This window comes from Emys orbicularis, chromosome 7, assembly GCF_028017835.1.
Source record: "Emys orbicularis isolate rEmyOrb1 chromosome 7, rEmyOrb1.hap1, whole genome shotgun sequence".
Taxonomy (NCBI): Eukaryota; Metazoa; Chordata; order Testudines; family Emydidae; genus Emys; species Emys orbicularis.
The window spans coordinates 68,118,868-68,263,046 of record NC_088689.1 but is presented as its reverse complement, the minus strand read 5'-3'; positions in this window follow the sequence as shown (position 1 = coordinate 68,263,046).

The following is a 144,179-nucleotide window of genomic DNA, read 5'->3' as shown; positions in this document are numbered from 1 at the left end:
CCCGATGAGAGGGGTGGGGGCAATTTTACCTTAACTCTTAAATCCATTGTCCAGTCTGTCCTCCTAGCTGGGCCCCCAGTGGGCTGTCCTTGGTCAGGGCAGTCAGTGCAATGCAGTGTCAGGCCCTTCCTCCTTGAAGGACAGAGGAAGGAGCTGGGACTTCACCCAGAGCTCTGCCTGGTTCTGTTGAGCACTAACCACAGGGCCCCTGGCTGGCTTGGGGAGTGAGAGTCTGAACCCCTCCTGTGAGATCCAGAAGATGGTCCTTAGAGAAGAGTCACAGGCTCCTTCCTAGAGAAACAGGAGTACCCCAGAGAATCAGCCCTTCTCTCTGACGGGCCCTAAGATTCCTGGGGGGATTGTGCTCACACTCAGTCCCTTCACCCAACCAAGGACTTGAGAGCCAGGGAGGGGAGAGGAGTCTGTCTCCTTCCTGGTGAGCTGTTCAGGAATCAGGAGTTAAGGGAGGATGGGACCAGCCCCGACACCGAGCGTTGTCCCAGTGTAGAGAGACAATGACAAGTTGTGACCTGCAGGATACAAGCACCGTCCTGGGGGCAACAATCCCCTTCTAAACCTCTGTGATCAATGAATCAGATATTCCACTCTGCGCACAATGTCTCAGCCCCCTGGGGATGGGGGGTGTCTCATTTGCACAACACGTGCACCTGCCCATTGATCCTGAGCTGCCTCCTTTCCCCACAGCACATTAACTACTGGATCGTGTCCAGGGTGTCCCAGGAGAGAGCCAGGGCCGTTAGGAGCAGCAAGGCCCTACTCAGATCCACCATCACCCTCCCTGAGTTTGACGTAAGTGACCTCTGACCCCAGCTTCCTGGCTCCAGGCGTAGGTGGGCTGGCTCCAACTGGCTGTAGGATCTGCTGCTGCAGGGGCTGTGGGTTAGGAGTGTTTCTCTTGGAGAGGCAGAGTCAGAGCAGAGAATGAGCTTGGCTTGAGTCAAGTTCTTCTTGTCCTGCTTAAGTGGTGACTGGGCTTTTAAGGGCACCATGCTCCAGGTTCATGCCTTCTTGTCATCCTGGAGCAGCTGGGGAAGCAAGTCCTTGGAGGGTCCTGCCCACATCCCTGTGCTCCAGGCTCCCTTGGGGACAGAGAAAATTAAGGGTCTAGCTCTAGCTCCTATCCTCTAGCATCTCCGGCAGAGGGGCTGAGGGGAAGGAGAGTCCTGGCCCAGGGGGGACTGGGAGCTGACAGGAAAATGCTGATGGAGTCTCCTCTCCCTCTCCCTTCCATTAGAACTCAGCAGAACTCCCCAGGATGGGTCACTATGTGGCACAGCTGGCTCTGTTCATCAGTGACCCAGCCAAGGACATCAGCCGGCAGGCCAGGGAGGGGGTTTACCAGCTCTACCAGCTGCTGCTACACCAGAGGGGTAAGGAAATGCCACCCAATAGAGTGAGACAGGGACCCCAGCCAATTTCTCTCAGACTGACCCCGGCTGGAGGATGAGTCTCTCTCTATTTCTTTCTCTGTTCTACACCACCCTCTGCAATTCTGTTGGGCCAGGCATGCAGCGAGGACTCTGCTCACTGTGCAGCCACCAATGGGATTGGAAGGACATAAGCACTGCAACCAGAATGACAAGTGTGTGTGTGTGTGTATCTCTTTCCCAGGGCTGACCATCCATGAGGCCAAAGACCTGTGGTGCTGGGACTGGCACTAGGACAGCAGGCTCCTGGGCTACAGGGACACAGCCAGGGTGGGGGAGGTAAGGACACTCTTGCCAGAGCATGAGACAGCTCAGGGAATGTGGGTGTCTGGGTCCCCTGCAGTGGCTGCCCCCTGGGGCCACTAGATGGAGATGCCATTCTAGTCCCAGGATTTGGAGCCTGGCTCTGGGCAATCTGCTAATGCCTCACATCCTGTTGGTTTTAGGTCTTCGGAAAGTTCTTCTCAGCGGGGCAGAGAAGATTCTTCCTCTGGACGGCAGTGCTGGCCATTCACGACCCCCTGCTGCATGTCAGCCAGGCTGGGCTGCTCCTCGCCTACTCCCTCCTGGGGGAAGCCCAGCAGCGGATGGGGGACAAGGTAAGCAGCTTGATTAGACTCAGGAGATTGGGGCGGGGCCCAGGCCTCATTCCCATCCTATGGCCATTCGCTGGCCTGGCAGCAAGGAGCCTGGTGGGGAATGAGAGTGAGAGCAGGTGCTACTGGAAAGGGAGATGGATTCACCTCCATGAGCAGGAGGGAGCCAGCTTGTCCCCGGAGCAGCTCCAACCCAGCTCTTTAGCAAGGCTAATTAATGACAAGCATTGCCTCATCGCGGACTTATGTTCTTAGGACACGGTGCTATCGCTCTTGGGAAGGGCAGAAGAGTCCCCAAGTGCCCTCTGCGAGCCGCTCCTGTCCCACAGGGCTGCTCTCAGCTCCCAGTGGCCTAGTGTCCATGTCACCCAAGCCACCACCCAGAGTTGCTCCCATCACTGGCAGCCTGGGAGGCCAAGAACTGACTGGTGATGGCGACTGACCAGGCAGGGTTGAGGAACATGGGCAGGGGAAGCTTGTCCTGCTGCTGGCAGGGCTGGACCCCCTCTAGAGAGAACGGGAGGATTCAGTCAGCAGGGGCTGCTGATCTGCCCCATTCACCAGGGCTGCCATCCTGCGGCTTCAGCATTAGTAGCTGGGATGACTTGGGGAAAGGTGTCAAGTTCCCCACATCCCACCTCACTGCTGCCAGAATCCCTCCTGCCCACCCTGCTAGAGCCCCCTCCCTGCCCAACCTGGGTGGGGGTGAAGAAGAGGGTTCTGAGAACTTGAGCTGTGGATTGGAGGTGGAACAGCTGTCAGGGGCACTAAGGGGAAGGTGGCAGGAGCTCACCCTACAAGGACGGGGGTTGTCACTGGAGGTCACTAGAAAGGACAACAAGACTCCATTCTGGGGGTCAGGAGGGTGAATCCATCCCTCAAAGGTGGGCAGGTGCTGGGTGGAAATGCTGCTGGTTCCAGGTGCCCTTAATCCCCCCTGATTTCTCAGGGGCATCTGAGTCTCTGACACGTTCTCGTTCCCTTGCAGCAGGAGGACGTCACGGCCAATGTGATGCGCCAGCTCCGCATCATCCGGCACTTGCGCCAGGTGCCTGAGGCACTGCAGGGGCTGTGCCTCTGAGGCCACCAGCAACTCCCGCTCCCTGCTGCAGGTACTGCTCTGGCTCACTGTAAATGGGGAGCTAGTGGAAGGGGAAATGGAGCCCCTTGGCACTCACAAAAATTCTCTCCCCTCTCTGTGGAGCAGGGTCCTTCCCTCTGCCCCCCAAATTCCTTCATATAGGGCAGGAGCTCTTTCCCTCACACCCATTCCCCTCCCCCTTTCCTTGGTCTACCCGCATCCCATTCCCCCTGCGCCCAGGCAGAGCTCTCCCTGCCCCATATGGTGCAGAAGGGCCATTGTGTCAGAGCCAGAGCCACAGCCCCTAGCCCCACTGAAGCTCGGAAAGCTCCACTTTTGAGGAGGTGGGGGTGGGACAGAGGCTCAGGGCTAGCTTCACCTCCTGCCCTTTATTCTCCCCTTGGCCCTTCTACAGGGTCTCTGGGTGTGAAATGAATAGGAGCCTCCTTCTCAGCTGTCTTCCAGGCCCTGGGATCTGTCATAGCCTCCCAGATGGGCGCAGCCTGCAGCTGAGCCACCTCAGGGAGCAGTGGGGACAGGTCACCTCGTCCCATCAAAGCAAGCAATGCTGGGTCTCAAAGAGGCTTAGATGGAAGACCCCACTCCCTCATGGAGGTAAGAGCCATTTACTCCTTGGGGGCATGTGGGTCTCTTGGGGGAGAAATGGGATCCCCGATGCAAAGCCTGGCTGGGAGCTTCCCCCGTCCCTGGCTCCCAGCTCTGGGACAGAGACGTCTCCATCATCGTACCACCCTGGTTTTGTTCCTAGGAAAGAGCTCCCCAGAGATGTCCTCGAACCTGGACTCCTGAGAGCATTTCCGGTAGGAGGCTCCAGCCCCTCGGGCATGAAGAGAACATCAGGTAGTCTTGTTAACATGGCATCTCCGGTCTCCAGCTCCACTTCCCGCAGCAGGGCAAACGAACCCATCAGCTCCCAGAATCCCAACTCTTTGACCTCCTTCCACTCAGCAGTGGGGTTTCTCCAGCCCCCTCACCACACCTGTCAGCCTCTGAATGATGAAGGCCTGAATATCAGAGTCACCAGAACAAGCAAACTCCAGTTCCAGGCAGTGGGGCCTGTGTGTACTCAGCCCCTCTGGAAACCAGATCTGAAATGGGGAGCAAGGACCCCAGTCCAGTAACAGTAGGAGTGGGCAGAGCAGGCCTGTAACAGGGTGCTTTCCCCTGGGCTGCACAGCCTGGGGCTTAGCCAAGCTGATTACAGAATGAGCCCTAACTGAGAGGCACCATGTACCTCCCCCTAAAGAGCCAGACTTCAGTGGTGATACAGCCCAGCTGGGGTATCAACAGGAATGAGAACGAGGTAGGAAGTTCAGAGCAGCAAGGAAAGCCTAGAGGGGAACTTGAGACGAGAGGTAGGAAGTGCCCAGGGAAAACTGCAGCAAAGAGAAAGTAGCAGACCTAGCTGTTGGGTACAGGGCACTGGGCTGCTACCAATGTCAGGGTGGGACTGGGTTCCCCTACTGGCCCCAAAGAAGGGGGCATACACGCACCCAGAGAGGGTTACCAAGCCCAGCAAGGGGGCTGCAGGCTGAGCAGGAGCCCCAGCGATGGCAGAAGGACTTCTTTCTGTGGAAAGACCTCTTTGGACATTTAGTGTGAGACAAGCTGGGCCCCAGAAAGGTGGACTAAAGATGGTGATCTGGCCGGAGGGCTGAGTTACCAGGCAGAGAAACTGCCATGATGCTGGAGCGACCATTGATGGGTGACACTAGCCCAGCGAGAGGGCTGTGATGCCATGCCTGGCTGCCAGGGGGGCACGTAACGATGAGTAGATTCGTTTATGACTGGCATAGCCAGGAGGATTGAATTCCCCCTGTGATCCGTGAGGGCCGATGGAAGTCTTGGTTGCTGAAGGAAGGTCTGTCCTCCCAAGCGGGTGTATCGAGAGAGCGATCTGGTCACTGGATTTCCCGCTTCAGTTCCAGGGACTGGTTAAGCAGCCAAAGCAGATCTAGGGGTTTCTCCAGCAGCTCCTAGAAAACCAACAGAAGCAGAAGGAAGTGCAGGCGGAGCTACAGACGCAGGAGCAGCAGCAATACCCATGAGAGATCCTGCAAAGGGAAATCAACCCAGGGTCTGCTGTGCCCGTGGACAAAAAGAGCAGACACGGAGAGCATGCCTGGGCTGTGCTGAGAAGGTTAGCCCAGGAGAGCAGGGCATGAGAAAGTGTACAAGCGTGGCCTAGTGCCAAGATGGGGACAAGAGTTCTTTGTTTTGGGTGCAGAGAAGCAGGCCATATCAAAAGACATGGGTGACGGCCTGCTTAGGAAATTGCTGAGTGGCAAAAGGAGCGGCCAGGGCCCCGAGAAGGTAGAAAGAAAGGAGACGGTGTCCTCTGACACAAACTCACATGAGGCAGGCAACGTGGAAGTGCAGGGATGGCCATGGACCTTGCAGACCCTCCACCAATACAGGGAGGTGAAGGACAAAATGGTTGGCCCAGAGATGAAGCAGACTGAAGTAGGGACAAACACAAGGGTGGAGCAGTCCATGGTGGGTTCTCAGACCCTGACGGAAAAGGTTTTGGCGTATGCAGCGGCAGTGGCAAAAAGGCTACAGAAGAAGCTAAAGGCTTCAGAAGAGGCTCTGCAAGCAGTTGTTAATGAGAATGAGTTGCTGCAGGAAGAGCATTGGGATACTGCAGAAGAGAAGGATTGCCTCTTAATTCTGGTGAGCGAGCTGGCAATGGAGCTGGAGACACTGTGGGTGCAGGCTGTACAAGCGCGCAGCCAGTGACAGTGATGAGACGAAGAGGGATGAAGCTTGGACAAGAATAGAACTTGCCCCCCTTGTGGGCCAAGGAGGAGCGTATATAACAGGGGGGCTTGGCCTGTGGGCTATAAAGCCTGGAGCTAGGCCAAATGGATTACAGAGTGAGCTCCACCTGAGGGGAATACCATAGCAAAGTTACAGGAGCAGGCCCAGCTGTTCGGTACAGGGCCTTGGGGCAGAACCTAGAATCCAGGGTAGGACTGGTTCTCCCATGGTCTTGAAGGGGACATACAAGGCCATAGAAAGGACTACCAAGGCCAACAAGGGCAGGCCGAGCCAAAGTCAGGCTGAGGAAGAGCCCCCAAAGGGACAGAAGACCTTGTTTCTGTTAAAGACATTTTTGGACTTTTAGTTTGGGATGAGCGCGACCCAGGAAGGAGTGGACTAAAAGACGGTCACCTGGCTGAAGGGCCGAGTTCCCAGCCAAAAAACTGCCAGAGTGCCCTAGCGACTCTCGGCGGGGGTGCTAGCCCAGCAAGAAAGCTGTGACACCAGGCCTTGCCAGGAAGGGGCACCTATCGGTGAGTGAACTCTGTTACAAGCCTGCTTCCATTATGGAAACAGCCTGGTATTGGAGAGTGTTAGGATGGCCTATGGGAGAGGATGGCTGGAGGGGATGTGTAGTGAGGCGGTGTGGCTCCCCGCCGCCCCGGAGGGGGAAGAGCCCATCTGGAGGCTGGAGTGGGCGGAGCTAGGGAGCAGGTGCTCTTCCTGCCCTGCCACTGTCTGTCTGGGAAACCTTGGCCTTGTCATTCCCTGGCTCGATGCCTCAGTTTCCATTCTCACCAGCCTGTTGCCTATTTCCCTGCAGTTTCACATCCGTGTTGGTGCCAGTCCCACCCCCACACTGCACAGTCTAATGCCAGCTCCTCTCTCTTGCCAGAGCCAGAGCTGGAGACCCACCTCCTTCGAGCTGCCCTGCATGCCATCTTCACCCTGGGCACGGAGAAGGACACCACCCAAGTCCAGGTAGATCATGCTAAAGTCATGGATTGAAGAGCCAGCTGTCATCCTGCCATGAATCCTTGCTAATTGCCTGCAATGGGATGTGAATGAGAGAGGCGAGGATATGTGTTTGGAGGTCTCACCAGTGCTTCCCAGAGACCCCTCTTCCCATCCTGTGGCAGGTGTAGCCCCAGTTTCCCTAACTCTGACCCATGGCTCTCCCTTGCTTTGCAGGATCTGCATATGGTCTTGCCAGACCTCCTGGATGCCATGCTGGGGAACCTGCTGGCAGCATCTCCAGACACCGACAGGCTCCACTACATCTTGGAGGTGAACCCGATGAGAGGGGTGGGGGCAATTTTACCTTAACTCTTAAATCCATTGTCCAGTCTGTCCTCCTAGCTGGGCCCCCAGTGGGCTGTCCTTGGTCAGGACAGTCAGTGCAATGCAGTGTCAGGCCCTTCCTCCTTGAAGGACAGAGGAAGGAGCTGGGACTTCACCCAGAGCTCTGCCTGGTTCTGTTGAGCACTAACCACAGGGCCCCTGGCTGGCTTGGGGAGTGAGAGTCTGAACCCCTCCTGTGAGATCCAGAAGATGGTCCTTAGAGAAGAGTCACAGGCTCCTTCCTAGAGAAACAGGAGGACCCCAGAGAATCAGCCCTTCTCTCTGACGGGCCCTAAGATTCCTGGGGGGATTGTGCTCACACTCAGTCCCTTCACCCAACCAAGGACTTGAGAGCCAGGGAGGGGAGAGGAGTCTGTCTCCTTCCTGGTGAGCTGTTCAGGAATCAGGAGTTAAGGGAGGATGGGACCAGCCCCGACACCGAGCGTTGTCCCAGTGTAGAGAGACAATGACAAGTTGTGACCTGCAGGATACAAGCACCGTCCTGGGGGCAACAATCCCCTTCTAAACCTCTGTGATCAATGAATCAGATATTCCACTCTGCGCACAATGTCTCAGCCCCCTGGGGATGGGGGGTGTCTCATTTGCACAACACGTGCACCTGCCCATTGATCCTGAGCTGCCTCCTTTCCCCACAGCACATTAACTACTGGATCGTGTCCAGGGTGTCCCAGGAGAGAGCCAGGGCCGTTAGGAGCAGCAAGGCCCTACTCAGATCCACCATCACCCTCCCTGAGTTTGACGTAAGTGACCTCTGACCCCAGCTTCCTGGCTCCAGGCGTAGGTGGGCTGGCTCCAACTGGCTGTATGATCTGCTGCTGCAGGGGCTGTGGGTTAGGAGTGTTTCTCTTGGAGAGGCAGAGTCAGAGCAGAGAATGAGCTTGGCTTGAGTCAAGTTCTTCTTGTCCTGCTTAAGTGGTGACTGGGCTTTTAAGGGCACCATGCTCCAGGTTCATGCCTTCTTGTCATCCTGGAGCAGCTGGGGAAGCAAGTCCTTGGAGGGTCCTGCCCACATCCCTGTGCTCCAGGCTCCCTTGGGGACAGAGAAAATTAAGGGTCTAGCTCTAGCTCCTATCCTCTAGCATCTCCGGCAGAGGGGCTGAGGGGAAGGAGAGTCCTGGCCCAGGGGGGACTGGGAGCTGACAGGAAAATGCTGATGGAGTCTCCTCTCCCTCTCCCTTCCATTAGAACTCAGCAGAACTCCCCAGGATGGGTCACTATGTGGCACAGCTGGCTCTGTTCATCAGTGACCCAGCCAAGGACATCAGCCGGCAGGCCAGGGAGGGGGTTTACCAGCTCTACCAGCTGCTGCTACACCAGAGGGGTAAGGAAATGCCACCCAATAGAGTGAGACAGGGACCCCAGCCAATTTCTCTCAGACTGACCCCGGCTGGAGGATGAGTCTCTCTCTATTTCTTTCTCTGTTCTACACCACCCTCTGCAATTCTGTTGGGCCAGGCATGCAGCGAGGACTCTGCTCACTGTGCAGCCACCAATGGGATTGGAAGGACATAAGCACTGCAACCAGAATGACAAGTGTGTGTGTGTGTGTATCTCTTTCCCAGGGCTGACCATCCATGAGGCCAAAGACCTGTGGTGCTGGGACTGGCACTAGGACAGCAGGCTCCTGGGCTACAGGGACACAGCCAGGGTGGGGGAGGTAAGGACACTCTTGCCAGGGCATGAGACAGCTCAGGGAATGTGGGTGTCTGGGTCCCCTGCAGTGGCTGCCCCCTGGGGCCACTAGATGGAGATGCCATTCTAGTCCCAGGATTTGGAGCCTGGCTCTGGGCAATCTGCTAATGCCTCACATCCTGTTGGTTTTAGGTCTTCGGAAAGTTCTTCTCAGCGGGGCAGAGAAGATTCTTCCTCTGGACGGCAGTGCTGGCCATTCACGACCCCCTGCTGCATGTCAGCCAGGCTGGGCTGCTCCTCGCCTACTCCCTCCTGGGGGAAGCCCAGCAGCGGATGGGGGACAAGGTAAGCAGCTTGATTAGACTCAGGAGATTGGGGCGGGGCCCAGGCCTCATTCCCATCCTATGGCCATTCGCTGGCCTGGCAGCAAGGAGCCTGGTGGGGAATGAGAGTGAGAGCAGGTGCTACTGGAAAGGGAGATGAATTCACCTCCATGAGCAGGAGGGAGCCAGCTTGTCCCCGGAGCAGCTCCAACCCAGCTCTTTAGCAAGGCTAATTAATGACAAGCATTGCCTCATCGCGGACTTATGTTCTTAGGACACGGTGCTATCGCTCTTGGGAAGGGCAGAAGAGTCCCCAAGTGCCCTCTGCGAGCCGCTCCTGTCCCACAGGGCTGCTCTCAGCTCCCAGTGGCCTAGTGTCCATGTCACCCAAGCCACCACCCAGAGTTGCTCCCATCACTGGCAGCCTGGGAGGCCAAGAACTGACTGGTGATGGCGACTGACCAGGCAGGGTTGAGGAACATGGGCAGGGGAAGCTTGTCCTGCTGCTGGCAGGGCTGGACCCCCTCTAGAGAGAACGGGAGGATTCAGTCAGCAGGGGCTGCTGATCTGCCCCATTCACCAGGGCTGCCATCCTGCGGCTTCAGCATTAGTAGCTGGGATGACTTGGGGAAAGGTGTCAAGTTCCCCACATCCCACCTCACTGCTGCCAGAATCCCTCCTGCCCACCCTGCTAGAGCCCCCTCCCTGCCCAACCTGGGTGGGGGTGAAGAAGAGGGTTCTGAGAACTTGAGCTGTGGATTGGAGGTGGAACAGCTGTCAGGGGCACTAAGGGGAAGGTGGCAGGAGCTCACCCTACAAGGACGGGGGTTGTCACTGGAGGTCACTAGAAAGGACAACAAGACTCCATTCTGGGGGTCAGGAGGGTGAATCCATCCCTCAAAGGTGGGCAGGTGCTGGGTGGAAATGCTGCTGGTTCCAGGTGCCCTTAATCCCCCCTGATTTCTCAGGGGCATCTGAGTCTCTGACACGTTCTCGTTCCCTTGCAGCAGGAGGACGTCACGGCCAATGTGATGCGCCAGCTCCGCATCATCCGGCACTTGCGCCAGGTGCCTGAGGCACTGCAGGGGCTGTGCCTCTGAGGCCACCAGCAACTCCCGCTCCCTGCTGCAGGTACTGCTCTGGCTCACTGTAAATGGGGAGCTAGTGGAAGGGGAAATGGAGCCCCTTGGCACTCACAAAAATTCTCTCCCCTCTCTGTGGAGCAGGGTCCTTCCCTCTGCCCCCCAAATTCCTTCATATAGGGCAGGAGCTCTTTCCCTCACACCCATTCCCCTCCCCCTTTCCTTGGTCTACCCGCATCCCATTCCCCCTGTGCCCAGGCAGAGCTCTCCCTGCCCCATATGGTGCAGAAGGGCCATTGTGTCAGAGCCAGAGCCACAGCCCCTAGCCCCACTGAAGCTCGGAAAGCTCCACTTTTGAGGAGGTGGGGGTGGGACAGAGGCTCAGGGCTAGCTTCACCTCCTGCCCTTTATTCTCCCCTTGGCCCTTCTACAGGGTCTCTGGGTGTGAAATGAATAGGAGCCTCCTTCTCAGCTGTCTTCCAGGCCCTGGGATCTGTCATAGCCTCCCAGATGGGCGCAGCCTGCAGCTGAGCCACCTCAGGGAGCAGTGGGGACAGGTCACCTCGTCCCATCAAAGCAAGCAATGCTGGGTCTCAAAGAGGCTTAGATGGAAGACCCCACTCCCTCATGGAGGTAAGAGCCATTTACTCCTTGGGGGCATGTGGGTCTCTTGGGGGAGAAATGGGATCCCCGATGCAAAGCCTGGCTGGGAGCTTCCCCCGTCCCTGGCTCCCAGCTCTGGGACAGAGACGTCTCCATCATCGTACCACCCTGGTTTTGTTCCTAGGAAAGAGCTCCCCAGAGATGTCCTCGAACCTGGACTCCTGAGAGCATTTCCGGTAGGAGGCTCCAGCCCCTCGGGCATGAAGAGAACATCAGGTAGTCTTGTTCACATGGCATCTCCGGTCTCCAGCTCCACTTCCCGCAGCAGGGCAAACGAACCCATCAGCTCCCAGAATCCCAACTCTTTGACCTCCTTCCACTCAGCAGTGGGGTTTCTCCAGCCCCCTCACCACACCTGTCAGCCTCTGAATGATGAAGGCCTGAATATCAGAGTCACCAGAACAAGCAAACTCCAGTTCCAGGCAGTGGGGCCTGTGTGTACTCAGCCCCTCTGGAAACCAGATCTGAAATGGGGAGCAAGGACCCCAGTCCAGTAACAGTAGGAGTGGGCAGAGCAGGCCTGTAACAGGGTGCTTTCCCCTGGGCTGCACAGCCTGGGGCTTAGCCAAGCTGATTACAGAATGAGCCCTAACTGAGAGGCACCATGTACCTCCCCCTAAAGAGCCAGACTTCAGTGGTGATACAGCCCAGCTGGGGTATCAACAGGAATGAGAACGAGGTAGGAAGTTCAGAGCAGCAAGGAAAGCCTAGAGGGGAACTTGAGACGAGAGGTAGGAAGTGCCCAGGGAAAACTGCAGCAAAGAGAAAGTAGCAGACCTAGCTGTTGGGTACAGGGCACTGGGCTGCTACCAATGTCAGGGTGGGACTGGGTTCCCCTACTGGCCCCAAAGAAGGGGGCATACACGCACCCAGAGAGGGTTACCAAGCCCAGCAAGGGGGCTGCAGGCTGAGCAGGAGCCCCAGCGATGGCAGAAGGACTTCTTTCTGTGGAAAGACCTCTTTGGACATTTAGTGTGAGACAAGCTGGGCCCCAGAAAGGTGGACTAAAGATGGTGATCTGGCCGGAGGGCTGAGTTACCAGGCAGAGAAACTGCCATGATGCTGGAGCGACCATTGATGGGTGACACTAGCCCAGCGAGAGGGCTGTGATGCCATGCCTGGCTGCCAGGGGGGCACGTAACGATGAGTAGATTCGTTTATGACTGGCATAGCCAGGAGGATTGAATTCCCCCTGTGATCCGTGAGGGCCGATGGAAGTCTTGGTTGCTGAAGGAAGGTCTGTCCTCCCAAGCGGGTGTATCGAGAGAGCGATCTGGTCACTGGATTTCCCGCTTCAGTTCCAGGGACTGGTTAAGCAGCCAAAGCAGATCTAGGGGTTTCTCCAGCAGCTCCTAGAAAACCAACAGAAGCAGAAGGAAGTGCAGGCGGAGCTACAGACGCAGGAGCAGCAGCAATACCCATGAGAGATCCTGCAAAGGGAAATCAACCCAGGGTCTGCTGTGCCCGTGGACAAAAAGAGCAGACACGGAGAGCATGCCTGGGCTGTGCTGAGAAGGTTAGCCCAGGAGAGCAGGGCATGAGAAAGTGTACAAGCGTGGCCTAGTGCCAAGATGGGGACGAGAGTTCTTTGTTTTGGGTGCAGAGAAGCAGGCCATATCAAAAGACATGGGTGACGGCCTGCTTAGGAAATTGCTGAGTGGCAAAAGGAGCGGCCAGGGCCCCGAGAAGGTAGAAAGAAAGGAGACGGTGTCCTCTGACACAAACTCACATGAGGCAGGCAACGTGGAAGTGCAGGGATGGCCATGGACCTTGCAGACCCTCCACCAATACAGGGAGGTGAAGGACAAAATGGTTGGCCCAGAGATGAAGCAGACTGAAGTAGGGACAAACACAAGGGTGGAGCAGTCCATGGTGGGTTCTCAGACCCTGACGGAAAAGGTTTTGGCGTATGCAGCGGCAGTGGCAAAAAGGCTACAGAAGAAGCTAAAGGCTTCAGAAGAGGCTCTGCAAGCAGTTGTTAATGAGAATGAGTTGCTGCAGGAAGAGCATTGGGATACTGCAGAAGAGAAGGATTGCCTCTTAATTCTGGTGAGCGAGCTGGCAATGGAGCTGGAGACACTGTGGGTGCAGGCTGTACAAGCGCGCAGCCAGTGACAGTGATGAGACGAAGAGGGATGAAGCTTGGACAAGAATAGAACTTGCCCCCCTTGTGGGCCAAGGAGGAGCGTATATAACAGGGGGGCTTGGCCTGTGGGCTATAAAGCCTGGAGCTAGGCCAAATGGATTACAGAGTGAGCTCCACCTGAGGGGAATACCATAGCAAAGTTACAGGAGCAGGCCCAGCTGTTCGGTACAGGGCCTTGGGGCAGAACCTAGAATCCAGGGTAGGACTGGTTCTCCCATGGTCTTGAAGGGGACATACAAGGCCATAGAAAGGACTACCAAGGCCAACAAGGGCAGGCCGAGCCAAAGTCAGGCTGAGGAAGAGCCCCCAAAGGGACAGAAGACCTTGTTTCTGTTAAAGACATTTTTGGACTTTTAGTTTGGGATGAGCGCGACCCAGGAAGGAGTGGACTAAAAGACGGTCACCTGGCTGAAGGGCCGAGTTCCCAGCCAAAAAACTGCCAGAGTGCCCTAGCGACTCTCGGCGGGGGTGCTAGCCCAGCAAGAAAGCTGTGACACCAGGCCTTGCCAGGAAGGGGCACCTATCGGTGAGTGAACTCTGTTACAAGCCTGCTTCCATTATGGAAACAGCCTGGTATTGGAGAGTGTTAGGATGGCCTATGGGAGAGGATGGCTGGAGGGGATGTGTAGTGAGGCGGTGTGGCTCCCCGCCGCCCCGGAGGGGGAAGAGCCCATCTGGAGGCTGGAGTGGGCGGAGCTAGGGAGCAGGTGCTCTTCCTGCCCTGCCACTGTCTGTCTGGGAAACCTTGGCCTTGTCATTCCCTGGCTCGGTGCCTCAGTTTCCATTCTCACCAGCCTGTTGCCTATTTCCCTGCAGTTTCACATCCGTGTTGGTGCCAGGCCCACCCCCACACTGCACAGTCTAATGCCAGCTCCTCTCTCTTGCCAGAGCCAGAGCTGGAGACCCACCTCCTTCGAGCTGCCCTGCATGCCATCTTCACCCTGGGCACGGAGAAGGACACCACCCAAGTCCAGGTAGATCATGCTAAAGTCATGGATTGAAGAGCCAGCTGTCATCCTGCCATGAATCCTTGCTAATTGCCTGCAATGGGATGTGAATGAGAGAGGCGAGGATATGTGTTTGGAGGTCTCACCAGTGCTTCCCAGAGACCCCTCTTCCCATCCTGTGGCAGGTGTAGCCCCAGTTTCCCTAACTCTGACCCATGGCTCTCCCTTGCTTTGCAGGATCTGCATATGGTCTTGCCAGACTCCTGGATGCCATGCTGGGGAACCTGCTGGCAGCATCTCCAGACACCGACAGGCTCCACTACATCTTGGAGGTGAACCCGATGAGAGGGGTGGGGGCAATTTTACCTTAACTCTTAAATCCATTGTCCAGTCTGTCCTCCTAGCTGGGCCCCCAGTGGGCTGTCCTTGGTCAGGGCAGTCAGTGCAATGCAGTGTCAGGCCCTTCCTCCTTGAAGGACAGAGGAAGGAGCTGGGACTTCACCCAGAGCTCTGCCTGGTTCTGTTGAGCACTAACCACAGGGCCCCTGGCTGGCTTGGGGAGTGAGAGTCTGAACCCCTCCTGTGAGATCCAGAAGATGGTCCTTAGAGAAGAGTCACAGGCTCCTTCCTAGAGAAACAGGAGGACCCCAGAGAATCAGCCCTTCTCTCTGACGGGCCCTAAGATTCCTGGGGGGATTGTGCTCACACTCAGTCCCTTCACCCAACCAAGGACTTGAGAGCCAGGGAGGGGAGAGGAGTCTGTCTCCTTCCTGGTGAGCTGTTCAGGAATCAGGAGTTAAGGGAGGATGGGACCAGCCCCGACACCGAGCGTTGTCCCAGTGTAGAGAGACAATGACAAGTTGTGACCTGCAGGATACAAGCACCGTCCTGGGGGCAACAATCCCCTTCTAAACCTCTGTGATCAATGAATCAGATATTCCACTCTGCACACAATGTCTCAGCCCCCTGGGGATGGGGGGGTGTCTCATTTGCACAACACGTGCACCTGCCCATTGATCCTGAGCTGCCTCCTTTCCCCACAGCACATTAACTACTGGATCGTGTCCAGGGTGTCTCAGGAGAGAGCCAGGGCCGTTAGGAGCAGCAAGGCCCTACTCAGATCCACCATCACCCTCCCTGAGTTTGACGTAAGTGACCTCTGACCCCAGCTTCCTGGCTCCAGGCGTAGGTGGGCTGGCTCCAACTGGCTGTAGGATCTGCTGCTGCAGGGGCTGTGGGTTAGGAGTGTTTCTCTTGGAGAGGCAGAGTCAGAGCAGAGAATGAGCTTGGCTTGAGTCAAGTTCTTCTTGTCCTGCTTAAGTGGTGACTGGGCTTTTAAGGGCACCATGCTCCAGGTTCATGCCTTCTTGTCATCCTGGAGCAGCTGGGGAAGCAAGTCCTTGGAGGGTCCTGCCCACATCCCTGTGCTCCAGGCTCCCTTGGGGACAGAGAAAATTAAGGGTCTAGCTCTAGCTCCTATCCTCTAGCATCTCCTGCAGAGGGGCTGAGGGGAAGGAGAGTCCTGGCCCAGGGGGGACTGGGAGCTGACAGGAAAATGCTGATGGAGTCTCCTCTCCCTCTCCCTTCCATTAGAACTCAGCAGAACTCCCCAGGATGGGTCACTATGTGGCACAGCTGGCTCTGTTCATCAGTGACCCAGCCAAGGACATCAGCCGGCAGGCCAGGGAGGGGGTTTACCAGCTCTACCAGCTGCTGCTACACCAGAGGGGTAAGGAAATGCCACCCAATAGAGTGAGACAGGGACCCCAGCCAATTTCTCTCAGACTGACCCCGGCTGGAGGATGAGTCTCTCTCTATTTCTTTCTCTGTTCTACACCACCCTCTGCAATTCTGTTGGGCCAGGCATGCAGCGAGGACTCTGCTCACTGTGCAGCCACCAATGGGATTGGAAGGACATAAGCACTGCAACCAGAATGACAAGTGTGTGTGTGTGTGTATCTCTTTCCCAGGGCTGACCATCCATGAGGCCAAAGACCTGTGGTGCTGGGACTGGCACTAGGACAGCAGGCTCCTGGGCTACAGGGACACAGCCAGGGTGGGGGAGGTAAGGACACTCTTGCCAGGGCATGAGACAGCTCAGGGAATGTGGGTGTCTGGGTCCCCTGCAGTGGCTGCCCCCTGGGGCCACTAGATGGAGATGCCATTCTAGTCCCAGGATTTGGAGCCTGGCTCTGGGCAATCTGCTAATGCCTCACATCCTGTTGGTTTTAGGTCTTCGGAAAGTTCTTCTCAGCGGGGCAGAGAAGATTCTTCCTCTGGACGGCAGTGCTGGCCATTCACGACCCCCTGCTGCATGTCAGCCAGGCTGGGCTGCTCCTCGCCTACTCCCTCCTGGGGGAAGCCCAGCAGCGGATGGGGGACAAGGTAAGCAGCTTGATTAGACTCAGGAGATTGGGGCGGGGCCCAGGCCTCATTCCCATCCTATGGCCATTCGCTGGCCTGGCAGCAAGGAGCCTGGTGGGGAATGAGAGTGAGAGCAGGTGCTACTGGAAAGGGAGATGGATTCACCTCCATGAGCAGGAGGGAGCCAGCTTGTCCCCGGAGCAGCTCCAACCCAGCTCTTTAGCAAGGCTAATTAATGACAAGCATTGCCTCATCGCGGACTTATGTTCTTAGGACACGGTGCTATCGCTCTTGGGAAGGGCAGAAGAGTCCCCAAGTGCCCTCTGCGAGCCGCTCCTGTCCCACAGGGCTGCTCTCAGCTCCCAGTGGCCTAGTGTCCATGTCACCCAAGCCACCACCCAGAGTTGCTCCCATCACTGGCAGCCTGGGAGGCCAAGAACTGACTGGTAATGGCGACTGACCAGGCAGGGTTGAGGAACATGGGCAGGGGAAGCTTGTCCTGCTGCTGGCAGGGCTGGACCCCCTCTAGAGAGAACGGGAGGATTCAGTCAGCAGGGGCTGCTGATCTGCCCCATTCACCAGGGCTGCCATCCTGCGGCTTCAGCATTAGTAGCTGGGATGACTTGGGGAAAGGTGTCAAGTTCCCCACATCCCACCTCACTGCTGCCAGAATCCCTCCTGCCCACCCTGCTAGAGCCCCCTCCCTGCCCAACCTGGGTGGGGGTGAAGAAGAGGGTTCTGAGAACTTGAGCTGTGGATTGGAGGTGGAACAGCTGTCAGGGGCACTAAGGGGAAGGTGGCAGGAGCTCACCCTACAAGGACGGGGGTTGTCACTGGAGGTCACTAGAAAGGACAACAAGACTCCATTCTGGGGGTCAGGAGGGTGAATCCATCCCTCAAAGGTGGGCAGGTGCTGGGTGGAAATGCTGCTGGTTCCAGGTGCCCTTAATCCCCCCTGATTTCTCAGGGGCATCTGAGTCTCTGACACGTTCTCGTTCCCTTGCAGCAGGAGGACGTCACGGCCAATGTGATGCGCCAGCTCCGCATCATCCGGCACTTGCGCCAGGTGCCTGAGGCACTGCAGGGGCTGTGCCTCTGAGGCCACCAGCAACTCCCGCTCCCTGCTGCAGGTACTGCTCTGGCTCACTGTAAATGGGGAGCTAGTGGAAGGGGAAATGGAGCCCCTTGGCACTCACAAAAATTCTCTCCCCTCTCTGTGGAGCAGGGTCCTTCCCTCTGCCCCCCAAATTCCTTCATATAGGGCAGGAGCTCTTTCCCTCACACCCATTCCCCTCCCCCTTTCCTTGGTCTACCCGCATCCCATTCCCCCTGTGCCCAGGCAGAGCTCTCCCTGCCCCATATGGTGCAGAAGGGCCATTGTGTCAGAGCCAGAGCCACAGCCCCTAGCCCCACTGAAGCTCGGAAAGCTCCACTTTTGAGGAGGTGGGGGTGGGACAGAGGCTCAGGGCTAGCTTCACCTCCTGCCCTTTATTCTCCCCTTGGCCCTTCTACAGGGTCTCTGGGTGTGAAATGAATAGGAGCCTCCTTCTCAGCTGTCTTCCAGGCCCTGGGATCTGTCATAGCCTCCCAGATGGGCGCAGCCTGCAGCTGAGCCACCTCAGGGAGCAGTGGGGACAGGTCACCTCGTCCCATCAAAGCAAGCAATGCTGGGTCTCAAAGAGGCTTAGATGGAAGACCCCACTCCCTCATGGAGGTAAGAGCCATTTACTCCTTGGGGGCATGTGGGTCTCTTGGGGGAGAAATGGGATCCCCGATGCAAAGCCTGGCTGGGAGCTTCCCCCGTCCCTGGCTCCCAGCTCTGGGACAGAGACGTCTCCATCATCGTACCACCCTGGTTTTGTTCCTAGGAAAGGGCTCCCCAGAGATGTCCTCGAACCTGGACTCCTGAGAGCATTTCCGGTAGGAGGCTCCAGCCCCTCGGGCATGAAGAGAACATCAGGTAGTCTTGCTCACATGGCATCTCCGGTCTCCAGCTCCACTTCCCGCAGCAGGGCAAACGAACCCATCAGCTCCCAGAATCCCAACTCTTTGACCTCCTTCCACTCAGCAGTGGGGTTTCTCCAGCCCCCTCACCACACCTGTCAGCCTCTGAATGATGAAGGCCTGAATATCAGAGTCACCAGAACAAGCAAACTCCAGTTCCAGGCAGTGGGGCCTGTGTGTACTCAGCCCCTCTGGAAACCAGATCTGAAATGGGGAGCAAGGACCCCAGTCCAGTAACAGTAGGAGTGGGCAGAGCAGGCCTGTAACAGGGTGCTTTCCCCTGGGCTGCACAGCCTGGGGCTTAGCCAAGCTGATTACAGAATGAGCCCTAACTGAGAGGCACCATGTACCTCCCCCTAAAGAGCCAGACTTCAGTGGTGATACAGCCCAGCTGGGGTATCAACAGGAATGAGAACGAGGTAGGAAGTTCAGAGCAGCAAGGAAAGCCTAGAGGGGAACTTGAGACGAGAGGTAGGAAGTGCCCAGGGAAAACTGCAGCAAAGAGAAAGTAGCAGACCTAGCTGTTGGGTACAGGGCACTGGGCTGCTACCAATGTCAGGGTGGGACTGGGTTCCCCTACTGGCCCCAAAGAAGGGGGCATACACGCACCCAGAGAGGGTTACCAAGCCCAGCAAGGGGGCTGCAGGCTGAGCAGGAGCCCCAGCGATGGCAGAAGGACTTCTTTCTGTGGAAAGACCTCTTTGGACATTTAGTGTGAGACAAGCTGGGCCCCAGAAAGGTGGACTAAAGATGGTGATCTGGCCGGAGGGCTGAGTTACCAGGCAGAGAAACTGCCATGATGCTGGAGCGACCATTGATGGGTGACACTAGCCCAGCGAGAGGGCTGTGATGCCATGCCTGGCTGCCAGGGGGGCACGTAACGATGAGTAGATTCGTTTATGACTGGCATAGCCAGGAGGATTGAATTCCCCCTGTGATCCGTGAGGGCCGATGGAAGTCTTGGTTGCTGAGGGAAGGTCTGTCCTCCCAAGCGGGTGTATCGAGAGAGCGATCTGGTCACTGGATTTCCCGCTTCAGTTCCAGGGACTGGTTAAGCAGCCAAAGCAGATCTAGGGGTTTCTCCAGCAGCTCCTAGAAAACCAACAGAAGCAGAAGGAAGTGCAGGCGGAGCTACAGACGCAGGAGCAGCAGCAATACCCATGAGAGATCCTGCAAAGGGAAATCAACCCAGGGTCTGCTGTGCCCGTGGACAAAAAGAGCAGACACGGAGAGCATGCCTGGGCTGTGCTGAGAAGGTTAGCCCAGGAGAGCAGGGCATGAGAAAGTGTACAAGCGTGGCCTAGTGCCAAGATGGGGACAAGAGTTCTTTGTTTTGGGTGCAGAGAAGCAGGCCATATCAAAAGACATGGGTGACGGCCTGCTTAGGAAATTGCTGAGTGGCAAAAGGAGCGGCCAGGGCCCCGAGAAGGTAGAAAGAAAGGAGACGGTGTCCTCTGACACAAACTCACATGAGGCAGGCAACGTGGAAGTGCAGGGATGGCCATGGACCTTGCAGACCCTCCACCAATACAGGGAGGTGAAGGACAAAATGGTTGGCCCAGAGATGAAGCAGACTGAAGTAGGGACAAACACAAGGGTGGAGCAGTCCATGGTGGGTTCTCAGACCCTGACGGAAAAGGCTTTGGCGTATGCAGCGGCAGTGGCAAAAAGGCTACAGAAGAAGCTAAAGGCTTCAGAAGAGGCTCTGCAAGCAGTTGTTAATGAGAATGAGTTGCTGCAGGAAGAGCATTGGGATACTGCAGAAGAGAAGGATTGCCTCTTAATTCTGGTGAGCGAGCTGGCAATGGAGCTGGAGACACTGTGGGTGCAGGCTGTACAAGCGCGCAGCCAGTGACAGTGATGAGACGAAGAGGGATGAAGCTTGGACAAGAATAGAACTTGCCCCCCTTGTGGGCCAAGGAGGAGCGTATATAACAGGGGGGCTTGGCCTGTGGGCTATAAAGCCTGGAGCTAGGCCAAATGGATTACAGAGTGAGCTCCACCTGAGGGGAATACCATAGCAAAGTTACAGGAGCAGGCCCAGCTGTTCGGTACAGGGCCTTGGGGCAGAACCTAGAATCCAGGGTAGGACTGGTTCTCCCATGGTCTTGAAGGGGACATACAAGGCCATAGAAAGGACTACCAAGGCCAACAAGGGCAGGCCGAGCCAAAGTCAGGCTGAGGAAGAGCCCCCAAAGGGACAGAAGACCTTGTTTCTGTTAAAGACATTTTTGGACTTTTAGTTTGGGATGAGCGCGACCCAGGAAGGAGTGGACTAAAAGACGGTCACCTGGCTGAAGGGCCGAGTTCCCAGCCAAAAAACTGCCAGAGTGCCCTAGCGACTCTCGGCGGGGGTGCTAGCCCAGCAAGAAAGCTGTGACACCAGGCCTTGCCAGGAAGGGGCACCTATCGGTGAGTGAACTCTGTTACAAGCCTGCTTCCATTATGGAAACAGCCTGGTATTGGAGAGTGTTAGGATGGCCTATGGGAGAGGATGGCTGGAGGGGATGTGTAGTGAGGCGATGTGGCTCCTCGCCGCCCCGGAGGGGGAAGAGCCCATCTGGAGGCCGGAGTGGGCGGAGCTAGGGAGCAGGTGCTCTTCCTGCCCTGCCACTGTCTGTCTGGGAAACCTTGGCCTTGTCATTCCCTGGCTCGGTGCCTCAGTTTCCATTCTCACCAGCCTGTTGCCTATTTCCCTGCAGTTTCACATCCGTGTTGGTGCCAGTCCCACCCCCACACTGCACAGTCTAATGCCAGCTCCTCTCTCTTGCCAGAGCCAGAGCTGGAGACCCACCTCCTTCGAGCTGCCCTGCATGCCATCTTCACCCTGGGCACGGAGAAGGACACCACCCAAGTCCAGGTAGATCATGCTAAAGTCATGGATTGAAGAGCCAGCTGTCATCCTGCCATGAATCCTTGCTAATTGCCTGCAATGGGATGTGAATGAGAGAGGCGAGGATATGTGTTTGGAGGTCTCACCAGTGCTTCCCAGAGACCCCTCTTCCCATCCTGTGGCAGGTGTAGCCCCAGTTTCCCTAACTCTGACCCATGGCTCTCCCTTGCTTTGCAGGATCTGCATATGGTCTTGCCAGACCTCCTGGATGCCATGCTGGGGAACCTGCTGGCAGCATCTCCAGACACCGACAGGCTCCACTACATCTTGGAGGTGAACCCGATGAGAGGGGTGGGGGCAATTTTACCTTAACTCTTAAATCCATTGTCCAGTCTGTCCTCCTAGCTGGGCCCCCAGTGGGCTGTCCTTGGTCAGGGCAGTCAGTGCAATGCAGTGTCAGGCCCTTCCTCCTTGAAGGACAGAGGAAGGAGCTGGGACTTCACCCAGAGCTCTGCCTGGTTCTGTTGAGCACTAACCACAGGGCCCCTGGCTGGCTTGGGGAGTGAGAGTCTGAACCCCTCCTGTGAGATCCAGAAGATGGTCCTTAGAGAAGAGTCACAGGCTCCTTCCTAGAGAAACAGGAGGACCCCAGAGAATCAGCCCTTCTCTCTGACGGGCCCTAAGATTCCTGGGGGGATTGTGCTCACACTCAGTCCCTTCACCCAACCAAGGACTTGAGAGCCAGGGAGGGGAGAGGAGTCTGTCTCCTTCCTGGTGAGCTGTTCAGGAATCAGGAGTTAAGGGAGGATGGGACCAGCCCCGACACCGAGCGTTGTCCCAGTGTAGAGAGACAATGACAAGTTGTGACCTGCAGGATACAAGCACCGTCCTGGGGGCAACAATCCCCTTCTAAACCTCTGTGATCAATGAATCAGATATTCCACTCTGCGCACAATGTCTCAGCCCCCTGGGGATGGGGGGGTGTCTCATTTGCACAACACGTGCACCTGCCCATTGATCCTGAGCTGCCTCCTTTCCCCACAGCACATTAACTACTGGATCGTGTCCAGGGTGTCCCAGGAGAGAGCCAGGGCCGTTAGGAGCAGCAAGGCCCTACTCAGATCCACCATCATCCTCCCTGAGTTTGACGTAAGTGACCTCTGACCCCAGCTTCCTGGCTCCAGGCGTAGGTGGGCTGGCTCCAACTGGCTGTAGGATCTGCTGCTGCAGGGGCTGTGGGTTAGGAGTGTTTCTCTTGGAGAGGCAGAGTCAGAGCAGAGAATGAGCTTGGCTTGAGTCAAGTTCTTCTTGTCCTGCTTAAGTGGTGACTGGGCTTTTAAGGGCACCATGCTCCAGGTTCATGCCTTCTTGTCATCCTGGAGCAGCTGGGGAAGCAAGTCCTTGGAGGGTCCTGCCCACATCCCTGTGCTCCAGGCTCCCTTGGGGACAGAGAAAATTAAGGGTCTAGCTCTAGCTCCTATCCTCTAGCATCTCCTGCAGAGGGGCTGAGGGGAAGGAGAGTCCTGGCCCAGGGGGGACTGGGAGCTGACAGGAAAATGCTGATGGAGTCCCTCTCCCTCTCCCTTCCATTAGAACTCAGCAGAACTCCCCAGGATGGGTCACTATGTGGCACAGCTGGCTCTGTTCATCAGTGACCCAGCCAAGGACATCAGCCGGCAGGCCAGGGAGGGGGTTTACCAGCTCTACCAGCTGCTGCTACACCAGAGGGGTAAGGAAATGCCACCCAATAGAGTGAGACAGGGACCCCAGCCAATTTCTCTCAGACTGACCCCGGCTGGAGGATGAGTCTCTCTCTATTTCTTTCTCTGTTCTACACCACCCTCTGCAATTCTGTTGGGCCAGGCATGCAGCGAGGACTCTGCTCACTGTGCAGCCACCAATGGGATTGGAAGGACATAAGCACTGCAACCAGAATGACAAGTGTGTGTGTGTGTGTGTGTGTGTGTATCTCTTTCCCAGGGCTGACCATCCATGAGGCCAAAGACCTGTGGTGCTGGGACTGGCACTAGGACAGCAGGCTCCTGGGCTACAGGGACACAGCCAGGGTGGGGGAGGTAAGGACACTCTTGCCAGGGCATGAGACAGCTCAGGGAATGTGGGTGTCTGGGTCCCCTGCAGTGGCTGCCCCCTGGGGCCACTAGATGGAGATGCCATTCTAGTCCCAGGATTTGGAGCCTGGCTCTGGGCAATCTGCTAATGCCTCACATCCTGTTGGTTTTAGGTCTTCGGAAAGTTCTTCTCAGCGGGGCAGAGAAGATTCTTCCTCTGGACGGCAGTGCTGGCCATTCACGACCCCCTGCTGCATGTCAGCCAGGCTGGGCTGCTCCTCGCCTACTCCCTCCTGGGGGAAGCCCAGCAGCGGATGGGGGACAAGGTAAGCAGCTTGATTAGACTCAGGAGATTGGGGCGGGGCCCAGGCCTCATTCCCATCCTATGGCCATTCGCTGGCCTGGCAGCAAGGAGCCTGGTGGGGAATGAGAGTGAGAGCAGGTGCTACTGGAAAGGGAGATGAATTCACCTCCATGAGCAGGAGGGAGCCAGCTTGTCCCCGGAGCAGCTCCAACCCAGCTCTTTAGCAAGGCTAATTAATGACAAGCATTGCCTCATCGCGGACTTATGTTCTTAGGACACGGTGCTATCGCTCTTGGGAAGGGCAGAAGAGTCCCCAAGTGCCCTCTGCGAGCCGCTCCTGTCCCACAGGGCTGCTCTCAGCTCCCAGTGGCCTAGTGTCCATGTCACCCAAGCCACCACCCAGAGTTGCTCCCATCACTGGCAGCCTGGGAGGCCAAGAACTGACTGGTGATGGCGACTGACCAGGCAGGGTTGAGGAACATGGGCAGGGGAAGCTTGTCCTGCTGCTGGCAGGGCTGGACCCCCTCTAGAGAGAACGGGAGGATTCAGTCAGCAGGGGCTGCTGATCTGCCCCATTCACCAGGGCTGCCATCCTGCGGCTTCAGCATTAGTAGCTGGGATGACTTGGGGAAAGGTGTCAAGTTCCCCACATCCCACCTCACTGCTGCCAGAATCCCTCCTGCCCACCCTGCTAGAGCCCCCTCCCTGCCCAACCTGGGTGGGGGTGAAGAAGAGGGTTCTGAGAACTTGAGCTGTGGATTGGAGGTGGAACAGCTGTCAGGGGCACTAAGGGGAAGGTGGCAGGAGCTCACCCTACAAGGACGGGGGTTGTCACTGGAGGTCACTAGAAAGGACAACAAGACTCCATTCTGGGGGTCAGGAGGGTGAATCCATCCCTCAAAGGTGGGCAGGTGCTGGGTGGAAATGCTGCTGGTTCCAGGTGCCCTTAATCCCCCCTGATTTCTCAGGGGCATCTGAGTCTCTGACACGTTCTCGTTCCCTTGCAGCAGGAGGACGTCACGGCCAAAGTGATGCGCCAGCTCCGCATCATCCGGCACTTGCGCCAGGTGCCTGAGGCACTGCAGGGGCTGTGCCTCTGAGGCCACCAGCAACTCCCGCTCCCTGCTGCAGGTACTGCTCTGGCTCACTGTAAATGGGGAGCTAGTGGAAGGGGAAATGGAGCCCCTTGGCACTCACAAAAATTCTCTCCCCTCTCTGTGGAGCAGGGTCCTTCCCTCTGCCCCCCAAATTCCTTCATATAGGGCAGGAGCTCTTTCCCTCACACCCATTCCCCTCCCCCTTTCCTTGGTCTACCCGCATCCCATTCCCCCTGCGCCCAGGCAGAGCTCTCCCTGCCCCATATGGTGCAGAAGGGCCATTGTGTCAGAGCCAGAGCCACAGCCCCTAGCCCCACTGAAGCTCGGAAAGCTCCACTTTTGAGGAGGTGGGGGTAGGACAGAGGCTCAGGGCTAGCTTCACCTCCTGCCCTTTATTCTCCCCTTGGCCCTTCTACAGGGTCTCTGGGTGTGAAATGAATAGGAGCCTCCTTCTCAGCTGTCTTCCAGGCCCTGGGATCTGTCATAGCCTCCCAGATGGGCGCAGCCTGCAGCTGAGCCACCTCAGGGAGCAGTGGGGACAGGTCACCTCGTCCCATCAAAGCAAGCAATGCTGGGTCTCAAAGAGGCTTAGATGGAAGACCCCACTCCCTCATGGAGGTAAGAGCCATTTACTCCTTGGGGGCATGTGGGTCTCTTGGGGGAGAAATGGGATCCCCGATGCAAAGCCTGGCTGGGAGCTTCCCCCGTCCCTGGCTCCCAGCTCTGGGACAGAGACGTCTCCATCATCGTACCACCCTGGTTTTGTTCCTAGGAAAGGGCTCCCCAGAGATGTCCTCGAACCTGGACTCCTGAGAGCATTTCCGGTAGGAGGCTCCAGCCCCTCGGGCATGAAGAGAACATCAGGTAGTCTTGTTCACATGGCATCTCCGGTCTCCAGCTCCACTTCCCGCAGCAGGGCAAACGAACCCATCAGCTCCCAGAATCCCAACTCTTTGACCTCCTTCCACTCAGCAGTGGGGTTTCTCCAGCCCCCTCACCACACCTGTCAGCCTCTGAATGATGAAGGCCTGAATATCAGAGTCACCAGAACAAGCAAACTCCAGTTCCAGGCAGTGGGGCCTGTGTGTACTCAGCCCCTCTGGAAACCAGATCTGAAATGGAGAGCAAGGACCCCAGTCCAGTAACAGTAGGAGTGGGCAGAGCAGGCCTGTAACAGGGTGCTTTCCCCTGGGCTGCACAGCCTGGGGCTTAGCCAAGCTGATTACAGAATGAGCCCTAACTGAGAGGCACCATGTACCTCCCCCTAAAGAGCCAGACTTCAGTGGTGATACAGCCCAGCTGGGGTATCAACAGGAATGAGAACGAGGTAGGAAGTTCAGAGCAGCAAGGAAAGCCTAGAGGGGAACTTGAGACGAGAGGTAGGAAGTGCCCAGGGAAAACTGCAGCAAAGAGAAAGTAGCAGACCTAGCTGTTGGGTACAGGGCACTGGGCTGCTACCAATGTCAGGGTGGGACTGGGTTCCCCTACTGGCCCCAAAGAAGGGGGCATACACGCACCCAGAGAGGGTTACCAAGCCCAGCAAGGGGGCTGCAGGCTGAGCAGGAGCCCCAGCGATGGCAGAAGGACTTCTTTCTGTGGAAAGACCTCTTTGGACATTTGGTGTGAGACAAGCTGGGCCCCAGAAAGGTGGACTAAAGATGGTGATCTGGCCGGAGGGCTGAGTTACCAGGCAGAGAAACTGCCATGATGCTGGAGCGACCATTGATGGGTGACACTAGCCCAGCGAGAGGGCTGTGATGCCATGCCTGGCTGCCAGGGGGGCACGTAACGATGAGTAGATTCGTTTATGACTGGCATAGCCAGGAGGATTGAATTCCCCCTGTGATCCGTGAGGGCCGATGGAAGTCTTGGTTGCTGAAGGAAGGTCTGTCCTCCCAAGCGGGTGTATCGAGAGAGCGATCTGGTCACTGGATTTCCCGCTTCAGTTCCAGGGACTGGTTAAGCAGCCAAAGCAGATCTAGGGGTTTCTCCAGCAGCTCCTAGAAAACCAACAGAAGCAGAAGGAAGTGCAGGCGGAGCTACAGACGCAGGAGCAGCAGCAATACCCATGAGAGATCCTGCAAAGGGAAATCAACCCAGGGTCTGCTGTGCCCGTGGACAAAAAGAGCAGACACGGAGAGCATGCCTGGGCTGTGCTGAGAAGGTTAGCCCAGGAGAGCAGGGCATGAGAAAGTGTACAAGCGTGGCCTAGTGCCAAGATGGGGACAAGAGTTCTTTGTTTTGGGTGCAGAGAAGCAGGCCATATCAAAAGACATGGGTGACGGCCTGCTTAGGAAATTGCTGAGTGGCAAAAGGAGCGGCCAGGGCCCCGAGAAGGTAGAAAGAAAGGAGACGGTGTCCTCTGACACAAACTCACATGAGGCAGGCAACGTGGAAGTGCAAGGATGGCCATGGACCTTGCAGACCCTCCACCAATACAGGGAGGTGAAGGACAAAATGGTTGGCCCAGAGATGAAGCAGACTGAAGTAGGGACAAACACAAGGGTGGAGCAGTCCATGGTGGGTTCTCAGACCCTGACGGAAAAGGTTTTGGCGTATGCAGCGGCAGTGGCAAAAAGGCTACAGAAGAAGCTAAAGGCTTCAGAAGAGGCTCTGCAAGCAGTTGTTAATGAGAATGAGTTGCTGCAGGAAGAGCATTGGGATACTGCAGAAGAGAAGGATTGCCTCTTAATTCTGGTGAGCGAGCTGGCAATGGAGCTGGAGACACTGTGGGTGCAGGCTGTACAAGCGCGCAGCCAGTGACAGTGATGAGACGAAGAGGGATGAAGCTTGGACAAGAATAGAACTTGCCCCCCTTGTGGGCCAAGAAGGAGCGTATATAACAGGGGGGCTTGGCCTGTAGGCTATAAAGCCTGGAGCTAGGCCAAATGGATTACAGAGTGAGCTCCACCTGAGGGGAATACCATAGCAAAGTTACAGGAGCAGGCCCAGCTGTTCGGTACAGGGCCTTGGGGCAGAACCTAGAATCCAGGGTAGGACTGGTTCTCCCATGGTCTTGAAGGGGACATACAAGGCCATAGAAAGGACTACCAAGGCCAACAAGGGCAGGCCGAGCCAAAGTCAGGCTGAGGAAGAGCCCCCAAAGGGACAGAAGACCTTATTTCTGTTAAAGACATTTTTGGACTTTTAGTTTGGGATGAGCGCGACCCAGGAAGGAGTGGACTAAAAGACGGTCACCTGGCTGAAGGGCCGAGTTCCCAGCCAAAAAACTGCCAGAGTGCCCTAGCGACTCTCGGCGGGGGTGCTAGCCCAGCAAGAAAGCTGTGACACCAGGCCTTGCCAGGAAGGGGCACCTATCGGTGAGTGAACTCTGTTACAAGCCTGCTTCCATTATGGAAACAGCCTGGTATTGGAGAGTGTTAGGATGGCCTATGGGAGAGGATGGCTGGAGGGGATGTGTAGTGAGGCGGTGTGGCTCCCCGCCGCCCCGGAGGGGGAAGAGCCCATCTAGAGGCTGGAGTGGGCGGAGCTAGGGAGCAGGTGCTCTTCCTGCCCTGCCACTGTCTGTCTGGGAAACCTTGGCCTTGTCATTCCCTGGCTCGGTGTCTCAGTTTCCATTCTCACCAGCCTGTTTCCTATTTCCCTGCAGTTTCACATCCGTGTTGGTGCCAGTCCCACCCCCACACTGCACAGTCTAATGCCAGCTCCTCTCTCTTGCCAGAGCCAGAGCTGGAGACCCACCTCCTTTGAGCTGCCCTGCATGCCATCTTCACCCTGGGCACGGAGAAGGACACCACCCAAGTCCAGGTAGATCATGCTAAAGTCATGGATTGAAGAGCCAGCTGTCATCCTGCCATGAATCCTTGCTAATTGCCTGCAATGGGATGTGAATGAGAGAGGCGAGGATATGTGTTTGGAGGTCTCACCAGTGCTTCCCAGAGACCCCTCTTCCCATCCTGTGGCAGGTGTAGCCCCAGTTTCCCTAACTCTGACCCATGGCTCTCCCTTGCTTTGCAGGATCTGCATATGGTCTTGCCAGACCTCCTGGATGCCATGCTGGGGAACCTGCTGGCAGCATCTCCAGACACCGACAGGCTCCACTACATCTTGGAGGTGAACCCGATGAGAGGGGTGGGGGCAATTTTACCTTAACTCTTAAATCCATTGTCCAGTCTGTCCTCCTAGCTGGGCCCCCAGTGGGCTGTCCTTGGTCAGGGCAGTCAGTGCAATGCAGTGTCAGGCCCTTCCTCCTTGAAGGACAGAGGAAGGAGCTGGGACTTCACCCAGAGCTCTGCCTGGTTCTGTTGAGCACTAACCACAGGGCCCCTGGCTGGCTTGGGGAGTGAGAGTCTGAACCCCTCCTGTGAGATCCAGAAGATGGTCCTTAGAGAAGAGTCACAGGCTCCTTCCTAGAGAAACAGGAGGACCCCAGAGAATCAGCCCTTCTCTCTGACGGGCCCTAAGATTCCTGGGGGGATTGTGCTCACACTCAGTCCCTTCACCCAACCAAGGACTTGAGAGCCAGGGAGGGGAGAGGAGTCTGTCTCCTTCCTGGTGAGCTGTTCAGGAATCAGGAGTTAAGGGAGGATGGGACCAGCCCCGACACCGAGCGTTGTCCCAGTGTAGAGAGACAATGACAAGTTGTGACCTGCAGGATACAAGCACCGTCCTGGGGGCAACAATCCCCTTCTAAACCTCTGTGATCAATGAATCAGATATTCCACTCTGCGCACAATGTCTCAGCCCCCTGGGGATGGGGGGGTGTCTCATTTGCACAACACGTGCACCTGCCCATTGATCTTGAGCTGCCTCCTTTCCCCACAGCACATTAACTACTGGATCGTGTCCAGGGTGTCCCAGGAGAGAGCCAGGGCCGTTAGGAGCAGCAAGGCCCTACTCAGATCCACCATCACCCTCCCTGAGTTTGACGTAAGTGACCTCTGACCCCAGCTTCCTGGCTCCAGGCGTAGGTGGGCTGGCTCCAACTGGCTGTAGGATCTGCTGCTGCAGGGGCTGTGGGTTAGGAGTGTTTCTCTTGGAGAGGCAGAGTCAGAGCAGAGAATGAGCTTGGCTTGAGTCAAGTTCTTCTTGTCCTGCTTAAGTGGTGACTGGGCTTTTAAGGGCACCATGCTCCAGGTTCATGCCTTCTTGTCATCCTGGAGCAGCTGGGGAAGCAAGTCCTTGGAGGGTCCTGCCCACATCCCTGTGCTCCAGGCTCCCTTGGGGACAGAGAAAATTAAGGGTCTAGCTCTAGCTCCTATCCTCTAGCATCTCCTGCAGAGGGGCTGAGGGGAAGGAGAGTCCTGGCCCAGGGGGGACTGGGAGCTGACAGGAAAATGCTGATGGAGTCTCCTCTCCCTCTCCCTTCCATTAGAACTCAGCAGAACTCCCCAGGATGGGTCACTATGTGGCACAGCTGGCTCTGTTCATCAGTGACCCAGCCAAGGACATCAGCCGGCAGGCCAGGGAGGGGGTTTACCAGCTCTACCAGCTGCTGCTACACCAGAGGGGTAAGGAAATGCCACCCAATAGAGTGAGACAGGGACCCCAGCCAATTTCTCTCAGACTGACCCCGGCTGGAGGATGAGTCTCTCTCTATTTCTTTCTCTGTTCTACACCACCCTCTGCAATTCTGTTGGGCCAGGCATGCAGCGAGGACTCTGCTCACTGTGCAGCCACCAATGGGATTGGAAGGACATAAGCACTGCAACCAGAATGACAAGTGTGTGTGTGTGTGTGTGTGTATCTCTTTCCCAGGGCTGACCATCCATGAGGCCAAAGACCTGTGGTGCTGGGACTGGCACTAGGACAGCAGGCTCCTGGGCTACAGGGACACAGCCAGGGTGGGGGAGGTAAGGACACTCTTGCCAGGGCATGAGACAGCTCAGGGAATGTGGGTGTCTGGGTCCCCTGCAGTGGCTGCCCCCTGGGGCCACTAGATGGAGATGCCATTTTAGTCCCAGGATTTGGAGCCTGGCTCTGGGCAATCTGCTAATGCCTCACATCCTGTTGGTTTTAGGTCTTCGGAAAGTTCTTCTCAGCGGGGCAGAGAAGATTCTTCCTCTGGACGGCAGTGCTGGCCATTCACGACCCCCTGCTGCATGTCAGCCAGGCTGGGCTGCTCCTCGCCTACTCCCTCCTGGGGGAAGCCCAGCAGCGGATGGGGGACAAGGTAAGCAGCTTGATTAGACTCAGGAGATTGGGGGGGGGCCCAGGCCTCATTCCCATCCTATGGCCATTCGCTGGCCTGGCAGCAAGGAGCCTGGTGGGGAATGAGAGTGAGAGCAGGTGCTACTGGAAAGGGAGATGAATTCACCTCCATGAGCAGGAGGGAGCCAGCTTGTCCCCGGAGCAGCTCCAACCCAGCTCTTTAGCAAGGCTAATTAATGACAAGCATTGCCTCATCGCGGACTTATGTTCTTAGGACACGGTGCTATCGCTCTTGGGAAGGGCAGAAGAGTCCCCAAGTGCCCTCTGCGAGCCGCTCCTGTCCCACAGGGCTGCTCTCAGCTCCCAGTGGCCTAGTGTCCATGTCATCCAAGCCACCACCCAGAGTTGCTCCCATCACTGGCAGCCTGGGAGGCCAAGAACTGACTGGTGATGGCGACTGACCAGGCAGGGTTGAGGAACATGGGCAGGGGAAGCTTGTCCTGCTGCTGGCAGGGCTGGACCCCCTCTAGAGAGAACGGGAGGATTCAGTCAGCAGGGGCTGCTGATCTGCCCCATTCACCAGGGCTGCCATCCTGCGGCTTCAGCATTAGTAGCTGGGATGACTTGGGGAAAGGTGTCAAGTTCCCCACATCCCACCTCACTGCTGCCAGAATCCCTCCTGCCCACCCTGCTAGAGCCCCCTCCCTGCCCAACCTGGGTGGGGGTGAAGAAGAGGGTTCTGAGAACTTGAGCTGTGGATTGGAGGTGGAACAGCTGTCAGGGGCACTAAGGGGAAGGTGGCAGGAGCTCACCCTACAAGGACGGGGGTTGTCACTGGAGGTCACTAGAAAGGACAACAAGACTCCATTCTGGGGGTCAGGAGGGTGAATCCATCCCTCAAAGGTGGGCAGGTGCTGGGTGGAAATGCTGCTGGTTCCAGGTGCCCTTAATCCCCCCTGATTTCTCAGGGGCATCTGAGTCTCTGACACGTTCTCGTTCCCTTGCAGCAGGAGGACATCACGGCCAATGTGATGCGCCAGCTCCGCATCATCCGGCACTTGCGCCAGGTGCCTGAGGCACTGCAGGGGCTGTGCCTCTGAGGCCACCAGCAACTCCCGCTCCCTGCTGCAGGTACTGCTCTGGCTCACTGTAAATGGGGAGCTAGTGGAAAGGGAAATGGAGCCCCTTGGCACTCACAAAAATTCTCTCCCCTCTCTGTGGAGCAGGGTCCTTCCCTCTGCCCCCCAAATTCCTTCATATAGGGCAGGAGCTCTTTCCCTCACACCCATTCCCCTCCCCCTTTCCTTGGTCTACCCGCATCCCATTCCCCCTGCGCCCAGGCAGAGCTCTCCCTGCCCCATATGGTGCAGAAGGGCCATTGTGTCAGAGCCAGAGCCACAGCCCCTAGCCCCACTGAAGCTCGGAAAGCTCCACTTTTGAGGAGGTGGGGGTGGGACAGAGGCTCAGGGCTAGCTTCACCTCCTGCCCTTTATTCTCCCCTTGGCCCTTCTACAGGGTCTCTGGGTGTGAAATGAATAGGAGCCTCCTTCTCAGCTGTCTTCCAGGCCCTGGGATCTGTCATAGCCTCCCAGATGGGCGCAGCCTGCAGCTGAGCCACCTCAGGGAGCAGTGGGGACAGGTCACCTCGTCCCATCAAAGCAAGCAATGCTGGGTCTCAAAGAGGCTTAGATGGAAGACCCCACTCCCTCATGGAGGTAAGAGCCATTTACTCCTTGGGGGCATGTGGGTCTCTTGGGGGAGAAATGGGATCCCCGATGCAAAGCCTGGCTGGGAGCTTCCCCCGTCCCTGGCTCCCAGCTCTGGGACAGAGACGTCTCCATCATCGTACCACCCTGGTTTTGTTCCTAGGAAAGGGCTCTCCAGAGATGTCCTCGAACCTGGACTCCTGAGAGCATTTCCGGTAGGAGGCTCCAGCCCCTCGGGCATGAAGAGAACATCAGGTAGTCTTGTTCACATGGCATCTCCGGTCTCCAGCTCCACTTCCCTCAGCAGGGCAAACGAACCCATCAGCTCCCAGAATCCCAACTCTTTGACCTCCTTCCACTCAGCAGTGGGGTTTCTCCAGCCCCCTCACCACACCTGTCAGCCTCTGAATGATGAAGGCCTGAATATCAGAGTCACCAGAACAAGCAAACTCCAGTTCCAGGCAGTGGGGCCTGTGTGTACTCAGCCCCTCTGGAAACCAGATCTGAAATGGGGAGCAAGGACCCCAGTCCAGTAACAGTAGGAGTGGGCAGAGCAGGCCTGTAACAGGGTGCTTTCCCCTGGGCTGCACAGCCTGGGGCTTAGCCAAGCTGATTACAGAATGAGCCCTAACTGAGAGGCACCATGTACCTCCCCCTAAAGAGCCAGACTTCAGTGGTGATACAGCCCAGCTGGGGTATCAACAGGAATGAGAACGAGGTAGGAAGTTCAGAGCAGCAAGGAAAGCCTAGAGGGGAACTTGAGACGAGAGGTAGGAAGTGCCCAGGGAAAACTGCAGCAAAGAGAAAGTAGCAGACCTAACTGTTGGGTACAGGGCACTGGGCTGCTACCAATGTCAGGGTGGGACTGGGTTCCCCTACTGGCCCCAAAGAAGGGGGCATACATTCACCCAGAGAGGGTTACCAAGCCCAGCAAGGGGGCTGCAGGCTGAGCAGGAGCCCCAGCGATGGCAGAAGGACTTCTTTCTGTGGAAAGACCTCTTTGGACATTTAGTGTGAGACAAGCTGGGCCCCAGAAAGGTGGACTAAAGATGGTGATCTGGCCGGAGGGCTGAGTTACCAGGCAGAGAAACTGCCATGATGCTGGAGCGACCATTGATGGGTGACACTAGCCCAGCGAGAGGGCTGTGATGCCATGCCTGGCTGCCAGGGGGGCACGTAACGATGAGTAGATTCGTTTATGACTGGCATAGCCAGGAGGATTGAATTCCCCCTGTGATCCGTGAGGGCCGATGGAAGTCTTGGTTGCTGAAGGAAGGTCTGTCCTCCCAAGCGGGTGTATCGAGAGAGCGATCTGGTTACTGGATTTCCCGCTTCAGTTCCAGGGACTGGTTAAGCAGCCAAAGCAGATCTAGGGGTTTCTCCAGCAGCTCCTAGAAAACCAACAGAAGCAGAAGGAAGTGCAGGCGGAGCTACAGATGCAGGAGCAGCAGCAATACCCATGAGAGATCCTGCAAAGGGAAATCAACCCAGGGTCTGCTGTGCCCGTGGACAAAAAGAGCAGACACGGAGAGCATGCCTGGGCTGTACTGAGAAGGTTAGCCCAGGAGAGCAGGGCATGAGAAAGTGTACAAGCGTGGCCTAGTGCCAAGATGGGGACAAGAGTTCTTTGTTTTGGGTGCAGAGAAGCAGGCCATATCAAAAGACATGAGTGACGGCCTGCTTAGGAAATTGCTGAGTGGCAAAAGGAGCGGCCAGGGCCCCGAGAAGGTAGGAAGAAAGGAGACGGTGTCCTCTGACACAAACTCACATGAGGCAGGCAACGTGGAAGTGCAGGGATGGCCATGGACCTTGCAGACCCTCCACCAATACAGGGAGGTGAAGGACAAAATGGTTGGCCCAGAGATGAAGCAGACTGAAGTAGGGACAAACACAAGGGTGGAGCAGTCCATGGTGGGTTCTCAGACCCTGACGGAAAAGGCTTTGGCGTATGCAGCGGCAGTGGCAAAAAGGCTACAGAAGAAGCTAAAGGCTTCAGAAGAGGCTCTGCAAGCAGTTGTTAATGAGAATGAGTTGCTGCAGGAAGAGCATTGGGATACTGCAGAAGAGAAGGATTGCCTCTTAATTCTGGTGAGCGAGCTGGCAATGGAGCTGGAGACACTGTGGGTGCAGGCTGTACAAGCGCGCAGCCAGTGACAGTGATGGGACGAAGAGGGATGAAGCTTGGACAAGAATAGAACTTGCCCCCCTTGTGGGCCAAGGAGGAGCGTATATAACAGGGGGGCTTGGCCTGTGGGCTATAAAGCCTGGAGCTAGGCCAAATGGATTACAGAGTGAGCTCCACCTGAGGGGAATACCATAGCAAAGTTACAGGAGCAGGCCCAGCTGTTCGGTACAGGGCCTTGGGGCAGAACCTAGAATCCAGGGTAGGACTGGTTCTCCCATGGTCTTGAAGGGGACATACAAGGCCATAGAAAGGACTACCAAGGCCAACAAGGGCAGGCCGAGCCAAAGTCAGGCTGAGGAAGAGCCCCCAAAGGGACAGAAGACCTTGTTTCTGTTAAAGACATTTTTGGACTTTTAGTTTGGGATGAGCGCGACCCAGGAAGGAGTGGACTAAAAGACGGTCACCTGGCTGAAGGGCCGAGTTCCCAGCCAAAAAACTGCCAGAGTGCCCTAGCGACTCTCGGCGGGGGTGCTAGCCCAGCAAGAAAGCTGTGACACCAGGCCTTGCCAGGAAGGGGCACCTATCGGTGAGTGAACTCTGTTACAAGCCTGCTTCCGTTATGGAAACAGCCTGGTATTGGAGAGTGTTAGGATGGCCTATGGGAGAGGATGGCTGGAGGGGATGTGTAGTGAGGCGGTGTGGCTCCCCGCCGCCCCGGAGGGGGAAGAGCCCATCTGGAGGCCGGAGTGGGCGGAGCTAGGGAGCTCTGAGCCCGCCCCTCAGAGGGTCAGGCGGCGACCCGGAAGTATAAAAGCTCGCCCTCACAGCTCAGTCAGGCCCCAGCCGCCGGAGAGACCAGAGGTCTCCAGCCTAGCTCGTGACTGGGAAGACCCCGTGGCCCAAGGCAGCCACCGGGCCTGGCCGGGCCTGCCCTGCGCCCGCTATCCGGAGGAGCCACCGGGCCTGCCCTGCGCCCGCTATCTGGAGGAGCCGCCGGACCTGCCCTGCGCCCATTATCCGGAGGAGCTGCCGGACCTGCCGATCAATCCCTGCCCTGAAGAACCCATGGTCCTGGATCCCCCAGAGGCCGACACCAGGACCCAGGTAGGCCCCGAGGGGGAGTGTGGAAGTAGCCCGGGGGCAGCCGACCCCAGTCTGGCTGCAGCACTGCCAGAGCCCATGTCAGTGTGTTGCGGCCAGGATCCCCACTGACAGCAGCGGGTCTTAACAGATGGCATACAGGGGGCTGGCTACGGAAGAGGCAAGGAATTATAGCCGGGTGAAGGCCGCAATCTTGGATGCGTTAGATGTCAGCCCAGAGACTTTTCGGCAGCGGTTCCAAAGCCAGACGTACCCCACGGGCACCAGACCCAGACTGGTGGCCCAAGCTCTGAAGGAGGCATGTAGGTGGTGGCTACAGCCGGAAACGAGGACGGCGGAGGAGGTTACAGAACAAGTCATCCTCGAACAGTTTGTGCACATCCTCCCGACGCGAGGACGGGCCTGGGTGCTCCGCCACCGGCCGGCGACATTAGCTGCGGCCGTCGTGCTGATGGAAGACTTCCTTGCGGCCGAAACGCCAGTGGGGCCCGCCCTCCGAGCTCAAAACCCCGGGCCGGAACGCCCGAACACTGAAAGAAAAGGGGACGCCCTGACCGGACCACGGAACCTGGGCCACGGGCAAGAGGCCCGCCCGGGACCTCGGCTCAGACGCCTGGAACCTCCCCCTCGGCCCGCACCGTTCAACCCCGTGCCGAGTGTTGTGAGGGTTACCCAGAGTTCCCCTAGGAGTCCGAGGGGAGCTCCCTCCCGTGGCGGCTGCCCTGAACTCGGGCCCTGCTTCCGTTGTGGGAAGTCGGGACACTTGCAGCGGGACTGCACGGAAATGGACTGCAGCTTCAGTCAAGTCTGTGCAGGGGACACCAGGGCCAGGCTACCACAGGCTCCCAAGATCATGGTCCCGGTAGTTGTCGGTGACCACCCCACCCAGGTCTTGATAGACTCCGGCTGCGGCCAGACACTGGTTCGCCAGGCATTGGGACCTCAGGCGGAGCCCCACTTGGGAACAATTCACCTGCAGTGCATCCATGGGGATGTCCGGCCTTACCCTAGTGCCTGGGTCCGGTTAACAGTAGTGGGCGTCACTCGACGAATCATTGTTGGCTTAGCCCCTCGACTTGCGTACCCGGTGATCCTGGAGCAGGACTGGCCCGCCTTTGAAGTGATCCTCTGGTCAACCCCGGCCTTGGAAGGAGAGTCCCAGGGGGCCCTACCGGAAGAGGAGCATGGGACCCCAGAATCCGAGGCAGGAACCGGAGAAGCTGACAATCCCCTGCCGGGGCCCACGGTCAAGCCCCTCCTCCATACCGATTTCTGCCATGACCAGAGAGCTGACCCTACCCTTAGCGGGGCCTATGAACAGCTAGCAGCAGTCGATGGGACCATCATCGACCCCCAACGCACAACCCAGTGGCCCCACTTCAAACTATGCTGGGACCGTCTTTACCGGATCGACTGTGACTCCCGCACGAAGGAGCCCCAAACACAGCTGCTGGTACCGTGGTGTCACCGGCGCACCATGATGAAGCTGGCGCATGACATCCCGGCTGCTGGGCATCTGGGACAGGAGAAGACCCTTGCCCGGATTCTAACGTGGTTCTTCTGACCAGGAGGTGAGGAACTATTGTAGCTCCTGCCCGGAGTGCCAGTTAGTGGCTCCGCAATGAGTACCCAGGGCACCCCTGGTCCCCATGCCTATAATAGAAACACCATTTGAACAAGTGGCCATGGACCTGGTGGGCCCCCTCCCAAAAAGTTTGTCGGGGTTCCAGTATGTCCTGGTTATCGTGGACTATGCCACCCGTTTCCCAGAGGCCATTCCGTTGTGGAGCACCACCGCCCGGACCATCGCCGGGGAACTGGTGAAGGTCTTCACTCGGGTGGGCTTGCCTCGAGAAATCCTAACAGATCAAGGCACTAATTTCACCTCCCGATTGTTACAGCAGGTCTGCAAGCTCCTGGGGGTCAAACAGTTACGGACCTCCGTCTACCACCCGCAGACGGACGGGTTGATGGAACGATTCAACCGGACCCTCAAGGAGATGCTGAGGAAGTTCCCCCTGGAGGAGCTACGCCGGTGGGACCAGTTGCTCCCTCCCCTGCTGTTAGCCATCTGCGAGGTACCCCAGTCCTCAACCAAGTTCTCCCCATTTGAACTGTTGTATGGGTGCTGCCCACGGGGCCTGTTGGACTTAATGCGGGAGACTTGGGAGCAGTCCCCCTCTCCAACCCAGGGCCTTCTGAAGTATGTCCTCCAGCTGCAGGAGTACTTTGCTCAGGCTGGGGCCCTGGCTCGTGAAAACTTAAAGGCCGCCCAGGACAGGCAGGAACAGACTTATAACCAGAAGGCGCCGGTGCGCGACTTTGAACCGGGGGATCGGGTCCTGCTCCTCCTGCCCTCGAGTGAGTCAAAGCTACTGGCCCGTTGGCAGGGACCCTACGAGGTAGCTCGGAAGGTTGGGCCCGTCACCTACGAGATCCGCCAGCCCAACTGACGCAAACCGACTCAGCGATACCAAGTGAATTTGTTGAAACCTTGGTGGGAGCGGGAGGGCCTGCTGATTAATCCTTACCCACCAGAGCCTGAGTTCGGTCCCCGCACACGCCGGACCGAGGACCCCGCTGCTCCCCGGCTCGGCGACACTCTCACGGAGGAGCAGCGCAAGCAGGCCAAATGTCTCCTGCAGGCTTTCCAGGGAACCTTCACGGCCCTACCCGGGTATGCGACCCTGGTCTATCACTCTGTCCAGACCGAGCCAAGGAAGGTAATCTGACAAACGACCAGGCCACTGCCATACCGGATGCGCTAGGAGGTGGAGGAAGAAGTACAGGCCATGCTGGCCTTGGGGGTCATTGAGCCAGCTCAGAGTGAGTGGCGTAGCCCGGTGGTCCTGGTACCCAAGCCCGACGGCACCTGACGCTTTTGTATAGACTTCCGACGGGTGAATGCCATCTCACGGTTCGACGCCTATCCAATGCCCCGTGTGGACGAGTTGCTGGGCCGCCTAGGCGAGGCCTGGTTCATCACCACCCTCGACCTCAGTAAGGGGTATTGGCAGATCCCGCTCGATGACCCCTCTAAGGAAAAGACGGTGTTCGCCACTCCTACGGGACTTTATCAGTTCACCCGGATGCCTTTCGGCCTCCATGGGGCCCCGGCGATGTTCCAGCGGCTAATGGATCGCCTTCTACGGCCCCATCAAGACTATGCGGCAGCCTACCTGGATGATGTCGTGATCTATAGCCGCCACTGGGAAGACCACCTGGAACGGGTGGCGGCGGTCCTGAGATCCCTGCGGCAGGCGGGACTGACAGCCAACTCAAAAAAGTGCCGCATCGGATGGCAGGAGACCACGTACCTGGGATACACTATAGGGGGAGGACGAGTGAAACCCCTTGTCGGAAAAGTGCAAGCCCTGGCAGCCTGCCCGACTCCCACCACAAAGCGCCAAGTCCGACAGTTCCTGGGGCTCGTCGGATACTATCGGCAGTTCATCCCCCAGTTTGCGTCTATCGCAGCACCCTTAACAGGATTGCTGACGAAGGACAGCCCCCGGCAGGTGCGGTGGTCCCCAGACTGTGAAGATGCCTTCTGGACACTCCAGACGTGCCTCTGCCAGGAGCCGGTCCTTTACAGCCCGGACTTCAAATGGGGGTTCATCCTCCAGACAGATACCTCAGAGGTGGGGCTGGGGGCTGTCCTGTCCCAGGAAGTTGATGGAGAAGACCACCCAGTTCTATACCTCAGCCGGAAACTATTTCCCCGGGAGAAGAACTATGCCATGGTTGAAAAAGAGGCACTTGCCGTGAAGTGGGCCTGTGACGCCCTACGGTATTACCTCCTTGGGGCTCCGTTCACGCTAGTCACAGACCATGCCCCCCTCCGATGGTTGATGAGAATGAAAAATAATAATGACCGTTTACTGCGCTGGTATCTGGCCTTACAGCCCTATGCTTTCACCATCCAGCATAGGGCTGGCAAGGAGCATGCGAACGCAGACTTCCTGTCCCGCCTAGGAGGGATGGAAGGGCCTGGCCCCGACGAGCGGGAGCCAGACTTGAGGGGTGTGTGTGTAGTGAGGCGGTGTGGCTCCCCGCCGCCCCGGAGGGGGAAGAGCCCATCCGGAGGCCAGAGTGGGCGGAGCCAGGGAGCTCTGAGCCCGCCCCTCAGAGGGTCAGGCGGCGACCCAGAAGTATAAAAGCTCGCCCTCACAGCTCAGTCAGGCCCCAGCTGCCGGAGAGACCAGAGGTCTCCAGCCTAGCTCGTGACTGGGAAGACCCCGCGGCCCAAGGCAGCCACCAGGACTGGCCGGGCCTGCCCTGCGCCCGCTATCCGGAGGAGCCGCCGGGCCTGCCCTGCGCCCGCTATCCGGAGGAGCCGCCGGGCCTGCCCTGCACCTGCTATCCGGAGGAGCCGCCGGGCCTGCCCTGCGCCCGCTATCCGGAGGAGCCGCCGGACCTGCCGATCAATCCCTGCCCTGAAGAACCCATGGTCCTGGATCCCCCAGAGGCCAACACCAGGACCCAGGTAGGCCCCGAGGGGGAGTGTGGAAGTAGCCCGGGGGCAGCCGACCCCAGTCTGGCTGCAGCACTGCCAGAGCCTATGTCAGTCAGTGTGTTGCGGCCAGGATCCCCACTGACAGCAGCGGGTCTTCTGCCGCTGCTAGGGCCCCGGGCTGGGACGCAGTGGAGTGGGAGGGCCTGCGTCCCCCCTGCCACCCAACCCGTGAGTGGCAATCTCCCCCTCTCCCAGGCCTTTTGAGGCTTGGGGCCTACTATTGTGGCTCAGCCCTGACTGAGGGCCTGAGCTCCTGACTCAGCGTTTGTTGCCCCGCCCTGACCTAGGGCCTGGGCTTAACCCCTTGTACTATTGTGGCTCAGCCCTGACTGAGGGCCTGAGCTCCTGACGTAGCATTATTGCCCGCCCTGAGCAGGGCCGGGCTTACCGTGCTCTTACAGTTACAGCAAGAGCTGCCGAGGGAGACCCCACGGCCGGACGAATTTCCCAAGCTCACCGGTGTGTAGTGAGCCGGTGTGGCTCCCCGCCACCCCGGAGAGGGTCGAGCCCCGGCAAACTCTTGTACAGGGTCATACAGGAGGGGCAGCAGGGTCCAGTGATGAGAGCAGGGAACGGGTTGTACTGCAGCCCTGCCACTGAGTGGTAACGTGATCCTGGCCAGGTCACTCTCCCACCTGGTGCCTCACTTTCTCTATCTTTGAAATGGGGACCATCCTGAGCCACATTAAGAAAGTGTCTGATCCTCTGCTCTTGCTTCCCAAATCCCTGCCCTCCTTGCCTCACACAGGCCTCTGCCCTGTTCCTCAAACTTCCATGCCCATGTTAGTGCCTGTGTTGCCCCCCAACTGCAAGGTCTCATGTACAGTCTCCTGCCAGCAAACTGAAGCCGCCCCTAGATCCAGAACAGGAATTGCACTTCCTGTGCGCTGCCCTGAATGGAGTATAGACCATGGGCATGGAGAAGGCCAACACTCACATCCAGGTAGATCATCAACCTACTCCTCTGTCCCAGGAGCAGGAAGGCCTCTGGGTCTTGCTCTCTTCAGTAGCTGGAGCTGCTGAGTTGGGGGTGCAGTAGGCAGAGATGGGAATAGGCCATAGGATTAATCAAGTGTCGGGGGGAGACTCCCCGTCTGTGGGAGACTATGTTGCCCCTCTGTGGGGAATCCCTTCCTTGCAGATGCTGTGCTTTGGTTCCTGGACTCTGCCATCCTTAGCAGCTTGGCTGTTCCCTACCCTGCTGTGCACCAGGCCCTCTGCAGAGAGCTGCTCTGGGCAAGGACTGCAGAGCCAGCTGTCATCCTAGCAGGTGTAAGCCCAGGTTCCATAACCCTGACCCATGGTCTCCCTCCGCTAACAGGGTCTGAAGAAGGTCTGCCCAGAGACATGGATGCCATGCTGAAGAGCTTGCTGACAGCAATCCCCAGCACAGACAAACTCCAGCACAACTTGGAGGTGAGCATAATGGGCAGGGGCAGCAGGAATTTTATCTTAGCCCTGGGGAGGCCTGGAAATGAGAGACTGGATGATCCACGTTTCCATTGTGTCCTGCTTCCTGACAGCCATTGGGCCAGCTGTGGTCACGGCAGTCAGTGCAGAGCAGTGTTGGGGGCCCTTCCTCCTTCAAGGACAGAGGGAAGGCGCTGGTGCTCAACAACAGGGCTCTGCCTGGTTCTGTTGAGCACTAACTCCAAGGCCCCAGGCAGGCTTGTGGAGTGAGAGCATCAGACCCCTAAGAGGTCCAAGAGAAGGCCCTCCGAGAAGAGCACTGGCTCCTTCCTAGGAAGCTGCTGAGATTCTCAAGAAGGGATTCATCCCTTCTCTCCCATGGACAAGAGGATTGTAAGGAGCAGGGTGTTGTCCTTTGTCCAACAGAGACCAGTCCTATGTCTCACCCACAAACCTGGGAGAGTGCTGGGAACTTGACTGGGTCCTACCCCAGCACTTGCCCTGGTATACTCTCTTCTTCCCTCTCCTCTTGGCTATTTAGCTATGGCTCTATGAACATGAAACAAACAGGAACTTCTTCTCCATCTCTAAGCCAAACTGGTTTATCAAGTCTGACCCCTCAATGTATTTTAGGGGCGTATTTCCAGTACATGTACAGAACTCATTATACCCCACTCGGACCTACATCACACAAGGATATTCATGACCAGAGTGTTGTCAGCTTTCCAAACATAAGAACGGCCATACTGCGTCAGACCCAAGGTCCATCTAGCCCCGTATCCTGTCTTCCGACAGTGGCCAATGCCAGGTGCCCCAGAGGAAATGAACAGAACAAGTAATGATCAAATGGTCCATCCCCTGTCACCCATTCCCAGCTTCTGGCAAACAGAGGCTAGGGACAGCATCCTTACCCATCCTGGCTAATAGCCATTGATGGACCTATCCTCTATGAACTTACCTAGTTCTTTGTTGAACCCTGTTATAGTCTTGGTCTTCACAACATCATCTGGCAAGGAGTTCCACAGGTTGTCTGTGCATTGTGTGAAAAAATACTTCCTATTTTTAGTTTTAAACCTGCTGCCTATTAATTTTATTTGGTGACCCCTAGTTCTTGAATGATGAGAAGGAGTAAATAACACTTCCTTATTTACTTTCTCCACACCAGTCATGATTTTATAGACCTCTATCATATCACCCCTTAGTCGTCTCTTTTCTAAGCTGAAAAGTCCCAGTCTTCTTAATCTCTCCTCATTTGGCAGCTGTTCCATGCCCTTAATAATTTTTGTTGCCCTTTTCTGAACCTTTTCAATTCCAATATATCTTTGAGACGGGGCAACCACATCTGCACACAGTATTCAAGATGTGGGCGTACCATGGATTTATATAGAGGCAATATGATATTTTCTGTCTTATTATCTATTCCTTCCTTAATGATTCCCAACATTCTGTTTGCATTTTTGACTGCTACTGCACATTGAATGGATGTTTTCAGAGAACTATCCACAATGACTCCAAGATCTCCAAGCTAATTTAGACCCCATCATTTTATATGTAGAGTTGGGATTGTAATTTCCAATGTGCATTACTTTGCATTTATCAACATTGAATTCTGAACATTGAACATTGCCATTTTGTTGCCCAGTTACCCAGTTCGGTGAGATCCTTTTGTAGCTCTTTGCATTCTGCTTGGGACTTAAGTATCTTGAGTAGGGTTTTTTTGTTTTGTTGTTGTTGTTGTTGTTGTTTTTACCTGGAGATTTTGCCACTTCACTGTTTACCCCTTTTTCCAGATCATTTATGAATATGTTGAACAGCACTGGTCTCAGTGCAGACCCCTGGGGGACACCACCATTTAGCTCTCTCCATTCTGAAAACTGACCATTTATTCCTACTCTTTGTTTCTTATCTTTTAACCAGTTACCAGTCCATGAGAGGACCTAATGATGTACCTGTATGGCACAATAATTCTGCATCGAATCAGTTGATTCAATTGCTTATTCTTTGGGGCTCAGACCTTCTGTTCTCCCCCTGAGATGACAAAACCCTGATTGTCACATCTGTCTTCCAGGCTCTGTCCCAGCCTCTCGCACAGATGTATCCTGCAGCCGGCCCAGCTCAGGGAGCAGTGGAGATAGGTGATCTCATCCTGTCAAACCAAGCAACATGGGTCTCATTGAGGCTCAGATGGAAGATCCCATGCATCTCCTGGAGGTAAGAATCATTCACTCTTCTGGGCACTTGGGGTTTTTGCGACAAAGAGGGGGCTTCTGCTCCATAGCCTGGTTGGGAGCTTTCCCCATCCCTGGATCCTAGCCCTGGTACAGAGACCTATTTCTCATCATGACATTCTTATTTTTTTCTCAGAGGATGTGTCCAGGATCCTAGATAATGTTTTCTGCAGGAGGTTGAGTGGGGAGAGATCACTCACTCCAACAACACAGGGGTCTTCAACCAGGTCTGCAGGGTTCATGGGAGCAGCCTCACTCCAGCCCTCCACCTGGAAGCCTGCTGACAACTGCTTACCTGGACCCATGAAATTCAGCCCCAGTTTGAGGCTCCACTCCTGAGGTCCTATTGGAGGAGTCCCAGAGCAGCTTATTGGTTCCATGGCCATCCTTAAGCAGCAGCAGCAATAGGAAGCTGACTGAACACCTGGGCTGCTCCCTGTTCTGGACCATGTGCTACCTGCTCCTGCTCCTCCAGCTTGATTTCCTGGCATCCAGACTCAGTGTGACTTGTCATCTGATTTTATAGTTCTCATTGCAACTTTGTCTTTTTTGCTTCTGATCTTCCAGTATCCTGACCCAGCTGAATCTCAACTCCTGCTTTGTGAGTATGAACTCTAGCTCTGATCACTAGGTCTGGCTGCCCATAACCCGGCCATGATAGACTTTTGTACAATTTCTTCAATGTCCTTTTCTGCTCTCTGCTCCCTCCAGCAAGACACACCAGTACCTTGGTTCCCAGAGTCCTAGTTGCCTGCTATTCAAGGGCTGGGGGGGGGGTACTGCTTGTATTGCCCCCACCCCCACCACAGCTGCTTTTCCTATGGGAATCTCCTTAGAGCAGAGGAGAAATTCCCTCTTCTCTTAGAATCAGTCCCAGCAGTAATTCCACCCACCCTAGGATCAGGGACCACTTTTGAAGCCCTTTGCGTGTGGGGTAGGTGGGGTCAGAGGCTGAGGTTCCAGCAGTTTCCACCGGAGGACACCACCCTGTCTTTCTATGGTCTGAAAAGGGCTCACCATCCATCCTGGAACTGAACACCAGATGGAAGCTGATAGATTATCCTTGGTGGGCCATGTCCTTGTGTGTAATGGAGCTGGGTGCCAGAGAAGGCCAGGAGCAGATGTACCATGCATGGCCAGGAATGGGCTAAACAGCCTGTAATGCTAGGTGAGTACAACCATGGGCACATACAGACACCATGGGCATCCATGGGGACTGAATCTGGCCCTTTGCTACCAAGAGCACAACTCACACCAACTTGAGTCATTACGGTAATGACCCCTGCCAGCCCCTCTGAGGGGGGTCCGTATTATCCCTGTTAGTTGTGGCACAGGGATGGAAAGCAACTGGCTGCACGGTCACCCACAATGTCACTGACAGAGGCAGGACTGAAGCACGGTAGTGATACCAGTCCAGCTCCAACCACGAGACTCCACCCACTTCCAAAGCCAGAGAACCTAGGAGCTCTGACTCTCACAGCTAGGCCTTAAATGACAAGACCAAATTCCCTCCCATTCAGGAAGCCATAGAAGGGACCATCTGCTGAGCCCCCTCTGCAATGACACTGTCAGAGATCATTGCTAGTGGGTGCCAAGTGACTGAGCAGGGAACTCCTTGAGAGGCTCCTAGAGGCTCCTAGGTGTTTGCATGGCTCCCAGAGGGTCACAGTGAAAGAGTGCAGCATTGAACAGACTCTCCTGCTTTAACAAAGGGTTTCTGTTCTCCTAGATAGTCAGCCAGTGAGGCCAGCTTGCAGAATGTAGAAGAGCTGTTTGGCAATGGGTTGGAGGATTCACCATATAGGTGGCAGCAGCTGCAGTGCCTGGGGTCCCCATGGGCCAAACCTCCACTCCTGACGGTCCAGGCTAATCTCCCACTGCTCTCAGGGGGGCTTTGGATTTAGCTGCTGGGCCTGCATGCCTAGACAGAGGACTCAGGTATTATCATCAGGCTGCTCAATGGCAAATGCAGCCATCCAAAGAAGTGAAGAATGGAAGTGAAAGAGCAAAGCTGGACCATCCACTGAGCTGCTGCAATCAAGTGAGCAGAGCAGAGGAGAGGAGAGGGAGAACTCGAAGGTGGCTGGTGGCAGTAGGGGGAAAAGCAGGTTGGGAGCCAGGGGAGTAGAAATAAATAGCTAATGATGAATACTGCGGGCTTTGTCGTGTGTGTGGGGTGAAGGGTTTAAAATGGGTCTCTTTACGGTCACACTAAACTTTAAAATAGTCCAGTGGCTAGAAGCTGAAGCTAAACAAATTCAGACAGGAAATAAGGAGTGTTACCTCTTTTGAATTGAGCAGCGAGTCCAGATATGGGGCCCTGGGAGTGCTTCACCCAGCTCATAACAGGCATACATTTTTAACAGCGAGGGGAAATAACCATTGGAACAACTTACCAAGGATTCTCTATCACTCGCAATTTTAAAATCGAGATTGGATGTTTTTCTAAAAGGTCTGCTCTAGTTCCAACAGGCATTAACTCTGGGCAGTTCTCTGGCCTGTGTTACACAGGAGATCAGACTAGATCATCACAATGCTCCCTTCTGGCCTTGGGATCGATGAAACTCCACTCATGAGCACCATGCTCTTGGAGACGGAGGGGTAAGAATGGGGGCAGATCCTGCAGGTTTGGGACCTCACTGAGGACAGGGTTCATCTCTTTTGACCCACAGCAGGGCTGACACAAACTAAAAGCAATATGTAGTGAGGCATAGAGAGGTGTGCCAAACCAGCCCCCGGCTTAGGCAGGCTCTTCTGCTCACGAGGATGCATTGCCATGTGCCTGCTTATAACACATGATGGTCCTCTGCTCTCCCCATGCAACTATGAGAAAGATCTAGTCCTGCATCCAGCCATCCTTCAGCCAGGCAGCAACAATGAGGGTGAGACAGACATCCACGAAGGCCCACTGGCAGAGGAGGAAGTTCCTACAGAGCCCCACTCCAACAGGAAGCATGAGGAGAGCCTGCATGGAAAGGGCTGTAATGAGAAGCAATAATGGCAGCAAGTGGGAAGATGTGGGTCCCTGTTTGTTTCAGAAGCCCCAGCAGAACAATTTCCATCAGTGATGATTCATTCTCTCTGCCCATTCCTCCCCTTCACTTGGTTTGAGTTGAAGACATAAGAAGAGGGATCTAAAGAAAAACTTGCATCCTATGGAGATGCAGCGTTGTGCATTCTGTGGTCGATCCAGACACAGAGTAGGTTTTAATTGTATGCATATTTCAGGCCATTCTATGACATTGTCAAAAGGGATCCCCAACAGCCAGATTCCGGGTACCCTTCCTCAAACTGAATTGTAAATATCCCCTTGAGCTGTTCCATTAATTTCCATCCAATTACTTTTGGCTATTCAACATGAGTAAGGGCACCAGAATCTTTCTAATAATTGCTCCGTGCAGCAGTTCTAATGGTAATCTGCTTTTATTGAAAGATGCACTGTTCAAAGAGACAATGGCGTTATCTGTATCTTTTTGACTTAGATTAATAAATACTAATGACAATAATATGTAATGCTGGTAACACAATCTTAACAGTAAACAATTAAATAAATCATAAGACAAGATAAACAATTAAATAAATCATAAGACAAGAAAATCACAGAGAAGCACATATGTTTTCTCTTTAAAACATATTTTAATTATTTGATTTGTATTGCACTGCTCCCTAATGGCTTCAGTCAGAGAGCAGGGCCCCGTTGTGCTCGGCACGGCGCATAATGAAATGATGGCCCTTGCCCCCCCCCCCCCCTTCAAAGCAGACTGTAAGCAAAGTGTAGCAAGGAGCACAGCAGGTATTTTCAGGAATCTGCAGATGGTCGATTGACAGCCTGTGGGACTGGGGAGGATTCAGGGAGGCTACAGCACACTGCCTCTACCTATTCGGCAGCTCTAACATCACCTGTCCCTGTACCCACTCAAGCTCCTCACAGAGCAGCAGCCCAGCAGTGCATGCCCAGATCACTGGCTGCAGCATATCACCCTGGCTTCAGTCACTTTTAGAGCTAACTTTAATTCCAAGTAGCTTGTAAAGTATTGTGACGTGTTAGTGGGTGCTGGACACTAGTGGAGCTCAAACGCAATCAGGTGATTTCAGTTTGGGCTGGACCAGTACAATGGTTTGAGCCTCATGTGCCAAACAATGTTATAAGTACAATGGTTTGCTGCCCAATTGTAATGGCACTGAACTGGGCCTTGGGTGACGGATCCCTTGGCTACCTCAGCTGGGCTGTACGACCATTTCAGTGCCACCCAAGGCAGGCTGCTGCCTTGTCAGCCTGTGACACTTCCCATTGGAGGAATGCACCAGCCAGAGGAGTGAAGAGCGTAGCAGGGATGTGTTTGCAGTGACCAGGCCCTCCGAAGGCCCAGCAGAAATTTGCCCATGACAGCATGGTCGAGAGAAGGTATCTTTCCTCATAACCCTATGGACAGGCCAGTGTCATTGGCTCTGACGAGGGCTTGGTGGGTACAAATCCATCACACTCATCACAGATCATGCAGAAGAGGGCAGAGTGGGGCCTCTCCCCCTTCCAGCCTAGCGCCATCTCCTGGCTGAGCTGGCACGGGAGATGCAACATTATTATTATTAGAGACAAGGTGGGTGAGGTAATATCTTTTCCTGCACCAATTTCTGTCGGTGGAAGAGACAAGCTTTTGAGCTACACAGAGCTCTTCTTCATATTATTATTATTATAACCTGTATTATGCAGCCTCAGAGCCCAAGTTATGGATCAAGGCCCCATGTGCTGCACAAACACAGCACCAAAACCAGTCCTGCCCCAAGGAGCTGAAATCAAAGTGCCCGAGACTGGATCACTGTTGGTACATAAGCATGCACAGGGCTCCAAGACACGGTTCCTTCTCCGAAGAGCTTGTGTAACCCACACACCTCCTGGGTGTGGTGTTCTGTCCCATCTAGTGGCACCAAGACCACTTAGAGAGAGGGATTCATGAGTTTGCTCTACAGCTTTAGCTAACAGCCAGCTGCCTTTTACTTATGCAGTAGAGGCTCAAGCATTTAGCTCCAGAGGTCCCAGGTTCGATCCCACCTGCCGATGACCGGGGTCTGTCAGTGTTACACTTGGACTCCAAATGCCTAGCTCCCTCTTTGCTTTCTCAACCACAGCTGCACTCTGAGCAAAGTCTCCATTGTGTCATCTGTCATGGTGCTGCCCAGCTCCCTTTCCTGAGCTGATGCAGTTAGGTGAACACTCCCCGGAAGCGCACAAGCAGTTCAAACTCTTTCCACCTTGGCAGGGCTCAGCTAAACCCCAAAAGCTCCCCTCTCCAGGCCTGTGAGGACTGGGCTAGCTGGCAGGCTCAGAGGATGGGGTCTTTGGTGTGTTACAGGGCAGCCACAGAGAGGTGGAGAGCAGAGACAAGTCATGTGTGCTCGGGAGGCCACCATGCTGGAAAGGGAGGAGAAGGGTAGGGGCAGGAGTGGGAACGGCTGAGCAATTGATCTCTGCAGCTAGGGTCCCTCTCAGGCCAGCGGCATTTACAAAGCACCAGCTGCGTCCATGTGTTCCTGATGTGCTGGGCAGCCCTGCCAGCCCTCTATGGCTTTCAGAGACCATGTCGGGGTGAGGGGGAGGCCAGTCAATGGCAACATGGCTGCCTTGCTCCCGTTGCTATGGGAATCAGCCGAGGTGGCAGCAGAAGGTGTGAACTCATCGTGCTCTGGCTAGGCTGGTGTGACCTCGGGCGACACTTCTAGTCTGGGATAAGGGAGTCCTTATGCAGTTTAGCTTGTGTCACTTTGGAAGCAGTTTAAGCTAAGGTGGAAAAAGCCTCTCTTATTTCACATGGAGCGTGTCCACACAGGGAGTTCTAGGGTATGGTACAAATGGAGCGGTGGAGCAGTGACGGTACAGATATCCCAGTATGCAGCCCAGTTGCAGGCAGGTCTTGGGCCCAATCCTGCTGCTCTTATGGAAATTGGTGACAATCCCTCCCCAACCCCCCGTGGTGTAGAATCAGGTTGTTTGACTCCAATATTGTCCTCTCAGCTTGGTGCATCCCAAGGAGCTGACAAATGGGCTTGGGGACAGATTGCTCCTGGGGATGCCAGGTAATCAAATGACAAGCAGCGGCTCATCCTAGACTGTCAGCTCCAGGCGTCAACTGTCTGTGAGTTGCATTCACAGGAGATAAAGCAGCAGCCTGCTTAGTTGCATAGCTGTGGAATCTTCCCCGCCAGAGACAGCGTGGGCGGCAGGACCAGCCGATAACGTCTCATGCTCAGTCCAGCTCAGCTCTTTCAAACCACAATAAACAAACTCGGAATCCACTATCCTGAGTTCACAAAGCAGCGCTTCACGCTGGGCAGAGCTCTGGGAGCGCTGTTCAAAGTGCCGGGCGGATTAAAAACCCCTCAGTGCTCGGACCAGAGCCTTTACTTCGAAACGTAAGATAAGGAGGAAACTCAAAACATGCCTGTGGTCTGGTGGCTGTATTTGATCCATGTTAAAATTATTTTGCTCATTTTGATCAGCCTTAAGCTGTGGGAAAAGCGGTGAAGGGCATCGGATGCCTGTGGTGAGAGTTATCTTGATGAAGCCTGCACTTTGCAAGATTACATGTAATGAAACCAAAATGAAATTCCTTCTTTTATCTGAAGGTTGCGGAGAAGCATGTCTGGGCATGTGGTACCTGGGCACCTGTTCCTCATTAAAGAGGGCCGGACGTCTGCGGCCTGCAAAGAGCAGAAAGCATATCCCAGACCTGCAGGCAGGACAAGCAGGGTCTGACCCCAGCCTCTGTTCTCGTCTAACATGCACGCTGATACCTGGGCTCAGTAGGCTTCCCTGAGTCTGGCGCCAGAGCTGGGAAAATGCCTTTTATACCCTGCCAAGACATGGCCAGCCAAAGCTTTCTTTCTTTAAAGAGACAGGCTTCTTTTTGCTGGGTGTTTGAAAGCTGGTGTTTAAAGCACTAGGAAAAAGGTGGGAGGAGTTAGTTAGATGTTATTTGAACGTGTCCTCCTTTCACTTGAGTCTGTGAATCGATAAATTGATGTTATCATGGTTGCCCTACATTATGTGGTTCACACAGTTCAGGGAGAAGCTGGCACAGAGTCACACTGCAACTGTTACTCGACCACAAAATGAGATCTGAGCAGGAACAGCCCACGCCAGTTATTGGAGCAAACAATACACATCTCAAGTGCTGCCAGGTGAAAGGGCATTGATTAAGACCAGCTTCTTGCCAGGCCGAGTGCTCTGGTAATGGGCGTGGGCTTGCTCTGAGGACTCTGCAGTAACCACCACAGTGACGATCGTTAATGCAACACCATTAACTTGGGCCGTGGAACTGCAAAGAACTCCTGAGAATCGCTGCCTTCATTTGGAATATTTCGCATCCGAAGCTGTGGCTGGTGAGGGATGCCTCACAGCACCACATGCTTTTCAAACACTACTGAGAAGCAAATTTCAAAGGCTGTCCTGAAGGCATTGACTTCATCCGGCACCTGCCCTCTGTGGTTGCCATGAGAGTCACAATTCTTCTCAATGGTGCTGAAAAGCCCCAGGGATTAGGAATTTCAAAATAAGATTGAAACTGCAGGCAAGGACCTTATGGTTCAGGCCCCAGCCTGACACTTACAAGATCTGGGTTTAGTTCCCTATTCAGCCAGACTCCCTGAGTGACCTGGAACAAGGCTTTTAATCTTCCTGTGCCCCACTTTCCCAGCTGTGAAATAGAGACTATACAGTGTCTTGCTTTCTCACGTGCTTTGTTGACTTAGAATTGAAGTTCTTCAGGGCAAAGTCTGTTAGACCCAGGCAAACACTTTTGCATTGAAAAAAAATTCACAGAAAATTCATTTTCAATTAAAATATTCAGGTTTTTGCTGAAAACTTGAAAAATCATCAATCAGCTTTGCATCCTCCGTGCCTGTGAGTGGGTGGGTGCAGATACCTGTTCTGTGGGCACAGAGGAAGCACCTGTTTATACCCCAGTGTATTTCTCTGGTTCCCCGCCTCAGAGGAAAGAGCCAACTCTGCATGCAGAGGCAGAGATTTTCAGCCAGTGAAGGGATTTAGATACCAATAGCAGAATTGAAAATCTCAGCCAAAGGCAGAAGGCAAACTCACCCATAGGTGGTGCCGTTGGGACTGAAGCGTGAGGTGTAAGTATGGAAATTTCACAGAGAAAGGAATGCTGGGAGGTACTTTCATGCCGCCATGGGCCATTCCAAACACCATTTATTGCTTATCACATCTCTCCATAGCATTAATGGGTAGGGTACTGGAGGAGTTTTGCATCCGTTTAAACCAAATAACTGAAACCAGCTCACTCACCATAACAGAGTTTTAATATTAAACTCAGCTGTTACTGGTCCAGTGTTAGCCAGCCTCTCACTGATTGGCATTCGTCCATTTCTTGGTCCCCACTTTAGGCTGATTTTCACAGGGGCTGAATATCCCCAGCTCCAACTGAAGTCAGGAACATAGATTTAAATACATGGCTACCTAAGTGGGGCTGTGATGCTGCTTGGGTAATCGGTGGCCTGTCATCTTATTATTGCACCCAGTAAATTATGCATTAAATCACTTTGTTCGTTTAGCAAATAAGCTTGAATGTGCCTGTTGTGTACATAATTTTTAGTAAGCATTAGTCATTGACATTAATGCTAAGTCACAGGGTTGTCGAGACTAAGGGCTGTTCCGGGACATGCCCATTAATGTCAGACGGTGGCTCTGCTTTCACTCAGAGCGGAGTTTAGCCTGATGTATGTGCTGCGTTGTGACACCCGATTTTCATAGATTCACAGATTCCAAGGCCAGAAGGGATCATTCTGATAATTTATTCTGATCTCCTTTTGGTCCTTTTGGTCACAGCATCACACTGGGAGCTCATGTTCAGCTGATTCCACACCATGACCCCCAAATCTTTTTCAGAGTCACTGCTTCCTAGGACAGACTCTCCCATCCTGTAAATATGGCCTACTGTGATGGGGTATATAAACCCCACACTGGGCAAACAGGAGTTAACCAATCACTTTTGGCCAAAGCGGCCATGCCCCCTTGTCCCTGCTACGCATGCTCCCTGTGAAGGGAACAGATAAAAGGCAACTGGTCATCTCAGTCTGGGCTGGCTGATGAGGAGGAAGGACATGTGTTGCAGCCTCCTGCAGAAGACCCGCTGACTCTCCAGACCACCAAGGCTATGGACCCTGACTCCACTGTGGAGAACCAGCCAACTGCAGAGACCAATGGGGACGCCGAACCCCTGCCAACCAAGGAGATGCCTGAGGCAGGCTTAAGGGTAGGAAGTGACCCTGGGAATGTGTTGGGAGCCAATACATCAAACCCTTAATAGGGAGCTTACAACTCCACAGGGCCCTGGCTCGCTCACCACACACTTGCCACTAGGCATTGCCCTGGGGATCTTTGATACAGGCTGTTTGCTTTGCCCCACCCAGAGGGTTGAAGCCCCCAGACTGCCTTTGTTTGCCCCAGCCAGGAGGCCAAGGAGCCAGAGACTGTTTGTTTGCTCTGCCCTACCCTAAGGGTAAGAGTCCCTGATCATGCTGCTTGACCAAGCAGGGAATCTGGATGACTGTGATGGGGTGTATCAACCCTGCAATGGAAAATGGGGGTGACCCCTACTGGATGCCCCTGTGACACCTACATTCTCTGTTCCTAGATGTATACATTTAGCCATATTAAAATACATATTTTTTCTTGCACCCAGTTTACCAAGCAATTTAAGAGTGGTAGCCGTGTTAGTCTGTATCAGCAAAAAGAATGAGGAGTACTTGTGGCACCTTAGAGACTAACAAATTTATTTGAGCATAAGCTTTCATGGGCTAAAACCCACTTCATTGGATGCATGCAGTGGAAAATACAGTAGGAAGATACATATACACAGAGAACATGAGAAAATGGGTGTTGCCATACTAACTATAATGAGAGTAATCAGTTACGGTGGGCTATAATCATCAGGAGAAAAAAAACTTTTGTAGTGATAATCAGGATGGCCCATTTCAAACAGTTGACAAAAAGATGTGAGTAACAGTAGGGGGGGGAAATTAGCATGGGGAAACAGGTTTTACTTTGTGTAATGACCCATCCACTCCCAGTCTTTATTCAAACCTAATTTAATGGTGTCCAGTTTGCAAATTAATTCCAATTTTGCATTTTCTCGTTGGAGTCTGTTTTTGAGGTTTTTTTGTTGGAGTATTGTGACTTTGGAGTCTGTATCGAGTGACCAGGGAGGTTGAAGTGTTCTTCGACTGGTTTTTGAACGTTATAATTCTTGACGTCTGATTTGTGTACATTTATTCTTTTGCGTAGAGACTGTCCGGTTTGGCCAATGTACATGGCAGAGGGGCATTTCTGGCACATGATGGCATATATCACATTGGTAGATGTGCAGGTGAACGAGCCTCTGATAGTGTGGCTGATGTGATTAGGTCCTATGATGGTGTCCCCTGAATAGATATGTGGACATAGTTGGCAACGGGCTTTGTTGCAAGGATAGGTTCCTGGGTTAGTGTTTTTGTTGTGTGGTGTGTGGTTGCTGGTGAGTATTTACTTCAGGTTGGGGGGCTGTCTGTAAGCGAGGACTGGCCTGTCTCCCAAGATCTGTGAGAGTGATGGATCGTCCTTCAGGATAGGTTGTAGATCCTTGATGATGTGCTGGAGAGGTTTTAGTTGGGGGCTGAAGGTGATGGCTAGTGGCATTCTGTTTCTTTCTTTTTTGGGTCTGTCCTGTAGTAGGTGACTTCTGGGTACTCTTCTGGCTCTGTCAATCTGTTTCTTCACTTCAGCAGGTGGGTATTGTAGTTGTAAGAATGCTTGATAGAGATCTGGTAGGTGTTTGTCTCTGTCTGAGGGGTTGGAGCAAATGCGGTTGTATCTTAGAGCTTGGCTGTAGACAATGGATCGTGTGATGTGGTCTGGATGAAAGCTGGAGGCATGTAGGTAAGTATAGCGGTCAGTAGGTTTCCGGTATAGGGTGGTGTTTATGTGACCATCGCTTATTAGAACTGTAGTGTCCAGGAAGTGGATCTCTTGTGTGGACTGGTCCAGGCTGAGGTTGATGGTGGGATGGAAATTGTTGAAATCATGGTGGAATTCCTCAAGGGCTTCTTTTCCATGGGTCCAGATGATGAAGAAGTCATCAATGTAGCGCAAGTAGAGTAGGGGAGTTAGGGGACAAGAGCTGAGGAAGAGTTGTTCTAAGTCAGCCATAAAAATGTTGGCATACTGTGGGGCCATGCGGGTACCCATAGCAGTGCCGCTGACTTGAAGGTATACATTGTCCCCAAATGTGAAATAGTTGTGGGTGAGGACAAAGTCACAAAGTTCAATCACAAGATTTGCCGTGACATTATCGGGGATACTGTTCCTCATGACTTGTAGTCCATCTTTGTGTGGAATGTTGGTGTAGAGGGCTTCTACATCCATAGTGGCGAGGATGGTGTTTTCTGGAAGATCACCAATGGATTGTAGTTTCCTCAGGAAGTCAGTGGTGCCTCGAAGATAGCTAGGAGTGCTGGTAGCATAGGGCCTGAGGAGAGAGTCTACATAGCCAGACAATCCTGCTGTCAGGGTGCCCATGCCTGAGATGATGGGGCATCCAGGAGTTCCAGGTTTATGGATCTTGGGTAGCAGATAGAATACCCCTGGTCGGGGTTCTAGGAGTGTGTCTGTGCAGATTTGTTCTTCTGCTTTTTCAGGGAGTTTCTTGAGCAGATGGTGTAGTTTCTTTTGGTAACCCTCAGTGGGATCAGAGAGTACAGGCCTGTAGAACGTGGTGTTAGAAAGCTGCCTGGCAGCCTCTCATTCATATTCTGACCTATTCATGATGACGACAGCACCTCCTTTGTCAGCCTTTTTTCATTATGACGTCAGAGTTGTTCCTGAGGCTGTGGATGGCATTGTGTTCTGCACGGCTGAGGTTATGGGGCAAGTGCTGCTGCAATTTAAATCACTCTGAATCAGCAACTAGTCCTCTTCATTATTTTGCACTCCCCAATTTTTGTGTTATCTGCAAACTTCATCGGTAATGATTTTATGTTTTCTTCCAGGTTATTTATAAAAATGTTAAATAGCATAGGGCCAAGAACAGATCCCTGAAGGACCCCTCTGGAAATACACCCATTTGATGGCAATTCCCCACTTACAATTACATTTTGAGACCTATCAATTAGCCAGTTTTTAATCCATGTAATGTGTGCCATATTAATTTTATATCATTCTAGTTTTTTAATCAAAATGTCCTGTGTGTCTGGAGATGGATAGATAGATGGATAGATATGTGTGTATAGGGATTGAGAGAGAGAGAGAGAGAGTGCCTATAGTGTACTAGACAAAGTACAGACAACTTTAATGACAAGGCCCTGCCCCATTCAGTTTACAGAAGACAACAGAAAGGCAGAGTTGTGGGCAATGGTGCTTAGTGCATATCCTGTTATTTCAATGGCTGAATTTTTAAAGCTACCTCTTGAGGAGGAGGGGGTAGGGCCTTGGGGAAGCAGGAAGGTTCAGGAGTAGGGTTACCATATTTCCTCATTAAAAAAAGAGGACACTCCACGGGGCCCTGGCCCCGCCCCCAGCCCCGCCCCTTCCCCGCCCCTTCCCCGCCCCAACTCCGCTCCTTCCCCAAAGTCCCCGCCCCAACTCCGCCCCCTCCTCTGAGCGCCCCGCATTCCCCCTCCTCCCTCCCAGCCGTGAAACAGCTGCCCGAGTGCTACCGGCTTCACGGTTTGCCGGGCAGCCCCCAGACCTCCAGACCCTGCCCCCGGCTGGGCGCTTCCCCAGCGCAGCCGGAGCCCGGGAGGGGAAGCGCCCGGCCAGGGGCACAGGGTCTGGAGGTCTGGGGGCTGCCTGGCAAACCGTGAAGCCGGTAGCGCTCGGGCAGCTCGGCTCTTCAGCTACACAGAGCTGAGGTGTCTGGGGGGAGCAGCAGCAGCCGCCGCGGGGGAATCCGCCTGCAGCTCGCAGCCTGCGGGAGCCGCAAGGTAAGCAGGGGACTGGGGCAGGGATGCCAGCAAAGCTATTTTCCCGGACATGTTTGGCTTTTTGGCAATTCCCCCCGGACGGGGATTTGAGGACCAAAAAGCCGGACATGTCCGGGAAAAACCGTACGTATGGTAACCCTACCTAACTACCCCTCAGGACTCCACCCCCTACCTAAGCCTCCCTGCTCCTTGTCCCCTGACTGCCCCCTCCTGAGACCTTCCCCCCATCCTAACTGGCCCCCTAGGACCCTATCCCCTACCTGTCTCCTGACTGTCCCCTCCTGAGACCCTCCCCCCATCCTAACTGGCCCCCTAGGACCCTACCCCCTACCTGTCCCCTGACTGCCCCAACCCTTATCCACACCCCCACCCCCAGACAGACACCAGGGACTCCCACGCCCCATCCAACCACTCCCCACCCCCTGACAGCCCCCCCCCAGAACTCCCGACCCATCTAAACCCCTCTGCTCCCTGTCCCCTGACTGCCCCCTCCTGGGGCCCCTGCTCCTAACTGCCCTCCAGAACCCCACCCCCTACCTAAGCCTCCCTGTTCCTTGTCCCCTAACTGCCCCCTCCTGAGACCCCCCCACCCTAACTGCCCCCCTAGGACCCTACCCCCTACCTGTACCCTGACTGCCCAAAACCTTACACCCCCAACCCCCAGACAGCCCCCCCGAACTCCCGACCCATCCAACCCTCCCCCTGCTCCCTGTCTCTTGACTGCCCCCTCCAGAACCTCCCTGCCCCTTCTCCGACCCCCTGGCCCCCTTACTGTGCCGCTCAGAACAGCGTGTCGGGCTCCACGCGCAGCCCGACACGCTGCCGCGCTCCCCCACGGAGCGCATAGCCCGGTTCCCGCCCTCGCAGAGTGCTGCGGAGTGGCGCGCTGGGCAGGGGGAGGAGCTCCAGACTGCCGGAGGCCCGTTGCGAACGACTGGCTGGCTGAGAATTCAGGGAGGGGGAGGGAGGGAGAGAGAGGAGGGGAGTGATCTCAGCTGCAGGGGAGAGGAGGGGGAAGCGGAGGAGGGGCTCTCTCTGGCTGCCGGAGTCCCATGCAAGTGGCACCATCCGGCTGGCTGCCCTGTCAGCCGCGTGCACTCTGCATGGGGGGGAAGTCCGGACATTTACAAATTCCCCCCAGACGCTATTTTTAACTGAGAAAAGCCGGACATGTCCGGGGGAATCCGGACGAATGGTAACCCTATTCAGGAGGGACTTGAAGAACACAGAACCCAGGGCTAGATCTTGTGCTGTGAGGAGGGGAGGGAATAGTTGATGTGAAGCTGGTATAGCACATGCTTTAGTGTCCATGTCCCCCCTTGCTCTATAGTTCAATCTAATCCAAAAGCTGACTGCAGAAATGTGTGCTCCGGAGCGTGTCACTGCTGGGCAGGATCCATTTTGGAGCTGTCAGACAGGGACCATGGTGAAGGCTTGAGGCCATTGGGCTGAGGCAGAGGGCTCCAGTCTGTGGCAGCTGGCAGTGGCTACAGCACATTTGACACTCAATCACTTGCAATCAGTAGCAGCCTAATCACTATGGAGAGCTCTGGAGAGCTGCTGGGAGAGTCCAAGTGGTTCTCATTGGTGACATGTGAGCTGGGCTGGCTGTTCACTTGCCCTGTATGTCGAGCCACTGCAAGGCCTTTCGCCTACAGCGAGCCAGAAAGCTGGGATGCTTTTCATGAACTGCCATTATGATTTCCCTTCCCACTCTTATACTGTGGACACAGCCACACTGCTGTGACTCTGGCATATGCATTCTCGCCCATCTGAAAAGTGACATGTCAAACTTCCCCCATGCATGTTTTAATTCCCAGATGCTATGGGCCAAATCCCCAGCTGGCCTAAGTAGATGTAGCTCCAAATTTTCTTTAAAAATTCAGTCTGAGGCAGATGTCTGGCATGGAAAATTTCAGTCCAACAGCTAAAGTTTGGCAAAGAATTACACAACTGAAAACAGGTGCTGATAATGGGATGTGTTGGGGAACCTCAATAATAGGCAGCACTACCAGCCTTGCCTATAATTATATCAGAATAAAAACTATGTTAAAAGAACATTGACTTTGCAAAGTCAACCACTCCAGACCCCCCGCCTCATTCAATGCACAGGATGGAAGTCACATGGAAGCTGGGGGTGAAACATTTTTAAATCATCAGGCCCAAGTAACTGGCACCCAAGAGTCCTAAAAGAGTTGGCTGAGGAGAGCTCTTGCCCGCTGATGTTCATTTTCAATAAATCTTGGGATATTGGGGAAATTCCAGAGGACTGGAGGAGTGCTAATGTTGTGCCAATACTCCAAAAGGGCAAGTGGGATGGCCCAGGTAACAGCCTGGAATGTGATGACACCCAGAAATCAGTTTTGCCTTCTGAAAAACAGGTGTTATGAGGTTGGTGAAACCTTGTTCTGTGTTGAGTTAAAACCTTGTTCAAGCTGATGTGTGAATGTGCCCTTCACTTAAGATAGTGGTAAGAAACACTTAAGGGGCCACACCTAAAATAGGATCTCATAGAACAGAGGTTGTCAGACTTTTTTGTTGACCTCTTTTCAAATGCAATGTTAATCATGGACCACCAACTGAGAAACTGACAAAAGTGTTTACTTCATATAAACACGTATTGTTAGTAAAATGCTTTAAGAAAAAGAATACTTACAAATATCAGTGCGATGGGTGGGCCTGCTTCTTATTGCAGAGTCTATCTATCCTTGGTGTGATGATTCACCAGCAAACTCGTAAATCGTTCTCCACTTCCAGTCGGAACCTGAACTTTGTCTTCATAGCTGCCATGCCAGAGAATGATGTTTGGCATATATATGTTGTTGGGAAAGATAGCCATGCTTTCATTGCTTCTGTAACTAAAACTGGGTACTCCGCAGCCAAAACTGGCAAGGTGTCTGTTCCTGAAACTTAATTTTCAGTGTGTGGGCACAGGTAGTTTGAGCTCCTGTGCTGCTTTTCCACTCAAATAGCAAGATGCCATTGCAGAAGTTGAGAACGGATCCTGGACCCAATCATATTCCTCCATGTTGATATTTGTAAAGTAAACAGTGAAGTGATCTGCCAAAGGTGAGCAACGATCCTGTCTCTCCCACAGTCAATTTTCATGCTGTTCGTATCCAGAAATTCTGTCAGTAGCTGAAACAGATCTGAGGTTCCACTGCTCAGCCTAGTTTTCCAAATCTCTACTTTCTTCAGAAATGCTGCACTCTTGTCACTCACCTACAGTATGGTTGTACTGCCCCCTTGTATGGACAGGTTCAGCGCATTCAACAAGTTAAAAATGTCTGTGAGATATGCAAGCTTCGCGATCCATATCAGGTCAGAAAAGTTTGTGGTGATCTTGGGATTGTGCACAGAAAGAAAACCCAGCAGCTCTTTGAAAAGCCCAAACTCTTTCCAACGCTCTGTCATGAGATAGCCAACACACTTCCATATGAAACAATAATTTGTCGTGTCCGGCGCCCATTTTCTAAACACAGCTTTGCAAAAAGGTGGGAATTCAAAGGCCAGGACTTTACAAAATTCACGTTTAGCACATCATGTAATTCATGTTCATTCTCTTTAATGCAAGGGCCTGGCGATGCAACGTACAGTGTGTTACCGTGTTGGTTTATGGTTCGTATTCTTGCTCCACCACCACTCGTATTGCCTGTCATAGTGACAGCACCATCTGTGCAAACAGCAACACCTTCTCCCAATTCAGAGATTCAGCTTTCAAGAAATCATCCAATAATCTGAATATTTCCTGATCTGTTGTCTGTTCTGGTAACTCCTGACAAAGAAAATCTTCCAAAATTCCCCCAGCCAAACATAATGAACAAAAACTAATAATTGTGCTGCATTACCAACATCACTTGTCTCATCAAGCTGAATTGCAAACTGTTAACGTGTATGTTAGTAGGAGAACTGAAGAGCTTTCAAATGATGTAAAATGCCAACAAATTGTGTCTTTAGAAAGTGGTATGGCCTTAAGTTTCTTCACTGCCATCTTCGCTTACCATCACTTCACACATTTCTACAGCAGCTGGAAGAATCAGTTCTTCTCCGGTGATACTGGATATTTTACTCTTTGCAATCCGAAGATGTTATGTTTGTCATTTGAGTTTTCTGTCGACTGTATTCTTTCTTTCACTGAAAAAAGTCCCTAGATTTATCTTTATACTCCAGGTGGTTTTGTTGTGACGTGTCGTTTCAATTTGCAGGTTTCATTGCTTCGTTTGATAGGATTTGTAAGCATATAAAGCATTGTGGCCGTACATTACTAAATTCCATAAAACCAAAATCAATATAACTTTCATCAAACTTTCTGATCTTCATTTGTTTCTTACGGTTTGACTCTGCATCGTCCATGGCTTCAGCACAACTAGCAGTACTCGTATGAGGACGTTGTAAAAACATATCAATTTTCAATGTAATTTGCTCACACTGTAAAAATATATTCCATTTCCATCTGCCAAAGACAGCCATCAAAAAAGTGTAAGTCACTTCTGATTTGTCACAAAGCAGTGAGATTTTTTTTACATTTATGCTTATGCAATGTGAGTATTACGGCGTCGTTCATGCATCATGGAATATGTTGTGTAAACAGAAATAGTAAATTTGTCAGCTTTAATCGTTGGGCAATGAAATGTGCGGCGAGATTGTTTTTTAAATTTCTTTCTAAATATTTTGCAGATCCCTTGTGCAGTCTCAAAGGACCCACTGTGGTCTGCAGACCCCAGTTTGAGAACCGCTGTCATAGAATCTGTCCACCGGTGTGAGTGAGGAGGTTCCACTAAGTATTGTGACCAGGTGGGTGTGTGCGAGAACGCACAGAAACTGGAAACAGACAAGAACAGAGACAGAGACTGAGGCGAAAAAAAAGCAAGAAGGCACCTGTAACCAGAGTGTGATGCTGGAAAAAGCTAGCGAGAGAGGCTTTTGGGTTGGCTGGACTATAAGCTAAGACACGGTTTCCTTTGTTCTGGGTTCTGCCTGCATTCAGAGAAGCAGAACTTTGTGCATTCCTCATAAATCAACAAGAATGCATCAAAGAAAACAACAGAGTCCATCAATTTCTATTTCCAAGTGGAACATCCCCAGGGCTCAGAAATTTGACTAGCCACTTGACAAAAGGCAACACCGTTCCAAACCATTTCCTCCCTCCCAGGGCTGCTGTGGTGTTAAGGAGCAAACATTTCTAAAACACCCACGAACAAAAGGCACCAATGTTGCATTCCTTATTGTAGTTGGCATGTAGTAAAACCAAGGCACAGACATGGGAAAGTGAGTGCAGTGAGGGTCTGGGCTTGCTCCAGCTGACATCAATGGCAACGTTCCTTTAAATACCAGTGGTGCTGGATCTGTCCCCATGGGGTGACCAGGCTGTGAAAGATGAGCAGCTTGGCTTTTTAGAGGGTGAATGGTCCTGATCCTGGAGAGTCTTGGGTTTGCCAGCCAACACCCCATTCTCTCACTTGTTACTGGTACTTAAAGTCCAGGCTAGTAAAAGGCCTTCGATGTAGCCAGTGCTGGCTGCAGTTGCAATTACTGCATTTACTGTGTGAGTGGCAACCCCTGTTGGATTTTCCACCCCACTAACCTTCCAGTTTTGATGATTCACTAGGGACTCCAGCCGAGACCTTTGTGTGGAGCCCCAATGAATGAGCACCAGGGATCTTGCTGGGGACTCAGGGGGACACAATTCTCTTCTCCAACCCAGAAACAGAACCTGGGACCCCCATGTTGCTGCTCCGTGGGCTGTCATGGCAGCTGCTGCCCCCATGCTTTCGCTGCTAAGAAGTACTGGCTATGGGATTACCACCAGTGTAATCTGCTGGACATGGCCCTGCCTTCTCTGTGCACTGTCAGACGCAGACCCTCTGTAGGTTACACGACTCATGGCTCCCCTGGTCCTCGACAGCCAAGAGGAAGATTAATCTAGAACTGAGCAAAAACTGGAGTTTCTGTCCTGCAAGAAATTCTGGTATTTCCACATTTGGTTGGTTGGGTAAAGAGCAAAAGACACAACACTTTCCCATCTATGTCACTGGCTGCTATTCAGCTCCGGTCAGTAAAGAGTGCAAGCCACTGTAGGATGACTGTATAAGTTGGGGAGGGGTGAGGCTCTATCAGAAAGCCGTCTCCAGCACTAACACACTAGCCTTTACAAAGTCCTCATTAATTTCTCTTCATTTAGTTGACTCTATTCCAAGCTGTGCGTGAACCAGAGGAACAGATAAAAGCACTGTGATCACAAATGGTTTATTTCTCATGTTAGCACACATGGTTTCATGTGGTTTTTCGGTGACATGGTGCTGCTAATACACCACATACAGACACTTGATGAAAGCAGCCTCTTTAAATACAATGATTAACTTCAAAATACATCCTTATCTATGACTCCTTGTATAATTTATTTGAACCATCACAAAGGCTATTAACTTCCCTCCCCTTCATTAGTATTTACTGAGTTTTTAACTCAAAACAGGCAAAGCTCAGAGTCCAATAGGACTGTTGTAATCTACATTACTTAGAGCATATGCATGCTGAGTGAGTTTTGTACTATCCAAAAATGCCATAAAACTTTTATAGCAGGAAGGGTCAAGCTAGATACACAGATTTTTATTTCATGCCGTAATTTCTTATTCAAGAAAGACTTGAAACCACAAGACATTTGACCCTTCCGAATTAGGCTTATCCAGATCCGATCGGGGAAACTAGATGCGCTAAGACTTGCTACTCCATGAGGAGGATTCAGGGACCTGAGCGTGGTTTTAAAGACACTTGCTTTTGTAAATAGCAAGAGAAGGTGACTACAAACAAAAGGCTAAAGGGCACTTTTAGCAATACGCTTTTAACTGGCAGAAAGAAAAGCATCTGCAGAATTAAGATTAAAGCAGGCAAACCTGCAGAAAGAATTCTACAGACTGACCTAAAAGCAATCTGATCTTACAACAGTACGTGCTCTGTCTGTCTTTATTTAGTTTTAAAGACACTCTTGTCTTGAACTAGACAAAAGAAGAGAAGACATCTGATAGGAGCCTGAATCGCCATTGTCCTGAACCTTGCATATCAAAATATCAGAAATTGAATCAAGATGAAAAGTTGAACCCTTGAAAATTTTCATGAGCCAGAAAACCAAACACATTTTCAGTTGGGGGGGGGGTCAATCAAAAGGTTTTGTGTGGATAATTTTGAAAGGTTCCATTCAGTTTTCAACTTTTTTTTTTAAGTCAAAATTTACTAAAATGTCATTTTTGACTCAAAACACTGAAACCTTCCAGTTCAAAAATGTTGAACCAGGACGGCTTGACAATTTCAACATTTTTTTCCCCCAAAAAACTTTTTCAAGTCAGGAGATTAATCAAAAGTGACCCTCTTTTTGGAACAGTTTCATTTTTGATGAATCAGCATGTTTCTAGGTGAAAAAACAGTTTGTAACAAAATTCCGCACCAGCTCTAAAATACACTCATGACAGAGAGCTCACTTTGTTTAGCTCTGTGTCCCGCACCATTGGTCTCTGTGGCACTTTGCAGTGCACTTTATAGGTACAATCCTGCACTGGGCAGATGCTGGTATAAGAACTTGATCCTGCAAACACGGACATTGGTGTGTCATGTTGGGTGCAGTGGGATTGCCCCTGTGGGTGATGCGAAGCATGTAAGCAAGCGCTGGCAGGATTGGAGCCTCAGTGAGACGAATGGAGGAGATCAATGACATCAGGTGATAAGGGGAGAGAGAGGTAAGTCTTGCAAGGTGCGAGGCTATTATAGGGTGCCACATACCGCAGGGCAGCTCCCTTCTCCCACTGTTTGTCTGGTGGAAGAAATGTATAAGTGTCTGGCTAGGGTCAGGCTGGTCATAGCAACAGGACATCTCTGTGACCAAAGATGGGGCCCAGTTCTGCCATCAGTGGAGCGGGAGCAGGCCCAATGAGTGCCACGTGGCAGAGATAAGCAAGGTGGGGGAGGAGAATTCTGCTTTATAATTTCTTTCCTCTGTGAGCAGATCAGCCCTGACCCTGCCTACACCTGGTTGATTGATTGGAAACAGTTTGGGGCGTGTTAGTGCCAGTTCAGGGCAGCATTTCCACACTCGTTGGGGGTGCAGGAGGGAGCTAATAAACTGTCACAAAGTGATTTCTATGGAATGCCTAAGACCTTTCCCATTGCTTTATTAAGCCCAGGGTTACAGGCCTGGGCTGCCAGAGCTTTCCCCTGCCTTTAACTCCAGTAATTAGGGGCTGGGTGTAGGGAATGCTTCAGTTCTAGCTGGTGGCTTCTCCCCGGGTCCCTGAGATCAGTGCATTGGCCATGTGTATAACTGCACAGAGGCAGTTTATCATCCTAAGAGCACATCACTAAAACACCAGCCAAAGAGTATGAAAAGCAGGATGCTAAGTGCAGTCAAAGGGGCGCCACGCCCAGTCTGCCCCTGCAGCTCCAGCCCAAGGGGCCACCCTCTTCTCTCACTGCGCGGTCAGCGGGCAGCTGCTCTCCCTGGAGATTCCCTGAGGGCACAGTTATGCTGACAGGGACCTGTCAGATGGGCAAGAGGACTTGGGGTGGAGGCACTCTGCACAGCACTACTCCTCCACAGTGGCTGACCTTCGCAGCCAGATACCACTGGGGGCGGGGCAGCCGAGGATGAAGAAGGGGGTAGGGCAGATGAGCAGAGGACACTGCACCATGGTGTGTGGCCTGCACTTCAACTCAGGAGGTCTGGTGCTAAGCCCAGCTCTGCCATTGACCTACTGGGTGAATTTGGGGAAACCATTTCCTCTCACCTTAGTCCGAATGTGAGCTCCTTGGGGCAGGGCACGTCTCAGGGCATCCTGGGTGGGTGCAGTGTCTGGCCCAATGGGACCCTCAGCTCACCAAAGCCTTTAAGTTCTCATGAAAATAGTAAAGAACCATAGAGCAGCTCCCTGGGAGTACAGGAGACGGGTGGGATTCTGAGATGGGTAGATGGCCTCTGTGGGTCTGTGATGGCTGGTGTCCCTTTGCACGTCCACACCTGTATGTGGGCTGAACAAGGAGGAGCTGGGTTGAGCTAGCACCAGATGAATCATGTCATTACACCAGCGTTTCACACTTTCTAGCAGTAATTGTTAGATTACAAAAATGGTAATTATTGTCCAGCAAAAATGCCAATGCCCCTTTCATTTTATTTGACATTTTTCATTGATTTTTCATTTCAATAACGTTGTTTCTTTGGATTAGTTACTAAATGAGAAATGGCATTAGACCTGGATTTGAATCATATTCAAATGTTTTCAGTTTGGGGGTTTACCTGGGGGGTCTTCTCCACTTTCTCTCTCTTTTATCACTACCAAAAAAAGATGTTTTTTCTTTTTGAATCAAATTAAATTGCATAGAGAGTATTTTTAAAAAATGGAATGAAATTAAAATGAAAATTTTCATTTTGACAAAAAAAATCTGAAAGTTTCAAATGCTCCTGATGTTTTTTGGCAAACGTTGATATTGGTCGACAAGCTGTTTTCTGTCAAAAAGCCTTTTCAACCAAAACAATTTGACCAGCTCATGTAGGCTACACTTGAAGGCATTCGGTTGTGATTAAGTGCCTTGATTAACACTGTGATTGTTATGACTATAAACACTAGACGGGCTAGGTCAATGTGTCATGTTATTCTTATGTGGTGCTATTATGACATCAAAGGTAACTCAACCAAACATAACCCTTCCTCTCTGGCTAATTTGCAAGCTGCAATTCTATTGGTTGAAATGAGTCAGTGGTGTGCAGGGGACTCTCTGTGTGACAACTCTCTGTTCCTTTTGGTGAGCTGTCACTGCTCTCCGGGGTCCGTGGCCGCATGCTGCTCCTGCAAACAGAGGCTGCCCCATTGCTTTCTGCGTAATTCATCCAGGAGCTGCCACTAGCCAGAGCGCTCCCTGCAAATCCACTGTGTGGAGTAGGCATTAATACACCTGAGAGCTTGTTTCACATCTGAGCACCTATTTTCAGTGTCTTAAATTACAGTGTCAGTGTCATTTCATTGTAGCCAGACGGAACAAGTCAACATATGGCATTCCAGCCAGCTGACTTTCAAGGGACCTCACCACACCCCGTGAGCTAATGCTTGGTGTTTACTTTGTCTCTCTGTGTTGCTAAACAGAAGTGTAGGAATGCTGCTCTCCCAGTGAATGCCTGAGCTATTCCTCAGCAAGGACGCTAGGCTAGCCTCACTTGTTAAACTCTTCTTCTGACAAATCGTTTTGGAGCTGGGCCTGACAAGCTGCCTGGGCTGTAAGTGCCGCTGGATTGGTTCCCAAAGCCTTCTGGTGTAAATGGGAAACAGTGGCAGACATGCACACCAATCACTGCCTTTTACTTTATAAAGGATGGCTCCAGATCGTCTGCAGCTATCAGGGCTGGCTTCCCAATATCAAAGCCATATGGGAATAGGAAAGTGCTGGCAGCTGCTGTTTGCTCTCTGGCCTGCCACCTAGGGGACACAGGCTAACCTGCAGCAACAGCTCCTACCCGCAGGGTCTCTGGTTACTCTGCTTTCACGCCTCTTGGCCTAGGAATGTTTTCTACCAACAGAGAACGGGAATGAATAATTCAAAGAGAGAAACGCAGCCAGCATGATACAAACAGCCGTGTAGATTTGCTCTGCATTTGGAGAGCAGTGAACTCCAACCTCCAAGGGAACGATTCCCAACAGCTGTCCCCTTCCTTGGTTCCCAGGGCCTTGCATTTTACCAGGGTGGGGAGTATCTAGTGGCCAGTTTCTCCGACATGTCTTGCTGCTGGGGATCACCTCCCCCATCCTCAGAGGAACCAGGCAGCTGGGGTGAGTTTGGAAGCTGTGTACACCCCTCATTTCAGACGTCACACTATGGCTGGCTGGGAATTTTTTGACAAAACTTCTATCAGTTGGAAATCACTGAGTCATTGAAACCAAAACTCTTTGCAGGAAAAGGTCGCTGTTGATATATTTCCCTGTCAAAAACAATTCGATAAAAACAAGCTTTGAAATTGTTGAAATGTCCCAAATGGGTTCTGTTTTTTGTTTTGAAACAAATTTTCCCTTCAGAAACGAACATTCTCAGTAAAAAAGAAAAGTAAAAAATGAAGGTCAAAACTGAAACAAAATGTTTTTAAATGATCGGAATGAAACATTTTAATTGACCTAATCTGCTTTTTTTTTTTTTTTTGGTCAATTCATATTTTCTCCCCACTTTGGACAATTTGGGAACCACTTTCAAAATCTTAGTCCACACAGCCTGTGAAAAGAGTTTCCCGCCCAACTCCTCATCACATGCAAGCTGAGGGTTGAGTGGGTCTGTGGTTTAATTCAAATGTTTTGCACAGCATCAGCTCTGATGGCAGCTGGGGAGCGAGCAGCAGAGTGCGTGAGACGCTGAGCAGCACAGACCCTGCAGGAAGCAAACAGCCTGATGATGGTTAGTGACCAGTGCCAGCATTCAAGCAAGCTGGGTTCTCAGCCCAGCTCCCCCACTGATTCATGGTGTGATTGTCCCCTCTGTCTGCCTCGCTTTCCCTTGTAAAATGGGGATAAAATACTCATCTCCCTCACAGGCTTGCTGTGAAGCTATGGTCATTACTGCTGAAAAAGCACATTGGATGAAATAGTCTACGGAAGGGGGGAATATTCTTGTTGTTGGACTGTCCCCAGCAATATCGAGGAAGACAAAAAGAATTTCTCGTTCAAAAAGGAATTATTTGGGGGAAGTTCTATGGCCTACATTATACTGGAGGTCAGACTAGATGATCACAGGGGGTCCTTTCTGGCCTTAACATCTATGAATCTACAAAAACTGAACCTCTGGATCTGATTCAGAGACTCTTGACTCACGTGAATCATCCATGGATCTTCAAAGGTATTTGGGCTCCTAATTTTCACTGAAATCAGATCCTTGAGGATCTGGCCTGGACTACTCCCATATGCGGGCTCAGCCTGCAAACAGAGTGTGTGTTGGGTTTTCCAGTGACAGGGTTTTAAACTTCAGACCTGAAAAAGAAAAAAAGGCAGCAGGAATGTTAAATGCGTCTGTTTTCTAGTAAGCGGAGTAAACAACCTTTTATGTCCAGCTCAGCCCTGTGGCAAACGGACTCACTTGTATACACCTTTGACCTCGGAGCTCAACAAGCGTGCAGCAATCCATGGACATACGGAATCTCCCCCCGAGCCCGTGTTCCTGCCACTCTGCCAGACACTCACCGCAACGTGCACAACGTGTTGCAGCTTGGCCCATCGCCCTAGGTTGTATTGGGCATATGTGCACATTCCACTAGGGGACCCCAAAGCAGCAGGACTTCCCTGGACAGCTTGGAGTTCCTCACCATGCATGGAAATGACCGCACGGGTGTGCAGGGAAAGTGTGTTCCAGGATGCCCCGAAGGCAAGCATTGATGGAAGGGGCAGGGAAGGCCTGTCCCTCCACAGGCTGTCGCCAGTGTGCCCCAGCAGCTGAGTGATGGGTAGAACTCTGTGAAAAGAAATTGTACTGATGGGAAAATATCCAGCATTTGCAGGTTGGTGGGGAGGGGGAAATGGACATCCAGCAAACTCCTTCCCAGATTCAGTGCCAGGGTGGCGTCTCCCCCCATTCCCCAAAGCTGCGTCTGCCAATGGGAGCTGCAGTGCCTTGGCACGGCTAAAACAGATGAGGATTTGTCAAGTGAAAGGGATCCGTTTGCCTGGCTCTGGGCTGGGATCACTACAGGAGCTGGCTTTAAAACACCAAATAGTGCAAGACCCACAATAAAATTACAAGGGTTGGCAGCACGGGTACCAGCTTGGAGAGGGATGTGCTGGCCTCAGCATCCCAGGTTGGTGCTAAGTGGCGTTCCCTCAGCCAGCGCTGCACCTCCTCATAGCTGCCTTGGACTGGCAGGGTAGGATGCATCACCTCAGGCCAGCAGGAGAGGGGAAAGCCCTCTCCTTAGAGAGTGCTGCATGGCAGGCGCTGGCCTAGGGCTGAGCACTGGGTAAAGGGCAAATCAAGAATCGCATTTGTGGTGGCTAATGATTCAAGGCTGGAGGGCAGGCTTAGCCCCCCCAGCAAAGTCCCAGCCATGCCCTAGGTACTGTATCAGCGCCTGGTTGTCAATGGTGCTGTCCCAGTTCATCCCACCAGGGGACCTGGCCCCACATGTAGTGTGTGCAGCAGGAGGTGCTTCCATCTGCTGCTACCGAGGGACCCTGGTGGCATTGACGTACCAGTGCTTGGAGGTTCCAGTGGCTGTTATACCCCACACTGCCACAGGGGAGTGCCCAGTGGCACTTAGAGCTGTTTGGAAACAATTGTTTTGTTAGTTTGTTCAAACTTTGGGGCTGGAAAATAATGTTTTTTGTAGGAAATTTTCCCAATGAAATGGGGCAAAGTTTGTTTCCTTTCAGTTCAAATAGAATTTTTTGTTTCGGGTTTTGGAAATAAACATACATAAATAAACATTCAAATTTCAAAACTTTCTCCCTCCCCTCCCCCCTTTCTTGCCCCTTCGGTCCATTTTTTGCCTCGGGATGGACTAGAACGAATGGCGTCTAGGAGGGATTTCTTTCCTTTCTCTTGTTTCTCCTTTTGTTGCTCTGTGACTTTTCCAACGGGTGAGAAGTTACAGAGTAGCAAAAGGAAAATGGAAACAAAGACAAAGCAAAAAGTGGAAAATAAAAAACTTTCCCTGTCCAGTCTGTCATGATCAGGGAACAAACGGAGACGGAGAGAAGGTGCATGCGGGGGGACCCAATCAGCCATGCCCAGTTCAGTCTAACCCTTCCCTCAGGCAGAGCCCTGTTTATTCTCCAATCTGCACAAAATGGAACATGGAATCATAACATAAAGCAACAGTTCAGTTCCCAGCCTAGATCATGGGGTCCTGTGGCCTCTGTCAGGTTAATGATTAGGACCTTCCCAAGCCCAGAGGTGATCTGTGGAGTGGGTGGCTGCTGGGAAGGTAGGTGTAGCCACAGGAGAGTGCACTCCCAGTCCTCTCCTGGTCCCAGATCCCCTCAGAGCTGGGACCCTCCTTTATAACCCCCAGCTAGGACCCATCCAACCCAATCAGTAACTGCTGTCCCTCTGGGTCAGATGATTCCCAGCTCCTGCCTGCCAGGCTCCTCCCCAGAAGGCCCGACCCCGGCCTATACAGGGCCCAGTGACAGATGGAAAAACTGCTGAAATTCTGACATTTCAAGCTTGGTTTTGGTTTTTGAAAACTGAAACTAAATTGTATTTTATACTCTCTTTCCTTTGGTTTTGTTTCACTTCAACATTCCCCAAACCGCTTGGTGAAAGCGACATGTTTTCGAGGGAAATGTTTGAACATTTTTGACCAGCTGTCCTGGGGCTGTCCACAGCTGGCTCAAGTGCCTTGGCAGGAGTCATGTGCTGGGTGGTCTCAGCTGCTCTGGGTGACCCGGGAGGCAGAGGGGAGGAGAGGAGTTAAGGGTGGTGGTGGTGGGGTAAATGGCATATTAAAGACCCTAGCTAAATGCAAGGGGATGTGACTTCCACTGAGACCCGAAAAAAGCAGTGATGAACTCAGAGCGGCTAGAAACACGGACAGAATGGTACGAACAGAGGTTCCTAGGAAACGCCGCTCATGCCTCTGGGGGAAGTAGCCCCATACACATATGCTCTGGGGGACGGAGGATCCTGGGTAGTGGGCATGGCGAGAGACGAGGCGAGATGTGGGGCAGCAAGGGGGACGCGAGTTTGACGTGAAATCCAGTTGCACAAACGACCAGTGTGATTCCGGGCTGCGTGCTGTGATGGGCTCCCATACGGCCTGCTGGGCGCGCATGTTCAATGGAGGAGGAGCTGTGTTGCCAGGTACAAGTAAGCGAGGTTCCAGGCGGAAAGCCGTGTTCTGAGGATGCAGAGTGTTGGTTCTATCCCTGCTGGCGGCAGTGTGGTCTGGTGTTTGTTGCACCCTGATTTGTCATGCTCTGGGGCAGGAGAATGGTGGAGCCCCCTCTGGACTATGGCACGGCATCCTGTGCACCTCCATGCCCTGGAGAAAGGTTAGAGCAGAGCAACGGGAACGGGGGGCATCTGATCATAGGCAAGAGCAAGGGTTGGATTTCTGAAAGCACCTAGATGATTTAGGCACACAAGTGCCACTGGAGGTTAGTGGGAGCTGCAGGAAGCGGTGGCCAGCACGTCCCTGTGGCGTGCACCACTTCCTGCAGCTCCCATTGGCTGGGAACGGCAAACCAGGGCCACTGGGATCTGCGGGCGGTCATGCCTGTGGACGGTCAATGTAAAGAAACTGTCTCACGGCCTGCCAGTGGATTACCCTGATGGGCCACATGTGGCCCGCAGGCCACAGGTTGCTCATCACTGCTCTAGATAATGGAGGGCAGGCACGAATCCCATGCATGGTGAGGAAGTGTTCAGGGCAGTGCCCAGGTCTAAACCTTGGAGCCGTGGTATCAAACTAAGCTGGAGCATTTGGGCCCAGTGTTGGGAAGCAGCTCCTGAGGGCTCAGGGTGTGAAGCTGTGGGAGGCCTCTGCCCCCAGGAGTGGGGCCACCCCCCAGCCTGCGGCATGTGCAACCAGACAGGACACTACCCTTGTGAGAGTAGAGGGGAGCAATGCCCTCTGGCACTGGGGGATGCCCAGCCACCCTCCCACCCCAGGCACGTGCTTTGTCCAACTTCTGGGGCACATGATGTCACCTCCTCTCTGGCTGACTTGTATCACATGATGTCGCGGTGCAGTTGGTTGGCTGGTGTCACATGACATCACACTCTGGCAAGCCAAACACAGCCACGGAAGAAGCATCTGATTCACCTAAACAGCTAGCCCTTGACATCTGACTCCATGCCTGCATCTCTACTCGCCCATATGGAGACCAAAGCCCTGAGGTAAGTGGGGAAATGGGATACCGGGAGGAAGCACGAGCAGGAGAGTGCAAGAGGGGAGGACTCCTGTCTCAGACTGAGAAAGAGGGACGATCGATGAGTTATCTTAAGTGCCTATACACAAATGCAAGAAGCCTGGGAAACAAGCAGGGAGAACTGGAAGTCCTGGCACCGTCAAGGAACTATGATGTCATTGGAATAACAGAGACTTGGTGGGATAACTCACATGACTGGAGTACTGTCATGGATGGATATAAACTGTTCAGGAAGGACAGGCAGAGCAGAAAAGGTGGAGGAGTTGCATTGTGTGTAAGAGAGGAGTATGACTGCTCAGCGCTCCGGTATGAAACTGCAGAAAAACCTGAGAGTCTCTGGATTAAGTTTAGAAGTGTGAGCAAAAAGGGTGATGTTGTGATGGGAGTCTGCTATAGACCACCAGACCAGGGGGATGAGGTGGACGAGGCTTTCTTCCGGCAACTAGCAGAAGTTACTAGATGGCAGGCCCTGGTTCTCATGGGAGACTTTAATCACCCTGATATCTGCTGGGAGAGCAATACAGCGGTGCACAGACAATCCAGGAAGTTTTTGGAAAGTGTAGGGAACAATTTCCTGGTTCAAGTGCTGGAGGAACCAACTAGGGGCAGAGCTCTTCTAGATCTGCTGCTCACAAACCGGGAAGAATTAGTAGGAGAAGCAAAAGTGGATGGGAACCTGGGAGGCAGTGACCATGAGATGGTAGAGTTCAGGATCCTGACACAAGGAAGAAAGGAGAGCAGCAGAATACGGACCCTGGACTTCAGAAAAGCAGACTTTAACACCCTCAGGGAACTGATGGGCAGGATCCCCTGGGAGAATAACATGAGGGGGAAAGGAGTCCAGGAGAGCTGGCTGTATTTTAAAGAATCCTTATTGAAGTTGCAGGAAAAAACCATCCCAACGTGTAGAAAGAACAGTAAATATGACAGGCGACCAGCTTGGCTTAACAGTGAAATCCTTGCTGACCTTAAACACAAAAAAGAAGCTTACAAGAAGTGGAAGATTGGACAAAAGACCAGGGAGGAGTATAAAAACATTGCTCAGGCATGCAGGAATGAAATCAAGAAGGCCAAATCACACTTGGAGTTGCAGCTAGCAAGAGATGTTAAGAGTAACAAGAAGGGTTTCTTCAGGTATGTTAGTAACAAGAAGAAAGTCAAGGAAAGTGTGGGCTCCTTACTGAATGAGGGAGGCAACCTAGTGACCAAGGATGTGGAAAAAGCTAATGTACTCAATGATTTTTTTGCCTCTGTCTTCACGAACAAGGTCAGCTCCCAGACTGCTGCACTGGGCAGCACAGTATGGGGAGAAGGTGACCAGCCCTCTGTGGAGAAAGAAGTGGTTCGGGACTATTTAGAAAAACTGGACGTGCACAAGTCCATGGGGCCGGATGCGCTGCATCCGAGGGTGCTAAAGGAGTTGGCGGATGAGATTGCAGAGCCATTAGCCATTATTTTTGAAAACTCATGGCGATTGGGGGAGGTCCCGGATGACTGGAAAAAGGCTAATGTACTGCCTATCTTTAAAAATGGGAAGGAGGAGGATCCGGGGAACTACAGGCCAGTCAGCCTCACCTCAGTCCCTGGAAAAATCATGGAGCAGGTCCTCAAGGAATCAATTCTGAAGCACTTAGAGGAGAGGAAAGTGATCAGGAACAGTCAGCATGGATTCACCAAGACCAAGTCATGCCTGACTAACCTAATTGCCTTCTATGAGGAGATAACTGACTCTGTGGATGAGGGGAAAGCAGTGGATGTGTTATTCCTTGACTTTAGCAAAGCTTTTGATACGGTCTCCCACAGTATTCTTGCCAGCAAGTTAAAGAAGTATGGGCTGGATGAATGGACTATAAGGTGGATAGAAAGCTGGCTAGATCGTCGGGCTCAACGGGTAGTGATCAACGGCTCTATGTCTAGCTGGCAGCCCGTTTCAAGTGGAGTGCCCCAGCGGTCGGTCCTGGGGCCGGTTTTGTTCAATATCTTCATTAATGATCTGGAGGATGGCGTGGACTGCACTCTCAGCAAGTTTGCAGATGACACTAAACTGGGAGGAGTGGTAGATACGCTGGAGGGTAGAGATAGGATACAGAGGAACCTAGACAAATTAGAGGATTGGTCCAAAAGAAACCTGATGAGGTTCAACAAGGACAAGTGCAGAGTCCTGCACTTAGGACGGAAGAATCCCATGCATTGTTACAGACTAGGGACCGAATGGCTAGGAAGCAGTTCTGCAGAAAAGGACCTAGGGGTTACAGTGGATGAGAAGCTGGATATGAGTCAACAGTGTGCCCTTGTTGCCAAGAAGGCTAACGGCATTTTGGGCTGTTTAAGTAGGGGCATTGCCAGCAGATCGAGGGACGTGATCATTCCCCTCTATTTGACATTGGTGAGGCCTCATGTGGAGTACTGTGTCCAGTTTTGGGCCCCACACTACAAGAAGGATGTGGAAAAATTGGAAAGAGTCCAGCGGAGGGCAACAAAAATGATTAGGGAGCTGGAGCACATGACTTATGAGGAGCGGCTGAGGGAACTGGGATTGTTTAGTCTGCAGAAGAGAAGAATGAGGGGGGATTTGATAGCTGCTTTCAACTACCTGAAAGGGGGTTCCAAAGAGGATGGATCTAGACTGTTCTCAGTGGTACCAGATGACAGAACAAGAAGCAATGGTCTCAAGTTGCAGTTGGGGAGGTTTAGGTTGGATATTAGGAAAAACCTTTTCACTAGGAGGGTGGTGAAGCACTGGAATGGGTTACCTAGGGAGGTGGTGGAATCTCCTTCCTTAGAGGTTTTTAAGGTCAGGCTTGACAAAGCCCTGGCTGGGATGATTTAGTTGGGAATTGGTCCTGCTTTGAGCAGGGGGTTGGACTAGATGACCTCCTGAGGTCCCTTCCAACCCTGATATTCTATGATTCTATTATATGCACTTCCATGGCTTTTACTGAGACGACACACTCAACCCAGCCATGCAGGGGGACAGCATCCTACCCAGCACTCCCTCCAGCATTGGCCTGAGTTTGCTTTTAGACGAAAGCTGAGACGGTCTCTCCACCGAGCTGGGAACAGCCCCAGGCGGGTCTGAGGCAGAAATTGCTCTAACTACGGATCCAAACATTGCAACCACAAGGACCAGAAAAATAATGACGTGGGACCCAGTGTTTATAAAACAAGAAAATTACAAAGTGATGATCAGCGAGTGTCTTGAATTGTGCGCAGACCCTCAAACTGCATATTACAGCTGTTGTGCCAGTAACAGTGACGAGCATTCAGGCTGCTAAAACTTTCCATCATAACCACGGGTCAGCACACACTCATCTCTTCTCAAACATTCCCAGCTGGGGTGAAATTCCCAAGCTTGATCACTTCCCATAAATAGTGTTTTTCTCCCTTAACTTTCAGCAAACTCCCACCAGCCACTTTTGAGCCACTAGAGGGAAAATACACATTTCCTAGCGGAAACTGCACCTAGGCCCAGTTTTTAAAATCGAGACTACAGCAAAAATGTTCACAGTGGAATAGCTAAGTCTTGACAGGACACAGGCCGCCCAGGGTAGCTGGGCCACTGCTACATCGGGGGAAAACAATGTATTTTAGCTATGAGGATTTGAAAATAGCATCCTGTAAACGCAGGTGCAGACTGGAGAAGAGCTGGACTGTGCACGGGAGCCCCACTGAGCAGTGCCAAAGGGAGCATCGTCACTCCCTGTTCTGGCGCTGGCTCCAAGCACTGTCAGGAGGTACGGTCCTCCTGCCCAGATCTCTGAGTGCTCAGTGCTCTTGTAATTACCTTGCTCATAGTATTTCTGCACAGCCTTAAATTAAACAGGGTCTCTGTGTGTGCAAGGGGCACTTTGTTAAATTCCTGCTCAGCTACAAGGTTCCTCTCCTTGCTAAATATAAACCAGCTAATTCCCCCCAGTGCCAGGCTCACAACCCCTGATCACATTATACGTGTATTATGCACACCGCACACTCAGTCACAACCCTTGCCTGCCACAAGAGCATGTCACCTGCCCGCCTGTGCCCATGCACAACCACCCTCCTTCCTTGGGTACATCCAGTGTTTCAAAAGGCCTCTCTTCATTTTGTGGGCCATGAACATGGCAAGGATATAAACAAAGGGGACAGAGTGAGCCAGGCCACAGTGCCGGGCTCTCTCACCTCCTCTGATGGCTTTTATTTGGGTCTAGGAAAATCTTGTCTCCCTCTTCCTTTCCCCACTGAGCTACAATCCTTTTTAGGCTGCTCAGAAGTTTTTTTGACTCACTTCCCAGTCTAAACAAGCCAGGTGCAGGCAGCCAAGTAACCCCATGGCTTGGGAACAGTGCCGGAGGCCAGCAGCTGCAGGAAGCCTGGCCGGCCGAGAGGAGTCAGGCTGGGCCTGCAGCAGGAGTTCAGGCCTCAGAAGAGCCTAGGGAGGGGGCTCTGAGAGACCCCACCGACCCCTCAGCCTTTCAGAAGAGAGCTGGGAGGAAAACAGATTTTCCATCTCACAAAACATTGCGAGATTTTGAATGTCTATTTATCCCAAATCGGGAGGAAAAGCCAAAATTTGGAAATTTGTCAGGAAACAAAATTCCATTTTTCCCCATGTGGGGTCAATGGAAGTGCTGCATTTCCATTTTCACCATTTACATTGTTAAAATAGAAAATAAAGTAAATTTCAAAGTGAAAAATTGAAACTTTCCATTCCGAAAATGCCAAACTGGGTCATACGGACATTTCTGAAATGCTGCGTGTGGAAGTCGTGTCCCCTGGCCTCTCTCCCTGCCTCCTGCCTCTTGCTGACCACATTCTTTTCTTAAGCTACACTGCCGGCTTGCTGGGGCAAGGATTGCTTCTTGGGGGTGTTTAAGCTCAATGAGGCGCGATCCTGATTGGGCGATCTGGGCACTGCCACAATAACAGTAATGAATCATCGGATCTGACTTTCCATGATGCTTCCAAGGCAAATACATTAAAACCAAACTGTCCACCCACAAGCCTGAGCCCTCACCTTGCCATCACCAGAATACATCTCCTGCCCAGCTGGAGAGCGCCTGAGCCTTTCTTAGCATGTTCTGGAGGGGCTGGAGCCAGCTCCAGAGTCCAGACTGACCCAGATTGATTTGGGCCCCCACCCCACCCTCTCCCGTTATCACTTTCAAGAAGGAGCTGTAGTTTTCAATAGCTCTGGGATTGATGTCACTGGGAATGAATTTCCCCTGAAGGGTTCAGAGCTGCAGGGATAGAAGCAATGGCCTCGCACGGACTCCGTGGTTTTTACGATGCCCAGTTCCTTATCTCTGAGGGTAGGTTCACACCAGATCGTGTAACGCGTTGTGAGTGCCTGAACTGCTATGGGGTGTCGCTGATTTCCGGGGGTGCCTCCTGCATGCAGCAAGACTGCAGCTGTAATGTTCAGGGCTGGCTCCAGGCCCCATCCTCTCACATGGGTCTGGATTTGGGCAAGTGCTGGGCCTCAGTGAGGCCAACGGGGCCAGGATCAGACACTGCATCTGATAACGTTGTACCAGGCAGGCTCCATGGCACAGTTCTACTAACACAACGTGGATTTGTCCCAGTCTTGATTGTCACAGCCACCTCTTCCCATGAGCTTCAGGCCAGCTCCATGTGGGCTGAGATCTGTGAGTGGAGTTGCCCTGGGGCAGGTCCACGTGCGCGGCGGAGCCCTGGGGTGCCCTGCTGCAAAGGAGCATCTGCTGCAAACGCTCTTGCATGCAGCTTTTTCATTTGCTCTGTGGGACCATCCGGGCCAGTCAGCTGTTAGCAGAAGTGCATACAAGACAGGCGTGAGCATAGCCAGTGCCTCAGACAGACACTGCTTCCAGCATCCTGGCATGGTCTGTAAATCTCCAGGAACATGAAGATGCCGAATGCCTATTACCTATGATCACAATGGCAACAGCCACCCTTCCAAAGTAGTTCCGTTCTGAGAGGCTCCCATGCCCAGCAGAATTCCCCAGGCTAGAGTTGAGGAATATCACAGGAAACAGGAGCACCCACAGTCTAATAACCTGGTTTTTCTGCTCCCCCACTATCTGGACTGGTCAAGCCCTGATCTGAAAGCAGCATTTTGCCCTCTGTTCTTCTCATGAACACACTTCTCCCCCATGCAGATCAATAGCCAGGAAAAGTTCACATTCAAACTTCCATGGAGAACCCCCACCCCCAGCCCGCCCATCCTCCCAAGGGCTGGTTCCTTCTCTCTTTACAGCCTGCATTGAGGAGATTCCTGAAACGCTTTTTATTACCACAGCACAGACATAAGTAACGAGATGAAAGAGCTCCCCCTACAAAAGTCATCTGCTTGTTTCACTTTGATTTCTATTGACCAGACTGCCTGTCTCCTGCCACAAATGGACTCACATTCCCCATCAGCTGGGGACCTTCTTTAATATCAATGAAAACAGACGCTTTCCTGAGACCTGACAGCACTGACACCCGTCCAGAACTTTACTGCCCTTTGTTCCCCCGGCCTGCACTCGCTGTGGTTTCTGCAGCTCAGCAAATTCTTTCACATGAAACTGATCCCATTAAATACTTGGAGAAGCATCCTCCTTGTCCCTTGGTCTGCTTTCTCTACTGTGACTCCTTTGCTGGGCCTGGTCTGCACTCCAGCCTCAGACAGGACTCCCAGTCTGGATGCGTTACACAAACTGCTTCCTTAGTTTCAATTCCCCTCTGTTAGAACACAGGGACATAAGACAGGTTTCAGAGTAGCAGCCGTGTTAGTCTGTATCCGCAAAAATAACAGGAGTACTTGTGGCACCTTAGAGACTAACAAATTTATTAGTTATATATATAGTTTATAAGGGTCAATTTCTCCTTATTTAAGATCCAAGGAGTTTGGATCTGTATTCACCAGGGAATTGGTGAAGGTCTCTCAAGGCTACCCAGGAAAGGGAATTAGCTTTGGGATGGTGGCAGCGGACCAGAACTAAGCTGGTAGTTAAGCTTAGAAGTCTTCATGCAGGCCCCTACATTTGTACCCTAAAGTTCAAAGTAGGGATACAGCCTTGACATGGTAGGGACATAAGAGCGGCCATACTGGGTCAGCCCAACAGTCCATCTAGCTCAGCATCCTGTCTTCCGACAGTGGCCAATGCCAGGTGCTTCCAAGGGAATGAATAGAACAGGGCAATTATCAAATGATCCATCCCGTCGTCCACTCCCAGCATCTGATAGTCAGAGGTCTAGGGACATGCAGAGCATGGGGTTGCGTCCCTGACCATGTTGGCTAATAGCCATTGATGGACTGATCCTCCATTAACTTATCAAATTCTTTTTTGAACCCAGTTATAGTTTTGGCCTTCACAACAACCCCTGGTAACGAGTTCCACAGGTTGATTGTGCATTGTGTGAAGAAGTACTTCCTTGTGTTTCTTTTAAACGTGCTCCCTATTATTTCATTGGGTGACCCCCTGGTTCCTGTGTTATGCGAAGGGGTAAATAACACTTCCCTATTCTCTTTCTCCATACATGATTTCATATCCCCCCTTAGTTGTCTCTTTTCCAAGCTGAACAATCCCAGTCTTTTTAATGTCGCCTCATATGGAACCTGTTCTATACCCCTAATCATTTTTGTTGCCCTTCCCTGCACCTTTTCAATTTCTAATGTATCGTGGGGCGACCAGAACTGCACACAATATTCCAGGGCTCTTCAATCTATGACAGAAAGGCAGATCAAGAACCAATGGCTGGAAGCTGAAGCTAGATACATGCAAATTAGAAATAAGCTCAAGTGTTTACCAGTGAGGGTGATTAACCATTGGAATGAACGCCCTCGGGAACTGGTGGATTCTCCATCTCTTGATGGCTTCAGATCCAGACTAGAGTCTTTCTGGAAGATGCTTTAGCCAAACACAAGTTATTGGGCTCAATACGGGAGGACTGGGTAAAATCCTCTGACTTGTATTATACCAGTGATCTAATGATACCCTCTGGCCTTATAGATTCAAAGAGTTAACTCCCTAGGTGTCTGGTTATAGACAGGTACCCTTGAGTCTGCCCCTCAATGAACTCTTGTTGGGCCTAAAGTTCTGGAATGACCAGGAGGATGGGGTACCACTCCAGTGTCTCTTTCTTGAACCCTCATTCTGCCCTCACACCCTGATGTAAATTGGTCTAGTTAAAGTGGTGGGAACCCCCTCCCCGCCCAGAATGGACATAGTTATAAGGGTGCTCTACACCGGGATAGCTATTGCCGTATGGGAACAGGAAAAGCTAAGCAATTTAAGGCACCTTTATCCCAGTATAACTGCATCCACACAAGGGGTTGTACTGGGTGTAACTACATCAGCACAATATCACCCCCAGCATTGAATAGTTACCAAGCCTATGCATAGACCAGGCCTATGTCTTTGTCAAATTAACTCTGTTGACAGACATTAAACGTCCGATGCTCTTGGCTCAGCAAGACACGTGTAACCAGTGAGGTCACCACTGTGCTTCCCAGCATGCTCTGCAAAGCTGAAGGTAGACATTGTTCAGAAAACTTGGCAACAGTGTTCAAGTTTCTCCTTCCTTCCCTGGGTAAAAAATAAAAGTGCAGATAAAAATCCCCTAAATCATATATTTTGGGGAAATTGTATTATTTCTGAGGAGTGGGGTTTGTTTGTTTGGTTTTCAAAGGAGCAGTTCATTCACACAGAGCTATTCCTTAGTGATGGGACCAACTTACATGGCCTGCAGCAAACAGGTCAGAAACGGAACTTCAAGGACAATTTGAGATAAGCCCAACTGCTGTGTTTGGCTCTGGATCCAAGCTCCCTGGAGCTGCTAGACTTGGTGATTCAGTTTGACCTAGTGTACAGATGGGACCATGTTCCAATTTTGAATCTGGATACAACCCAAATGTAACCAGATTGTGAGGTGTTCTGGGCCTGGGGTTAGGCCCATCTCCGATGATCATAGATACCGTCAGAATCCTAGAATCACAGCCATGTAGGGCCGGAAGAGACCTCGAGAGGTCATCAAGTCCAGCCCCCTGCTCTGAGGCAGGACTAAGTAAACCTAGACAATTCCCGCCAGATGTTTGTGCAACCTGTTCTTAAAAACCTCCAGTGATGGCGATTCCATAACCTCCTGTGGAAACCTGTTCCAGAGTTTAACTGAAAGAAAATTGTTCCTGATATCTAACCTAAATCTCCCTTGCTCCAGATTAAGCTCATTACTTCTTGTGCTACCTTCAGTGGACATGGAGAACAACTGATCACTGTCCTTTATAGCAGCTCTTAACATATTTGCAGTGTTCTCAGGTCCCCCTCTGTCTTCTTTTCTCAAGACTAAAGATGCTCAGTTTTTTTAACCTTTCCTCATAGGTCATGTTTTCTAAACCTTTCATCATTTTTGTTGCGCTCCTGTGGACTCTCTCCAATTTGTCCAATCTTTCTTAAAGTGTGGCACCCAGAATTGGACACAGTAGTCCAGCTGAGTCCTCACCAGTGCCAAATACAACTGGATAATTACATCCCATGTCTTACATATCACATTCCTACTCATACACCCCAGAATGATATTAGCCCTTTTTGCAACTGAATCACTGTTTTGACTGATATTCAGTCTATGATGCACTATAACCACCAGATTGTTTTCAGCAGTACTACCACCTAGCCAATTATTCCCCATTTTGTAGCTGTGCATTTGATTTTTCTTTCCTGCATGAAATACTTTGCACTTCTCTTTATTGAATTTCATCTCGTTGATTTCAGACCAATTGTCCAATTTGTCAAGGTCATTTTGAATGCTAATCCTGTCCTCCAAAGTGCTTGCAACCCCTCCCAGCTTGGTGTCATCTGCAAATTTATACATATACTCTCCACTCCATTATCCAAATTATTAGTGAAAATATTAAATAGTAGAGGACCCAGGACTGACCTCTGTGGGACCTCACTCGATACACCCTCCCGGTTTGACAGCAAACCACTACTAACTACTCTGTGAGTATGGTCTTTCAGCCTGTTGCACCCCCACCTTATAGTAATTCCATTTAGACCACATTTCCGTAATTTGCTTCCTCCTCCAAAGTAAGAGTCTGACTGTCAACCTGGAAACAAACAGGAGCTGCAACGGCATCTTTCACAACCTGTATCTTTCATCTTTTTTCACTTTTTGGTTTCCTGGCCAAGCACCCTACTCCAGGAGCTGCTGTATATTCTTATCACAACAGGCCCGAAATTATTTGCAGTTGAATATGAATGATCCCCCAGGAAAAGGCTGGTCTCAACACTCAAATCCTCCTTTGTCAGAGACAAGGCGACTTTCTCAGCATAAGACTTAATAATTATTCTCCAGGAGCCATGCTGTTGGGCCCGGAGCCTGTAGGATAAGTCATTCACTGTAACTGTCTCCTGTTTAAACTCTGTAACTCGTAGCCATTGTGTTCCACAGAATTGCTACGGCCCATCTGTCATTTTGAATTGCTGACATGGCAGAACCTGTCTGGGTCACAGAGTCACCAGGCACCAGAGGTAATAACTGGTTTTGTATGAAGCTGCGGCTGCTTATTCTTGAAAGTAATGGAGCTGAAATACATACGGAATGATGACAGCTCAATCGCCCGGTGACAATTGAGCATGATTTGTACAGACCTTAGTGTGCGAGCAGAGGTGGGTAATTAAGAAGCTGGTAAAGACACGGGAGACGCTTGATGACAGGCATCAGGTGAGCAGAGCCCAGGCTGGGCAGTGCTTCCACTTCTCTCCTGGGAAGCGGGGAGCTGGCCAGAGAGGAGAAGAGGGTTTCCAGGGGATTCCAGCCTCCTGCTGTCGGAAACCAAGGGAGATGAAATCAGGGCAGATGAGAAAGGTGCTTGCAGATTCTCTGTCCGGTTCCCAGGCAATGGGATGATATCACCAGGTTTGTTCCAGTCATTCCTGATGACTTTTGGTCCCGTGCTGGGCTCCTGTCTCAGACTGCAGGGTCATTTTCAGAACAGCAGCAATTTCCCAGTTTCTCATGATCAGATGACGTCAGGCTGCCCTAATGCTGGCTGGTGCAGTATGGCCCTTTCTTTCTGTTGGAATTATGCTTTCAGTTAGTTATCATTCTTCTTCAGAAGCAAAGTCAAGAAACATTCTGATCTGCTTATCCCCCTCACGGTCCTCCGCCTGTGCTAATAGAACGGTGCAAAGAGGAGACAGCCCCTGCCTCCAGTAGCTTTCAGTCTGAATTACAGACAAAGGGTCCCTAACTCTGCTCTCTGTCACACTGGTGTAAGTCCAGAGCAACCCCCGCTGACTTCAATAGAGCTCCTGTGGCTTTACACCAGGAAAACAGAAAGCAGAATTTGGCCCATAATGTCTATAGAGCGACACTGGCTGCCTGAATGCACTGGATGGCTAAATGGAGGCTCTTTTAAAATGCATTTTGTTTGGGGCCCAGCTTACCAAGAGATCCAGATCACCCTGTATGGCTTTCCTGTCTTCACCATTATTTACCACTTTGCCTGTCTTGGTGTCATCTGCAAATTTCATCAGCAGGGATTTTGTATTTACTGCCAGATCATTGATAAAAATGTTGAATAGCATCAGACCTAGCACTGATCCCCACAAGACGCTGCTAAAAACACCCCAATTCCTTCAGGATTTTCCACAGACTACTTTCTGAGATCTGTCATTTAGGCAGTTCTTAATTTATTTAACATGTGCTCTATTGATATTGTATCATGCTAATTTTTAAATCAGAATTTCATGTGGTACTAAGCCAAACACCTTACAAAAGTCTAAGTATAGTAAATCTATGCAGTTAACCTTATCAACCAACCTCGTAACCTCATCAAAAACTGAAATTAGATTTGTGTAAAAAGACCAACAAAGTGAAAAAAACCAAAAACTGAAAAAGTTTGTCCAAAAACTGCCAAAACCTGAATATTTCTGGCCCCAGATGAAACATTTTCAGCCAAAAACTCCCATTAAACCCCCAAAATGTTAGTTTTGCCTTCTCTGATGAAAAGGCAAAAGGAGAGACTTTAAACAATAAGTCTGGGGAATCAAAAACCCAGCTTTACATTTTAAAAAAAAGTTTTGAGAGAAGATTTTCAAGCATCCCAGGTGCCCTCCATTCTGTCCCTTCAGGCTTTACCCTTCAGTCTGCCCCTGGCTGCCCATCAGCTACTGAGTGGCTCATGTCCTGAAGCATGGAAGTTAAGAGCAGCATTAAGGAAAGCAGCATGGGCAGTTTGCAAGCAGCAGGACAGGATAAAAGGAAATAAGGGAGGGGATTATGGCAGGGCTGGAGCTGAGCAGAGATGTCTGGAACTGACGCAGATGATTCCCCAGGGCATTCAAAGCATGATGTGTTCCCTGAAGGGGCCCAGGTGACCAGCCGCAGGTCAAAGGCATGATGGTACAAGCATCATCATCAGTGCCTTGTATTCAGCACCCAATCCCAGATGACTTTTCCAAGGGTAGACCTGCTTTATCGGAGATTGTTATTGTACCATGATCAGTTTTGTTGTCACCGGGCATTTGGGCCCCAATCCTGAAAATACTTGTCCTCATGTTGAATTTTGCCCACTACACAGCCCCGTTGGCTCCCTGTGTATAGTGCAGCATGTGGGGAAGTATTTTCAGTATCAGCGCCCAGGTCCACAACACCATTAACTTCACAGGTAGTGTTTGTAAAGAACAGATTCCTAGATCCCAAAGCCAGAAGAGACCACTGTGATCATCTAGTCTGCCCTCGTGTGCAGGGCCGACGAGAGTGGGGGGAAGCCGGTACAAATTACCAGGGCCCGGCGGTCCGGAAGGGGGCCCGGGGCCCAGCTTCCCCGGCTTCCCCCCCGCCCCTTTGTCAGCCCTGTTTAGCCGGTCCGCCCTTGCTGGGGGGCCCGGAAAAATTTTTTCACCGGGGCCCGAACCCACTCTCGGCGGCCCTGCTCATGTGTGAGACAGGCCAGAGACCTGCCCCACAAGAATTCCTAGAGTAGCTCTTTTAGGGAAAACATACACTCTTGATTTTAAAATTGCCAGTGATGGAGACTCCACCACGACCTTTGGTCAATTGTTCCAATGGTTAATGACCCTCACTGTTAAAAGATGAGGTTCTTCATTTTGAAGGTGGTGCCAGCCCATGTGCTGTGACTGGCCTGCACCGAACAAGAATAATCTTGACATAGCTGAGCCCCCAGATCCCTGATGACAGAGGTGAGAAAGGGACAGAGAGGGCATTGCAAGAATATATAGCAGAATCATGGCAGACTCTGGCACCAGTCCGGGGACCAAATCCACTATCAGCCTGGAGTGTGTCGTGCCTTAGAAAACTAGCCAAATACACACACGACTGAATAAGGTAGGCCTGGCTGACTGAGTGACTGTGGAAAGTGTTAGCCACTCACATGTTATGCTATTGCCAAGTCAAAACTGTCTCCTTACAAAAATTAAAGTAGCGTAAAAGGTGGGGATGCAAAGAGAGCAATCAAGTGACTGCAAATGAGATGGTGTCATGCCGGTATAAGATGATGTAATGTCACACTGACTTCAATGGACTTAACCTATGTTTAAGGTTAGGAATGTGGTTAGGTGCTTTGCTGAATTGAGGGCTAAGTTGTCAAGTAACAAAACCAAAACAAGAAACAGGCGCAGTGGGATTTTTATTTCTGATTTCTTGGTTTTCTCTCAGTGGGACCTGTGAGTCATCAGGAGGATACTGGATCAAAGCAATGTCAGACAAGATGTCAGCTGCATCATTTCCATCCGCACGACAAAAACCCTTAAGTCACTGACACTGGGATGGAATTCTAAAACTGTACTATAATGTTCAGCCACTAGGTGGTGCTGTGAGTCACACACCTTGCCTGAGAGGTAACAGCCATACCTGGCAGTGCATTGAAGTATCTTATAGAGCAGAGGTTCTCAAACTGTGGTCCGTGGACCAGCAGTGGTCCGCGAGCTCCATTCAGGTGGTCCGCGGATAGTTCTCTCTAAGGTATGCGCCTGGCCGGCCGCACACAAGAGAATGAAGGGCCACCCACCTAATTAGTGGAGCCGCGCAGGCGTGGCTCCACTAATTAGGTGCCTGGACCCTGGAGAAGACGCACATGTAAGGTGAGGTGGTGGCTTTGGGAAGAATAGGAGGTAGATGGGAGGGGGAAGTGGGGTGAGAAGAGGGGGTGGAGGGAATTTGGGACATGCAGGGCTGCGGTGGCCAGAGAAAGAGGTGACTTTACCCAGCTCCAGGTCTACAGCTGCCGGGGAGAGATGGCCCACCTTCCCAGCATCAGCTCTGGCTGCTGTGGTGGGGGAGAGACCCCCTCCTTCCCAGCCCCAGCTCGGGGGTTGCTGCGGCAGGGGAGAGAGGGAACATCCATTGCATTAGAAAGATAAGACTACTGATATTAAAATATGAGTTGTGTGCTTTTATTTGTAGAACAAAAAAAGTGTATTATTATTAAGGTTTTTTTAATATAGCGTTTTTATCCAAAGTGCTTTACAATAGTTAGCTAACGGTACAAACAACGCCGAGACCCTCATCAATTTTCAAGTGGTCCGCGAAAAAAAAGTTTGAGAACCACTGTATATAGAGAACACATCTCTTGTATCTCTCTCTCTCTCTGTGGTGGAAACTCTATAGCCAGTCCAAAGCTGGTACAAAAGCCTGACCTGCTAGTAGCAGCCCTGCATGTACAAGGAGTATGTGTACAAAGCCGTGTACAAGGAGTATGTGACATGGTGTCAGAAGCAAAGGTAGCCTAACTGGTGCCAGAGGAGAGCAGAAACAGAAGGAAAACAGCAACACAAGTTGCAGGAGCGATCTCATCAACACCCCACTCTTCAATGCCCCAGGGAACTTCAGCTTTGACAGACCCTCAGAATGGACAGATTTGAAGCACCACTTTGCAACATTCTGCATTGCTACCAAACTCCACCAGGAAAAGGAAGACATCTAGGTATCACCTGTGATTTATGCTATGGGGAAGCAGGCAGAATGTATCTTTAAATCCTTTGCCTTTACCAATGACCAGTCACAATTATGACTATGAAAGGGTTCTGGCAATGTTTGATTTGTACTTTATATCTCAGAGAAATGTGGTTGGTGAAAACATGGCCTTTCGTAAAAGAATTCAAGAACTAAGGGAATCTGTTGGATCTTTTATAAGAGCTTTTAATGCCTTAGCTGAAAACTGTGATTTTTGGGGTCTCCAATACAAGAAAATATGTGAGACAGACTGGTTATTGGGTTAACTGACAAAAGCCTCTTACAGCAACTCCAGTTAATGAGAGATTTAACACTATAATACACCTATCCAGAAAGCAAAGCAAACTGAACTAATGAAGTAGCAAAACAAAAGGTAGGAGCAACTTGAAAAATCAGAAATTAGCTTAGAAGTTGTAAAGAAATACACATGACTGCTAAAAGTAGTTATCAGGCAAAGAGGCACAAATCCTGGGCTAACTACAAAACCTTTCACACCAAATGCACAAAATGTGGAAAATTTCATAGCCCAAAAGATGTGTGTCCAGCCAAAGGTGCAAGCTATAATAAGTGCACAAAATATGGCCATTTTGCAGCTGTTTGCCTCACCAAGAGGGTCAGGGAACTGATTACTACAGACAGTCAAGAGCCATTGTTTCTGGAATCTATCATGAGTGATGACTCAGAGCCTTTCTGGAGAGTGAAACTGAACATTCATGACAAGACTATTAACTTTAACATTGACTCAGGAGCAGATTGATAGTCATATCAGAAGGGACATATAATCACTTTCCACCTCCCAGAGCTGAAAGTACCTGACATAGCCCTAAAGATACTCTGAACTGCATGGGCCAGTTCACTACAGACACAATTTCCAAAACACAAGCTATGCATTCAGAGTATATGTGATCAATCAACCTTCTCAGCTGCAGTGAAGAAGCTGTGATGGGCCTAGTGAGAAAGGTGGAAGAACTTGATGGAGTATTTGGTGATACTGGAACTTTGATCTAGTACAAATAACTTTAAGAGACGATGCTGAACCATATAGTGTACAAACACCTCACAGGATTCCCATCCTGTTGCTTCATAAAATGGAAACTGAGATAAAGGGAACGGAATAGATTGGCATACTAGAGAAAATCTCTGAGCCAACAGCAGGGTGTACCCCTATGGTAATGGTTATAAAGAAAAATGGAAATATACAAATGTCTGGCTCTTAAAAGACTTAATGAAGCAGATGTGAGAAAAATATATACTCCCAACACTGGATGACCTCCTCCCAAAGTGAAAGGAGCTACAGTATTCTTCAAGCTGGATGCCTTGAATAGATTCTGGCAAATTCCTTTAGTCAAAGAGAGTGCTAAACATTTATCACATCATTTGGGAGATTTTGCATTTGATGATTACCCTTTGGGATTACGAGTGCACTTGAAATTTTCCAACGAAAGATGGCAGAACTTTTAACCAACACAAATGGAGTTGTAGTTTTCATGGACAATATTTTGATACATGAGTCATCGATGGAAGAACATAACAAACGCCTCAATGAGGTTGTAAGCTTAATCAGTCAGTGTGGACTGAAGCTAAACAAGGAAAAATGAGGTTTTTGCCTACAAAAAATTGAGGTTTTGGGACAGACAATAAACAAAGATGGAACACTGCTCTACAGCCAAAATGCTTCTGAAATAAATGTAGTCAAACTTTACTAATTCTGGGTCACTGAGAACGAAAATGATGCTTAAAATTGTTGATTGGCTCTAGTTTTCAAGATATGCTATTGGGTCAGTATATACGACCCTTGACTTGGGAATGGCGGAGGATAAGTGAGTTATAAAGGGAAGGGATCTCAATTTAAACCAGAAATGACTAAAATACATCTTTGACTGGATCTATGAATAAATCTATGACTGGGTTTGGACAGTACTTGCTTTTTAGGCAAAACAATGAATGATGCAATCTGAAGCTGGTATTGCGTCATACATGATATGAATTGCATCATGTTATTCCTGGTCATGGATGATGCAATCATAACGAAGCTTACATCACTCTGCTGAACAAATTGCCCGATATCAGCTCTAGAAATCATACAGTGTCGTGCTCTCTTATTTGTCAGTGTTTGATTTTGCAAAGGGACACATTTCTGTTTAGCCAAAGTGAGCAGAGATGCCTCGTACTTGTGTGAACAGTGCAGATAACTTCTGCTATGTTTGTGGTGAAGTGACTTTTGCATCACAAAAGCGCAGTATAACCACTATGGTTAAGAAAGCCTATCACCTTTATTTTGGCTGCAAAATTGGAGATCAGGACAAGAGGTGGGCCCCACACATATGCTGCAACACTTGTGCAACAAATCTTTGCCAGTGGTTGAACAGGAAAAGGAAATCTATGCCTTTTGCAGTGCCAATGATTTGGAGAGAGCCAACAGATCATACCAGCAATTGTTACTTCTGCATGGTGCCTCCAGTTGGGAAAGGTGTGTCAAAGAAGAAAAAGTGGACTGTGCATTATCCAAACATTCCATCAGCTATATGCCCAGTACCCCACAGAGAAGGACTGCCGGTTCCTGATGCACCAGAATCATTCTCACTTGAGTCAGACGAGGAAGAGGAAGAGGATGACACTTCTGGTCCTGAACCATCAATGTCACAGGACCCACATTTTCTCCCATCCTCCTCCTCTGAACCACACCTCATAACACAAGGTGAACTGAATGACCTTGTCAGGGATTTGGAACTACCCAAAAGTAAGGCAGAACTGTTGGGCTCCAGACTACAGCAGTGGAATCTCCTGGCAGGTGATGTTAGAGTTTCCATGTTCCATGACCGTCAAAAGGATCTTGTCCCATTCTTCTTCATGGAAGGTGATCTTGTAGCCTGAAACAACATCGATGGTGTGATGGCAGCCCTCAACATCGTTCATGATCCAGATGAGTGGAGACTGTTCATTGATTCATCGAAGACGAGTCTTAAAGCTGTTTTACTGCATAATGGCAATGTTTTGCCATCAATTCCAGTTGGTCATGCAGTCCATATGAAGGAAACCTATGACAACATGAAACAACTTTTGAGGTGAATAAACTATGACTAACATCAGTGGCAGCTTTGTGATGATTTGAAGGTTGTTGCTCTCTTGCTTGGTCTGCAGACTGGATACACAAAGTACTGCTGTTTTCTCTGCGAATGGGATAGTCGTGCAAGAGATTCCCACTACATCAAGAAAGATTGGCCACTCCGACAGTCACTGGAGCCTGGGAGGAAAAGTGTTCAGCATCCACCACTTGTTGAATCAAGGAAGATTTTGTTACCACCCTTACACATCAAGCTGGGTCTGATGAAGAACTTTGTCAAGGCCATTGACAAAACACAAGCAGCTTTCAAGTACCTCCGTGGAAAATTTCCAAGGTTAAGTGAAGCTAAGATAAAGGAAGGTGTCTTTGTTGGTCCTCAGATTCGTGAACTTCTTCGAGATGATGCATTTGACCATGCACTGCGTGGCAAGGAAAAGACGGCATGGAAAGCCTTCCAGTTAGTGGCAATAAATTTTCTCGGAAACAACAAGGCAGACAACTACAGGTTGTTGGTGGAAAACCTCCTCAAGGCATACAAAAGCCTTGGTTGCAACATGTCACTAAAGATACATTTTTTGCACTCTCATCTAGATTTTTTTCCAACGAACTGTGGAGCAGTGAGCGACGAGCACGGCGAGCGATTTCACCAGGACATTGCAACAATGGAGAAACGCTATCAGGGCAAATGGAGCCCATCAATGCTTGCAGACTATTGCTGGACAGTGACAAGAGATGTTCCATTTAATACAAGAGACAAGCCAAGAAGCGCCGAGTAGACACTGAATAGGACTAAACTATGTACATAATAGTTTTTTGCCTTTTGTTTCATAATAAATTTTATTTATATAACCCTTTTGCTGATTTTTAAAGTGTTACATAAACAGGACAGGTGAAATATTATCATGTAAAGTAACCATAAACACATGAAAAGACCTAGGTTTACAATTTATGATTAAAACTCTACTATCTACACAATATACCAAGACATAAAATGTAAAAACTTAAATATCTTAGAAACAGTAGCCAATCAGTTGTTTTAATTGTCATATTTGAATTCAGCACATCAAAATACATAATAAATAGCACATTTTATCTCTGAAGCAGACAACTTCTCAAAAATTGTAGACCAGTGGAATCAGTCCTAGCCCTGAAAAAAGTAAAGCAATTTGATAATTGAATGCATATATATAGAAATAATGCCCTTGAAAGACATAACATGTCAGAGTGTTATTGAGAAACACGAAGTGTACTTTTGCTAGTTTCAGTATTCCGGAACAACTAGTGACAGACAATGGACCACAATTCACTGCAGTGGAAGTTAAATCATTCCAAGCGAAATATGATTTAGATCACATAACTAGCAGCCCACATTACCCACAAGTGAATGGAGAGGCTGACAAAGATGTGCAGACAGCCAAGAAAATCCAACAGCAGGAAGATCCATTCCTTGCTCTTCTGAGCTACAGATCAACACTGATAGCAGCTACTGGGTATAGTCCAGCACAACTCCTGATGGAAAGACAACTCCGAACTAATGTCCAAAGTGGCCAGACATGAAGAAAGTAGCCAAATCAGATAAAAAGACAAAAAGAAATTATGACCACTTTTACAATAGATGTCACTCAGTTAGTCAGCTGGATCTAGAACCTGGTGACTATGTTTGTGTCAAAGTGGACAGAGAAAAAAAGATGGACAATTCCAGCTGTCATAAAGAAAAAGCATTCAGCACCCAGATCATATGTGAACAAGACCGACAGTGGAGCGTTCAATAGAAACTGTCAGCATCTTCAGTTTGTTCCTCAGATGGACCACTCAGACCAAAATCGACCAATGGCGGACACAGAACAGAAAGAAGACTCAAAGATCCCAAACTGACCATAGCCAGTTGTTTCAACCAATGGGCAGCCAGATGACCAAGTTGTTACATGTTTGGGTTGTGTTATTAGAAAAACACTACGATTCAGAGACACTTAACAGACTGATCTATACTGAACTTCAAAGACAGTGTGATAGTGTAAATGTTGTTAATGGTAGGAATGTAAAACTAAAAGGGGGGAAGTAATGGAATGCTAAAACTGTATTATAATATTCAGCCATCTGGTGGCTTTTGAAGCCAGGTATGTGTGTAACACACCTTGTCTGAGCTGGCAACACCTATACCTGGCAGTGCGTTAAAGTATCTTAAAAAGAACACATCTCTTGTATCTCTCCATTTTGGAAGCGCTGTAGCCAATCCAAATCTGCAACCTGCTGTGTGCAAGGAGTACATGACAGTCACCACCAGGAAAAAAAGAGATAGGAATGGAGACCCTGGAGTCAAATTCCTGAGCCCTGTCTGATAGGTCACATTGTCCTGAGCCTGGAGAATGGGGAAGCACAGCCTGGCAGGAATGGTAACAAGCTCAGAGCCTTGCTGGGGAGAGAGGAGGTGGTTTGAATCTCTTTTCTGGAAACTCTTCTCCTGTCGGTGCTGAAGCTAAATGGAGCTGAGAGGTCAATACATTGTGCATTGAAAACTCCTGCCCCATCCCCTGAGGATTTCCAGTCTGAGAGCACCATGCGGCCTGCTCAGGAGAGGGTTGGGGAGCAGAACCTCCAGGCTGTGTACATTCTAAAGAGCATGTAGCTAATGTCCTGCATGCATCCTTTCACACAGCTGTGCACATGACACTGACAACCAGAGCTAGGCCCTTTAATGTTTGGTTGGCACTCAGCGGCAGGCTGGCTAGAGGGATGGTGCAGCACCTCTCACTTACCACACAAGCACCAGGCTTATTCTCACTGGTTTACTGGCAGCATCTAGTTCACACTGAGCATGCTCAGATGCTTAGCACAGTCACTCCCATACTAGCATGATGTCGTTTCTTGGTATAACAATAGGTATTGCCCTTCCAGACATGCTGCAAAGCCCACCTGTCTGGGTGGCCATTGTTGTCACAGGGCTGAGGTGGCTGCGGGGGGATTTCTCTGGTAGGACAATGTGCTAGGTTGGAAGCTGTGCTGGCCCATGACTGATGATTGGAAGGTAGACAGTAGTGGGGAGGGAGGAATTGCCACTGCTGTTTGGCTGAAGTTTTACCTTCTAACTCCCGTGCTCTCATGTTTTTAAATTTCTGCCCAGGATGCTCAGAGCTTTGCCTGGAGGCCCTTAGGGGGAATTTGTACAAGACCAAAATTTAAACAAATAAATAAATTAAATAAAATATCCATGCCCATGTACTAGCATCCCACCAACTCACTAGCATAGTCACACCCACAAAACAGCCATTCACCTTTTCAGGAGCATAGTCACACACCCATAAAAGCATCACAACATCATGTTAGCATAGTCACACCCATGCTAGTAAAAGATACCCTTTTGTCCTTGGCAAGGAGTTTGGGCCAGGACTCACCCCTCATTTCAGCCTAGTGACTTCAGGTATTGAGGTACTGAGTCCATAGGACCATGTTAAGAGTCTGATCTTCTCACATTTCTGTCTCAGCGGGTCCAGCATTTTGTCCCATTGGATGAAGAAGTCACTCAACATGTCATGAGAGCAGAATGGGCCATACCCTGACTGCAGGGTCATCGGCAAATCATCTGGCAGGAGAAAAAGGGGAATGTGCTCCAACAGCCAGAGGAGGAAGAATGCGCTAGCCTGCCAGAATCCACAACATCAGGAAGCTGCATGGCCCTGGGGCCCGCATGTTATGCTCCCCAGGTGAGCCCACAGCAGCCGCCTGCACACATGGGAATATCTGTCCTAAATAGTTCTGTGATTAGGGGTGTACGAATTCCAGCCCAGAACAATTGGATGCTTGTGCAGTCCCAGGGAGAGTCACAAAGAGTCGAGATTTCCTGTGAACATTTGTTTTGCAAATAGTTGGTGTAACCTTGCACCGCAGCTCCAGAGAAATGAGCCTTTTCCATAGAATGCGAGGGTTGGCTTGTGTGCAGTCATTTCACAGAAGCCTTTGACCAGCCAGTAAGTGGTAGTAACAACAGCTGCACGGATTGGCTCGATGGTCTTGGTGCAGGCCCATCACTAGTAATGACTTTTCATCACTTCTAACCTGGGCTGTGATTGAACCAGTGATCTAATGGGAACCTGCTTGGCCTGGAGTGGTTTGGGATCCAGCCCAGCTCAAAGAGTAACTGTCTCGCTATGCAAAGCATTCAATTCCAGAGCTTTAGAATGGAGGCTGTAAGAGGTCTGACCCCGGCTTATCTATACAAGTTTGCATCAACTCTATCCGCACTAACCTGCCACGCACTAACTGTCCATATGGACCCTTCTGCCGCATGCTACATATTCTAGGGTGACCAGACAGCAAGTGTGAAAAATCGGGACAGGGGGTGGGGGGTAATAGGAGCCTATATAAGACAAAGCCCCAAATATTGGGACTGTCCCTATAAAATCGGGACATCTGATCACCCTAACATATTCCCTATTGCACTTTGAAAAGGGAGTACCTTAAAACACGCTGCACGCACACTAACACACATGGAAATGCACACACATCTTTTCACACATTAATAGGTTCACAGAGTTTAAGGCCGGAAGGGATACCTAGACCATCTAGTCTGACTTCCTGCATAGAACAGGCCAGAGAATTTTACCCAGTTACCCTTTTATGGAACCCAATAATTTGTGTTTGACTAAAACATCTTCCAGAAGGGCATCCAGCCTGGATTTGAAGACATCCAGAGATGAAGAATCCACCACACCCATTGAGAATTTGTTCCAGTGGTTAATGAGCCTCACTGTTAAAAAAACATTGTGCCTTGTTTCTAATTTGAATGCACCTGGCTTTGGCTTCAGCCATTGGCTCTAGTTCCGCCTTTCTCTGCTAGATTAAAGAGTTCTTTAGTACCCAGTATCTTTGTTCTCCCTGTAATGGTCAGATCCACAAAGGTATTTAGGCTCCTAATGTCCACTGAAATCAATCCACCATTATGGATCTGTGCCTCACCATAATCACAAGAACCAGGGGTCACACAAAGAAATTAATAGGGAGCAGGTTTGAAACAAACAAAAGGTAGTACTTCACGCAGCACACAGTCAGCCTGGGGATGTTGTAAAGGCCAAAAGTATAACTGGGTTCAAAAAAGAATTAGATACGTTCATGGAGGATAGGTCCATCAATGGCTATTAGCCAAGATGGTCAGGGGTGTAATTCCATGCTCTTGCTGTCCCTAAACCTCCAACTGCCAGAAACTGAGAACAGGTCAATTGAAATTGTCCTGTTCTGTTCACTCCGTCTGAAGCATCTGGCACTGACCACTGTCAGAGACAGGATACTGAGCTAGATAGACCAGTGCTCTGATCCATTTTTATGTTCTTAATCAAGTCACCTCTCAGTTTGCTTTTTGATACGCTAACCAGGTTGAGCTCTTTCAGTCTCTCACTGAAAGGTATTTCCTCCAGCCGTCGAATTAGTTTTGTGGCTGTTCTCTGCTCCCTCTTCAATTATTCAACATCCTGTTTCCAGTATTGGTCTCACCAGTGCCGTGTGCAGAGGGGACATCACCTCCTTACTGTTTCAGAGTCACTGCTTTGCAGGTGACACTAACCATTCTGTGGTTATTGCGTTAACATTTAACATTCCTGTGGTGGGAAGAACACCTCAACAGCCCTACACTGTGGCATTTAATTTCAGAAAGGGGAACTATGCAAAAATGAGGAGGTTAGTTAAACAGAAATTAAAAGGTACAGTGACTAGAGTGAAATCCCTGCAAGCTGCATGGACACTTTTCAAAGACACCATAATAGAGGCCCAACTTAAATGTATACCCCAAATTAAAAAACACAGTAAAAGAACTAAAAAAGAGCCACCGTGGCTTAACAACCATGTAAAAGAAAAAGTGAGAGATAAAAAGGCATCTTTTAAAAAGTGGAAATCAAATCCTAGTGAGGTAAATAGAAAGGAGCATAAACACTGCCAAATTAAGTGTAAAAATGTAATAAGAAATGCCAAAAAGGAGTTTGAAGAACAGCTAGCCAAAAACTCAAAAGGTAACAACAAAATGTTTTTTAAGTACATCCGAAGCAGGAAGCCTGCTAAACAACCAGTGGGGCCCTTGGACAATCGAGATACAAAAGGAGCACTTAAAGACGATAAAGTCATTGCGGAGAAACTAAATGAATTCTTTGCTTCAGTCTTCACAGCTGAGGATGTTAGGGAGATTCCCAAACCTGAGCCGTCCTTTGTAGGTGACAAATCTGAGGAATTGTCACAGATTGAAATGTCACTAGAGGAGGTTTTGGAATTAATTGATAAATTTAACAGTAACAAGTCACTGGGACCAGAAGACATTCACCCAAGGGTTCTGAAAGAACTCAAATGTGAAATTGCGGAACTATTAACTATGGTTTGTAACCTGTCCTTTAAATCAGCTTCTGTACCCAATGACTGGAAGATAGCTAATGTAACGCCAATATTTAAAAAGGGCTCTAGAGGTGATCCCGGCAATTACAGACCGGTAAGTCTAACGTCAGTACCGGGCAAATTAGATGAAACAATAGTAAAGAATAAAATTGTCAGACACATAGAAGAATATAACTTGTTGGGCAAAAGTCAACATGGTTTCTGTAAAGGGAAGTCATGTCTTACCAATCTATTAGAGTTCTTTGAAGGGGTCAACAAACATGTGGACAAGGGGGATGGTGGACATAGTGTACTTAGATTTCCAGAAAGCCTTTGACAAGGTCCCTCACCAAAGGCTCGTACATAAATTAAGTTGTCATGGGATAAGAGGGAAGATCCTTTCATGGATTGAGAACTGGTTAAAAGACAGGGAACAAAGGGTAGGAATAAATGGTAAATTTTCAGAATGGAGAGGGGTAACTAGTGGTGTTCCCCAAAGGTCAGTCCTAGGACCAATCCTATTCAACTTATTCATAAATGATCTGGAGAAAGTGGTAAACAATGAGGTGGCAAAGTTTGCTGATGATACTAAACTGCTCAAGATAGTTAAGATCAAAGCAGACTGTGAAGAACTTCAAAAAGATCTCACAAAACTAAGTGATTGGGCAACAAAATGGCAAATGAAATTTAATGTGGATAAATGTAAAGTAATGCACATTGGAAAAAATAACCCCAACTATACATACAATATGATGGGGGCTAATTTAGCTACAGCTAATCAGGAAAGAGATCTTGGAGTCATTGTGGATAGTTCTTTAATGACGTCCACGCAGTGTGCAACGGCAGTCAAAAAAGCAAACAGGATGTTAGGAATCATTAAAAAGGGATAGAGAATAAGACGGAGAATATCTTATTTCCCTTATATAAATCCATGGTACGCCCACATCTCGAATACTGTATACAGATGTGGTCTCCTCATCTCAAAAAAGATATACTGGCATTAGAAAAGGTTCAGAGAAGGGCAACTATGATTAGGGGTTTGGAACGGGTCCCATATGAGGAGAGATTAAAGAGGCTAGGACTTTTCAGCCTGGAAAAGAGGAGACTAAGGGGGGATATGATAGAAGTATATAAAATCATGAGTGATGTGGAGAAAGTGAATAAGGAAAAGTTATTTATTTGTTCCCATAATATAAGAACTAGGGGCCCACCAAATGAAATTAATGGGCAGCAGGTTTAAAACAAATAAAAGGAAGTTCTTCTTCACACAGTGCACAGACAACCTGTGGAACTCCTTGACAGAGGAGGTTGTGAAGGCTAGGACTATAACAGGGTTTAAAAGAGAACTAGATAAATTCATGGAGGTTAAGTCCATTAATGGCTATTAGCCAGGATGGGTAAGGAATGGTGTCCCTAGACTCTGTTTGTCAGAGGGTGGAGATGGATGGAAGGAGAGAGATCACTTGATCATTACCTGTTAGGTTCACTCCCTCTGGGGCACCTGGCATTGGCCACTGTCGGTAGACAGGATACTGGGCTGGATGGACCTTTGGTCTGACCCAGTACAGCCGTTCTTATGTTCCTTGCCCCAGGATGGGTGACCTTGCATTTGGCTGTATTAAAACACCTTTTGTTGGAGTGGCCCCAGCTCCCCAAGTGATCCAGATCGCTGTGTGGGACTGCCCTGTCCTCGTGTATTTTCCACATTATTTTCGGCCAATCTTTGTGTCATCTACAAATGTTTTCTGTAATGATTTTATATTTACTTCCAGATCCTCAATGAAAATGCTGAATAGCCACAGGCCTCGTATGGATCCCTGTGGAACCACTCTAGAAACACCCGCATTCAGTAATGAGTCCCCATTGATGAGTACTTTTTGAGATCTGTCATTCAGCCAGTTCTTAATCCATTTAACATGTGCTCTACTGATGTTAGTATCACATAACAATCTGATTACAAAATTAGTGCTATATAAATCAAACACCTTATAGAAGTCTAAGTACATTACATCTGTGCAGTTACCTTAATCAACCAAACCTGTAATCTCATCAAAGAATGAATCAAATGAGTGTGACAAGACCTATTTTCCATAAAGCCATGCTGACTGGCCTTAATTACATTCCTGTCTTTTAATTCTTTGTCAATTAAATCCCATATCAGGTTTTTGTTCACTTGTTTTGCCCAGGATTGATGTCAGGCTAACTGGCCTATATCTACCTAGGGCATCCAGCTTGCCCTTTTTAAATATTGGCACATTAGCACTCTCTCAGCCTTTTTGAATTTCCCTGGTATTGCAAGATTTATTAGCAGTCAACAGCAGCAGGCCAGAGATCTCCACCACCAGTTCATTTAGCTCTCTTGGGTGCCAGTTATCTGAGCCTGCTGATTTAAAAATGTTTAGCCCCAGCAGATGTTGTCTAACATCCTCCTTGGTTAATAATGGATTGGAAAGTACTTCCTCATGCTCATGTGGTATGAATATATCATCCTGCTTCTTTCCAAATTCAGACCATATTTACTGAACACTTCTGCCTTTTTTGCATCATTGTTAACAATTTTACCATCTCCATCTAGAAACTGTCCTATACATTGCTAGGATTTCTTTTGCTGCTCCCAGCCATGGCTTTCCCCCTGATATCTTTATCTTATCCATTTTCTACACTTCATCACTTTTCATTTACACTGGTTGCTATCTACTTCCCCTTTTTGCCATGTGTTCTATATTGCTTTTGTGTGTGTGTGTGTGTGTGTCTAATTGCGGCCTTCATGTCCCCACTGAACCAGGATGGGCTTTTCCCCAAAGTTGTCCTCTTTTTTTGATTGAGGAACTGTGGCTTTTTGGACTTCTAATAAACTAGTCTTAAACAATTCCCAATTTTCGCTAAAAATTTTCTGCCAAATTTTCCTCCCCATCAATTTCACTCATAATTTTTTCCAGCCTTGGGAAATTAGCCCTTTTGAAGAGCCAAATTTATGTAATTACAGGTTAGGACAGTTGCCCAGAATGAGTGTAATCATGCTGTAATCACCGTAACCACCACCGTCCAGCCCAATGATTAGTTCATCTTTATCCAGCACAATGAGGTCCAATATCGGTTATCTCTGGGTGGGCGTAATACCGACTGTGTCCGAAAATTACCTGTAATATTTAGAAACTCTAATGATGTTTTACTACTCTCTGCAGAAGACCTCTGGCACACCTGCCAGAGCAACACAAATATTCTTCCCACCAATCACAGACATTAATGTCCACCCCATACTTGGACTCACACATACACACATGTGAATGTACACATGCACGCTTACACATTGACACACACACTGACTTATTTAACCTTTGCAATACTATTCCTAATCCAAAAATTAAAGGTATTTCTCAGGATGCACATCCACATTGCCATTTCCTGGAGAGGTTTAGCACGGAATGGCCCTTTGATAACACAAACTCTTAGCTGTCGGGCATTTTTGCAGCCTGGGTTATATTTCTGGTATTGCTGTTAAAAAAAATCCCCCTGCAAAGTTCTGATGACAGCTGTGCAGAGCTGGTTCACCCTATACCGCGAACCAGCCTGCAGCTGTGCAGAGAATACCCAGACACTGAACTTGAGGGGGAGGGTATGTGATGGGGGTGCTAGTACTGACGGAGTTAAAGAGCTCCCCTTCCAGCCCCCCTCTGCAGTAAGAAGGAATGGACCCCCCCTCACAACCACCAGGCCACACTTCCATCATATACCAACCTTCATAGGCAGGTTTCCCTCTCCCACTGCCCCCTAGGAGTGGAGAGCTGCCTGGACACATGCTGCCCCTTTGCCCAGAGGGACTGTTCTGGGGAGCAGTGTGATTGGCCTCTTTCCAGGCTGGCAGTGGCTGTTACATGCAGCCAGCCCTGTCCAGCAAGTCCATGGCCGATCTGAGCTCCAGGGGCTGCGTGAGGTTTGGGAATTCCCATGCACACGACTGGCCGTGCCCATTGGCTGTGCTCATGTTGCTCGGCACTGAACGAGGCTGCTCCTGGAAGGAGGCTGTGTTCAGGGAGCCCAGTAAATCTGCAAGCCAGCTCCAGCTCCCACAGGGGCTCACCCACACACGGGCACCACCTACTGGCAGGCGGGAGGGGACACAGAGGCTGTGGTCAGGTCAGAGTTTTAGGCTCTTTCATACCAATGAAACAGCCACCAAACAGCTTCTGCTCTCTTGAACAGGAGACTAAGCTGCTAGCTCAGCATCTGTGAAGTGAGTTGATGTAAACTCTGCCTGAGCTATGGGGCTGAGATGGCCAGGTCTGGCCGTGGCTTCGTGTCTGGCTGCTCCACCACGCAGCTGAGAAAACGTGGCCCTTCACCAGAGGATGTTGTGCCTGGACCCACCCCTCTCTTCCTGCGGCTTGCTAGTCTCCACACTCCCAGGTTTGGTTTCGGGCTGTGGATTGGTGGGTGAGGAAATGGGATATGATAGAGGAGAGATCCCTCACGCAGGCCCCAGCCTGTCACTGGGCTCTCAGGGAAGTGCTGATGTGTCCGGGGCCAGAGGCTGAATGTACCAGGCCCACACTATGGGGCCAGGGTCTCTTGGAGAGAACAACCCTGCAGAACGGTAACATGATGCTCAGTGTGGCCTGAGACACAGCGACCATTGCTTTAAGGACTTGAGTGATGCCGTTTTAGCCCTCCCTGAATTCTCCGTGAGCAGCCCAAGAAATCCCTTGATTAGGTAACACTGAGCAGAGAGCAGCCAGTGCTGTGTTTGCATCCTGGGGCTGGGCTAGGAAGCTGGATTTCTTCCCTTGATGGGAAGCTACCTTGTTCTTTGGCAGAACCAGCCACCAGCTGTGAACTAGCTGCAGCCCTGTGAGTTGAATTTGATCTGACATTTTGAGGTTGAGCCTTGGTTTTATTGCTGATTTTAATACCATTGGGTGGCCAGAGCAAATGAGCCTGGCCAACACATATGGCTGGGCTGCGCCTATCGGAGCCCTGGAGTCAAAGCATGCAAGCATTTGCTGAAGGTTTTTGTGGGAGACTCCAGAGCCGTAACCCCAGCCGTATTTGCTCACTTAGCAATGGACTGCCTTTGGACCTGCTCCACGGACTTGATTAAATGTGACTGATGCTATTGTCCAGGTTTCCATTTGTGCAGTTTTCTGCACTGATTTATCTCTGATAACGCTGTGCTTTCATTGTGGGAAGCTGTTTCTAAGCAGTCATAACATACCTAGCTGAGAATAGTAATCATACAGGAGACCACTCCTCAGCCACGGAGAGCCAGGCGGCTCACAAGGCTCAGTCTTCAGCATCTGGGCACAGCAGGGTGCCGCTCTGGGAGCCAGAGTCTGGTAGTCGGTGTGTGTCACCGCACCAGCGACGGGCTCTTGTGTGCAAACTGGAGAGAGCTCTCCATTCAGGTTGGCGTCCCAAGGCTGTTAGCCCTGAATGACTCTGTCTGAAGAATGCCAAATACAGTTTGGGGGAGAAGAACTTCTAACTGGTGGATCCTTTACAGCCTGAAACTGACATTTATTTATGATCAGGTGCTGAAAGTGCCTGTCTTAGGGACTCTAGGTGCTTGTACGGAATATATTAAAACTTACGCCCTCAGGGTAACTCTCCAGTGCTTTTATAGATCAATAAATCTCTTACCCTGGAACAGACAGCTCCAGTGTATCGCCATTTGCAAACTAAACTACCATCCCAAAGACAAAGGGCTAAATCCACCCTCTGCAGCAGCTCCAGGCAGAGCATTCCTGGCAGGGGACGTTTGCCAGGGAGGAGACTGTAGCAGTAGGAAACAGCCAACAGCTCTGAATCTGTGTCTGGACAAGAAGGATCACCCCAGACATGTCCCCTGCGTTGTACTCCACTCCAGTCATATGCCCCACAGTGTGCACTGCCCCAGCCACACACCTTGTGTTGTGCACTCTGCCAGCCCCATGTAGTGCACTGCCCCAGCCATGTGCCCTGTATTGTGCACCATCCCAGCCACATCCCTTACATTTCGCACTGCCTCTGCCATGTGGTTCTTCCAAGGTGAAGAGAAATGGAGAGTGTTCTTGCAGTGGCCCATTCAGCCGGTATCACGCTGTACTTGATCTTCTCGGAGCATGGTAGGTGCAGTGAAATTTCACTGGCACCAGATGCAGTGCAAGGGGTGAAGCAGTGGAATTCCTGGAACACCTCCACAGGGCAACTCTGCGAGCAGCACGAGTCCATCCAGAATTTCTGCCTGCAGGACTCCATGCCACCCCAGAGAGACAGCAGCCTGTGCTGTGCACCACCGACTGGCCCCGGCGACTGTGGGGGTCTCTGCTGCCCCTGCTAATACAGAACCTTCCTGGCGTAGCAGCTCAGGAGGGAGGGTTGCCAGGCATTGTGTTTGTGTCTGCCTGGCACAGGCTACCCCCCTGCAGTGTTTATGCACCGTGGCCCAAGCAAGTGCCTTCCCATCAACCTGGCATTGTCCCTGCCAGGGGTGAGGTTGGCATAGCTTCATCTCTCCGTGGTATGGATTTTTCACCCCCGTGAGAGATGGAGCTATGCAGATGTAAGTTCCCAGTGTAGACCAGCCTCACTCTGATTCAAATAGCAAACCTCGACTGCCATAAAAATGAGCCATTGATGAAGCTTTGGTGCTTTAATGACAGCTTTGTTCATATAATCCCCCCATGAATGCCCAGTAGCACAGTCTGGCTTTTTATAGTCAGCCCAAAACAGGAGTTAAAAGGTTAGCTCGTAAAAGGAAGCAGACATAAAGGATGGTTTATATCAATTTGTAAACTTGTCTAAGTGTTATTCTAGTTAATAAAGTGCTAGATACTGCCAGAATATTTGCAAGGGCCCAGAAATTCCAGGGAACAGTGCTGCATTATGAACTTCAGTGCTCAGCAATAGCTTCTTAGAAGCTGCTTAGGAAAGATGATTTGACTCTGGGCTTGTCTTCACTACCCGCCTGGATCGGCGGGTAGAAATCGATCTCTCGGGGATCGAATTATCGCGTCTCATCGGGACGCGACAATCGATCCCCGAATCGACGCGCATACTCCACCAGCCCAGGTAGGAGTAAGCGCCATCGATGGGGGAGCCCCGGCGGTCGATTTGCCGCCGTCCTCACAGCGGGGTAAGTCAGCTCGGATACGTCGAATTCAGCTACGCTATTCGCGTAGCTGAATTCGTGTATCTTAAATCAACCCCCTCCCCTCCCCAGTGTAGACCTAGCCTCTGTGATTTAAAACATTCCAACTGCTTTTGCATTCTCAAGCCATTGCACATCCTGGAGCCACCACTGACAGCAGAAGTGTACTCTGTTGAGCACCAAAGATCAATGAAAAGATCAAGGTTCCCTGCATGATACCAGTGCTATCAGATTCAAATTGCATGATTTTTATTTTCTAAATTAATGTTGTCCTGGGTAAACATCAAATTTCATTCACTTCACCTGGATAATTTATGGGAGATAAAGTGAGAATGAGGCATACTTTCTCAAACTCTTATCTCCCTTAAACAATGGCTGTAAGTGCTCTAGCTGTTTTAAGCACATAAACGTTTTATTCTCATGCCCACATATGGCTTTTATAACTCACAGCAACATACCACCACTTGTGGTTAGCAAAGAGTTTATACTGTGGGATAGTCGCAACCCATCCATCTCCTTTTTAAAAGACCCATCATCATTTACCCTTTTTCTCTGCTTTTTCTCAGATTAATAATTGGAAGTACCTGGACTCATCTCAGCCTGGGCTGGGGAAGCTGCATTTCTTCACCAGTCTCTGATACTGACTCATTTACGAATCGCACTAGAGGAATCAGAATCACAATGGACGTGATACCCTAGAACAGGTTAATTTGGAGCTTGTAGGGGCTGCCAAAAAGCATCCTCTGGCAGTACAATCCGCCAACAGGAGTGTGTCCTGAGAGTGTAACAGGACCCAGCTTGAGTGTCATCTCCAACTGGCCAGGGTATGCGATCTCCGAGAATATTTTTCCTAATGGGCCATTCATCTTTGTTTAAAGACAGTAGTTATTTGTATGACTCACTTCTAGACTCTTAGAGTGATGCTGTAAACATGACATCTTCCAACTGAACAGGTTTCTTCTCTGAGGCATCTGCTTTCTTATCTGAGGGCTGGTCTACACTTAAAAAGGTACAATGGCACAGCTGTAGCACTTCAGTGTAGACACTACCTATGCCAATGGGAGGGGTTCTTCTGTCGGCTTAGGTAACCCACCTCCCCATGAGGCAGTAGCTAGGCTGCCAGAAGAATTCTTCCATCAACCTAGCACTGCCTACAAGGGGACTTAGATCGGCTTAACTACACCGCTCAGAGGTGTGGCTTTTTCACACCTCTGACACATGTAGTTAAACTGATCTAAATTTCTAGTGTAGACCAGGCCTGAGAAAAATCTGTCTGCAGACTGCCAAGGCAACACAGCTGTCAGAGAGGGAGAGGAGTTCTACTGTGGTGGATGCCCCAGTAGTGGAATCGTAACCTAAGGGCCAGTTGCAAAACCTTTTATGATAGGTGAAAATACCTAAGCCAGAAAGGGCCCAGCTTGATTCTCAGACCCAGGGGCAGTTTGCAGGATGGGAGGTAGAACAAACATCTTGTCTTGTAACATGACCACCTTTGCTCTGGTCTCAGAGACATACTAACAACAGACCTCACTGGACCATTTCCACAGTCCCTATTCAGAGCAGAATGGCTCGTGGATTGAACTGCTGCAAGTCCTGAGGGCCCCTTTACTGTGTCCTGTCGGATTCATTTCCTCTCAACCTGAGTTTAGACCCTTCTCTTTGCTCATTCACAGGCGATAGCCATTTAATGAGCAGAGTGATCTGCAATAGGAGATCTGCCCATCAAACTGAAAAGTAAGCTCCAGAAGACAGTAATTAGGCCAGCCCTTTTGCATAGCTCCAAATGCCGGACACTGAGGAAGAGACAGGAGCAGAACTTGAATACAGTGGAAAAGAAAATGTTAAGATGGGTTCTTGGAGTTACTGGGAGAGCCCATGTTTGGAATGAATGAAATAAGGGAATTGTGAAGGTGGCACCAATTATAAAAAAGCGGAGGGAATCCAAGATTAGATGATTTGGACACGTAAAAAGAAGATCGGAAGAATATACAGGAAACAGGATGTTAAACTTAGAAGTGGAGGGTAAGAGAAGGGTTGCAAGACCCAAAACTAGATGGATGGATGTCATACAAAACGGTTTAATTAGCTGTGAAGTTTCTGTGACTGGCTGTGTGGGTTGGGCAAGAGATGACCTGGGAGAGTCCCAGGGAGGCAAGCAAGGAGATGCATCTAGGGCTCTTGTTTGTCAACATGAATGCTGATGAGAGGATGACAGGTCCTGGGCGTTTCACCACCACAGCTGATAAGGAATCAGTGAGCTCCTTTATTAATCTGTCTCCCCTTCATAGGAAAATCATTTATTCAGCTGTTCTTGAGGAAAATATTTTAAATTCATCTTCCAATAATTGACATTCCCTAGGCTCTAGAAGGGTAAGTATTTCCCGGAAAGGATTCTAGGATCATGTCAGAATGACCTGTTTTATTATTCTTGTCTTCTTCACAATAATGTGTGGATTAAATATGACTCAAACCTTCTGCCAACTATGCAGAAGTGCCAGAATAGTGACTTCAAATCTAAAGCAGGGACTAAGATGAATATGCATTAATAATTCTGAAGCTGGTATTTCCATGACATCGCCCAGAAGACAAGGAATAAATTACTGTAGTTGGTAATGTAGTTATTTAGGAACACACAGAACAGTAGCATGAAAAGGGGTGTTGCTTGAATGGATCACTGCTCTTGGAGAAGCTCCACTGCCAAGAATGTTTCTGAGGGAAGAATCCGCTGCATGTCTATTGCATTTGTCAGGAGCCTATTACTGCGCTCTACAGACACTGCGAACCAGGGCTAGCACCTGAACTCCTCTTCCATTTGCGTGTATGGCTACACAGGGAATGGCCATTATCTGCTTAGCCACTATTTAGCAGTGGCCTAAGGCCAAGGCTTGTCCGCCTCTTTGGCAGAACCCATAGGAACAAACATGCAGGCATCTCCACTTGACTTTCAGACAGGTCTGTCGGGGAGGTTCTGGATGTGCTTGAGGAATTTTGGGGTGTGACCTGTGAGTTGGACCCATGTCCATCTTGCCCAGTAGAGTCCAGTGTCATGCTGTGGGTTCCACTACTTCTGGGGGTGATCCATCCCTCCCTTCAGGAGAGCTGGGTTCCAGCATCATCTGGGCATGGATCCAAAACTGCTTGAAGACGGCCGTTGGCTTTGGTGACCTTTGGAGCAGGCTCCTAAAGAAGTGACTGCTAGTTCCATGCTCCGGAGAATCTCCCCATTCTGACTCTCTCTGCTGGGAGAAGGTCATGGGGGGCAGCCCCTCTGGCAGTAGCAGGAGTCCTGGGAAGGTCCTGGGGTGGGTTTGAGGGGGGGGGTGAGGTTGTACAGGTTCTGTTGGAGTTGTTTGGGGAGGGACTTGATGATATCCTTAAATTCCTGGGTGAATTGTGGTGTGGGATCGTCTTTGAGTTTTTTGAGGTGGGGTCAGAGAATTGGCTGACCTCGTTAATGTAGTCCTCGTGGTTGAGAACTACGATGACACCTCCTTTGTCTGCTGGTGTGGTCATTGTCTGGTGGTTGGATTTCAGGGAGTATATAGCTGTACTCTCAGCAGTGGAGACGTTGAGGTGGATGTGATGTTTGTTAAGGATTTCACAGTCCGTTTTTTCCCCTGCAGCAATCAATGTAACAATCAAGTGTGTGGTTTCGTCCACTGTGAAGTGTCCAGTGAGATGATTCTTTTCTCTTATGACTGTCAAGGGGGGGCGGAGGGAGAGCGTGGTAGTTATGGGGGGTGTCATCATTGTTCAGAAAGAATTCTTTGAGGCAGAGTCAGCGAAAGAATTCTTCTAGCTCGCCACATGTTAGTATGGTGTTAGTTTCTGTGGTGAGTCAGAAGTTCAGTCCCTTGGCAAGTACAGATAATTCAGCTCTCGTTAGGGGTAGTCTTGATAAATTGATGATTCTGTAGCGTCCATGAGATGGGTCTTGGTGCCATAGTTTCTCTCGGAGGTGATGTTCTGTGAGTTTGGAGTTGTTAGAGTTGGTTCCACTTTCAGGTTTTTTTGTTATATATGTGTCGTTTCTTGCAAGAAAGAGAGCCTACATTCTGTCCCTCAACAGCCCCAAAACCTTTCTGTGTTCATGGTGTGAAATATGAGGTTCCCAGTCCAAACAGACCAGGAAAGGGCATTCGGCCTTGTGCAAAGCATAAATCATTTCTTCAAGCTGGGCAGTAATTCTGTGGTACATTGGAGTGTCTGTGTAATTGTTGGGAATATTTTATCTGTGGCAAACCTCTGTCGGCCCACATGATTAACAACAGCCCTTTTCCAGCCACATTTTCCAAGGGAGAGCTGCATGCAAACCTTAAGCAGCCCTTGTTTGGACGGCATGCTATCCCAGTTAGCATGATGGAAATCAGGTTCTGACATCTTCAGTGTTGCTAGTCAGTGCCCACGGCTCTGATCAAGGTTGCAGTAGTGCTGAATTCTACCAAACTGCCTGCAGTCCTTGCTCACCAGGGATTTCTCTGTGAAGGCTGGGTGAAAGCCCTCCAGATGGGCTGTTTTCCCCACTGTGCAACTTGTCCCTCAGATTTGTGTTAAAAAAGGAAGGCCGTTTTGTACAAACATCCTGCAGAATTCCCAAAGTAACGGGAGCTTTAAACCTGCCCTCTGGTAGGCAGCTTCTGAGCATGATTCCTGGATTGCTCAGGGGCTTAGGTGGGAGATTTGATGTCTGGACACTCTGCGTAAGCTCGAAAGCTTGTCCCTCTCACCAACAGCAGTTGATCCAATAAAAGATATTACCCTACCCACCTAGTCTCTCTGGACACCTAGAGGGAGGCAGCAGGGTGCATGCCCAGGGACAGAAACATAGGCACCAAGGGAACTTCTACCCTGAAAATGTAGGTGCCGAGCAAGTTTAGGCACCTACAGAGTTCAGGAAGAGTTTTGTGGGTGCAGCGGAGCCTAAAACTGGGACGTAGGTGCCTAAACCCCAGACTTAGGCACCTGAGTTTGGGGTTTAGGCACCCAAGTATCTTTGTGAATCCACCCATTGTTTCTCTGCACAAGTTTCTGAGAACTCTCAGATTTCGGTGCGTTAAAAGGGGCTGATTTTTGGCTCATCTGGACCCACAAGGCATGGAGCCGTGGTGGCATAATTCTGGGCACAGTGACTGATAAAGCAGATAGCAGTGTGGGGTTCATTGGCAGGGAGGTACATAATTAGAGGCTGGGGAAGACTATGACCGAGAGGCATTGACGAGATTGAGACAGTTTACCTTGGCAAAGGAGCAAATAAGAGGGGACGCAATTAAAGGCTACAAGATAACAAGTAGTCTAGAGAAGGGAGATCGGGAGTTTCTGTTCCCGTCTCATAACACAAGGACAAGGGGGCAATCAACGACATTAAAAGATGGGAAATTCAAAACCAAGTACAGGAAATATTTTTTCACACAATGCACAAGAGACATGTGGGACTCTCTGCCACAAGATACCATTAAAGCCCAAAGCTACCACGGTATGACATTTCTGTGGGTTTTTGTACCTTTCCATGAAGCAGCCAGCACTGCTCAGCATCAGAGCCTAAACTGGATGGACCCTGGGCTGATGAGATCTGGCAGTGCCTCGATTACAATTAGCTCCTGTGACTGGAGCAATTGGGATTTAGTGAAACATTCCCCATGGTCGGTGTGTACCAGCTGGGCTTGCAATGGGTGTGACAGAGCTCTGGGAATGCCACGATGCCCTGACCCTCAGGAATCTGCATGCACTCTCTCCTTGCTTCAGAAGAGGTCACACTTCAGGGTCCTTCTGAGGTATGTGGCCTGGTGAACCTGTTCAGTCTCCTGCATTTCCTGAGCTCCAGCTGGACAGATGACTTTTGGCTTTAACTGACGCTTTGTGGAAAGAAAAAAGCAAATGTAAATCGATGGCTCATTAGTAGCTGAGCAGCTGCTCCCATTCTGTCTTGTACTCGCTCACAATAAAGTGTGATTCACCTTCATTCTGTTGGCATTCACCATGCCATTGCCAATACTGCCCATTGCCCTGGGGGATGAAGATTGTAGCTCTTTGCAAATTGTCAGATTTATTGTGGATTGTGCTTGTCGTGTTGAAGGTGTGTGTTGGGATGAGAGATGCTAAGATTTTACTAGCATCCTTACATCACTAAATAGTCCATTGTGAGTCAGGATTATATGCCCACTGACTTCGGCCTGCTTTGCTCTAGAAACCACAGCACAAAGATCTATTCAAACAGAAAAACAGGAACCCAAAGCAAAGCCACGTGGACACCGGAAACTGAAAATAAACGTGGCTCTCAGGATGCCCAGGACTGGGAGTCAGCTTGTCACCCCGCTGCCTCCAGCAAGAGGAAGAATGAATTGTGCTTAACTCGGTGTCAGCTCCCTGACATCACCAGCCTGGTGCCCACCCAAACAATTTCCTCTGCGTTGTGCCAGCCCTCAGGTTAACACTTCACAGGTTAACAATAGGTGCACCTCAGTCCCCAAGCCCCCTTGAATCCTTTCCCTGTGATATCTGGCCCATCACTGGCTACTCACAGAAACACCAGGTTTGCTGTCCCCATGGGGACAGTGTACACACCAACTTCTTTGATTCAACTGAGGATCAGCTCGTATATAACATCACAGCACTGAGATAGGATCATAGGACTGGAAGGGGCCTCGAGAAGTCTTCTAGTCCAGTCCCCTGCACTCATGGCAGGGCTAAGTATTATCTAGACCATGACCATCCCTGACAGGTATTTGTCTAACCTGCTCTTAAAAACCTCCAGTGATGGAGATTACACAACCTCCCTAGGCAATTTATTCCAATGCTTAACCACCCTGACAGTTACAAAGTTTTTCCTAATGTCCAACCTAAACCTCCCTCGCTGCAATTTAAGCCCATTGCTTCTTGTCCTATCCTCAGAGTTTTCTAGACCTTTAATCAGTTTTGTTGCTCTCCTCTGGACTTTCTCCAATTTGTCCACATCTTTCCTGAAATGTGGCACCCAGAACTGTACACAATACTCCAGTTGAGGCCGTATCAGTGCAGAAGAATTACTTCTTGTCTCTTGCTTACAACACTCCTGCTAATACATCCCAGAATGATGTTCACTTTTTTTGCAACAGCGTTACACCGTTGACTCATATTTAGCTTGTGATCCACTCTGACTCCCAGATCCCCTTCCGCAGTACTCCTTTTTATGCAGTCATTTCCCATTTTGTATGTGTGCAACTGATTGTTCCTTCCTAAGTGGAGTACTTTGCATTTGTCCTTATTGAATTTCATCCTATTTATTTCACACCATTTCTCCAGTTTGTCCAGATCATTTTGAATTTTAATCCTATCCTCCAAAGCACTTGCAACCCCTCCCAGCTTGATATCATCCACAAACTTTAAAAGTGTACTCTCTGTGCCATTATCTAAATCATTGATGAAGACACTGAACAGAACCAGACCCAGAACTGATATCTGTGGGACCCCACTTGATATGCCCTTCCAGCTTGACTGTGAACCACTGATAACTACTCTCTGGGAATGGTTTTCCAACCAGTTATGCATCCACTTTATCATGGCTCCATTTAGGTTGTATTTCCCTAGTTTTGTTTACAAGAAGATCATGCGGGACAGTATCAGAAGCCTTACTGAAGTCAAGATATACCACATCTACCACTTCACCCATCCACAAGGCTTGTTACTCTGTCAAAGAAAGCTTATTACGTTGGTCTGACACAATTTGTTCTTGACAAATCCATGCTGACTGTTACTTATCACCTTATTATCTTCTAGGTGTCTGCAAATTGATTGCTTAATTATTTGCTCCGTTATCTTTCCAAGTACTGAAGTTAAGTTGACTAGTCTGTAATTCTCTGGGTTGTCCTTATTCCCCTTTTAATGGATTGGCTCTGTATTTGCCCTTTTCCAGTCCTCTAGAATCTCTCCTGTCATCCATGACTTTTTCAAAGATAATCGCTAATGGCTCAGATGTCTCACATTCTTGCTTCTGCAGTGATGTCATGGACACACAGGAGGATGGGAGAGCGGGGAGGACAGGCAGCTCTGTCCCTGTGCCCTGGTGACTGCCTCCCAGCTGCTGCACAGATGGTACAGGTAGCTCTGTGATGGGAAGATGCACTTTGATTTCTGGTGTCCATCTTACTTCCCCTGCCGTGGGTTAGCACCTGGACAACATTTCTGGTTCCTGTTACCAGTCCTTCTCCCCGCTTAGGCAGGGCTGCTTGCTCTGCTTACGCCCAATGTCCCAAAGATACCCCCACCTGGAAAACAGCACCTCTAAATACATCCCAGAGGGGTGTAGCCAGCCATCCCTGTCCCCACACTTGGCCAATCAAGTATGAGTCCCATATCCCAAACACAGACTTTTATTTTCATGTTTCCAAGAGTTGTCAGTTGCTAAAAGCCATTGGGTGTCACCTCACCAGTTCTCTTGGCTCAGATAAATTTGGGCTTATTTTTACAAACATTCTTCCTTGACTGTGACTTTGGGTGACAGTGACTTTTTGCCACCTTTTACCTGCTTAATTTTAGCAAAGTCCCAGGTCAGACTGTCGGCCTGGATCGAATAGGTTCCGTGTCAGATCCCAGCTCTTTGGGGTTTGTTCATGTCATGAGGGATCTGGGCTCCATGGAATTCGAAGCACTTTGAACATTTGGAACCCCTGATTTGTGCGTTCCCTCAGCAGCTCTGGCCCTGTACCTGCCATTCCCTAGGGCCAATGGGTCGCAAGCGAACGGGCTTTGTCATTGCCGGTCTGGTGAGCATGAAAGGACACGTCTTTCACCTTTACCGATCAGATCATCCACAGCTGTGTGCACCTGACTGGGTAACCAGACCGCTGTCCTTGTGGTGGACGAAGCACTCACTGCAGCCAGCGTGATTGTCTCAGCCGTGCAGACAGCAGGCTTGCCTGCAACACCGAGTTCTGTCTGCTTCTTGTCTGACAGGTGGCAGCACATGACTCAATGAAAGTGTATCTTGCGACTCCCACATGCCATCCTGCCTTGCCACAGACAATCTGCTTGAGGTATCAGCAACTAGCATGTCCTTTCCTGGTGTGTGTCTGAGCACCGCACCGTATTTCTGTAGGCTTTACAGCATTCTTAGGAGCCCTGGGAGTTGATGATGCCATGGGAGTTTTGTGACCCTCTCCAGAGGCTGATGACTGTCCCTGCCCACCAGATACACACCAGTGGAAGCATTCATGACCCAACCAGTTGCTTTTTGGATCGGTGCCTAGTTTATTTCTGTATATGTGATAGACTTGGATGCATGAACCACTGACTTCCCTTGCTGAGGTGAACCAGCCCCAAGTCCTTGCTTGGATACATCCATCTGAACTGCTCCCTCTGTTTTTATACCACAGGATACAAATGTGCCAGCACTGGCAATGAAGAGCTTCATCCAGGGGCAGTGAGAGCTTTGCTGGGCAGCCCGGTGACCCTCTGACTTTTTCCTTATAAGATCTCGAAGAGGAGCCCAAACTGCTGCATGGTGTGGCACAAACTCACCAATAAGTTGCCTTCCCTAGCAGCTTTGCTACCTCAGCACACTGGCTGTTGGCTTCACCTCAGCTCCTGCTGCTACTTTTGCAGGGTTGGTCTGGAAACTCCCAGCTAAGAGGATGTGATTCAGATACTTCACGCCAGTTGTTCTTATGACGCTTTAACCTGGATTTAGGTTGACCCCTCTTCCCTATATCTCTGGAGCATGGTACACAACTTGGCATCATGTTCTTCATCAGCAGCTGCAGACCCCACTCTATCATCGCTATGGCTCCCGGCATAGGCTTGGTACATTTCCTTTTGAAAGACTCTTTGGGCAGAATGAATACCAAGGAGTAACCAGCGGAGGTACTAAATGTGGCCACCATTGTCCTTCCATGTCCGGTATCCAGGTCTGGCATTCAGGACACTGACACTAGACTCTAGCCAATTGTCATAGCCCAGATGTAGGCATCTGATGATGCTTTCATGTGACTGCCTTGTTCATGTCTCACAGACCGAGACGCAGCTGCAGCTCTCCTGTGCATGGCCTCTTCTCTAACACCACAGAGTTCACCCACTCCACAGGATCATCTTCTTCCTTTGTTAGCCACTTGGTAACCTCAAAATCCCTTTCTCCATTTGGCCTTGCAGTGTAATGAGTGTAATTACATACACACACCCACTCTCAAAGAGCCCCTTTCCCCCAGGAGGCTGCAGGTCATAGGCTAGCATGGCAAAGGCAGCATGTGCCCACCAGGTCTATGCTGGCACAAGGTATGCCATGTTCCCTGTGCTTCCTCATAGGCCCATCTAGTCTCCTCCTGCATGGCCCATGCAGAGAAGTGCAGCCAGTAACTTGTGCTCCAGAGGGGTCCCAGTGTCCTCAGGAACAGTACACCTGCCCTCAGGAGACGGGGCCTTCCCAAGCCAGGCCTGGTCATGCTCAGGCTCTGCAAGGCTCGCGAGGTAGTTACAGTAGATGTATATTGCACAAACCCCAGGGATGTGCTTTGACAAAGACGCAGTCCTAGGCAAAAATCAGATCTGGGCCAGGTTCCAACCTTAAACACACCCACAACTTGGATTAAGGGTCTTGGTCCTTTGGACACTGGGGCTGGGACAGTCACTGTTTATAGTATGTCTGTACAGTGTCCGGCACAGTGGGGCTCACCCTGGCTCTTAGGCGCCCCACAAAAAATGGTAAATGACAATAATAATAAATAATAATAATAACTTATCCCGGCCCATCTTTTCCAGACCGTACCATTCATGGGCTCTGTCCTGAGAGATGGCTGGGATGGTTCTGTTACTCCACACCACCATTCTGCCTTGCTGTAAATCCCTCCTTCTGCGACAGATGCTCACAGCTGCCCAGTGCCCTGGCTTCCCAGTCAGAGAAGGGAGAGGAAATATTGTGTAGTTTAGTATCTTCATTTCCTCTTGGTGCTCCTCATGGTTTGAGAGAGGGGTTGCTCTGGGTTAGGGAACTCTGTGACCTCTCTCCGACACCAGGCAGCTTTCTCCAAATCCTCATGGGGCCAGCAACATAGAGATTTAATTTCCCCAGGGTTCTCCTTGTTTTGGGGTGGATATTTCCACTCTCGAGTGTAATGGGGAGTGAGGATGGTTTTTTTGAAAGAGAGCAGCATCAGTCTGTAAATGTTTTCACCAACTGCACTTCGACATTTGTCAGTGAGTCAGACTCGGCCCATGTTACTGACCACAGTGACATTTCAAAGAGGCATTTTTGAACGATTTAATTGAATTATAGTATTAGCATAATAAGGCTTGGAGTAATTCCCTGATACAGCTGTTCCTGGACTGTAATATGCTTATGTAATGGGAAATTGTAAAAAACCTGCAATTCCCCCCCTCTGTCCCCTCCTCCTTTTCAGAGTAAATTGATGTCAGGCTGTTGGTATGCAGATACAAAGAGAGAGCTTTTTTCCTTTACTGAAAAACTGACAGCATTAGAAAATAGGTCAGTTCAAGCAGACAATAAAATAGATCATAAAAGTTAGGTAATTATAGCACTGTAATGGTATGGTCTCGGCCAATCAGAGTGGGGTTACTGACCAATGACTATGCCAGGATTTCAGCAATATGCAATTGTCTGTCCTGATTGGCTGAGGCTGGGCTGAGTTGCATACATCCCTCAATAAAACTGTCCCTATACAATGGCTGAGAAATGAAGGTTCTCACCTTTGCCCAGTGTTCTTATGTGGCCTCTGCACTGTCACGCTCTTAAGAGGCACCAAAAGGGCAGCTTGGGCTGGTGGGACCGTCTAGCTGCAGTGCCTGGTGGAGTGCTCATGCACCCACGCTCCTGTCCTCAGGGCTCCAGAAGTCCTGAAGGCCAGGCTATAAAAGGGGGCATGGTGCTGTGGCCGCCTCACGTCTTTCCACCTCCTCCTCAGGACCAAAGGTGAAATTAGGACTCCGAGGCAGAGGGGAATGTGGGCAGGCAGTGGGAATGTGCAGCGTCCATGTGAAGATCTCTGCTTACAGGTGAGTAACCTTCATTTCTTCTTTGAGATGCCTCTGCACATTCCACTCTGGGGAGCTTGGCAAGCAGTTCTCCTCGCTCTGCAGGGTGGGACATGAAGACCTAGTTAGACAAGGGGTTCACTCACCACAGGTGGCGCCTCCTTGTGGCTGCTCTGAGGATCGACTCTGTCCTCTCCCTCTCTGGGACTCAGCGTGCTCCCTCTTTGTGAACTGGCCTTCCAGCCGGGTCACTATGCAAATTTTCCCTTTCTGGGGTATCAAAATCCTGCAGGATGCGCCATCCGAGGTCATCTTAGTTCCACTGACCTGAGTGTGCCACTTCCCCAGTGGCTGGTCTGGGAACCTGGGCCTGCCCACTCCTTCGGGTTCCAACCCAGGGACGACCCACAACATTTTGGCACCTGAGGCAGGGAGCTCAAATGACACCCCCATGCCCCTTCGCTTGGGCCAAAACTTTGAAAGGTCTCAATTCTGCCTTCTTCCTGTTCTACTCCTCTCATGGTACTGCTCTGCTACCTACCCCAATAAAGGAGAACTAACAATTTAAAATGCCTTGTTCAAAAATTTTAAGTAACACTTAACTTTCAAACACCTGAACAGCAAATGTAACTTTTCTTGTCTGCATAGTAAACACTGGCATTTTTATCTGTTTGAATAATCAAAGTGGTGCTTTCCGTGCCTTCTTGGTTGCAAAGATTTGAACTGCTTCCTGCTGAAGGTCCACAGTCTGGGCCAGCTCATGCTCTATTGAGATGGTTGCAAGGCCGACCAGCCTCTCCTGTGTCATTGTGGAGCATAGATGTGTTTTTATTAACTTCAGCTTGGAGAAGCTGTGTTCTCCACTGGCAACTGTTACAGGAAATGTTAGAAGTATGCGCAGAGCAACAAAAGCATTTGGAAAGAGGGTGGTCATCTTATTTGTGCATATATATTCCAGAACAGCCTTTGGAGTTGCTCCTGCTGAACTGTATCTTGATAGAGCTTTCAGTTCATCACCTAAATCACTCGCATCAATATTGCGCATGTCATCATGTGTCAACACTGTCTCTAGTGCCCTGCATTGCTGGTGTAGGCCTTCTTCAGGTATAGTGAGGAGTTTTGGAATATCAGACAACATCCCAAATATACTGCTGTGTTCCTTGAGCTGCATGGAACATTCTTCAACTGACTGTATTGCACAATCTAGCACCTGGTTAAAGAATTCAACTTTGAATTGTTGTTTGGGGTCTCTTATGGGATTATCCCGTGCCTCGTAATCAAAATGTCTTCTTCTTCGGTGACTCTTGTATTCTTGAATGGGTGGGAAAATAGCTTCAGTGTGAAGTTCCTCTGCCAACTTCTGTGCACTCTTCAGAACGTTTTGAAATCCCTCATCTGACCGGTAAGGCTGAAGGTATGACTGCTTTGTCCAGTTGTTCCATTGCTCCAGATATATCAAGGTCAACACCTTGGAGTCTCTTGCTTACAACATTTATTTCAAACAGTATGTCATGCCACAACACTAAGCCACACAGAAATTTGAAGTTATGTATGTTTCTGGTGATTCCATTTCCCTCTGCTACTGTTCTCCCATGAACAGTTCCTGTCATAGCATTGTCCTCCATAAAGGCAACTATGGCATCATCTATCTTCCCAATTTGGTGTTTGATAGACTTTATCGCCTCCACTAGACTTTCCCATCGTGTGGCACTCAGTGGTTTCAGTGTCAGAGAAGATGTTCCCAGATGTTGCTTCAAAATTTGCCATCGATGAGTTGATGCAGAGAAAAATACATAGATGCTTTGAATTACATTAAAAAATTCAGCAGCCTCACTAGAAGCTGATGCTGCATCACTGACCACCAAGTTCAATGAATGAGAACTGCATGGGACAAAAAAAAGCTTGAGGGTTTAACTCTCGGATCCATGTCTGCACTCCTCTGTTCTTTCCTCTCATGTTGGCACTGTTATCGTAGCCCTGACCTCTCATGTCAGCTATCGCAATTCCCGTATCTTCCAGCTTTTTAAGTAGCACATTTGTCATACCAGCTCCTGTAGTATCATCAATGTCAATAAATTCTAGAAAATGCTCTCAGACAGTCACCATTGCAGGGACATTTTCACTAGGTTCTGTTGTTGTTACAAAACGCACCATTAAAGTCATTTGTTCCGTATGGCTGATGTCAGGTGTGCAGTCCAGAATAACAGAGTTATATCTTGCTGACTTCAGATCTGCCACAGTCTTCTGTTTGACTTTTGTTGCCAGTAACTGTATGATCTCATTTTGAATTGTTTTTCCAGTGTAGTGGTGTATGTACATTTCTTGGGTGGTGACTCTTCTTAGATGCTCCTGGAGTACAGCATCAAACTCAGCCATCAGTGCCACAATTTTAAGGAAGTTTCCATTGTTTGGCACATACAGCTGATCTGAAGTGCCACGCGGTGCTAGGTTTTGGGTAGCAAGCATTCTCACAATGGCAATGAGCCTTTTCAGAACATTTTGCCAGTAAAAAGACTCTGATGCAATCTTCTTTTGATGCTGATCATCTATGGTGGCCTTTAATGTTAGTCTCATCTCAAGCTCTTTCCACCTATGGAATGCTCTCTGGTGATTTGCTGCCTTCTCATGGCATGCCAGATTTCTAGCCAGATTTTTCCAGTCCTTTGTTCCTGTAGAACCCAATGTGGCTAGAACATTAGACTGGAAGAGTTTGCAACAAAAACAGTATGCAGCATTCTGGGTTTTTGAGTACACATCGCCTCTCCACTTTGTCACCATTGGGGATTTCACGCCAGTAATGTGTTGGATGGAAACGTCTATTTTCATTGTCTTTGGGGAACATGAAGTTTTTCACTTGCTGTGGCCCATGCAGTACAAGGAAGTCCCTCAGGCTACTGCTCAAGTGGGTCCACAGTCCTGGATCATCTAGACTTAAGGAACTAAACTCAGCAGCAGCTGTTTCTTGCGCCTCCACCACACTCTTCTCTGATCTACACTTTTCTTCAAGAATGTGCATGGTTACATCCATTGGAGATGGAGATATGGATGCTGCAGTAGCTGCCAGGTCACCTGCACTCTGACTAACTGGAAGATCAGGCATCTCCTCACCACTCAGATCCTCACTGGGGCGGGAAGGCTCACCGTGAACATTTGTGATTATGTATCTCAGGAGAGCTCCTTCCTGCTTAGATAGAAAAGCTTCCTTTGCTTTCTTTCTTTTTCTGAATGCTGCCCCAGAGGGGCGTTTTCTTCTTTCACTCATGACTGCTGTTCTGTGCCAGCTATAGTGGCTCTCAACACTCAATTGAAGGGGACAAATAAGCAGGCTGGTAGCAGGGCCTGAGTGAGGGAAGATATCCGCGTCTTAAGGGCCTAACTGGCTCCTACTACTTCAGTTGACTGCCTGTTCTCCTCAAGTGGGTTCAGGGAAGCAGCAGGAAACAGGAAGCTCCCTGAGAACCTGGTGTTAATCAGTCCAGGCTCCTGGGGGTGCTAGAGAGGTACATAAGAGGCTCCTCCTCTTCTCTCTCCCTGCAGCTCCTGCTGCTTTCTGTTATTCCCTCTTACCTTTTCTCCTGCCTGCCTACCTATGTCTCTTGTGCCTTCCTTCCTTCAGCACAGCACTCCACCATCTCTGTGCATCTAGAGCAGAGAGAATACATATGCACCAGCAGCAGACACAATTTTCTACACTCTGGGTCCTAGTGGCCCCTCCCCCCCACAGTCTGGCACCGGAGGTGGCCGTCTCAGTTCACCTCATGGTAAGGCCAGCCCTGGCAGGGACCCTCAGTCCAGCAATCATGATCTGCTTACACCCAGACCTCCTTGCTATTTTCATGTGCTCCTTCCTACTTTTCTCCTCTGCGAGAGCCCTTCCCTCAGGGCCAGGACCCCAGGGCTGCTCCTCTCCCCCTGGTTTCCTCCTCTTCCTCCCTAAGACCAGAAAGTGACTGACGGCCCCCATACTGCAGCCCCTTCTGCTGCCAACTTCCTGGCTTTATCATAGCCCCATCTGTTCCTCCTTGGTTGGGCTCTGTCCCCAATCAGGGGTTGCTTAGCCAGCCTCAGTCCCCTCAGCTGTGGCCTATCAAGTTAATTGGCCCCCTTCTCAGCCTCATTAACCTTTCAAGGCTGGAGTGGGGTGAACACTCCATCACAAAAGGATTGCAGTATTCCTTGCCAAACTGGGCATCTGATCTAGATGCCAGAGCGAAGGAATAATGTTTTGTGAAGGTAGGAATCCAGTTCCAAATAGCAGCTCTACAGGGCTCTAATATGGGGTACTAGCAGCTGAAAGCCCAGCTGTTGCATGGGTGTAATTCATAAAGATGTGTATAAAAACACCCAGGATGGATGCTGGTGTTTCCATGTGTGGTGTTACAGTGAGCGGTGTTGCTGTTTGTATGTGCACCCCAGTTTGTGCACAGCGCTACCCCCTGGCTGGTGGCACAGATCCCTCTTTGTTACCCTATGGAGCTGCTACTCCCTCATTCTCTGAGCAGGCTTCACATTCCCACCACCCACAAACCTTGGGCTCCAGCATCCCACCTGGGTCTGGTAGGGGCCAGTGATGGCTGAACCTGGGGATATTCTGAACAAAAAGGAAATGTCTGCGCTGGATTTGAAAATCCATGGCAGAGAGTCTCAGAGCCTGGGTTGACCGACTAGAGCTCGCCCTACGGTGCTAAAAACAGCTGTGCAGATGTTTTGGCTTGGGCTCTGAAGCCCAGGGAGAGTGGTGGGCTTCCGAGTGACATGCAAACAGAGTCCATGGACAATCAGAAGTGGGTGTGAGTGTGGCCAAGGGGCCTCAGCACTTCCCAGGTTCGTTGGGGGGTAGTGGGGATGAGGTTATCTGTGGAGTTGGCACTTTGTGCCCCCTTGGTTCTGCTCAGGCTAGAGCCCAGGCTCTGAAACCTGGTGAGGGGGGTGGGCCTCAGAGCCTTGGCTCCAGCCTGAGCAGAATGTCTACACAGTTATTTTTAGCCTCATAGCGCAACCCCAAAAAACCCATGTCAGTTCACCTGGGCTCTGAGACTCGCTGCCATAGGTTTGGGTTTTTTTCCTGCAGTGTAGACATACCTTATAGGGCTAGAACAGCACCTCTGCCTAGACTATCCCAACCCCTGTCCTACTGCTCTCAGGCTGTGGCACCATCAGGGGCATGGAGAGTCATGGAGAGGCCTGTAGTTTTAATTTCTCTATGCCTGAGTTCCTCATGGCGGTAATAACCCTTCCACGGCACTTGGAAATTGTGTCCACACAATAAAAAGAGTGTTGAAAAACTGGAGAGGGCTCAGAGAAGATCCACAAGAACAATTTGAGGTCTGGGAAACCAGCCTCAGAGTGAGGAGCTTCTGAAGCTCAATTTATGTAGCTTATCAAAGAGTTAAGAACTGACTACCATGCTGTATGAGTCTTCTCCTTCCCCAGGACAAGATTTCTGATAGTAGAGGGTTTGTTAACCTAGCAAAGGCAGGACAAGATTCAGTGGCTAGATGCTGAAATTAGAGACAAACTCAGACTAGAAATAAGACACACATTTTTAACAGCAAGGGGAATTAACCATTGGAACAGCTGACCCAGGGACCTGGTGGATTCTCCATTACTTGAAGCCTTTAAATCGAGATTGGACATCTCTCTTTGCAAAATATATGCTCTAGCTCAGCCATAGATTATGTGCTCATTGCAGGACTCGATGGATGAGGTTCTCTGGACTATGACATGCAGGGTCAGACTAGATTGTCACAAGGGTCTTTTCTGACCTCAACATCTGTGAATCTGTAATGTCGCTGAGAGCCATATGGGTAAATTCTGATCTCAGCTACATTAGTGTAAATTTGGAGTCACTTCACGGAGTTCAGGGGAGTTTCTCCAGATTTGCACCTCAGTAATGGAGTTAAATTCCGTTGCTCTTAGCTGACACTTTGTGCATTTTTATTCGTTACAAAAAAACCTTTCTGCCTTTTCAGATCATGCCCTTTGATGATTTAAGTTACAATTTGTGGTTTTATACCCAGCCATTAACATGTCACCAGGACCCATAAAACATGCTGTTTTTCCATGAGCAGCAATGGAATGTGCTCACCTTCCTCCTGATTTACAGGAGGCCCTGATCATGATGGATTATGTAAAAGCCTCAAGCCAAGCCAGTGGCTCTGCATTTGCAGTGAGCCAGGATCCTGCCAAACAGTATAAAGTCATATTCTAATCTTCTTCCAACTGGTCCCTCCCCCCTGACTGGGGCTGCCAGCAGATGTGGTTTCAGAGAGGCTTTGTGAATGCAAAGCAAAGGGTGCTGTCGCCTGGTGCTAGACTGGAGACGATAGGCGCTGTGGCGTGGGGGTGCTGGCCACATTGGATTTTTAAAACCACGTGGCCTGATGGTCTTCATTCAGCCACTCCTGATGCTACAGTGTTATTATTTATGTGTATGACAGTGGCACTCAGAGCTAGGACCAGGACTCGTTGTGCTAGGTACTGCACAACTGAGAGAACTCAGCACTACCGAAGTGTTTGTCCCAGCAGGCCTATGGATTTCTGGGTTACATTGTGCCATGTTCCTGGCTGTCTGCTCTATACAGAAAGAGGAAATTATACTCTATTTTTCCATCAATGGCTTGATGAAGAGAGGGAAACTGTCACTCTGAGCAATGAGTGTGGGTTAGTCCCCCTGCTCTGTCAGGGCTCTGGGTACGCAAGGAATTTCAGACCAATGAACCACATACTTTTGACTTTTGCACATGCATGTTTGCTTTGGATTTTCTCAACACAGTTTGGATCAGACATTCAAAATGGCTTGCTCCCCAGGCTTTACTTGGTTTTACAGGTTTTGGAGCTTCAAATTGGTCTGACTGGGCAAACATTTGTATTGTCCAATTGGCGTGACGAGACTGGTGTATATCCTGCTCCTGACGCATGCTCATTTGTGGGGCCTGTTAGGAATTTTAATGCAGTCATGCATCTTGGAGCTGTAGGTCTCTTAGGCAGACCACCGTGCATAGCTAAGAAACCTCTTTTACTTCTCCTTGACAGCATCTGCTCAGCACATTGTCTTCCTTTGTAAAGCACACGCCCCTGTGCCAGGGGAGCCGGGCTGGGGCAGTTAGCACAAAAGGAACCATTAGGTTTCTGTTCACCTGTTGGACATGCCAGAGCTAGGGTGTAAGTGCTTCCTGCAGGCCAAATTCTTAATGGACATGAGAAGGAATCCTGCTGCTTGAGACACAGATGAGTCAGGGAGTGGGCAGTCTGGTCTCCTCCTGCATCGAGACTCCCCTGAGCTCCTCTAGGCAAGTGTGGGGGGAGCAAACCAAGGGGTCAATGAGAGTGACCGGGAGGGGGCTGAGATAGGAGGGAGAGAAAGAGTGAGTTGGGACGAGCCAGAGACAGAAAGATCCAACATGAGCTTGGAGGAGAGTGAGACTGGGGTGGATGCCCAGTAGCAAGGGAGGGAGTAAATGCGACAGCAGTCAGGGTGTAAGGACTGGGAGATGGGAATGGGGGTCCAGCAATCGGGGCCACGATCAGCTCCTCTGGTCAATTCTAGCATGAGCAGCTAGGGCTGGTCAAACAGCAGACCCAGCAACATTATTCAACTGTGTTATGGTGCAGCTGAATAGCAGCCCAGGGGCTGTAGTGATGTTCACATAGTGGAGAAGCATTTCTCAAATAATGGTTCAGCACAGACCTGGAGAATTCCCCTTGGAATATGTCAGTTGACCAGTGCCCATCCAGCCTCGCTGTTGCTCTGTTCTGCAGTGCACCTCCTGCAGATGTAGGTCTGGTGTAACGCTGCTAACTAGCTGAGGAGTTGGGGGGCCTGTGATTTCACAGTACACCCATTGTGGGCATGTCATAGAGTATCCCTTGCCAGCAGCACGTCCTTCTAAGCTCCACACTTCTAGACTCACACCAGGAAGCTCCATGTTTTATTTGTTCTCCATAGAATCTTTGGGTCTGATTTTTACTTCATTCACACCAGTGTAGAACTGGGCTCACTCCATTGGGGTTGAATGTATTCATCCAGTATGGAGCAGGGCACAAAGGCTGGTCTAGCACAGGGGTGGCCAACCTATTGCTCCGGAGCTGCATGCGGACCTTCAGAGGTTAATATGTGGCTCCATGCATAGGCGCTGACTCCAGGGCTGGAGTTACAGATCCTAACTTTCCAATGTGCTGGGGGGGTGCTCACTGCTCAACCCCCTGCTCTGCCCCAGGCCCTGCCCCCACTCCACCCCTTATCCCAAGGCCCCTGCCCCCGAGTCTGCCATGCCCTCACTCCTCCCCCTCCCCCACAGAGCCTCCTGCGCATGCGAAACAGCTGATTGCAGCAGGCAGGAGGCGCTGGAGGGCTGCTGATGTATTACTGTGGCTCTTTGGCAATGTACATTGGTAAATTCTGGCTCCTTCTCCGGCTCAGGTTGGCCACCCCTGGTCTAGCAGCTAGCGCTGGACATAAAGACCTGGATTCAGTTCACGGTTCAGGCACTAGCTTCTTGTGTGACCTTGAACAAGTCACTTTATCTCCCTTGTTCCCATCTATAAAATAGGGGTAAATACTTCTTGGCCCGCCAGGTCCTGAGGGCACTAAGTCTGTAAGAGCCATTGCTGGAGGCAATCTTCTTCACTTGGTTGCATGGGATCATTGCAGGTATTAGCTGTATGACAGGACTAGCTGGAGCTTGGTTGGCGGTTCAGGTACACAGTTTAAAGCAGCCACTGCAGAAGCTGCTTAGCAATTTTCCACTAAAGTTAATAAGAAATCCCAGAAATAATATAAGGTAACAACTGCTCTGTCTGCGTGGGCATTTCTACAACACTCCTCACTAATGCGACTGAATCGAATGTACGTTCCCTCACTGAATCCTTTCCCCAGTCCTCAGGGAAGCCCAGAGCAAAACAGTTGAAGGCTCCTTTCCCCTCTATCAGAATGAATCAGTAGCTATTAATGCTGAAGCAACAGGTCTCCATATGCTAACTGCTTAGTCAGTACAGAACAGGGCGTGGCCCGGGGCCAGGGAACCCTGAGAGGAGCCACCAGAGCAGAGCAAAAAATGCAATTTTCATCTATCCATCAATATTTAGGGCTTGGTGGGGGAAAGCACAGGTAGGGTGAGTCACAGTTTCCACCCATGCAGAGTGCTAGCACTGGGGTTGGTGCCAGCGCAGCTACACCAATAGCTAAAATCCCCAGAGGAGAGACGCCCTCATGTCTGGCCAGCACCAAAGTATGGGGGCACCTCTAGAGCCAGGCCTTGGCAAAGGGAAGGATTACGCTATCAGGACAATGTTAATTTAAAATCCACCTGGGATAGTTCACAAGCAACCTGAATTCTGACCCGTCAGCCATTGTTATGAATGAACTCCAGCGTGAGATCAGCTTCCCTCATGAGACTTATGCCATCTGGAATAGTGGCAGTGTTGCAAGATTAGCACTAGGTCTAAACCAGAAATCAGGTCCCTTCTGGTTTTAGACCCATCCCAGACCTCAAACCCCAGGCTGATCTAGAGATTCAAAGCCAAAGAACTCCCCCCCCAGATCCAGAAGGAGCCCAGTTACTGCCCGTGCCCTGTTCTGTATGCAGTATCACCGTTGGACGGGTTCCCTCTCTTTTTCCTAACCACTGACAGACTCTGAGCCCCCTCAGTCCTGAAGTGAAGAGATTGGGCTGTTGTCTGAGGCAAACTGGAACATGAACCCCTCACTGATTCCTTGGGACAAACAGGGACCAAGCTGTGGAAGTGGCTACAGTGACACTTTCCCAGTTACTCTGCTGAGTTCTCTGTTGAAGTTGGTTTTCTGTTTTAAATAGGTCATATGGCTATAATCAGAATTATGCAAATTGCATTGTTCACGGCCTACCCAGGGGGTTAAATTCTGCAATTAATAAATGTATTTTTAATGCTTTCAGCAACAACATGCCTTTCATCAACAATACTCCAAACTATTCCTCCATAAAGTACAGGAACTAACTTTCCTTTCACTCAGCTGAGCTATTTGCGCAAGAACTCGGGATCCTGCATCGCATGGATTTATTATCTGCCAGATAACTCCAGGCATTCCGGTAAACAAAGTAACCTTGTAGTGAGAATCAGGGCATGTTCCCCTTAGGGGGTTAGAGCATCATTTCAGCTAATTTCTTCCTCATGCACTTCCCCGATTCCTAGAGGACTGAAGTTTTTCTTCTCATTAAAATAAACAGACAGAAAAGAAAACACTATGGGCCCAGCCCTGGTTCCATGGAACTCGCTGGGAGTCGCTGATTTCAGCAAACCTGGGATCTGGCCTGGGGGAGGGGGGGCCTCTCGCCTGCTGCTCTCCTTCCAGAGCAGCATGTGGGGAGCCCATCAGGGCAGCAGGATATTGGGGTCGAGATGCATTGGGCAGATCCAAGAGGAGACAGGGGCCCCCAGGGCTAGAAACAGGGCCATTCAAAGGGTGAGGGTCCATTTCTTTTGAGGGGTCGCATTTCATTTTCCCATTTTGTTGCCAAGTTTCCTATCTGTCTGCACTGGGAACCAAAACACCTGACACTTTCTTCTTGGTGCATTCTCTGCACACACACACGAATGCCCTCCAACACAACCACACACATCCCAACGCATCCCAACCCATGCCCTCCCACCCCCAGCACACACTCTGTTCCCAGTCTCCTCCCTGTTATCTGAAGGAGCTGCCCATGGTATGTTTCACTCAGGGACAGCACCCTCAGCCATGCAGCACATTCGCACCCCCGGGGCTCACTGAGGACCCGGTGGGTTTGTGCCCTGCTGGGAGAGGCACCATCTCAGGGCAGGGGATGGAAGCTGGCAGAGCTGTGGTGGGGACGTGAGAGTCTGGTAGGCATGAGGGAGCTGGGCACAGGAGGGTTGAAGCAGCTGGGGTGGAGGGAGAGAGAAAAAAAATGTGCCAACTCCTTCCTGTCACCCACCTGGCAAAGCCAAGCCCTTCCTCCTACACTGCCCCCATGTGGACAGGTTGTGGGGGGACGGAGGGAGCACTGGCTTCAGGATTCCGGCAGGGTAGGGAGGCTGCCTGAGAAGCTCCATAGGGAAGTGGGGAGCCAGAGTACACACACAAGAGAGACAGGAACATTCTGGCTTCCAGAGACTCAGGGTCCCTGTTTCACAGCCACAACCTCCATACCCATCATGCCACCAAAGTGCTCCTTCTATTGTGCAGGCTGGCCTGTGCCCGGTGCTCAGCAGGTTTGCTATTCACTTCAGCTAGCAAGGCAGATACCCTGGCCAGTTTCCAAGAAGAATTAGATGCCTGCAAAAGAGAATAGCATGTACACAGACAACACCTTTGCTCCAAGAGTTTCTGTCATTGTGCTAAATGCTGTATTTTCCCCATCTCCTTCAATGGTCCCCTGTTAGGCCAACCAGCTCTTCTTTATAAATTTCCCCTTAAAAGAATACAGAGCCGAACTCTGAGCAATAACAATGAAAGTGGAGCCTTATTTTTACAATAACTCCTGAGGAAGAGCAGGGGAGAGAGCTGAATGATTCAGACGTATACAGATCAGCTGGTCTGAGCCACATGCATCCTTGGGTATTAATGGGATTTGTTAATGAACGTACTGTACTACTGAGAACTATCATGATAATTAAATGCTGGACAAGTGCTGAAAGGCTGGAAGGAAAAAAGTGCTAGTCTTCAAAAAAAGGGAAGAATGGAAATACCTGTTCCTAATTCTGTCCCAAGGAAACAAATGTTCAGACTTTAAGGCCAGAAGGGACCATTGTGATCATCTAGTCTGATCTCCTGCACAATGCAGGCCACAGAACCTCGCCCACCCACTCCTGTAATAGACCCCTACCCTCTGGCTGAAGTCTTGATTTAAAGAGACTTACCTAAAGCTAAATTACCTAGAAAAGTACCTTTTAAAGAGGTCAAATACTCTCCTTGAGTAGTCTTTCCCTGCTCAGTTCATACCTTTCCAGCTGTTTTTAACTTCTTACTGTAGACAGTAAACATGCTAATTACATAATGAAACAATGGCATAAAAATCATTAATGCACAAAAAATGGAAATGCCTCCAGTTCTAAATACTTTAACTCTCTTGTTATTTAAAAATGACCATAAAATACTCATGGATCAAGTTAAGGAGATTTTCACAATTCTTTCCTCGAATTAAATAATTCTATTTTGTTTCATGGTTAAATGATGACAGACAAATAGGCTCCCAGGTTGAAGTATGGTTTTAGAATGGTTTGTTTCTTAAAGCTGTTGCCATTAGTCCTTTAAACATTTCCATAACAATCAAACATCATGTCCATTGTTTTGTCTTTTAAGTCATTTACAATGCATACTTCAGGGACTTATATTGCAAAACACTGACACTAGTAAACACGAAAGCTAAATTAACTCTGACTTTTGCCGTTTTTCCAGTTTGACCTAAATAATGTGGTAACACAAAGTTAGGAAAGCCAAAGGGAACGATGCATGTTATGGGTTCCCACCGACATCTTGACTTCGCTGTTTGATCTTGAATTTAATGAGACAACCACTTTTGGGGCATCATTTTTTCTCATGTCCTAGAAAACCTAATTCTGTACCAAACCAGCATAACAATTGACGGGTTTTATGGTGCTTCTCTTCTGCTTTACCTCATGACACACTCATATGGAGAGAACTTACTTCAGCCACGATTTGGAGAGGAAACAAGTGCTGAGATCCCCTCTTATCCCTCCCCTCATCGAAACCAGATTGTTCCGCCTCAGTCCCAGTTAGCACTTAACACAGGAGCCACATTCACACATACAGAGATTATCAGAAGTGGGGTTTACGGCCCAAAGCCTCACAGGGATTCAGGTACCTATTGATATCTATGGGAGTTAGGCACCCTAACACCTTTAAGGATTGGGGCCTAAAGCCCCAATTCAGCAAAGCACTTATGCCCAGATCCATAAAAGCCCTTAAGTGCTAACTGCCACAGTAGGGTGCCCAAGTCAAACACTGGCCACCACTGAGATCCGCAAAACCCTGCTCAGCTGCTACCTACCTCTGTAGGTGCCTAAAATCCCTCAGTGTCTAAATTTCTGCCATTTGAGTCCTCCAGATGCCTGCATTTCTACCAATGGGCATGCAGATGCCTCAGTCCTCATGACCAGCGCTTATCTAAGCCCTGGTGGGATCCTCAGACTACGTATTTCCCCATCTATTTTGCCTGCAGGGCCTGGTAGCACTCTCAGAGTACACCTCCCTCCACACAAAAGGGCTGGGAGGTAAGGCTAACCCAGGCAGAGCATTCACCTAGAAGGTGGGGTGATCCCAGTTCAATTCCTGCCTCTGCCTGCTGTGGAGAAGGAATTTGAGCTTGGGTTCCCCACATCTCAGAAGAGTGCCCTTCCCCCTTGACTATGGGATATTCTGGTGAGGGTCTGTCTCCTGTTGAAGCTGTTCCACTGTGTATCACTAGTTAACCATGCATTGGGACAAACAACGAGTGAAAATGACCCTGGAGTGTCATGCGGGTTTAGGTGTATGCTCCAGGGCTGCTCTAAGTTTGCATAAGGCACCTTCCAGACCATGCCCAATAAAAGGAGTAGTTTGCTTTGGAAAAAGGAGTAGTTTTTCATTTTTAAAACTGTGCCCATGCCCTTCGAGCCACTCCCTCTAGTGGGCCAGCAGCAGCACAGGCAGGGCCAGGAATTTGCCACAGGAAGAGGGAAAAAGGAGGAGTGAGGTGCAGAGAGAGAATCCCCCTTTTTGGCTAACTGTTGGATAGTCAGAGAAGCCTAATCCTGAGGGTCTTGGAGCAACTCCCTGTTGGGATTAGTGTGATGGCTGCCCGAGGCATGAACATGGGCCCTCTAGAGCAAAGAGCACACGCTGCTACACCGGGAGCTAAAAAGAGTCCAGCTCAGCAGGTGGGAATGTAACAGACTCATCTCTTCTGGGGACTGGCACAAATGCGTGGGAGTGGGGGAACCTGCAACACACAGTCACCAGTGGGTCACAGTAGCTCAGGGCAGCTGGAGCTGCTCCGAACGTGAGAAATAATTTGTCATGGGACATTAAAAAAGGAAAATTACTTTATTAAGATTTTTCGCTCCCCCCCCCCCAGTTTTTAATGAGGAAAACTGAGCCTCCCCAAACTGAAAAGTTGTTTTTCAAAAAAATGATCTAGGAAAAATAAATTTGTTTTTGAAAACAAGAACAGAAAATCTTCACCAAAACCTAAAAAGTGTCACCAAAAGAATTCAGGTTCTGTTTCCCCTGCTTTTGTTGAAAATCTGGAAAACTTTCAAAAAAGTTCCACAGAGACATTTGTTCTCACTGAAATAACATTGTGTTGAAAAAATTTTGAGCAGCGCCAAGCATCTCCTGGGAAGAGGGCAGCAGGGTTATTTACTAGCAATGACTCTTTGCTGTGAAATTGCAATTAGATTGTAAGAAGCTTCCTGAATTTGTGTTTCTGTGTGCCTCCATTCCCCTGCCTGCCCTCCCATCCAGCGTGCCATGACTCAAACAGTGGTCTGACAGCCTGCCTTACGAACTTCAGCAACAAAATTCCAGTGGGCCTTCAAAGCAAAGCAGAAATACTCGTGTGGAAAGGTACAGCGTAAGGGAAACAAAACAAATGCTGATAACAGAGTCCTGATTACACCCTTTGCTATGGATATGGCTGCACTTTGAGGTGGGGGTGTAATCCCCAGCTCAAGGAGACATATCCGCACTAGCACGCTAAGCGCTGAGTGTGGCCGTAGCTGTGTGTGTGGCTGGCTTCCCTGAGTATATAGAGTCAGGGACATACTCAGGGCCGCTCCCACTGCCACGTGTACATGTCTTGTTTTAGCTACTAGCTCGATCAGTTAGCAAGGGTGTGCCTCCTCAAACTGGAAATTGCATCCCCAGCTCACAGTGTGGGCGTAGCCTATAGAGCTACTGCAGCATCTTTAGGCTAGGTCTACACTACAGCGGGGGGTCGACCTAAGATACGCAACTTCAGCTACGTGAATAGCGTAGCTGAAGTGGCGTATTTTAGGTCAACTTACCTGGCAGTGAGGATGGCGGCAAGTCGACCGCTGCCGCACCGCCGTCGACTCCGCTACCGCCTCTTGCCGCGGTGGATTTCCGGAGTCGACGGTAGAGCCATCAGGGATCGATTTTATCGCGTCTTCACTAGACGCAGTAAGTCGATCCCCGATAGACCGATTGCTACCCGCCAATCCGGCGGGTAGTGAAGACGTTAGAAACAGCGCGAGCACCTGGCCTCACACTTTGCCCAAAACCCCTCTTGCATGCCCATCTGCTCCAAAGCCTTTGCTTTAAGCAAGCACCACCACCACTGGATAACCCTGCACGCCTGCAATGCTCCTGCTACAGCTCCAAAAGCACAGACCAAAGGCAAATCTCTGAGTGTCATTGATCATCTTCATTTCCCACAGCTGCTGCCACCCAGCAGAGGGCATGTAGCTCCTAGCTATACCTGACCAGGCCCCTGTGGGGAACCTTGTTACACGGCCACATCAATAGCTGCAAAATTACATTTGTAAAACAAACAAAAAAATCCAGGGGGGGGGGGGCTAAATGAAGTCTCTGGCCCCTCAGGGGTGCTACTGATACCTGGCCCAAGAAGGGAGGGAAAGATGACGTCACCCCTCCCCTGTCCTAAAACACCAACGGCCTCAAACTCTCCTGTGTACCAAGAGTCCTAATTGCCCCCTCCCCTGCTGCCTTTCACACAACAGCTTTGAGGACGCAGCTACACAATGCCACACTGTCAATAACACAAGGCTTATGGTCAGTCATGCAGTGAGGGGGAAAAGCCGTAGGAGGCAGTGCTGCATAATCTGCCAGCCTTGCCACACGTTTTAGGTCTAGTGTGCTGCATATGCCACAGGGCCTTGACTATAACCCTTACAATCAGAGACAGCAATCATTAATAACTTCGCTTTATTATGGCCTACTTTCTTCAGAGTGTTCCCAGAGAGTTGGGCATGTGGAAGGGTTAATAAGGCAGTAAATAAGCTGGTTTAGGGTTGGAAGGACTCAAAGAAACCAAGATGTCAAACCAGGCTCATTTAACATAACTCAAAAACCAGTTGAACAATTTCCTTCAAGATTTGCAGAAAAATTCTTTTTTCTTTCAGAGCAAATGGGTCAATTTTCAGGTCAAACCAATTTGGTTAATTATAGCATGGGGAGGGAGAGGGCCTAAAAACTGGGCTTATTAGAACCAGGTTTATTTTAACTGTGAAAAGACTGTCACAGCTCCCTATTAATTACTAGGCCAGGTCTCCAGCTAGTGTAATGGGCCTTGCCCCATTGGAGGCAATGGGGCCAGAACCCCAGATGGTGTAAATCAGCCAGAGCTCCATCAGAGTCAACGGGCCAAGATCCCCAACTGCCATAAATCAGCACATGCCATTGGAGTCACTGGGCTGGATCCCCAGCTGGTGTCAATCAGTGTTGTTTCATTGCAAGATCTGGCCCACTGCCATTTCATTGTCACTAGGAAAGTGCACAGTGGAAGCAAGTGCTTTGCATGCTACTCCCTGAGGAATGGCCGGGCAGCTCTCTGGAATGACAGCCATTTCCAGGGAAATTAAACACTACATTTTCCTAGACAAAACAAGGGCTGGACCCCTGTGGTGGGCTGTACATTTCTCAGCCACTTGTAGAAAGTTTAGAAGTAGGAACCATTCAGTCTCTACCAAACCCAGATCATACTTAGTTGCTACATAACTAGAGTTGTTCATATTACACGTTATAAAATGCTGGTGAACAGTGCCAACATAATGGGAGATAGTACACAAGGCATCCTTATTCCTGGACTCCATCCTGTGTAACTGACTGGCTTACCAGTGAAATATTGCAGTTGGAATATGATTTTCACACACAGGGAAGAGCTTTTCTTCGATGGACAAGGGTATGAGCTTGGGATGGACAAGGGGATGTCTAACAAGCACAAAGCATTTCCTGAGCTGCAAATGCTTTGTGCTACGTTAGACACTGATTTCATTAGGTGTTGGAGAGAAATTGTGGTCTAGTGGTTAAAACACAAGCCTGTGTGAGCCAGGAGATCTTTGAGAACCACCGATTCTGCTGCATGACTTGGACAAGTCATTTCCTTTTCTGGTGTGATAAAGTCAATAGGGTAGTCCTATTGAAAATTCCAGGGGAAGTGGGTGGGGGTAAGCCCACCCACGGCTATGGGACCCTCCCCCAGCCTTTGGGGAGGATCCATTTTGTCCAGGAACTCAACTGATTATGGGGGACAACAAAAAAGAAAACAAGGGCGGGTGTGAAGGTCAAAGGGTCAAAATGAGAGAACCTAAATGGGACACCGAGCAGAGAACCTCAGAAAGCACCCACTGCTCCTTGAAGATGTCAAGGAAGCAAGCAGACACCACCCAGAGGAACTCCACGAAGATGCATGAATAGAGGGAAGACCAGAAATAGGCCCCACAGTCACAAAGAACCCCCTCAGCCAACCTTCTCTCTCTGGTCTTGTAGATGGCCATTTTGGCCATCGCTAGTAGGAGGTTGACAAGGAGGTCCTGCGACTTTGTGGGGCCACGGATAGGGAGTGCATAGATAAGGAGGTGAGAGGAAAAGTGCAGCCAAAAAACACAATAGGATATCTAAGAGGAGCCGGAACAGGGGCTGCAACCTAGCGCACTCCAGATACATGTGCGCCAGGGTCTCTCTCATGCCGCAAAAGGGGCAGGAGTCCAGGACGGGGGCAAACCGCACCAAGAACATGACTGTGCTCATGGCCCCGTGAAGGAGCTGCCAACCGATATCCCCAGAGGGTCATGGGTGCAAAAGGGTAGTCATTTTGAGCGCCAGGACGTGGGTGGGCGCTAGCTCACCCACTACTAAAAGCCCCTCCCCCAGCCTAGGGAGGAGCTACTGAACCCAGTTCGGGGAACAACAAAGGCAATAACGGGAACAGGCGTAGGGGTCAAAGGGCCAAAACTAGGGAACCAGAAGGGGACACCGTGCAGAGAACCCTGGACAGCGCCCATTGCTCCTCAAAGGCATCGAGAGAGCCGGTGGACGCTGCCCAGAGGAACTCTGCCCGGACACATGAGTGGATAAAAGAACAAAAAAGTCAGCCCCACAGTCACAGGGCCCCCCCGCCAACCTCCTCTCCCTGGTGTTATGAATGGCCACCGTAGCCATGGCCAGGAGGAGGTTGACGAGGTGGTCCCGCGACTTCGTGGGGCCTTGGATTGGGTGTGCATAAATAAACAAGTGTGGGGAAAAGTGCAGCCAGAACCTCAATCGGAGGTTCTGGAGGAGCCGGAAGAGGGGCTTCAGCCTGGCGCACTGAAGGTACGTGTGCTCCAGGGTCTCCCTCAAGCCACAAAAGGGACAGACTTCAGGGACAGAGGTGAACCGCGCCAAGAACTCCCGTGCTCACGGCTCCGTGAACAAGCCACCAACCGATATCCCTGGCGGGTTGTGGGTGCAAAAGCATAGTCCTGTTGGGATCCACCTGCTATAGGACCTCCCCCCAGCCTAAGGGGAGGATCCACAGGTCTGGGATTCCAAGTGATTGCGGGGGACAACTAAAGATATAACAGGAACAGAAGTGGGGTCACAGGACTAAACGAAGGGAGCCTGACGGGGACACCGAGCAGAGAACCCCGGCCAGCGCCCGCTGCTCCTTGAAGGTGTCAAGGGAGCCAGCGGATGCCGCCCAGAGGAACTCTGCCTGGATGCGTGAATGGACTGAGGAGTGGAAATAGGCCCCAGAGCCACAGGAAACCCCATCGGCCAACCTCCTCTCCCTGGTTTTGTAGATGGCCATTTTGGCGAGCGCTAGGAGGATATTGACAAGGAGGTCCTGCGACTTTGTGGGGCCATGGATAGGGAGTGCGTAGATGAGAAGTTGAGGGGGAAAGTGCAGCCAAAAACGTAATAATATATCTAGGAGGAGTCGGAATAGGGGCTGCAACCTGGCGCACTCCAGATATACGTGCACCAGGGTATCCCCCACGCCACAAAAGGGGCAGGTGTCTGGGATGGGAGTGAACCACTCCAAGTACAGGACGAGGAAACTGGAAGGGGACACTGAGCAGAGAATCCCGGACAGCGCCCACTGCTCCTCAAAAGCATCCAAGGAGCCAGTGGATGCCCCCAGAGGAACTCTGCCCGGATATGTGAGCGGATGAAAGAACGAAAACAGGCCCCACAGAAGCAGCCCCCACCCCCCTCAGCCAACCTCCTCTCCCTGGTGTTATAAATGGCCACTGTGGCCATAGCTAGGAGGAGGTTGACAAGGTGGTCCGGCGACTTTGTGGGGCCTCGAATCGGGTGCACATAAATAAACAAGTGCGGGGGAAAATGCACCCAGAACCTCAATAAGAGGTTCCGGAGGAGGGGCTGCAGCCTGGCACACTGAAGGTACGTGTGCGCCAGGGTCTCCCTCAAGCCACAGAAGGGACAGGCTTCAGGGACGAAGGTGAACTGCACCAAGCACACGCCTGTGCTCACAGCTCCATGCAGGAGCCACTAGCTGATATCCCCGGCGGGTCGTGGGTGCAAAAGGGTAGTCCTTTTGAGTACCGGGACGTGGGTGAGCGCTAGCTCGCCCACTGCTGAAAGCCCCTCCTCCAGCCGAGGGAGGGGCTACTAAACCCGGAACTCAACTGAGTTTGGGGGACAACAAAGGAAACAACAGGAACAGGTGTGTGGGTCAAAGGGCCAAAACTAAGGAACCAGAAGGGGACACCGAGCAGAGAGCCCCAGACAGTGCCCACTGCTCCACGAAAACATCGAGAGAGCCGGCGGACGCTGCCCAGAGGAACTCTGCCCGGATACGTGAACGGATGAAAGAATGAAAAACGGCCCCACAGTTGCAGGCCCCTCCCTCTGCCAACCTCCTCTCCCTGGTGTTACGAATGGCCACCTTGGCCATGGCGAGGAGGAGGTTGACGAGGTGGTTCCGCGACTTCGTGAGGCCTCGGATTGGGTGTGCATAAAGAAATAAGTGCAGGGAAAAGTGCAGCCAGAACCTCAATAAGAGGTTCTGGAGGAGCCGGAAAAGGGGCTGCAGCCTGGCGCACTGAAGGTACGCGTGCGCCAGGGTCTCCCTCACGCCACAGAAGGGACAGGCTTCAGGGACGAAGGTGAACCGCGCCAAGTACACGCCCGTGCTCACAGCTCCATGCAGGAGCCACCAGCTGATATCCCCGGCGGGTCGTGGGTGCAAAAGGGTAGTGCAAGGCAGATATGTTAGCTCTAGAATGTTACAGGCCCTTTTTCCTACAAACTGAGAAAGGGTTACCCAGGTTAATTGGAGACAGCTGAATCCAATTAAGGGCTGCCTGAGACCTTTTAAAACCCCTCCTCCAGTGAGAGAAAGGGAGGAGAGAGAGAAACACCAGCTGTTACAAGACTAGTAATAGCAGGGAAGTAGCTTCTCCAGGAGGAGAAGCTGTATTCCGTCCCACAGGGGAAGCAGACATGCCTGAGTGCTGGCTAGGGGAAGGACTGACACCCCAGAACAAAGAACAGGATGACACCCCTTCCAGCGAGGAGGCAGGGAAAGGTATCACCCTTTGGTTTGGGTCTATGGGACTATTTCCCCTTTTTGAGTGTGGAAGGAGCATCCCTTAGGCTTACCCTCAGGCCTATCCTGAAGACACAACCAAGGGAGCACCGAAGGGGGAAGGCAAACCCTGCCTGAGTGGGACTGATTACCCCAGGACAACCATTGCCAGAGGGGAGAAACGCTAAGGCTGGCGAGAGAAAAGAAGTGTCTTGCCACACAAGGACTGTTTCGCCCTGTGCAAAATGGAGCTAACAACATCTGCCCGCCTTGCCTTGGGGCCAGGTGGCTCGCTGACATGAAGCTCTTTGGAATGTGAAATATTACCAGAGAGGGGCCTATGTTGCAGAGCTGGAGCTAAACCTCTGCCACCTTTGTGGCTCCCGGTCTGGTGTTCAGGTCTGGGCCCACCTCCCTTATTATCTAAGCACCCCCATAGGCTCCAGAATGGCCAGCTAGCACAGCTTCAGGCATATTGCTCTCCATCAGCCATGTTATGCTGCCTGGGCTGAGCTAACATGGTGGAGAAACAAACCACAGTAGTCATGGAAAGGAGGTTAGCTGCCCATTTACTTGAGATCAGGTGTGGTCTGGCCCTAAGAGTCTGGGTAGAGAAGGAGAAACAATGTGTGTCTGACTGTAGGAAAAGGCTGGAAGCGAGCTCCAGCTAGACCATGACGGGATGGAGGTCTCATAACACATAGACCTGGAAAAGTCCTTTTCCTAGGGATAATATGTCCATCTGGAGAGAGCAGATGGCTGAAGAAGGGATGCAGAGCCACTCAAATGTTGTTTGTTTACAAGGATATAAATTTCTGATTGCCATGGGGAACCAGGAGCGGTTCTAAAAGGGATTCACCCTATCCCAGGGATAGAACTTCTTCACCTCTAAAGTTTCACTGATTGATTGCAGAGCAGAAGGCAGCATCCGAGTCAAGTAAATCTGAAAGGATTTTTCTATGGGACTGGGGGAGAAGTGGTATAAAGCACTTCACCAATATACAGATATCCCACAGCTACTGGGCTCACCGTTCCTGCTCATCTGGAATTCTAGAAAATGTAAGAACGCAGGCAAGTCTGTCTGACTGGATTCCCCCAGTCTAATTACTGCTCACGGCTCCATTACCTGTGGGGCCCTAATCCTGCCATTGACCTTGTGACAGAGTTGGACTTAGATCTGTTTCTCTTCCTCTGTAGCATGGGGCACGGGTCACTTGCTGGTCTGAACTAGAGTGAATGATGGTAAGGAGATTCAAGTCCAGGGCCTCCATGGTAGCATTGGCTGAAATGCTTCCAGTTCCATGCACAGGGGCAGTTAGACAGGCAGAACTGCAGGGTCTCCATGTGTGGATGAGATCATGGAGTAGGGAGGAGAGATTTAGGTTTATTAGGAACTAGGGAACCTTTTGAGAAAGGAGGAGACTATACAGGAAGGATGGATTTCACCTAAACCAAAACGGAACCAGACCGCTAGCAAGTAAAATTTAAAAGATCGTAGATAAGTTTTTAAACTAAGGCCTGGCAGAAAGCCGACAGATGCGGAGGAGTGCACAGTTTAGACAGATATGTCCCTTAAGGGAGGATTTACTAAAGAGGATACTCTATATCCTAGATGAGAGGAGAGGATAGAAGTTGATATAATAAAATAGGAACTGAAGAGAAACAATCAAACAAAAAAGTGTCCCATTCAGTTTCATTACATGAAGGCAGACAACTAAATATTGACCATTTTTAAGTGCTTGTATACAAATGCAAAAAGTCTAAATACTAAGATGGGTAAACCTGAGTGTCTGGTATTAAAGAGGATATTGATATAACAGGCGACACAGAAACTTGATGGAATGATGACAAGCAACGGGACAGGGTAATACCAGGATATAGAATATACAGGAATGACAGAGTAGGTCACACTGATGGAGGAGTTGCACTATATGGGAAAGAAAGCATAGAATCAAATATAGTAAAAATCCTAAGAGAATTAAACTGTATCATAGAATCTGTATGGATATAAATTCCATGCTTGAATAAAAAGAATATAGCAATAGGAATCCACTACCAACCACCTGACCAGGATGGTAACAGTGATTGTGAAGTGCTCAGGGAGATTAGAGAGGCTGCCAAAACAGAAAACCCAATAATAATGGGGGATTTCAACTACGCCCATATTGATTGGGAACATGTCACCTCAGGATGGGATGAAGAGAAAATTTCTAGACACCATTAATGACTGTTAGTTGGAGTCCTGGAACCCACGAGGGGAGAGCCAATTCCTGTTTCAGTCCCAAGTGGAGCACAGGCCCTGGTCCAAGAGGTGACTATAACTGAACTGCTTGGCAATAGCGACCATAACGTAATCAAATGTATCATTTTAGGGGGAAAGTTCCAAAGATGCCCACCACAGTAGCATTTTACTTCAAAATGGGGAACTAAACAAAAATGAGAAGGCTAGTTAAATGGAAATTAAATGGAACAATCACAAGAGTGAAATGCCTGCAAGCTGCATGGAAACTTTTTAAAAATACCATAATAGAGGCTCAACCTACATGTATACCCCAAATAATAAAATAATAATAATAATAATAATTCATAATAATAACTAATAAAATACATAAGTGGACCTAAAAAACCCCACCATAGCTAAACAGAGTAAAAGAGGCAAAAAGACATCATTTAAAAATTGGAAGTCAAATCCTACTGAGGAAAATAGAAAAGAACAAACTCTGGCAAGTGAAGTATAATTAGACAGGTCAAAAAGAATTTGAAGATCCACTAGCAAAAGACACCAAAAACTTAAAGCAAAAAAAAAAAATTTAATACATCAGAAGGCAGAAGCCTGCCAAACAATCAGTGGGGCCACTGGACGATCAGCGTGCTAAAAGAGTACTCAAGGAAGACAAAGCCATAGTGGAGAAGCTAAATGAACTATTCTCGTGCATCAGTCTTCACTGCATAGGATATGAGAGAGATTCCCAAACCTGACCCATTCTTTTTCAGGGACAAACCTAAGGAACTGTCCCAGGCTGAGGTGTCAGATGATTTTTGGAACAAATTGATAAATTAAACAGTAATAAGTCACCAGGACCAGATGACATTCACCCAAGAGTTCTGAAGGAACTCAAATGTGAAATTTCAGAACTATTTACTGTGGTATGTAACCTATTGCTTAAATCAGCCTGTACCAGAAAACTGGAGCATCTAAGAAATTACTGCACAGAAAAGCAAATGCTTCCACTTAAAAATGGCTTTTAGAGGCACTTATTGAATGGCCGTCAGTCTCTAATAGTCTGTTTAAAAGTTTGTTTGCTAGACTAGGGGCAGTTTATAAATCTCAGCTCATAAAGCTTGAATCTCCGTGGATCGACCATGCCTTCTGTGGTTCATATTTAATCTATGGCTGGGATTTAGCTTCAATTTCTACTTGTACACTCAATCTGAAACTGAAACAAAATGCACTTAAAATAGAGAGGTCTTGAAGCTCTTTCTCAACGTGCATTATTCTTTGGCACATTATCCTGTCAAATGAAATCAATGCCGTACAGTAAATCCACTGTTGAAACTGCTTTTGACTGAGTTTCAACTGAAAATATTTATGACATTTGGGCTTTTCCCCTTTTTATTTCTAGTTCTAATTTATTAACTGCTCTTTCCACCTAATTTCAAGTGAACACCCCTAAAATAAAAAAATCACAGCGCTAACATAGCAAGGGCAAAAGTTTCATGTTAGGCTCCAGACAGTCCCAATAAATTCTTGTAGGATCACTTCCAAAAGCTAGTTAGGAGCAAACTATGGTCAGAAATCCAAGCCAGACAGATCACATGTGGGGAAAAGGCTCTTCATTGAAAGAGTTTTAATGTTTTCAGCTACATTTCTAATGCGCAATATGTAAACATCTCAGATCCAGCTGCAAAGTCCATTGCACAGGAAAGCTGTGCTCCAAAGGATGTGCCCATCAGGCACCTGGAAGGAAATTATTCTCTACAGAGCAATATCTGGACTTCCCCAGGGCTCAGGATCTGTGACCAATGTTAAATGAGATGGGGATAAGGTAGATTGTGACAGGGTTCCAATCACACTGCACCCAATCTGGTGTCACACCGATCTCTTCCTTTGCTTGACTTTGTTGTAAGGAACAAGAATCCCTCCCACTCCGCTGCCACTGCCACTGCCAGGCCAGCCCAGAGGAGGCAGCAATACTGGGTGCCAGGAATCTCTAACACACAATTCACCTAAACAGAAGAAGAACTGAACATCCGTCGGCAGGGAACAAGATCAGCTACAGCAAGTGGAAGGCTAATGAAATGAGCGGCTGCAGCACAAGGGCTCAGACAGCCCCAAAGCCCTTAGCCGCCTTCTGCCATTTGACTAACCCTAGGGTGCGGCTTTCATGGGATGACGGTTTTACATTCATTTTAAATCCTTTTGTTTGTTTTAAGGTTTTCCTGGGAGCTAGGGAGCTAGCTCCTCTGAATCAGCACTAAGCCTGCTAGTCCCCTTTCATGCCTCCTGGTCCCAGGGCCAAATACCAGCCATTAGAGCTAAGGGCACATGCACCTCTCCCTTCTCTTGCTCTCCACAGACCTGCTAAGTGCCTTTGGCACAAGGGAAGAGGTACTTTGTAAGGAAACAGGCAGCCTTGGAATCTAATCTCCCCTCCTCTACTGCACAATCTGAGTATTTTGCTGGAGCAGACAATCCTTATTACTGACAAAGGCTCAGCATCCTATCCCAGGAGGAAGCGAGCATCACCCCCTCCCCATCTACAAACCAGGTTCTAAGTCACTTCAGGCAAAGCTGGAACCCAAGTTTCCCACATGACAGAGCCGAGTCTCAGCCACAAGGTCTCTCAGAGTGAGCGTGCCAGAGCCGTGAGCTTGGCAATGGTGCCTGTAATTACTGTTCTAATCACCAGAGCGCTCTGCTTCCAGAGCTAGGCATAGAACTCAGGAATCTTGACACCCTACATCTCAGTGCTGTCACACATACTTGTGTCACTCACTGGCAAAGCATGAGCTGGGTCCCCTTCTAGGGGCTGATAATCAAAGAACCATCAGGTTAGAAGGGACCGCAAGGGTCATCTAGTCTAACCCCTGCCAAGATGCAGGATTTGTTGTGTCTAAGCCATCCAAGACCAATGGCTGTCCAGCCACCTTTTGAAAACCTCCAGTGAAAGAGCTTCCACAACCTCCCTAGGCATCTGTTCCATTGTCCTACTGTTCTTACCTTACTTCAAACTCTGCTGAACACCCATATAGGATAAAACAGTATATGATCTGATAATTAAAGATTGCATCATTCCCAGACAACAACTGCATTAAGCTAGAGTTAAGGTGGAGGGCATAGCTGCCATTTTGGGTGAAATACACGGCAGAGATGGTGTATTGTCCCCCAAACAAACATTATAAACCCAGGGTATTCAGATTTAGGGTTGAATTTACAAGAAATCCAATCTTGGGACTTCTGTACAACCTTAATTCTGCCAGTCATGACACTATGCAATAGCTATACAGTTACGACTAAGGTATTTTACTGTTTGTAGTCCCAGATCAGGTATGAGTGCTCACTGAAAATTTGCACACATTTGCAGGCCCTTTTGTGCTTTGTTTGGCTTCATTTCATGAAACTTCAACATAACCACACATCTTGGGGAAAAAAGCAAAACTAGCAACAGCAATGACATGCATTTGCCTTTTGCAGCATTTGCTTTTTGTGGTTTAACCTCAGTTTATGTACATCCTGGAATTCCCCACAGGACCAAAACTTCTGAAAAAGCGTCAGCAAAACCAGTCCTGTACCTCACTGCAGAGCAAACTTCAGCGAGCTCCTGCAGGTCAGTATAAAGTACCGATGGCCTGAGGAAGCATTCACGTTTACCTTGGATTTGCAACCAGAAACCCCAAATTTCACAAAATCTGAACTTCATCAGGGTCAAAGTACATTTTTAACTGTTTTAAGATGAGTATTTTTTATAGACGTCTTCAGATATCACATAAATAAGTGATGGTAAAGTGATGTAATGAGCTGTAAATCTATTCCATGGTCAATGTTTCCAGACTTTGGAGTGGAAACTTGGCAAATGCTGCCAGTCTGAGTTGGTTGTAAATGGATTAGTTAAAAGTTTCCCTCATGTTCAACTACACCTGGGTCCTTTCAGTGGGCAATTGGCTTTGTTTCCTCTCATGCTCTATCACAACGTGCCCCTCCACACCAACAGTCACTGGGACCTCCCAGCCACATTCAACTCACTTTGCTATAAAAACTAGTGTGGGCTGTCTAGCGTTTAACCAGTCGAGCAATTAACATACATATCCCCATAACCCATCTCCCTATCCAAGATGCTCAGACATTCAGCATCTGGTAATTCAGAAGTAACATTGCCAGCCAGTAATAAGAAGTGTGGAAGTCATTTCAGAAAAGATCCTGCTCCCAATAACAGCTGGGAATGAGGAGAAGAGCCAGCACCAGCCAGCGTCCACCTGGGCAGGAATGCTCCTGAAGGAAAGGCAGCTGGAGCTGGTCCCCGTAAATGAACAGCCATAGCATGCAGACCACTTTGTATGGGGCACAGCAGCACAAAGCTGCCGGGCAGAGATTGGGCAAAGAGAGCTGAGCTGCCTCAGGGGCGGAGGGAAGCAGAGGAGCTGGGCAGAGCTGCCGGACAGGGGCTGAGTCCAGCTGATGTTAGCCAGGCAAGAAATGCCAACGGAAAGGGGGTGGTGCCAGCAAGGAGTCCCTTGTGAGCATGCTAGAGGCACAGACTCTGTCTGAATGGCTTGTAACAGGGCATGCTCTGTCCCCATTCTCTGCTGCCCAGAAACATCTCTGGCTCTCCCGTGAATGGCACCTCCATATTACTTATTTATATTCCTGCCACCAGCCCCAGTACAGTCTTATGCAGCCAAGTACTTACAGTGGTTTCTTGCCCTTCCCCAAGGGCACAGAGAGGAACAGATATCTCCTTCCCTTGGGAAGCTCAGCACATACTGGGTTCAGCTAACCCAGTGCTCTCCCCTCACTTCCTTCCTGTGCCTTCTTTTGTAGCCCTCAGCTGATGGCAAATTGGTTCAGCAGCCTCCAGACTGATCAGCTAATTAGCCACATATTCCCCAGTCAGCCTTCTCCAGGGGAGCTAATTGGTGCCTAAGTGACCAGAGGGCCAGCTCACTTGGTAGCCTCCAGCACTCTGTCACACGCCTCCCCCCCTTGTCTACCGCTGAGGTTCCATTTCCCGTGTGCTCTCCCTTCTTTAGATGAGGCACCAGGGACCTTTTTCCGCTGCTTGCCCCCAGGGTGATTGTCTCCCCTCCACCCATAGAAATCACATTTCATGGGTGGGGATATCCCCATAGTTCTGTTTCAGCCCACTGGTCCGCACAGCCGGGGCAACTCAAGGAGTTAGTCTCCTCCCTCTCACCCTCTTTACTTTGAGCCAGGGCCTATCCCTTCTCTGTGTTTTCCTTCTATGGCCTCTCAT